Source organism: Mizuhopecten yessoensis, unplaced genomic scaffold (genome assembly GCF_002113885.1).
Source record: "Mizuhopecten yessoensis strain PY_sf001 unplaced genomic scaffold, ASM211388v2 scaffold716139, whole genome shotgun sequence".
NCBI classification, from domain to species: Eukaryota; Metazoa; Mollusca; class Bivalvia; order Pectinida; family Pectinidae; genus Mizuhopecten; species Mizuhopecten yessoensis.
Genome location: NW_018479967.1, coordinates 1 through 123,089, shown reverse-complemented (window position 1 = coordinate 123,089; position 123,089 = coordinate 1). Strand labels below are relative to the sequence as shown.

General features: G+C 36.7%; 5 protein-coding genes across 12 annotated transcripts; 2 read left to right on the top strand and 3 right to left on the bottom strand.

Moving 5' to 3' along the window:
- Positions 1–9,375: 9,375 nt before the first annotated feature.
- On the bottom strand, positions 9,376–11,404 carry LOC110441819. The gene is made up of 2 exons (XM_021485085.1): positions 11,049–11,404; positions 9,376–10,905 (listed from the first exon to the last, which is right to left on the bottom strand). Exons 1-2 carry the CDS (start codon positions 11,305–11,307, stop codon positions 10,328–10,330), a joined length of 837 nt encoding a protein of 278 aa, XP_021340760.1. The 5' UTR covers positions 11,308–11,404; the 3' UTR covers positions 9,376–10,327.
- Positions 11,405–15,384: 3,980 nt separating this feature from the next.
- On the top strand, positions 15,385–20,408 carry LOC110441817. Its single transcript, XM_021485083.1, has 2 exons — positions 15,385–15,822; positions 19,280–20,408. Exons 1-2 carry the CDS (start codon positions 15,450–15,452, stop codon positions 19,915–19,917), a joined length of 1,011 nt encoding a protein of 336 aa, XP_021340758.1. The 5' UTR covers positions 15,385–15,449; the 3' UTR covers positions 19,918–20,408.
- A 3,191-nt stretch (positions 20,409–23,599) lies between these two features.
- On the top strand, positions 23,600–67,677 carry LOC110441813 (adhesion G protein-coupled receptor L3-like). Its single transcript, XM_021485070.1, has 20 exons — positions 23,600–23,834; positions 49,778–49,935; positions 50,189–50,322; positions 51,305–51,432; positions 52,672–53,211; positions 53,488–53,588; positions 57,349–57,540; positions 57,707–57,884; positions 58,442–58,576; positions 59,882–60,057; positions 60,376–60,428; positions 60,556–60,676; positions 61,074–61,177; positions 61,662–61,764; positions 62,589–62,742; positions 63,629–63,695; positions 64,049–64,115; positions 64,763–64,857; positions 64,978–65,146; positions 65,338–67,677. The coding sequence occupies exons 1-20, from the start codon at positions 23,777–23,779 to the stop codon at positions 65,443–65,445; spliced, it is 2,841 nt and encodes a 946-aa protein (XP_021340745.1). The 5' UTR covers positions 23,600–23,776; the 3' UTR covers positions 65,446–67,677.
- A 6,522-nt stretch (positions 67,678–74,199) lies between these two features.
- On the bottom strand, positions 74,200–89,710 carry LOC110441815 (receptor-type tyrosine-protein phosphatase alpha-like). 8 transcript variants are annotated; one of them, XM_021485076.1, is made up of 13 exons: positions 89,586–89,710; positions 88,369–88,514; positions 87,325–87,460; positions 86,605–86,727; positions 83,162–83,261; positions 82,371–82,444; positions 81,950–82,081; positions 80,846–80,971; positions 79,800–79,957; positions 79,009–79,144; positions 74,987–78,049; positions 74,910–74,948; positions 74,795–74,871 (listed from the first exon to the last, which is right to left on the bottom strand). In XM_021485076.1, exons 1-11 carry the CDS (start codon positions 89,658–89,660, stop codon positions 77,966–77,968), a joined length of 1,290 nt encoding a protein of 429 aa, XP_021340751.1. In that variant the 5' UTR covers positions 89,661–89,710; the 3' UTR covers positions 74,795–74,871; positions 74,910–74,948; positions 74,987–77,965. The 8 variants fall into 8 exon arrangements, with proteins under 8 accessions (XP_021340752.1, XP_021340753.1, XP_021340754.1 ...); XM_021485077.1 differs by lacking the exons at positions 74,795–74,871; positions 74,910–74,948 and adding an exon at positions 74,200–74,794; XM_021485078.1 differs by lacking the exons at positions 74,795–74,871; positions 74,910–74,948 and adding an exon at positions 74,200–74,794 and having other exon boundaries at positions 75,182–78,049.
- An 826-nt stretch (positions 89,711–90,536) lies between these two features.
- LOC110441812 (receptor-type tyrosine-protein phosphatase S-like) lies at positions 90,537–114,353 on the bottom strand. The gene is made up of 18 exons (XM_021485069.1): positions 114,347–114,353; positions 113,920–114,060; positions 112,985–113,122; positions 111,177–111,317; positions 110,801–110,938; positions 110,307–110,459; positions 108,509–108,652; positions 106,343–106,451; positions 106,012–106,064; positions 105,128–105,318; positions 104,702–104,789; positions 101,345–101,406; positions 100,674–100,710; positions 95,037–95,134; positions 94,289–94,417; positions 93,072–93,217; positions 92,028–92,163; positions 90,537–91,430 (listed from the first exon to the last, which is right to left on the bottom strand). The coding sequence occupies exons 1-18, from the start codon at positions 114,351–114,353 to the stop codon at positions 91,260–91,262; spliced, it is 2,082 nt and encodes a 693-aa protein (XP_021340744.1). The 3' UTR covers positions 90,537–91,259.
- Positions 114,354–123,089: the final 8,736 nt, after the last annotated feature.

The following is a 123,089-nucleotide window of genomic DNA, read 5'->3' as shown; positions in this document are numbered from 1 at the left end:
AAAGAGATGAATGCACATATGCTTCCAGGATGGCCTTGGGGACTGCCCCACCCTTGGAGACTTAACCCCTGGGTCATAACTTCGAAATGGTTAAGATCCCCACCCCAAAACTATATATACAATTGTTGGGCATAAAGAGACAAATGCAGTCATGATATTAGAATTGACCCCAGGGTTTGCCCCACCCTTGCAGACTTAACCCCTGGGTCATAACTTTGAAACGGTTGAGATCCCCACCCCAAAACTATATATACAAATGCTGGGCAAAAAGAGACAAATGCAGTCATGATATTAGAATTGATCCTGGGGTCTGGCCACAACCATAGGGACCTAGTTTCTGAGTCACAGATTGGAAACAGTTGAGATCCCCACCCCATAACCATACATAAAATTGCTGGGCATGAAAAATCGAATACAGATATATATGCTACAAGGATTGGCCTTGGGGTCTGGCATATTCCCATGGATCTCATTTGGAGAATATTCTGCCATGATTGCTTAGATAATCCAGGTGAGCGATACAGGCCCTATGGGCCTCTTGTTTTCCCAGTTATGTGGGGAAACACTGCAGTGTTGAATTTGCGGGTTTATAGTTGATACAGGGTTTGTTTGTAACTTTACTGGAAATGTTCAATTACTGTTAAATTCCTAAAAAAAACTGACGTAAAAAATACTACAATATCCAACAGAGATTATAACAAGATTGCCGTGTACTTGGTGCACATTACAAGGACAATTAATATGGTCATAAACATGTTCTTTAGTGATAGCATATACCAAAGCGAAAAAATACAAGGAGAACACACATCTACTAAAGCATAAACACAATGAGAACATAAATCTACTATAGCATCAACACACGGAGAACATACATCTACTATAGCATCAACACACGGAGAACATACATCTACTATAGCATCAACACAAGGATAACACATATCTACTATAGCATCAAAACAAGAAGAACATATTTCTACTATAGCATCAACACAAGGATTACATAGTCTACTATAGAATCAACACAAGAAGAACATATATCTACTATAGCATCAACACAAGGATTACATAGTCTACTATAGCATCAACACAAGAGGAACATACATCTACTATAGCATCAACACAAGGATAACCCATATCTACTATAGCATCAAAACAAGAAGAACATATTTCCACTATAGCATCAACACAAGGATTACATAGTCTACTATAGCATCAACACAAGAGGAACATACATCTACTATAGCATCAACACAAGGATAACCCATATCTACTATAGCATCAAAACAAGAAGAACATATTTCCACTATAGCATCAACACAAGGATTACATAGTCTACTATAGCATCAACACAAGAGGAACATACATCTACTATAGCATCAACACAAGAAGAACATACATCTACTATAGCATCAACATATGGAGAACACACATCTACTATAGCATCAACACAAGGAGAACACACATCTACTATAGAATCAACACAAGAAGAACATATATCTACTATAGCATCAACACAAGGATTACATTCATCTACCATAACATCAACACAAGAAGAACACTAAACTTCTATAGCATCAACTCAAGGATAACACTCATCTACTATAGCATCAAAACAAGAAGAACATATTTCTACTATAGCATCAACACAAGGATTACATAGTCTACTATAGCATCAACACAAGGAGAACACTATTCTACTATAGCATCAACACAAGGAGAACACTAATCTACTTTAGCATCAACACAAGAAGAACATACATCTACTATAGCATCAACACATGGAGAACACACATCTACTACAGCATCAACACAAGGACAACACACATCTTCTTTAACATCAACACAAGGAGAACATAATCTACTATAGCATCAACACAAGGACAACACACATCTACTATAGCATCAACACAAGGAGAACATACATCTGCTATAGCATCAAAGCAAGAAGAACATATTTCTACTATAGCATCAACACAAGGATTACATAGTCTACTATAGCATCAACACAAGAAGAACATACATCTACTATAGCATCAACACAAGGAGAACACACATCTACTATAGCATCAACACAAGGAGAACACACATCTACTATAGCATCAACACAAGGAGAACATACATCTACTATAGAATCAACACAAGGAGAACACACATCTACTATAGCATCAACACAAGGAGAACATACATCTACTATAGCATCAACACAAGGAGAACACACATCTACTATAGCATCAACACAAGGAGAACATACATCTACTATAGCATCAACACAAGGAGAACACACATCTACTATAGCATCAACACAAGGAGAACATACATCTACTATAGCATCAACACAAGGAGAACACACATCTACTATAGCATCAACACAAGGAGAACATACATCTACTATAGCATCAACACAAGGAGAACACACATCTACTATAGCATCAACACAAGGAGAACATACATCTACTATAGCATCAACACAAGGAGAACACACATCTACTATAGCATCAACACAAGGAGAACATACATCTACTATAGCATCAACACAAGGAGAACACACATCTACTATAGCATCAACACAAGGAGAACATACATCTACTATAGCATCAACACAAGGAGAACATACATCTACTATAGCATCAACACAAGGATAACACACATCTACTATAGCATCAACACAAGGAGAACATACATCTACTATAGCATCAACACAAGGAGAACACACATCTACTATAGCATCAACACAAGGAGAACATACATCTACTATAGCATCAACACAAGGAGAACACACATCTACTATAGCATCAACACAAGGAGAACATACATCTACTATAGCATCAACACAAGGAGAACACACATCTACTATAGCATCAACACAAGGAGAACATACATCTACTATAGCATCAACACAAGGAGAACATACATCTACTATAGCATCAACACAAGGAGAACATACATCTACTATAGCATCAACACAAGGAGAACATACATCTACTATAGCATCAACACAAGGAGAACATACATCTACTATAGCATCAACACAAGGAGAACATACATCTACTATAGCATCAACACAAGGAGAACATACATCTACTATAGCATCAACACAAGGAGAACACACATCTACTATAGCATCAACACAAGGAGAACACACATCTACTATAGCATCAACACAAGGAGAACATACATCTACTATAGCATCAACACAAGGAGAACATACATCTACTATAGCATCAACACAAGGAGAACATACATCTACTATAGCATCAACACAAGGAGAACATACATCTACTATAGCATCAACACAAGGAGAACATACATCTACTATAGCATCAACACAAGGAGAACACACATCTACTATAGCATCAACACAAGGAGAACATACATCTACTATAGCATCAACACAAGGAGAACATACATCTACTATAGCATCAACACAAGGAGAACATACATCTACTATAGCATCAACACAAGGAGAACATACATCTACTATAGCATCAACACAAGGAGAACATACATCTACTATAGCATCAACACAAGGAGAACATACATCTACTATAGCATCAACACAAGGATAACACACATCTACTATAGCATCAACACAAGGAGAACATACATCTACTATAGCATCAACACAAGGAGAACATACATCTACTATAGCATCAACACAAGGAGAACATACATCTACTATAGCATCAACACAAGGAGAACATACATCTACTATAGCATCAACACAAGGAGAACATACATCTACTATAGCATCAACACAAGGAGAACATACATCTACTATAGCATCAACACAAGGAGAACATATATCTACTATAGCATCAACACAAGGATTACATAATCTACTATAGCATCAACACAAGAAGAACACTAAACTACTATAGCATCAACACAAGGAGAACACACATCTACTATAGCATCAACACAAGGAGAACATACATCTACTATAGCATCAACACAAGGAGAACACACATCTACTATAGCATCAACACAAGGAGAACATACATCTACTATAGCATCAACACAAGGAGAACACACATCTACTATAGCATCAACACAAGGAGAACATACATCTACTATAGCATCAACACAAGGAGAACATACATCTACTATAGCATCAACACAAGGAGAACATACATCTACTATAGCATCAACACAAGGAGAACATACATCTACTATAGCATCAACACAAGGAGAACATACATCTACTATAGCATCAACACAAGGAGAACATACATCTACTATAGCATCAACACAAGGATAACACACATCTACTATAGCATCAAAACAAGAAGAACATATTTCTACTATAGCATCAACACAAGGATTACATAGTCTACTATAGCATCAACACAAGGAGAACACTATTCTACTATAGCATCAACACAAGGAGAACACTAATCTACTATAGCATCAACACAAGAAGAACATACATCTACTATAGCATCAACACATGGAGAACACACATCTACTATAGCATCAACACAAGGACAACACACATCTACTATAGCATCAACACAAGGAGAACATACATCTGCTATAGCATCAAAGCAAGAAGAACATATTTCTACTATAGCATCAACACAAGGATTACATAGTCTACTATAGCATCAACACAAGAAGAACATACATCTACTATAGCATCAACACAAGGAGAACACACATCTACTATAGCATCAACACAAGGAGAACATTCATCTACCATAACATCAACACAAGAAGAACACTAAACTACTATAGCATCAACACAAGGAGAACATATTTATACTATAGCATCAACACAAGGATTACATAGTCTACTATAGCATCAACACAAGGAGAACACTAATCTACTATAGCATCAACACAAGGAGAACATACATTTACTATAGCATCAACACAAGGAGAACACACATCTACTAAAGCATCAACACAAGGAGAACACACATCTACTATAGCATCAACACAAAGAGAACATAATCTACTATAGCATCAACACTAGGAGAACATACATCTACTATAGCATCAACACAAGAACAACACACATCTACTTTAACATCAACACAAGGAGAACATAATCTACTATAGCATCAACACAAGGACAACACACATCTACTATAGCATCAACAAAAGGAGGACATACATCTACTATAGCATCAGCACACGGAGAACATAATCTACTATAGCATCAACACTAGGAGAACATACATCTACTATAGCATCAACACAATAACAACACACATCTACTTTAACATCAACACAAGGAGAACATAATCTACTATAGCATCAACACAAGGAGAACACACATCTACTATAGCATTAACACAAGAACACACATCTACTATAGCATTAACACAAGGAGAACACGCATCTACTATAGCATCAACACAAGGAGAATAAACATCTACTATAGTATCAACACAAGAACACACATCTACTATAGCATTAACACAAGGAGAACATAATCTACTATAGCATCAACACACGGAGAACACACATCTACCATAGCATCAACACAAGGAGAACATAATCTACTATAGCATCAACACAAGGAGAACATAATCTTCTATAGCATCAACACAAGAAGAACACTAAACTACTATAGCATCAACACACGGAGAACACACATCTACCAGAGCATCAACACAAGGAGAACATAATGTACTATAGCATCAACACAAGGATTACACAGTCTACTATAGCATCAACACTAGCAGAACATACATCTACTATAGCATCAGCACACGGAGAACATACATCTACTATTAGCATCAACAAAAGGAGGACATACATCTACTATAGCATTAACACAAGGAGAACACGCAACTTCTATAGCATCAACACAAGGTGAACATAATCTACTATAGCATCAACACAAGGAGAACACACATCTATTATAGAATCAACGCAAGGAGAACATATATATACTATAGCATCAACACAAGGATTACATAATCTACTATAGCATCAACACAAGAAGAACACTAATCTACTATAGCATTAACGCAAGGAGAACATACATCTACTATAGCATTAACTCAAGGAGAACATACATCTACTATAGCATTAACACAAGGAGAACATACATCTACTATAGCATCAACACAGTGAGAACAGACATGTACTATAGCATCAACACAAGGAGAACATAATCTACTATAGAATCAACACAAGGAGAACATATATCTACTATAGCATCAACACAAGGATTACATAATCTACTATAGCATCAACACAAGGAGAACACACATCTACTAAAGCATCAACACAAGGAGAACACACATCTATTATAGAATCAAAGCAAGGAGAACATATATATACTATAGCATCAACACAAGGATTACATAATCTACTATAGCATCAACACAAGAAGAACACACATCTACTATAACATCAGCTCAAGGATTAAATAATCTCCAATAGCATCAACACACGGAGAACATAATCTACTTTAGCATAAACACAAGGATTACATAAACAACTATAGCATCAACACAATCAGAACATACATCTACTATAGCATCAACACAGTGAGAACAGACATGTACTATAGCATCAACACAAGGAGAACATACATTTACTATAGCATCAACACAAGGAGAACACACATCTACTAAAGCATCAACACAAGGAGAACACACATCTACTAAAGCATCAACACAAGGAGAACACACATCTACTATAGCATCAACACAAGAAAAACATACATCTACTATAGCATCAACACAAGAAGAACACTAATCTACTAGAGCATCAACACAAGAAGAACACACATCTACTATAACATCAGCTCAAGGATTACATAATCTACAATAGCATCAACACACGGAGAACATAATCTACTTTAGCATAAACACAAGGATTACATAAACAACTATAGCATCAACACAATCAGAACATACATCTACTATAGCATCAACACAAGAAGAACACTAATCTACTATAGCATTAACGCAAGGAGAACATACATCTACTATAGCATCAACACAAGGATTACATAATCTACTATAACATCAACTCAAGGATAACACTCATCTACTATAGCATCAAGACAAGGAAAACATACATCTACTATATCATCAACACAAGGATTACATAATCTTCTATAACATCAACTCAAGGATAACACTCATCTACTATAGCATCAAGACAAGGAAAACGTACATCTACTATAGCATCAACACAAGGAGAACATACATCTACTCTACATCAACACAAGAACACACATCTACTATACATCAACACAAGAACACACATCTACTATAGCATCAACACTAGGAGAACATACATCTACTATAGCATTAACACAAGGAGAACATACATCTACTATAGCATCAACACAAGGATTACATAATCTACTTTAGCATCAACTCAAGGATAACACTCATCTACTATAGCATCAAGACAAGGAAAACATACATCTACTATAGCATCAACACAAGGATGACACTCATCTACTATAGCATCAACACAAGGAGAACATACATCTACTATAGCATTAACACAAGGAGAACATACATCTACTATAGCATCAACTCAAGGATAACACACATCTACTATAGCATCAACACACATCTACTATTGCATCAACACAAGGAGAACATACATCTACTATAGCATCAACACAAGGAGAACATACATCTACTATAGCATCAACACAGTGAGAACAGACATGTACTATAGCATCAACACAAGGAGAACATACATCTACTATAGCATCAACACAGTGAGAACAGACATCTACTATAGCATCAACACAAGGAGAACACACATCTACTATAGCATCAACACAAGGAGAACATTCATCTACCATAACATCAACACAAGGAGAACACACATCTACCATAACATCAACACAAGGATAACACACATCTACCATAACATCGACACAAAAACTACATATTAGTCATAGCCTCAACACCCTAGGACAACATATTTAACATAGCTTCAACACCATAGGACAACATATATAGCATAGCCTCGACACCCAACGACAACATACTTATCATAGCCTCGGACACCAAACGACAACATATTTATCATAGCCTCGGACACCAAACGACAACATATTTATCATAGCCTCGACACCCAAGAACAACATGTATCATTAACCTAACGACAACATATTTATCATAGCCTCGACACCCAAGGTCAACATATTTATCATTGACCCAACGACAGCATATTCATCATAGCCTCAACACCCCTAGGACAACATATTTAGCATAGACTCGACACCAAACGGCAACATATTTATCATAGCCTCGACACCCAAGGTCAACATATGTATCATTGACCTAACGACAACATATTTATCATAGCCTCGACACCCAAGGTCAACATATTTATCATTGACCAAACGACAGCATATTCATCATAGCCTCAACACCCTAGGACAACATATTTAGCATAGACTCGACACCAAACGGCAACATATTTATCATAGCCTCGGACACCAAAGAACAACATATTGATCATAGCCTCAACACCCAAGGTCAACATATTTATCATTGGCTCAACACCCATAGGACAACACATTTATCATAGCCTCGACACTCAACGACAACATATTTATCATAGCTTCAACACCCAAGGACAACATATTTATCATAGCTTCAACACCCAAGGACAACATATTTTCCAACAACTAACGACAACATATTTATCATAGCTTCAACACCAAGGGCAACATGTTTATCATAGCCTCAACACCCAAGGTCAACATATTTATCATTGGCTCAACACCCATAGGACAACACATTTATCATAGCATCGACACTCAACGACAACATGTTTATCATAGCCTCGACAACCAACGACAACATATTTATCATAGCTTCAACACCCAAGGACAACATGTTTATCATAGCCTCGACAAAAACAAAAAGTCGACACCTTTGGTACTACAGCGCTAGCGTCAACACACATGGATGTTACAGACTGTACAAGACCTTTTGTACTACAGCGTCAACACACCAGGATGTTACAGACTGTACAAGACTGCAGTAAAAGGAATAACACTGCCATCAACGCTTGTCGATCTTTTTTCAGAAACACGTAGTCAATCAGCTCTTTGTACCAGTTTTCTTTTGTCGGGAATCGTACACAATTCCAGTCAATCAGGAGGTGTGAAATAATAACGTTGTATAATGATAATGTATGTCGGTCTTTTATAGATCTGAGAATTTAAACTTGCATATATATTTGATCATGTCCAACAAATGATGTTTCAAATAGTTAAAATCGACCACAGACCTTTGAGATACGATTTCCGCAGCTTATTAATATCACCAACTTTTTTTTAGGGAATACATACATGTATCGTTATAAAAAAAAAAAAAAAAGAGATATTTGTCTGTAAAGAGAATTTTAATTAAACAAAACTAAAATCATCATCAATCTCAATAGCAAAAATATAACGCACAATAAATAATAACAAAAAACAATTTAAAGAACACATGTAACATTGAAATGTCCTTCAAATAGTGTTTGAAAACAAATAGTTTTCATCATCAAAGTCTCGAACAGTGCACTAGTTCTCGCGATGTTTGACGTTTCCTATCTTGATCTTCAATCATATCACTCGACATGATTTGGGAGTCTATCCCCGTCACCTCATCATACATTCCACTAGTTCCACAACCAAATTGTAAGAAAATATCATACATTATTCGATAAGTTAGCTTCATTCACGTGTCCTCTCAAGTGTCATCCCTAAAACCGTCGGAAACGACGAGCTATGTCATCAAGTATTGGCATCCTTCCGAATCCAGCCATACCTCTAGTTATTTGTATTCCCAAAAATCATCCCTTATCTGTCCAGATAGATTTATCAGCATCTCACCAGCATCATGATACCTTTTCCTTGATTCCATTCCATCCCATTGCCGGTGAAAAGTGTGATGCATGTCAGGAACCATGACCAAAGAAGATGAATCGCGTTCAATCTTGCTTGTGGGCTAGACATTTTGATGATTGCTGTAGGCATGATTTCACCGCTAAAAGTTCAACTACCTTAGCTCCATATAGTATTCTACCGATTCACGGATGCATGGCCCGAGGAAAGGAATGGTAAAGCTCCGTAGCGTGAATGTCTTTTAACAGAGTGGTAGCCATTGATGTGTCTCGGGTGAACACATTTCCCGTATCCTCAAAGATGTATTTCGGATGGCCAACTCTATATCAGTAGGGAAAGTTCGATTTGTCAACTTTATCCCGTGCGAAATGTTTTAATTTACACACGTGCTTTGGATTATCTTACAAAGTTCCAAATCACAAATGTAATTGTCATTTGAAAAAGAGAGTAGAAAAGATTAATTGACTAATCAAGTTTTGGATATTTGAAACCAGCCGTCTACCTGTGGCAACCGTTTGTGTTTTCGTCATGCTCGTCATGCAATCTCCTGTTGGCAATTGACATTGTGCTGACCTTGAGGGGAGGGAGATGACCATCATCCTTATAGATATTGATGTACTGGGCAGTTGGTGGAAAGGTCTGTCGGGTTTCGGAGGCTCTTGTTGCTCCACGAATGGCAGGAAGGCGGACACCACCTAAGGAAGCTGTTATAAGAGAAGAGGAAGCTTGTACTCTTTTTGTATGTTCAATTAGTTTACCAAGAGATCCATATTTTAAGTTTGAAGACTCTGATGTAAAAGCGTTCTTTGTTATTGTTTTCTTTTCTCTTGGTTTGAAGCCTGGTTTTGGAATCCATGTGTCTGTAGACATGAGGTCATTTTCCCTAGTTTCGTTGTCGCCTGATGGTCGAAAACTGCACGGTTCTCTTCCTCTCGACATCTGTGGTGGTCGTCGACTGTTGCTGGCAGGAGCAGCTTTTAATGGGGGCAAACCATACTTTTGAGATGTCTTCTTCTTGTCTCCCGCTGTACTCTTCTTTCTTTTTGAAGAGGCCATTTTCCCTTTCTTTGATGTTACTGTTGAAAATAAGTAATCGCATAGGTAAAACTCATGATATTTCAGTTTGAGATGTCAAGTTCTTTTTTAAAATCTCAATAAATATAAAAGTCAAATAGATGTAAGTATAATAATCGCAATGGTATTTTAATGTGTCGTTTACCGTGTTGTTCAGTCTGAGGTGACAAAACAGCTTCCTCTGGACTGTCTGGGCGGATGTGAACACTCCCTGCTTCACCGTCTGGACTTGGGGATCCCGGAATCGGAGACAATACCTGGACGGATCCGAAATTCCCGTAGTACATTGTTGTTTCCCCGATCACCAAACATTTATCCTTGATAGTTTTCTTCAGACGTTTGGATTTAAATGAGCCCTGATAAGATGACAACATCCTCAGTTCGTTCAATTCTGCTTCATCCATTGTATTTCTTACTTCTTTAGTAGCTGACGGTCGCTTTGTGTAGTAGTAGTAGTAGTAGTAGTAGTAGTAGTAGCAGTAGAAAACAAGCCGACATAAAAGTCTGTATACTGTAGCTATGGAAAGAATTATGGGTATTTCAATTATGCCTTATTAGTTATTATGACGTCATGCTTATTGTGACGCGATCAGCGGAGTTTCGCTGATACCAGAATAACTCCAGCTGTAAACTTTTAGTGTTAACTTTACCTCATATCGGTGTTTTTGGCGTTTGATTTTACTCCGTTATCAGTGTAAAATGAATGATAACACCACTTATGGTGTAAAGTTAATCACAGCATAGAAATGTTTAAAGTATACCTACAGTAGGTGTAACTTGAATACAAAATTGGTGTACAAGTGTTAACTTACACCGTAAGGGAGTTCCTTAACTCCAAATCGATATTTAAAAGTGTAACCTTACACTGTAAGGGAGTGGCTTTACACCAAATTAGTATTTAATAAAGTGAGGCCATACACTCCTACACAGGCCGTACTTTAATCTGTCGGAGGGAGTGATGCCCTACACAGACCGTAATTTAATCTGTCGGAGGGAGTGAGGCCCTACACAGGCTGCTGTCGGAGGGAGTGAGGCCCTACACAGTCCGTACTTTAATCTGTCGGAGGGAGTGAGGCCCTTCACAGGCTGTACTTTAATCTGTCGGAATGAGTGAGGCCCTACACAGTCCGTACTTTAATCTGTCGGAGGGAGTGAGGCCCTACACAGGCTGTACTTTAATCTGTCGGAGGTAGTGAGGCCCTAAACAGTCCGTACTTTAATCTGTCGGAGGGAGTGAGGCCCTACACAGGACATACTTTAATCTGTCGGAGGGAGTGAGGCCCTACACAGGACATACTTTAATCTGTCGGAGGGAGTGAGGCCCTACATAGGCCGTACTTTAATCTGCCGGAGGGAGTAAGGCCCTACACAGGACATACTTTAATCTATCGGAGGGAGTGAGGCCCTACACAGGTCGTATTTTAATCTGTCGGAGGGAGTGAGGCCCTACACAGGACATACTTTAATCTGTCGGAGGGAGTGAGGCCCTACACAGGCCGTACTTTAATCTGTCGGAGGGAGTGAGGCCCTACACAGGCCGTACTTTAATCTGTCGGAGTGAGTGAGGCCCTACACAGACCGTAATTTAATCTGTCGGAGGGATTGAGGCCCTACACAGGTCGTATTTTAATCTGTCGGAGGGAGTGAGGCCCTACACAGGACATACTTTAATCTGTCGGAGGGAGTGAGGCCCTACACAGGCCGTATTTTAATCTGTCGGAGGGAGTGAGGCCCTACACAGGCCGTATTTTAATCTGTCGGAGGGAGTGAGGCCCTACACAGGCCGTATTTTAATCTGTCGGAGGGAGTGAGGCCCTACACAGGCCGTATTTTAATCTGTCGGATGGAGTGAGGCCCTACGCAGACCGTAATTTAATCTGTCGGAGGTAGTGAGGCCCTACACAGGCCATACTTTAATCTGTCGGAGATAGTGAGGCGCTACATAGGCCGTACTTTAATCTGTCGGAGGGAGTGAGGCCCTACACAGACCGTAATTTAATCTGTCGGAGGGAATGAGGCCCTTCACAGGCCATACTTTAATCTGTCGGAGGGAGTGAGGCCCTACATAGGCCGTACTTTAATCTGCCGGAGGGAGTAAGGCCCTACACAGGACATACTTTAATCTATCGGAGGGAGTGAGGCCCTACACAGGTCGTATTTTAATCTGTCGGAGGGAGTGAGGCCCTACACAGGACATACTTTAATCTGTCGGAGGGAGTGAGGCCCTACACAGGCCGTATTTTAATCTGTCGGATGGAGTGAGGCCCTACGCAGACCGTAATTTAATCTGTCGGAGGTAGTGAGGCCCTACACAGGCCATACTTTAATCTGTCGGAGATAGTGAGGCGCTACATAGGCCGTACTTTAATCTGTCGGAGGGAGTGAGGCCCTACACAGACCGTAATTTAATCTGTCGGAGGGAATGAGGCCCTTCACAGGCCATACTTTAATCTGTCGGAGGGAGTGAGGCCCTACATAGGCCGTACTTTAATCTGCCGGAGGGAGTAAGGCCCTACACAGGACATACTTTAATCTATCGGAGGGAGTGAGGCCCTACACAGGTCGTATTTTAATCTGTCGGAGGGAGTGAGGCCCTACACAGGACATACTTTAATCTGTCGGAGGGAGTGAGGCCCTACACAGGCCGTACTTTAATCTGTCGGAGGGAGTGAGGCCCTACACAGGCCGTACTTTAATCTGTCGGAGGGAGTGAGGCCCTACACAGGCCGTACTTTAATCTGTCGGAGGGAGTGAGGCCCTACACAGGCCGTATTTTAATCTGTCGGAGGGAGTGAGGCCCTACACAGGCCGTACTTTAATCTGTCGGAGGGAGTGAGGCCCTACACAGACCGTAATTTAATCTGTCGGAGGGAATGAGGCCCTTCACAGGCCATACTTTAATCTGTCGGAGGGAGTGAGGCCCTACATAGGCCGTACTTTAATCTGTCGGAGGGAGTGAGGCCCTACACAGACCGTTATTTGATCTGTCGGAGGTAGTGAGGCCCTACACAGACCGTAATTTAATCTGTCGGAGGGAGTGAGGCCCTACACAGGCCATACTTTAATCTGTCGGAGGTAGTGAGGTCCTACATAGGCCGTAATTTAATCTGTCGGAGGGAGTGAGGCCCTACACAGACCGTAATTTAATCTGTCGGAGGGAGTGATGCCCTACACAGGCCGTACTTTAATCTGTCGGAGGGAGTGAGGCCCTACATAGACCGTAATTTAATCTGTCGGAGGTATTGAGGCCCTACACAGACCGTAATTTAATCTATCGGAGGGAGTAAGGCCCTACACAGGCCGTACTTTAATCTGTCGGAGGGAGTAGAGAGATTGACAACATCGTATATCGTAACATCGTCGAACTAAAATATCTAAATAGATCAAGATTGAAGGTCAACATCTACCTCCAACGCTATATGATGTTGGTTACGATAAAGCATACCAAACGTACATTGTCCCAATCAGGAACCGTCGGCACTTTCCGTGTACGAGTATTTTCTCGTTTACGGAAAGTGCCGACGGTTCCCGATTGTTTTTGTCCTTGCGAAAGTATACAGCAACCTGTATATATGAACAACCTACCCAGCCATTTTGGACAACAATATATTTCAATATTTTATTCGTTAATTCGTGGAAATGTTTTCAGAGCGACTGCTGCCGTATATTTCATACCCAGCGAACAGGGAATCTATGGTACATATATAAAAGTGAATATAATATACATCACTTATTTACAAATAAATTATTACATGTCCGTGTGCTCATCTGTTTGTATGTATATATAGGTCGGTGAAAAGCTCCTCTGAGATTATGTCATTTTCTGTACGAGGGCCATTTTATAAAATCTGTCACTAGTGTCAGTAATCACAAGTATGTTGTATATAGTTTGTTCTTACTCAGAATGTGATGTGTACTGCCTTCTGAACTGCTAATCAAATGGGCTCAGAAACAGTATACCGACTATCATCAATAATTATTGCTCTCACAGCAGCAATGTTCTTCTTTGGTGCTGCAACAAATGGCCTACCTAACATTGTGTCCTCTTTTTAAAAACAATATTTATTTATTTTTACAAGAAATATGAAACATTTCTAAACAACTTATATTAATCGCTCTCAAATATTGCCCCTGATTTTAGCGCGCATGGTCTTAATGTGGGAGGAGACCGGAGAACCGGGAGAAAACCCACGTTGTCAGGAAGGTAGCCCCATACCTTTTTACGTATGATCGTGGAATCGAACCTCGTCGCCTTGGTAAAAGGCAGGTCCGCTATCCTCCGCGCCACCCATGTTCTCTATGATGTCAACTTTACCATTCTAGATTTTTTTAAACCACCTAAAAAATGGTTTTCAATGTGACGACATAGGTGCCTTTATGCTGCACAACTCTGCATGTATCTGTTTTGGCGTCATACGTCGATATGTAGAACAAATCCGTGACGTCAAAAACACTGTGACGTCACATTGCTACATTATCCTAAACCATTCCATAGCTACCGCCTGATGCAGTCCGTCCGTATTGAGATATCGCCATAGCCAAATATATGGACGGACATGGAGATACATGTATGTGTACGAACGGACACGTCTATATGTGTGGGGACGCGCATGGTGATCTGTGCATGAACGCAACCAATGAACCTGATCTATGTGCGGACAAGATATACAGTCCAGGTCAAGCTTACATTGACCCATCTTTGTCGTACTCCCGCAATTCCCGAAAACGAATCTTAGAAACAAACATGTCATTTGAGGAGGAGAGTAATGTGTCACGTTGCGGGCAAGCTAAGACCACGTACATCAGATCGGTCATTTCAACTCCCGGAAGTGGTGATGGACACAATCCGTTGACATGTCCAGACAACAACCCCTGGTCAGCTCTACTGACCACATCTCAGATCAACACCAAACGAAGGGGTGAGTAAAGTGCTTAGCTGAGAGGAGCACTCCGTATTTGTTGGTTCATTGGTTCATTGCAGGTGACACCGTTGTAAGCGTCTAGTCGCTTCTTGAGGTGCTTCTTAATACCGTCCACTTCACTTCCGGTTGCATTTGGAGGCATTTGAAGAGGACTTTATTTCTCTAAAACTAGTGAAATTTATGTACATGTGCAGTGGGTAGTAACAAAAGTTGCATCCTGATTTATATAAAATAAGAGTATTCAGTTATAAAACAGGACTGACCGGCCTGTATAGATCACAAGTCTCAAAAAAATGATAATAGAGAGTTGTTTTACTATTTAGTATGGATACACACATTGTGGTTAATTAGTCACAGACATGTCAATGGGCTATACTAGGAAGTATAGATATTAAAAGGTTCCATGGGTTAAAAAATACTGAATTTAAATTTGACATTAGAGAAGCCTGTATGTGTTACCCCAGCTAGTTAGTAAAAGCTTGGTTCAAACTTGTTGGTGTGATTTATCCAGTTTTTATTTAACCTGGTCTTAAAGGAAAACAGAGATGGGGCATTTACCACTTGATCAGAGAGACCATTCCAGTTGTTTACAATTCTTAATTTGAACGAGTGGCCACGCAGATTACTTCTACACCTTAGTTTTTCTAGTTTCTGATTGTGACCGCTGGTTGTTCTGGTTACATTGATTTTTAGAAAGTCGTCTTTGATGTTATCTATCCTATTTATTAACTTAAAAGTTTGCACCATGTCTGACCTGAGTCTCCTGTACTCCATTGTGGGTAGCCCAAGAGCCTTAAGTCTTTCAGGATAGTAGGATAGGTCTTTGATACCAGGGACACGTTTTGTGGCTCTCCTTTGGACATTTTCAATAGATATTTTATCCTTTATAAGCATGGGTGCCCAGACTACAACAGAGGTCTCTAGATACGGCCTTACAAGAGGCTTATATAGGGTTATGAACATTTCCTTGTTTACACAGCTAAAGGTCCTAAAAATCATTCCTACATTTCTGTTTGGCTACTGACAGGTTTACATGTTCACTAAACTTTAGATTAGTGTCAAATTTGTGTTTCTTTTTCAATATAAATTAGAGATTAAAGCCAGTCAGCTGTCGGTTATTCGAACGTCAATTCTGAAATAATTACATTCGTCATAGGTTCATTTAAATCTAATCTATATTGGTCACTAATTACAATAAGTTTATATAATAATACTAATGTTTATTCAGGTAAAAGATACATGGCAGACATAAAATTACTTAACACAAGCATTGAGATCACAGAATGGTATTTGATAAAAGACTAACCTTCAGATATTACAAAATGCATATGACTAAAAATTATATTATTTCAAGTAAAAAGCATATATTTAGCACTAGGTAGTAGTATTATCACAGTTTGTATGTACCATATACAATGTTGGCGGTACAGACAGTGATTAATCTTGAACTGGTAATCTTTTACCTAGGATGGCCCATGAAAGTTTTGAAAAAACTTATTTCCAATGGGGTGCTTTGGAAAAATATTAGCAACCGGTCAAGATGATGGGATGGTTCTTATAATGAATACAATAATTAGTGGTAGAGGATAATCAAATATTATACAAAGACATATTCGTTTTGATGTTCCATTTTCGCTATTTCCATTAAGTGATGTTTTAATCGGAAGTTCAAATTGATGTTTTTTTGTGTGTGTAGACATTTGATTGACCTAGGTAAAGAATTCCAATCTCTGATTCCATTATAGAAAAAAGTCGAGGACTCAGCTCCCCTAATAGATTGTTCTAAAACATTGTGTTCACAAGATCTTGTAAAACGAGATTTGTTATTTGTTATTTCTAATAAAACCTTTGTTCATATACTTTGGACAGCACTGATGATGAATATTAAAAACATGATTGAGAAGAAGCTGTTTAACTCTATGATTTACATATAGCATGTTTAACGAGGCAAGTTCCTCAAATGAAACCCGTTTTCTATGGTCCAACCGGAGAATAAATCTTACAACTTTGGAGTAATGTCGGTCAATAGGCATATTGTACAGTAGCGGACTTGGCCGGATCTGTGACCAGGTAGCTCAATTGGTTAGAGCTTCAGCTTAGGGTTTGGATGTCATTGGTTCGAATCTCGGTCTAGCCCCGTTGTATTTTCTCTCTCAGGTTTCATGAGTCTTTTAAACATGCATGTTTTAGCGGTAGTCTGATTTTGGCGCTTTTCGTGCTTTAAATGTTGCGCTTAATTATCGATGCGCCAATTGAAGTTCATGAATGTTGTTATCTATTGCATGCTGTGAATGCTACAGTTCATAAGTACTATAAACCGTTAAATGTGATAATGCGCTAAAATTTGAGTGTGCTCAAATAAGTCTGTTTACAGTATTTGTTTATTTTTAAATATAGGTGTTCCTTTGTCTATAAACGTGGCGTTTTTAAACTTCGACATATGAAAACTTCACATAATATATGGGATACAAAATAAGTCATTATTTCTAACTTTTGTCCAATCGGTTAGTGTGAGGACAATTCGTGTCTATCATGGAGAAATCACTCAATGGAAGTCAACAGACTTTTAAAAAATATCTTCATGATTTGTATAAAGAATAAACGATCACAATGTCACCAGACGTCTTCTGACTTTCATTGCAGGGTTTCCTCTGATAAATAGAGTAGACGCGGTAGTCTATAGTATTAGGACGCCGGGCTCGTGACCGAACGTTTGTGGGTTCGTGGCACGGCACGGCACTATGTTGTATCTTTGAGCAAGATACTTTTATACTCTGCTTGTTCCAGTCTACTCAGCTGTAAATCAGTACGTGATTGGGCAGTGCTAGAATTGTAGAATGCTAGCTGTGAGCGCCGAAATGGCAGCACCGGCTGTATGCTCCCCAGGGTTTTGAGAACGATATTGGCTGGTTGCAAAGGCCCTATAACCATAGATAATAATTTGTGAACCGCTTTGAGACGACCTACCAACTAAATTGTGATAAAGCGGTATATAAGAACCTAGAATTATTATTATTATTATTATTATTAATAATAATAATAATTATAAACATAAAACTGTCTTCCCAGAAACCGGTGGACAAGAGGTCGGAAGCATTGAATTATGTTGGTCAGAACGCATGTAGCTTAAATAGCTTCATGTATATATATTTTTGGAAATACAATGGTTCAAATATGTACATGGCCTATTAGTACATAACATGGGACTTCGTTAATATTTTGGTTCAGTGAATTTGGACAGATGAAGGAAATGTTTTACTTAAATTCTGGCTATATGCATGGTGTGATGTTTGAATGAGTTCTCGGTATAACAAAGTTTGAATGAATGTTGCTCTATAAATGACTATAATGCACAAAGATACAATTATTATAGGATTACAGACACCCAACTATTATAAAACTACGCTTTTCTCGTGAATAATCTCAGACATCCTTTTGTTTCTTATCGTTGCAGACGTCAACAACAATACCAAAAAGCGCGCCAAGAAAAAGGACAAAAAAAAGGCCAATATCATCATACCATGTGGGGAACAATTGCAGGAACATGGCGCTAAATCTAGCAAGTTTACGTACGAGCTACCTCCCCTGAGAGGCGTTCCTCGTGGCGGTGGTGGAGGTGCGCAGCGTTCCAATTTAAAAGTCAGTGAGGTCATTCTTGGTGTGAATTGTTCTAATATCATCACTGCAAGAGAAAACATGAATCTTGAATCGAGGCTGACATATTTAGATAAAACAGAATACCGACCAGGATTTAGAGCTTCAACAAAGAAAGCAAAGCAAAACAGCAACTCCATGGGGCAAACGCACGCCACAATGTCCTTCAAACTACCGAAACTTGTTGAAAACGAACAGAAATCTGAAGACTATGACCAGAAAAATGAAAAAAGTGTTTTTAAACTCCCGTCAATTGTCGGTACGACGTGTCGGTTAGACGCATCAACAAAACAGTATTCTACTACCACCAACCCGGAAGTGCCAGAAGACAGTGGCTCTACCTGGTGTTCACTCGGAAATGTAAAACTGCCACCTATCGGTCCATTGTCCAAAGGAGTGAATGGGACAAGATGGAAAAACAAGTACGGAGAACAGTGATGTGTGTGAGCGTCATCAGTGGAGCTTTGAAGGAGGAAATCGGGGGAGAAAGGGCAGGTTTGGAGGGGTCTATTTAAATTATTTACTGAAATATCACGCTGGGTACTTATCACACATCACAAATACCAAATAATATCTTTAAACTCAAACAGTTACTTCTATTTAAGAATATATGCAATCTTGCCACGAGAATTATCATCTTAAAAAAATATTCAGATACCACTTAATTGATCGTGGACAGACGTACTATAAAAAGAATAGCGTACTTATATTAGTATACCATTTTTATCAATGACACAGTACATACATCATAGCCACGTTTTATCACCAGTGTATAGATAAATATCATCCCTTCTCTGGTAAATACAATGATTATTAATACTGTAGCAACAGTGCATTACTATATTGTACAAAAATCTATGAAAGAAAGAAGCATACATTGTATTAATCTAAAAAAGTGTTATATGCTTGTGTCAGAATGATATCTATTAATAAACAAATTTGTTCATATTGTTTTTTCTGATTTGCTGGTTATATCGAAAACATCAACTTAGCAAAACAGGAAACAGCGTCAACACAACAAAGACAAACTGTACAAAATAACGTCAAAACACGTAGACAAATTAGGCTAAGTGTCAACACACAAAAAAATGAGAAAAAGTCGACCAAGCGTAGATAAAAACGTGGAACAATTCACATAACAACGGCAACATATAATAACAAAATATAATACAGCGTCAATACACATAAACACACAGGGGAAAATACACCACAGCGCCAACAGGCATTGAAAAGTGTAGTAATGCATACCGTCGTTACGATTCCTAGTCTATTACTTTATTGAATAAAGTGTTTTAGGACGCGCATCCGTGTGTATGGTGAATGTGTATGTACTTGAGGCGATATGATGGGGTATTTGCCTCTTTGTCGTTGCGCGGATTTAATGCCGACTGCAGAATGCTACTTCAGTAAAATATCATGCCAAGGCAACACGCACAATAATCAAGCCTGTTATATTCTTAGCTCTACCCGTTTAACGCTGAACGTCAAGCAAGACCAGCACGTAGCACGAACTCTGGTTTGTCTCTGCCGGAGAACAGGACCCATAACCTGCAACACATAAGGACAAAACATGCATAATGTCGACAACATACAAGGACAATATATATAATAGCGCAAAAACACACGAACGAAACATATAACATAGACAACACTCAGAGACAATTGATGTGATAGCGCAAAAACACACGAACGAAACATGTAACATAGACAACACTCAGAGAAAATTGATGTGATAGCGCAAAAACACACGAACGAAACATATAACATAGACAACACTCAGAGAAAATTGATGTTATAGCGCAAAAACACACGAACGAAACATGTAACATAGACAACACTCAGAGAAAATTGATGTAATAGCGCAAAAACACACGAACGGAACATATAACATAGACAACATACAAGGACAATATATATAATAGCGCAAAAACACACGAACGAAACATATAACATAGACAACACTCAGAGAAAATATGTCACATAGACGGTAAAGGAATACAAAAATTGTAAAAGGGCCAACACAGAGGGACATCACACATAGTCAACACACAAAGAAAATAATATGTCAGAGTCAACACACATCAACATAAGGAATACCTATATCAGATTCAACACATCAGGAATACATAAATCAGATTCAACACACAAGGAATAAATACATCAGATTAAACACATCAGGAATACATAAATCAGATTCAACACACAACGAATAAATACATCAGATTAAACGCATAAGCAATACATATATCAGATTAAACACATAATGAATACATATATCAGATTAAACACACAAGGAATACATATATCAGATTAAACACATAATGAATACATAAATACATCAGATTAAACACATAAGCAATACATATATCAGATTTAACACACAAGGAATACATATATCAGATTCAACACATCAGGAATACATACATCAGATTAAACACATAAGGAATACATACATCAGATTAAACACATAAGGAATACATACATCAGATTCAACATATGTTCCTGCAATGAACGTAATGCAATATATATAATCATAGGTCACTCTAGATCCAAACATTTGGTCTTAGCGTTTCATCAGGGACGGAATGATCGTCACACGTCACATCCATATTTTGAAAACGGTGAATTTATCCAGGTCCCTTCTGTTTATGCCGGGGCAAATTACATTACAACGTCAACACACAGGAACGAAAAAAAAACGATGTCAACACTTACGGACGAAGTCGGAACTCAAAATCTATACGAAAAGGCGACAGCAGGAACCGACAGGTTATCATGAGCAACCATGTGCTCTCCGGAAGTAAATGTAGTCGTAACAGCCACATTCGTGTACGCTTTACGTTCTAACAGACATCAAACGAAATATAATTGAGCCTCAATGATTGGGATAAGCATACACCAAAACTAACAGGAAGGCAATGTGAATATTTACCAAAATGGACTTGAATAACACCAAAGTGGTCTAATAAGCACCGAAGGGAAATAATAGAAGCCAAGGGGCATAACTGACACAAGAGGGGTCTATGGGACACTATATTGATTTAATATAGCCAAGTGGCTTTATCGGCACGAAATACGCCTAACAGACAACTTTTGGGCTAAATAAACAAAAAAGGTGGTTTAACAAACACCAAAGGGGTGGTCGGGTGGTAATGCAGGAAATAGCGCACTTGCCTTTCACCAAGGCACGGTTCGATTTCCTGATCGGACGTGAAAAGGTTTGGGGTCAGCTGCCCGACCACGTTGGTTTTCTCCGAGTACTTCGGTTTTCCTCCCACATTAAGACCCCCGCGTGCTAACATCCGGGCCAACAAGAGTAATTAATATAAGTTGAAATAACTTGTTTCATAATTGTTGTAAAATAAAGAAATTTGATATTATACAGGGGCCAACAATCACGTCAGTAACACGTTAAAATCCATAGGGTCAAACCTCCCTACTTAGGGAGGCGATTGTTTGTAATAAGACATAGCAAAATGAGGTTACATCGTTCATTAAACACATCATAATGGTGAAAGTCAAGTATTTTTCTTGAATATTCCATGATGGAAATAGAGAGACGTATAAAAAATATGAAGTGTTTGGAGATCTAAAGTCAGACTGTTACTCGTACATAATGTAAATTAGGGTTGTTTTATGGCATATATAGCGGATACTGCTTGTTCAACGGCTTCATGAAATGGAACAGCCTCGTCGTGTTTGTAATGCGGGATGAAGTATACACCTCAGTACCGTAAATATTTAATAACATTGTAAAGATCATCAAAGAATTCGTCATAAGTTTATATTAACAAAGCGCTGGAGATACGACATGTTTTAATGCAATATAATTAACGATCAGCCGATCACTATTTAATTATTTCACGGAATTTGTAATCTAAATTTTGACAGATGTCGGCGGCTGGCGCCTTCAGATGGAAGCCACAACAGATTGTATTTGTCTTGTATCAGAGACAAAAAACAATACTAATGTATTGTTGGGTTTTGAAGTTCGTCTATCCTCGTTTAAGTTCAGTGTAGTTCCGTTAGGCGGAGTCATGTCGTAAACACAGCCACGCCCTCTGGTGTTAGTAACACTTTTTGTATATGTTTTTGCAGTACCCTTTTGGACATTCGATCTCAACTCGAAGGTTGTAAACACACTTAAGATGTCAACTGTTTGTTCGTGTTTTCACTTAAATATATTCCGTAACTGATCGCAGGCAGTGAATGTCACGTGACTTTCATTTTCCATCCCAGACTCGGCTGAACATATGTATACACATTACAACTCGACTAGGGCTACGGTCAGCATCTTATGGAAAATATGAAGTCGATTTTGTGCGTTTTTCTTTACTCCTTGGTTCTGATTTCTGGTAAGTAACCCAAATTGCTATTTATTATTTATTTATTTCTGGTTACTAACGAATGCTAAGAACTTCTGATGAGTTTGTTGCTAAACATATCACTAGTAATTGTAACTTTATTATAAAACCCATGCTCTGTTTTAGTGTACTTTGATGTCCCGTGTGTATCAGTTAACGTGTGGTCCAACTTTTTCATTTTAATTAGTAAAACGATGCACAAAGCCGTACATCAACAAATGAGGGACAAAGGGCGTGGATTTTTTTCCGTTTCGATGTTAGATTTCCGTTTTAGCCGTTAGTTAGTTATAAAAAAGTCAATTCATGCAAAATGGAGCTATTGACATTGGTTTTACCGCGGAATTTATAGCAACATCATGAACTTTATGTTTGCTATTTACATACAACAGAACTTTCCATTCTAAGTTAATTAAAATGCCATCGAAAACTAATATTTCACATCATTTACAAGATGACACACTAACGGTTAAAAAATAACTTTCATTTTCCGAAATGATCACAGATATATTCAGTAATTATTGAAGCGTCAGTGTTTTCATTGACTAGACTCAGGCATCCTGTATCGTGTATTTAATGTCAGTTACGGAAAACACATGTGTGTGGTGTATATTGTGGATATAAATGCAGCCTGCCCTGATGATTGAAACAACATTTGCACAATTCATTTCAGTTGTGAGATTGACAACAGCAAGTACGATATGATTTCCAGCCGCGCGGTATATATATATAAAAGATAAAAATGAAGCCATACGACTAAAGCTACAAATGTCCATACGTATGCTATATCTACACAGAAATCACTTCCATAGAATGGTCAAATATCTCAAGTTTATTTCATGTCTTCTGGTTATCTTAATTAGGTATAAATATAATGTAACGTCCCTTTCACTAACATTTTCTCAAGACAATTTAAAAACAATTTTACCATGGAAATTGTTATTGACGTCATTTTTAATCGGCTTATCTTTGAGGTCTTTTCTCCAGTTTCTTAACTGTCGCCTGAGCGCCTGACATGAAGTGTTGTTGAGTGGAGGCAATTTAGTAACTCGACAGTGAACGTTCGCTATCTAGATTATAACGATATCTTAGGGAAAATGTTACCCTCGGCATCACGTAACGGTCCGTAGTGTCAGATCACAGGGGGGGGGGGTCTAACAAAAAGGAGGGGCAGCATCAACAGTTGTCGCCCAACGAGCGTTGTCTATGAGGTATTATTCTCCAGTAATTTTCTGATAAGAATAACTTTAATTACCAAGCTCTGTGTGTCGTTGACTTTCGAGTTGTCAGATCTGTCCGTGTGGTCCGATTATAGCAAGGGATTAATTGAGGTAGGCGACGTATGTACCAATATGACCCGTGTCGTCAGTAACGTGGCGTTACGTATGTGTTCGTTGCCGTATGTGTGGCACTGTTAAAACAAAGCCAAGCACCACTAGATGAATTATATATATATATACAAAGACTGACTTATCACCAGATTTAAACTAGGACTAAAACCAGTAAAGGACTGTGTAATCCTGATATAAGTCTTTGTTGGAACGTTTGGTATTACAATTTTCTTATTTTATTATGTTATCCAAAGGGGAAAGTAATGTAATGGCCTTAAAGACGTTAAATGTCAGATGTGACGTTTTGTAAGTGTAAAGCGACTCAAGTTGGTTCGGTTTTTATGTCACATCACCCGTGATATATTAGAGGATCAGACACAAAAACCAAACAGATGCCGTACTTAAAATGTTTGATTTACGAGAAGCAATTTCTGCCAACATGGTAAAGCACACATTATATGGAATGGCATGTATATATATTACCAAAAAACGGTGCGTTGCAAAACCAGCCCTGTTCCTGTTCCCTCACCCTGACCCCCTCCCTCGACAACACCCACTTCCCAGCATCTCATGCTGTCTCATTTCTCCTTTCCTCCTCTCTAGATTACTCAAACATACCCTGTCTCCGGCACACATATACGTTTACACAACACACACATGTCCTTCAATGACATTAGCTGTTAATAGGACTTTAAACAAAATAAAACCAAACCTCTCTAGATATGTGTTTCCATCAGAATCCCATACTCCCTCGTTTCTCTTCCAAATCCCTCCCGTTCTCTCCCTACTCTCCTCTCCCTCCTTCTGTTATCTCCCTTTTTAATTCCTTTTATTCTTTCTTGTTTTCATTCTAACCCCCCTTCCCCCTCCTCGTGATCTTCTCCTTCCTCTTCCTCTTCCTCTTCCATTTCTAGGTAATTTCCCTCTCTTTTTGTCCCCTCCCCTCTCCACTCTCTCTCTCTCTCCACTCCCCTCGACGCTTACTCTTTCCGTTCTCTTCTTCCTTTACTCCCCCGCATTCAGCTCATTGCCCCCTCCCCCCGCTGCCCCCCTTACACATACACATGATGTTTTACTTTTTCTGTTCTCTCTTTTCCTACATTTCTTCCCTTTAACTCTTACTGTTTCCCTTCTTTTGATTCGCTTCCCTACTATTCTCATGTATTCTCATTTCCCTATTACTTTTTCACTTTTTACTCTTCGTATCGCCTCATTCCTTTCCTCGATTCGACGCCCACTAACCCCTCCCCAGCAAGCCCTCTCCAAATAGACAATATAGAGAAAGCGTCTCTCCAGTGAACAATAGTGCATTTATTATTACCGCGAACACTGGTGGCCTGCGTTGTTTCTGTGTTGGTTTTTACGACTGTGTTTGGCGGTAGTGAGGTGAGGGTCACGGATGCACCCTGACACAGCCCGCAGTCTTGCTTTAATCAGTCTCCGGCTTGATAACTTATCACGGTACAAAGTCGACCGAATTTCTTTCTCCACATCATTTTATCGTAACACTTTTCCTTTCTAAATTGCTGTTTTTGTTGTGCTATCGTATTTTTTTGTATGTATATATTGGAATGGTATCAGCTTTGACATCCAGTATATGTGGTTTTATTTGCGGCGCCTGCAATGATTTTTAATCCCATCAATTTTGTCTAAATGAGCGGATTTCACGCAGTGTATCGTGACAGTAGAGCCTTTGATACATCAAACCCATCAACAGGAGAGAGAGAAAAACTAAAATTATTCATCTTTTTGGTGTTTCTTTTATTGCGATCATGTGAGAGCCGAAAGTGATGTATTTATGTTTGGTGAAGTTTCAGTGACAGTAATTGAAGTTTTATCCGGGTTTTATACTGGCTCTCGAACGTTCCCTAAGCCGTGGTTAGATATTTATCTGTGAAGGGGCGGATATCAGAATTGGGAGAGATTTGCTAGGCCTACTTACAATACAGACCAGTAATTAAGAGTGCACAGAAATCTGCTGTTTTGGGATGGGGAAGTAAATGTGGAGATAGGGGACAGGGAGGGGCAGTATGGGGAGAGTCATAAACAATATCCTAAACGATATGTCCTAAACAAATACCATAACACAAGCTCAGTCACAGATATGATACACAACTTGCAATGGCCAACACTACACACACGCAGAACAAGAACAAGTAGCAATAACACTAACAATCTCATCCCGGCAGACACCAGAACACGTCAAGGACACGACCGTAGTTACAGACATATCTACACATCCAAAGACACGTACAGACACTCATTCTTTCCATACACCATAATACAGTGGAACCTCCTATCCAAAACAATAATCCAATCAGAAACACTAGCAGAATTAGGACATGCACCACATATAACATAACCGAACATATACAAAACCTACAACATAACTAACACTCACTCACTTCTTTTAACCTGATTTTATCTGATAGCAAATAATAAAAATATAATAAAAAATCACTGTACATAATAATTAATGCACAAACACAAGACCGACTTCCGTAATCGTCGGTATCGACGGAGGAAGCTAAGAAGATGAAGATAAAGAGTACGAAAGGGGGCAAGGTAGAAAGCGAACGAGAGAGGATTGGGAAATCACAGAGAAGACAATTGAAAATGCTGTTAGTGAGGGTACAGAATCATAGATAATGTTGGAGTTGTTGTTTCTATACAAGGGAAATGAGATGGTAATTAAATGGTTCATTAAACGGTCAATACTATTGATAACCGGAAGACTGAACTAGACCGATGTATGACAATTATAGGATCACCATAATATCAACTAGCACTAACCAGTTACTTTCACTTCTATTAAAGATTCTTCCTTCACCCCATGTTTAGATTTGTCATAGAACATATACTCGTTATACTCAAAGGGCAACACACGTATGGTTTATCTTTGTTGACACCGGAAGTAACGAAGCTACTGTCGAACATTAACGTATGTGAAACCATACGGCATGGTGACCGGACTATGTACATACACATCAGTGACGCGTGAAGTAGGGTACAAACCTAGCCAGCTGTCAGACATTTAGTAACACTGTCGACGCCCTAAATCAGATCTCGAGGCCTGACTCTTTTCTACTGCAAACCACATGGACTAAACACATCAGAAATATGTGTAGCGCCTACCTTCAATGCCCAGACTTCTTTAGTATATAAATCATTATTGCGCATGTATTTCTGAGACTTGTTATAATGGAACAACTCCTATACACTTATATTTTGATATGAAAGCTAAAATGTCTTTTATTGTCAAAAGGAATGACTTTAAAGATAGTTGGTCTCCCAAACATAATAGACCATACACTGAACTAGGCTAATACATCTAACTCTCTTTTATTTGCTGCCGACATTATTAATTATATAAGTGAACTCGGCCAATTAATTATGTCATTCATTAGATATAGTTGTTTGTCCACTAGGAATGGAGGCATGAAGAAAATGTTTTTATAAACCTTATTATTTTATGCTATATTTACGTAAGTAACTGACCCGTCATTATTAATTTCCCGCTCTGTTAGAATGTTTACATCAATTATTCAAACTACACTTTAAACAACCATCAGACATAAGATGTACACCCATATGGAGTGTTCATTTCCGAGTATAATTGACACGAAATGTGTGTCGCCAATGAATAACACTGCAGTGATGAGATCTATTGAAGCTTTCCACATATCAACCTCGACAGGTCCATATCATGAACTTATGCGTTAGTTTGTCTAGTGAACAAGTAATTGTGATGCCAGATGCCAATTGACCTTGACATGGAGAAAGTACGAGATAGCTTGCCGGGATTACATGGACGCCGTCAGGATCATACTCTAATCATCACCGTTGTTACCAGATTTGACGTAAATGAAGCTAAACACTAGACACTTTTTACACATTTTCTTTTTTTTATTCTTTGGCAAATACGCAATCGACATCAGATAATGTTTTTTTGTAACACTTGAGTGAAAATTACTGAAGCTTCTGACGGCATGTACAAAATTTCTATCGATGTAATCAAAATTGTATACGCACATAAAATATGTTCCGGTACCAAAGAGATTACCATAAGATGACAAGCAGCTAATAACAAATTCACGTTATAATAAAAACATCAAATAAAACGAACACATTAGCATAACAAAAGCAAAAAAGGAACAGACAGACAGACGTGACAAAACAGCAAACAAATAATAAAACTATCAGATGAAAAACAATAAATATAACGTAATAGAACGCGCTACAGAGAGTGAAAAAACGGAAACATTAAGAAAAGAAAAACAATGTACACAGCAGGATAAGGGGCAGCGACAAAAGAAGAGACAAAAGAAACATAACGAAGGACAAGCAAAGTGAAAGATAGAGAAACGGAGAGAAACAGAGACAGTGAGTGATTGAACAAGAGAGAGAGAAGAAATAATATAAGAGTAAGGGACCGAGTGAGGACAACGAAGAAATAGAGCGAAGGAAAAGCAGAGTGAAAGATAGAAGAACGGAGAGTAACAGAGACAGTGAGTGACTGAAACACAGAACGAACGATAATATTAGGGTTTGGGACCGGCTGTAAACAGAACAAGGGATAAAACAAAGAGATAGACAATTAAAAGGCGAGATAAACAGGAAAAAAAAGAGAAAGAAATAAGCAAGTTATAGAGACAAAGTAATAGAGGTGAATAGAGACAGAAAATCAGAGAAGCACAGAGTGTGTGACAATGACAGACAGATACACACGTAGAGAATAGAGAGACAAAAAGAGACATGGGGAGAGTGTGGAGGTATACAAGGGAATATTTGTAACAATCCGCAGGCGAAATTAACCATATACAGCGTGCACTTTACGCGTGCAGTACGTGTAATCCGTGATAGGTGGTCGGGAGTATTTGAAGTCGATTTAAAGACTTAGACAAATGTCGAGTAGAGGTTATCAATTTTGTAAATTTTACAGATTTTCCTGCTTAGTTCAAAAGAATCACAGCATGCAGTATACGCATGCAAACCTTTGAAACTCTCTGCAGTCTTTTTTTCCAAATAAGCTATGTACATTTTATTATTATGCCTGCATTTATTTGATTACGTCAAATTAAAAGTTAATGTAAGGAGAACACTTGGCGTACAGTAGCGAGAAGAAAATCTTTCCTTGTCGGCTTGCCATGATTAGATTCGCATACATGGATATAGCTGACCACAACACAAATAGCGTTTAGGGCGGTATATGCTAATGTGTGCTAAAATGCCGAAGACGACACAAACAGTACACGACGTAATTAAAACGCCTCTCACGGCGAACAGTAACAAAATGATAGCGCCATACACATGTTGTTTTCCAATCAGGGTTCGAGATTATATCGTGTGGTAAACTAAAACTAATTAGCTGTCTGTTTGAAAGTGAAGTACGGGGCTTTCCGTCCTTTTGCCTATTGTTATATATCCACGTGACATACATCAAACGCCGACTCAATATATCGTAAAGCGGCGTAGTACTGCTGAGACACAGTTTACCGCCATCTTCTCGACTTTGGTGACAAAGCCTACTTGAAGGACCTTATCTATCGAGCAGAATACACTTTCCTTGTCTGGCACGTGACACTGCCCCGCCCCGACTGAGCGGGGCGCGCGCAGTGGACTACTTTGGTTACAGGCCGTCGGGATTCACAAGTAATACTTTTATTAAGATGCTGCTTGACCCCATTCAGATCCCAAAGCTTGTAGCATTTAATTATAGACCCTATGAGAATAACATTGTCAAGTGCTTCGGAATATACGGTCGTTTGTTCTGTTTTAATAACACGACATCTCCTTTCTGTTAGTTTTTGTCTTATTTGTAATAAACTACACAGTATAATTAGTTGATGTTTCGTTAGGTCAAAGTCTAAGATGTATGAGTTTTGTATAGCGATTGTATAGGACATTGACATTACTAGAAAACAGGTGAAAAACGCACTTCGTTTTCGTTTATTACACTTCAATCTGGTTGTCGAAACAAAACCCGCAACCATTGTACCAAGGAGCCAATTGTACATAGTTAAGTGCACTATTGAGTCCGAAACAAGGCAAAGAACCCAAACAAACTCTCGTGGTAACATTATACGTTTACATATATATATATTTACATTCTGTATGCTTAGACCCATTGACAAAAATTACATTCATAAATGCATAACACAGGTGTTCATAGAATCTCAGCACGTGAGAACTGATAGTAACCTGATCACACTGCGTAGTAATACCCTACAAAATCTACTCACTCGGAACGACCGACCTAGATGCTTAATCTTACATCTTAAAATATTATTGAACTGTGCTTGGTGAAATATCCACGTATTCACGTGTCCTGTGCTACAAATAGACATTGAATATGGAACTACATTTTGTTGTGTTATTGTTGTTGACCGTTGCTAAGATGTCTCACGATAGTGTCACATTTCCCCGCGAAAAAACACTGTGCTCGCCACTGCGTTGCACCCGTGTATAAGCAGGAACTAACCCTGTTTATTTGTTTTATTCGTTGTTATATCGATCCACTGAAAGGATTCGTCAATGTAAATAGAAGGAATGATATTTATTTTTTCAACATTTATGAGGTCATAACAACAATGGGTTTATGGACATATTGAATGAATCGCGTTAGCGATTCATGTAAAATATGTCCATCAACCCATTGTTGTTATGACCTCCTAAATGTTGAAAAAATAAAAATCATTCCTTAAATATATATATAAAATAAGATTAACGACCGACTAAAAAACCAGCTGCTTTCACCCTTCACAGGGCTCTTCATGTTTATTCAAAAGATCAACGTCGTGACGTCACAATTACATGTCTTCACACTACAATAGTAACGTGACGTCACGAAGTACACAAGATTGGTGGACAATTTAGCGTAAAATTTTACTGTGGCCTGTTGAGACTTGGTATATCTATATATAAGAATGTTGTTGGTTGAATATGTGGTGTAAATATGACTGTTGAAGCAAAAGAAAACCTGATACTGAAATTATGTCTATAAGACGACATCGAACCGGAAGACTAATCGGCAAGACGAGTAGACACCGAAAGAAAGGGGAAATTATAATTAAATTCCAAACAAAACAGACTAAACCGTTTACCTTCTGTTAACATTGTTTTTCATAAAATGGAACACCTTTATATTTGTTTCATTAACCAAAATATTTCATGGATTACTATACAATACTATCAGTCTTGCCAGTTTTCAAAACCAAAATCATCAAACCTTCTTACTATTTCTATTGTTCATAAAATAGAGATCTTAGCGCCTTTTGTATATAAATGTTGGGGATTACATGGTTAAGGTTTAAGAGTATACAAATACGTTTTTGGTAACAAGGGAGGTTTTGTCTGCATAGGACACCTATCCCGTGAAATTCAAATCGACTCTCTCATCCCTTCCTATCTTACCCACATTTTTAGTATTTCAACAGCTTGACATCGACTTACTCAGACGTTCGTTTTGAAGTTTTGCAAAACAAATTGACGTATTTATTCTTGGATAATTGTATATATGACGTAAAACGCTCGGGCAAACTCATAGATTATTAGATTACACATACCAAAAAATCTCAGTTGATTTCTGATTTTGTTTTGATCTAGTTGAGAGAATAAGCTATACATCAACACTAGATACTGTCTCCGTGTCTGTACAGCCGTCCGCAATCCTGATTTGACCTTCTGATCACCGAGTTGCCATCAAAAGGCCCTTGTTTCACTCTGATTTACGACGCACAGTGCGACTGGTGGTGTGCTTGCGCAGATCCGGAAACATCCTGTAAAATAACGACCCGTTGTTTGGTTTTTGAAATCACGGCCAAAATCAACATGTGGTTTATTTGAGAAAAAGTTATGCCTGAACAATTTAAGCTCTAGTTTCAAAATTATGTATTTGTCTTATTTGTTAATAAGAAAACATCAACTGTTATTCGCTAGAAATAAGCATAGACAAGTATCTATTGTATCCGATATTTTATATTTATATTAACATAACACATGGACTACCCGTGTGCACTTATCTTCTTTCAACAATTTTCAACATTTTTTAATCTGATATATTCAATTTAAGAAAATATTTTATATGTATCACATTATTACCTTACCTTCAATGACAAGCGAACAGACTCATTTCTTGTATATAAGTATTCTAAAATAAAATTTCATTTCAAGAAAAGGTCGTCCAGTAAGAGTGACCTTGTTCCTTCAGAGACTCGTAAACAAGGTGGACCGGATTTGGATGCCATTCAACTTGTTGATGTATTCTTATGCCGGAAGTTGACTGCTACTGCGCACTTCAATCCCTCTAATTACGGTAGCGAGCGGAAAACGTCAATACGCTGTTCAAGTGCAGGTCCTCTCGCTAGTGTGACGTACGACTAGTGTACAAATGGAGAATGACACGTCGTTTACATTTAATACATCTGTCTGTGTGAAGGGTTTCGAACTACAATTAACTATGATAGGGGATGGCGCATTCCAGATTAGTGGTCCAGATCGATGCTTTCCGAACAGCCAGCAAGCTTATTTGTGTTAAAAAGACGTAATTGCTTATCGCAGTATTTTCCTATGGTCTTTTTTTATCTTGATCTATTATTATCCAATTTACATCTGCCATGTCTCCTACCACGCCCAAAGATAAAATCTTAAGAAAGATATTTATCTATCCTTAGTTGTGAGTAGCAAAGGTTAAGATTTTAGCTTAATGAAATAGCCACGGCCTTTGTTAGATGCGACAAATTGTCTAGAACCAGATGCTACCCATGGTGTCATTTACACGGCATCGTACTTTTGGATGGCTGACATATTTATCGTCGACTTTCACTGGTCAGTGTTCAGTCGGCTTGAGGGAGCAAGTGCAAAAGTCCTTGTCCTGCCAGTCGGTAATTTCGAAGTCCGGACATCTCCCTGTGGTCTGATAGGCGTGGTCCTCGACTGTGGTCTGATAGGCGTGGTCCTCGACTGTGGTCCACAGATCCGATGTTTATGCGTGAGCCCCGCTAAACTACTCTGTGGTCCCAGAACTATGTGGTATATGAAACATCTCTGGTATACTTGGAGGGACAGATGATATTCGAACTATATCTTGTCTTATAAAAGGGTTCTGTCAGGAAAACCAGGGGATAGAAACTCGAGTTGGCTCTGGTCGTGCTTTAAGGACAGATGCTTTTCCAGTTTTTTTTTATAAAATTAATAATTCAGATGGCAATCTATGGTCAGAATGAAGGTGTATACGATATTCGAGTTCTCTCATGGTCTGATGGTATATTTCGGTACTCGGAACATTTCTTGTCAAGTGACGAAGTCTGTGTCTCTGGTACGTCTGCTCGTTTGGCCCATTTGAAATATACCAAGATTACTACGACATATCTAGCTGTTCTTAGCAACAAACACACACACACACACACACATTGGTGGCCATGGCTGACAAGAAATCTTTAGTTAGTTGGTGTAAGATGCACCACACAACGTGGCAAATCTCTCAACAGCTTATAATTAGGCCACCGATAATTCAACTTGTGGTTTTTAACCATGCGTTTAAAAAGTCCGACTGAGAAAGAGATTTGTTGTCTGCCAACAGATGAACCACAAGATCTTATACACTTTCGGTCAAAATTTAGATATCAGACCGATGTCGGTTTTTAACATTCTGTATGTACTCGGCCCACGTAGTTTCGAGATCACAGGGACAGGAAATATTGATGCAAGTAAAAGTGAACTATTTCCTTCGATCTGCTATACCCTGGGGAAATAATTTTTAATGTCGATCGATAAAGCATGACATAACTATTTGTTATATATAGATCAGTGAAAAAACCGCCATGCGACAAAACCATCTGAACCTGTTGTACTGATAAAATTTCATCAGACTTAATGTTATAAATTGTTACGTGCAATTTGGGAGCAATTAAGAGCTTGTCAGATAGAATTCAAAACTATAAATAGTTTCACTGTGGTCCAGCTTGGTCATTTTAAGTGCAACCGTCGAAATCGGGGTCTGATCAGACGTGATCCTCTGTATCTCTGGTTTACAGGACGGATCAAGAAACCAACATCGATCTACTGCACTCATTGCAATATGACTTTATCTTTACCTGTACTATAAAATTCTTTTTCTAAAATATTTTACCCAAATTGCCCCTGTTTTTCAATATTGGCCCTCTTTGACTAAATAAACTAATTGCTGTGTCTTGCCCTCCTGTGTCTTGCCCTCCTGTGTCTTGCCCCCCTGTGTCTTGCCCTCCTGTGTCTTGCCCTCCTGTGTCTTGCCCCCGTGTCTTGCCCTCCTGTGTCTTGCCCCTGTGTTTGCCTCTGCCCGCCGTCATGGTTGCCGTCGTGCGGTTTGAATTTGTAGTCTGTTAGCAATACGACGCTTTACGACCAAAGCTTATCTCACCGTTTCTGAGTAACATGCTTACGGGAGTGCTGTATACCTAAAACCTAACTTTTTCCGGATATCACTTTAATTTACATATATCTGGTGACAAGATTATACTTTTGCACTCTGATATATCGTGTAGGCTACGAGTTTGGAACAGCTGTTGGCAGTTTCAGGTTTTCAATTAAGATTTTTTTTTTTTACAAAGTTTCCATTTTACAGTGACCAAGTATTCAATCTCCGCCTAGCTATCATTGGAACCAGGGTATCATCAGAGCTCCAACCCTCAGCCTTACATGTAGACCATGATATAGCCTGTTTGTATCGGTATGCATCTCGTTCATTACACATCGGGACCCTGGATTGGTGTCCGCTGGGTTTACATTACCCTCCGTGTGTCACAATCACACCTTCCATGTGTGGTGTGTGATAATGGTGAAGTAAACATTCCCACAACTCTATTTCATATACAACGTTAAAATAGGGAAAGACATTATGCATCAAAATTCTCCCAAGTTCTGATATGAACGACGGAGATATCTCTAAACCTAGGTAATTTGACGAAACACTGACTTCCTTCAATCTAGTCTTTGTTGTGAATGGGCGATGCCAGCTTTTGTACAATGATAAGAAATATACAATTTCGAAAAGTAAAATTACGTTACTATTAATATTTTATTATTTTTATCAGGATTGATAAAGCCGACATTTTAAATACTCTCCAAAGACAAAACGTGTACCTGATCCCTCGTTTTGAGAAGACGCCCAATGGTTGCTACTATTACAATGACTTTCAGTAGGTCGATAGAAATGACCCGTGTGTCAACAGTCCTTTGTAAATAGTACTTCCGGTGGTCAAGCGGTAAAGTACTACTTCGAATATCATGGTTTAGGGTAAGTTCGGAACAGCATGTACACACTGATATAGTTTGACCAGCAATAGCAATTTTCAGGCCAGTATGAATTTAATTATGTTTGTCATTACCATTGTACTGATACGACCTCATCTGGTCCGTCATTATGGAAAAAATGGGTCCATTTTGATGACACAATTAGTAACTTTTCCAATATCTTTAGACGGGATTACCTACCTTAGTACCATAGGATACAAATTATTTGGGTTTTCCTTGTTTCTAATTGGCTTATCCTTGGTCTCGGATTCGCTGTTATTTAATGAATAGCATATCGACCCAATGTTTCTATTTCTGTCTTGCACTGGAACATATTGCGTCCTAGGTTGATATAACTCAATCAGGTTCATATTATATAAATTATAGTGTTGCCTCGGTCAACAATGCTTCCTTGAGGTGAAAATATGCAATATCGCCCTCTCATGAATGTGATTTTTATTTTATTATACCGAGTGTCATGTTTAGGTGTTTCACCACTTCACCATTTTTAAAGGTCCATGTGTTGTCGAATGAACCAACCATGAATGTGATTTGATAACACCCTGGCACTGGGACGAACCGTGCACGCATACGTTTGACGCATGTGATATTTTTTGGAATGTCACCCTGTCTTCTTTACCTTTGTAAAACGAGCAAGTAACATTGAAAATGTTCACATCTTTCTCAACCAATCAGATTACGAGATTTTAACAGAAGGTATAATAAAACAATGTATGAACCTCGACAAAAGTCCTTAATTTTCTATTAACATTTCATGTCATTAGATAGCAAGAGATATACGATAGCAAAATAGTGAGAACCAACTGGGTGCTTTAGGAACGAAATACACGGATCTAAATTTAGGAAAATGAGGTCAATATCTGCGTTCTAGGTCGATATCACTTTATCAAGTTCATACAACAATAAAGAATGGACGTAGAAAAAAGTCCGCGATAGATAACTATCTCCGCTAGGCTGCGTTATTTGATAAATTTTCCAAGTGAAGCCCAGCGGAAAGCCTAGACTAAAATCTACGTCAGGTATTTCAAGTTATACTTTTTCTAAATCTGCATGTGATCATTTTTTAATCTTTAAAAATAATTATTAAATTTTAATGCTCAGTATGATCACGTGTTTTTTATTTTGTCATGTACTACAATTTGTATATTGGTTCGCATTTATCATTGAAGTATTATCCACTGTAATTTGTTTTGTAGCAGAACCTTCAAAATAGTATCATATTTTTTATCTAGACATTTTAAATCAATGCAATTAAAAACACACGAAAACGCGAAAAATTAAACCAAAAATGCAACTTGATATCAGTAAGAGGCGTGTGGTATACAGCTTAACTTTAATACACAGATACTTGAAATGAAAGTATAATTTAATGGTTCAGATAGCTTAAACATTTACACCATTTTATAGTTTCATTAATAAATGGAAAGATAAGGTTCCAACATTTAGGTTATAAATTACGTGATAGTGCCGTGATATTATCTCGGCACCAGTTATAACGACATGTCAGTGATTTGTGGCAACCTCGTTACCAGCTATGTTTGTTGATAACCTCGTTACAGTACAAATACCGTTGTACTGTTACATGTTCAAATGCATAATTCCAAACTGGGGTTTACTGACTTCAACAAGGACTTCAACTGGATCATAAGCAAACACTCATCTGATAAAAGGGGGGAAAACCTATATATATTGAATATATTTATGATTTTTTCACCAGCTCTAACGACAGTGCCTTATGAAACCAGAGTAACCGTTCAGTTCTAACGCTGGCCTTCCACTACATTTCTGACCTCGGTACCGTCACCGTACCCACATCGGGACAGTACCCAAAACGGGACACTTTTGGGAAAAATGCCCAAGAAATTGTTATTCAATGCAAAGAAGTACTTTTATGTATACAGTTTTCATTTGATAATACTTTCATGATAATTTAACTGTATGTTTAGCTTTATTGGCTGATGATTATCGTTATATGGACAATTTAAAGGTAAGAGTAAATACCAAACCAAGACCTTCCTGATTTACGTGCCGCGCAACGCTATTTATTTGAATATCATTTTAAAAAGTCTATTTTATCAAAAGTAATGCTGCTTTGGCGAAAAAAAAAAATCAAAACCCTCGTTGACTCTAAAATATTTCAACTGTGCATATGTTCTGCTATTGATCGTTTATCCCCAGATATTTGCCAAAATACCGGAAGTGTACCTTTCAGGGTACAGTCACGCCGGTTCAAGGGCCTGCGTAACTCTGATGGTATTTCGCGTTTTTTTTTTTATAGAACCACCCGCCCGAAATATCAAATTATGATAGAAATGAGAAGCGGATAGTATCTATTGATGAAAAATGAACAAACATTTCTGGAATTGATAGTATGGTATCAAGAACATTGATATTTATCTAAACATTGTCCCGATTCGGGTATAGTGACGTTACCATCGTTAACGACAGGACAGTATATCGTCGTCATCAGCTCAATTTACCAGTTCAAGCGAATGCTGTCTACTAACCTCGATACCATCTTTAACGACAAATCAGTTCACGTGTACATGTATCTATACTAACGGTTTAACCTCAATTGTATGAAAGCGTCCTAATCCGATCTAGTGGCGGTCGTCTAAAAACGGAATGGCAACCTCGTTACGTGTAACCGTCCTACAAACGTATATGCCCGGATGTTAAACTATTTACCAGTTTTAATGGAAATTTAGCGTTAAACCCTCTAAACATGCAATAAAAACTCGATAAAAGTCCGATTTAACAACAGAGATTGAGTTTATCTCGCATAAAAATGTGTTGCATACATGCCATATCTTATTTAGTCATCAATTAAATCAGGTACCATATAAACATTACACATAAATCTAAATAATTAAAAAATAGTTTGTGAAAAAGTGAGGTATTTATTTTAATATTTCAAAGATTAAATCGCATTTTGACTTATCAGATAAGATTATAACTCCCGCTATGCGTTACATACGTACTGCGCTGTCGTGTCTTCCTGGACGGCAATATATAAAATCGAGACTGCACGCATGGACACTGCTGCTGGCGATTTGCTTTCGTCAATTTGAATATTTCAGCGTTTGTAACATTAGGCATGTTCAGATTATATTTCTTTTCACTGTCGTGTCACCAGAGTTCGGTCCAAGCAAACCATTTCACATTTAACTAACATGGATGGACGTTTGACAGTCCTTGATTGCTTCCTCAATTACACTATATATGGTCAAGGTACGTTGGCGCAACAAGAGTTATTTCTCATTATGATAGTCATTGCCGTTTTAAATTCGATGATTTTTACGTTATTTTTTGTCAACGTGAAGGATATTTTGCGTATACGAGGCATTCCAATGAATTTTAAACGGAATTGTACCCGAGTTTGTTGTAGTATCATCGAACCCGTTTTTATCGAACTTTTGTTTTTTTATGTATAACGGAAAGAAACTTAGGTCCGACATACTCCTCATTGCCTTGGCACTTTAAATTTCCTCGCTGGTGAAAAATATGAAAGTCTGACAAGAGAAATGACGCTAGCTATTGGATAGTGTTTTAATTGTCATAATGATATTGATTGCTATGGGTTACATTTACACCGATGTTGTATAAGGACATTACACCTTTATGATACATTAGTGCTGGTACAGTGCAATACGTGTGCTTGTCGACAATCACTCCGCTTTCAGGTTGTGTGTCTATTGCCAATACAATCATATGCTTTTTAAAATACATGTATAAAAAGATGCGATTTTACTAATACAAAAGTGAGTTTGTCGAAAATAGTCATGTTCGTAAATAATGCATATCTTTTTTTTTACAATTTTCGTTGATAAATATGCTTTCGGAAGTGTATGACGTACAGGATGCGTGTACGTTTCGACCAGTCCACATTTGTCTTGCATGAATATCCATTGAAGATAATATGTATGGGAACTTTAAGGGAAATCACTTTCAACTTAAATTTCAAATTCAAGTGTAATGCACTCTTATGCACCTGTGTTGTGTTTTCTATATTCTGCGCACCCACTTTGAATTACAGAAGTTAAAAATAAGTTTTACATGTAAACAGTACTCTAAAAGCGTTTTTGATAAAATAAGTTTAACATATGAACCATATGATGAACATTGATGTTTTGCCACGGAGTTTGACACGCCGTTGTGGCACTAAGTTTCTATTGTAACCTAGACGTGAAGTTGACTAGGTCGGCACTGGGTTCTGTCCCAGAGGATGTCTGGGACGTCTTACAACTTCTAGTCCAGCTGAGATATTATTGGAAAGCCAGTACACATTGCATGTCAGGAATGTACGCCAGACGGCGGGGATTGAAAATTATCATAACAGTTCTGTATGTAATCCTGACCTAAGTAAGAAAAACCACGAGTGAGAAATTGAACAAGCATGTATCTAGTACTCTCTCTCAGCAGACAGACATGGTAACGATAAACGTAGGATAAATTGCAATACATTTAGATTTTTGCTTCGAGTGTTTATCGTTTGAAAGTATTCTCTTCGCCACTCGAACTGTACTTGATCCTTTTACAAGTGCAGACACATTTTGTGCTTGGTTTCGGATGGATGGCAGATAGACAAAAACAGTCACGTGATACGGCGCTTTACTGGCATTGTGTGTAAGCATTACAATATTTGTAGAACACATCTGTCTTATTTAACGAGAGACCTATATAGTAGACAATATCAATACCGTAAACGTTACATATCCACGTGTACCTGTGTATGTGGAGAGGAAAAGGATCGGTACAGTTTGATTCTTTCTATTAAAAAAAGAAAATGCAGCAAAGCTGCTGGACACCAACCCTGTTTATGAAAATGACTTACTGACAGTCCATCAACCACGAGGGAACGAATCCTGCATACTTGAATCTATTTAATCATAATCATATAAATTGTAAATGACATTAATTGTGTTGTTCAGAATATTCCGTTCACGCTCAATATGTAGCTTTAACCGCACGTTTAGGCCAAATCTCAATGATTTGGTAATAACGTCATCTTCTGAGAGAGAGAATCCAGGACATAAGACGATTTACATAAAAGATCCTTCACACCTTTTGTCAACATTGCAGCAATTTTTGCATATGTTTCTTTTGACAATGTCCCTTTTCGACTATTTTGGATAAAATATCAACCATTTTCTAGGTTAATGGGTCAATCGTAGCCCCCCGCCCCTTTGAATAATAGTTATTACTTCTCGAGACTGCAACGAAGACATATTTTGCCACAACGCTGGGCTTTTTGGTTGTTATCACATATTCGTTTTATACAAGTGAAATATGTTAAATAATTTCCCAAATACGGAAGTTAATTTGCCCTTTTGTTGTTATTTTATGAAAAGCACTGAATATCTGTATATATCCATATATACAACATTTGATGTAGCGCCTAATCTAGCTAACATAAGCCACTCTAAAGCGCTTTACATTACATAGATATACAATTAATACAATAAGCATATACATGTACATTAATTCAATACATTTTTTAATGAGGAATTTGCAGGAGCTGCCTTATCAGGCGCCAACTACTAGTCATATGCCACCTGGCTAATATCCTCCCATATGTGTATGCCTGCGTGTGTACTGGAAATGTATACGTAATGTTGTCTGTTTGTAGCGGGACCGTGCTTCAAACGGTATAATTTATAGTGCCACCTTGCTTGAATGCTACAGCACAGATACCGCTACATCCACCCCAGACAGATTTATACTCCATCTGGGTTGTTGGAGTTGTATAGGCAGGAGAAAAGCACTTTCTCTGAATATCCATGCGTGCGACGACTTTGGAGATCGAACCCCGGCCGCATGGAAGGCCGTAGTGTTAACTTTGACCACTCGACCAGTCCGACTCTTTCAAATCCAAGTTTATTTTTAACATATGACATATTGTTCAGAACGACTTTAACAAAAAGGGGCCGAAATTGCCCCTGTCCCAATATGGGGATACATATTTTGAAACAAAATTCCACAGCTAGCAGGGGTGAAGGGAGGGATGGGAGATAAGGTATCCTGCTTTAACCCCCCCCCCTCCCCGAACCCCCCCCCCGCACCTAGCACGAAGAAAACATAATAGTACATCCATTGAACCATTGAATAACGCGAGGACTGGATGTTCACTCTACTGACAGTACATGAAATGTAACTGTTAAGTTATGTAGGAAACAGAAGTTTTATGTGTATGATTGCCCGCTGTTAAGGTTTGCTGTTTGCTACACCAGAAAAGCGCGGGAATGTATAACGTAGTTTTTGACGCCAAGTTATAATGACTTCATGCCTGACAACAATACATAGCGCCATTTTGAATGGGTTTTCACTGCAATTTTGCCGTTTACTAGTATTATCTGGTAAAATTTTCAGACAAAAATGATGTTAATTGTGAAGTTATGTAAAAACAATATTGTATGCTGCAAAGGTAGACAGCACAACCACTTATTCTGCCGTCACTTCATCTAAACTTGAAACTGAAAATCTACGCAGAAAATATTATGTACCGTTCAGATTGGACAATACTTATAGAGTGAAGTTTTTACTTGTGAAGATATAATGTTTCGTTTATCTTCACTGCATGAAATATTGTTTTTATTTAATAGAGAATTAATGATATTTCACAAGTAAACTGCAATAAATACCGATACCGTAGGGTTTACCATCATATTTTTGTAGATAGTATGCGGCCTCAATTTCCCAGAAGGCTTTAACGCATGGGGAAGCAACGGAAGTGGACAAAGTGATTACAGATAAAACCCCGGCGGCGATTTGCGCCGCTTGGGGGTTTGAAAAATACCTCAAATATAAGCACAGTCCTATCTCCGCCTGACGCGTTTATGCTATTTATGTGTTGTCTATGTATTACAGGGAAACATTTCTAAGTGTTTCTTTGTTATGAATCGTGGTTCTCGAGGCAGAGATGAACATACAATGTATATTAGGTTTCTAAGGCAAAGACAATCAATGTTTAATTTTGTCGACATTGCGCAAGAATAACTTTAATTCATACAAGCAATAACCACAGTTTGATCGCACACGGGAAATGTGATCGGGAGTGAGGGAAATGTGATCGGAAGTGAGGGAAATGTGATCGGGAGTGAGGGAAATGTGATCGAGAGTGAGGGAAATGTGATCGGAAGTGAGGGAAATGTGATCGGAAGTGAGGGGAATGTGATCGGAAGTGAGGGAAATGTGATCGGGAGTGAGGGAAATGTGATCGGAAGTGAGGGAAATGTGATCGGGAGTGAGGGAAATGTGATCGGGAGTGAGGGAAATGTGATCGGAAGTGAGGGAAATGTGAACATTTTTGTAGACTCGAGTCGTTGATGAAATTGTCTCTAGACATTTGGAATGGGTGATACACGTCTCGGTAATACTGTACGTATCATGACGCAAGGGGCAAGGTGTATCGAAGTTAGGCATTCAATAGAGATGACACTTTAAGGTGACGCCTTGAGTGACCCCTTCCTCTATGGACACTGTTGTCATAGGACCTTGTCTGCTACGAGGACGCCAAATTCCGAAAATTATTTGCTCGAGATTTCAACAGAATATGGGACAACTTGACAATGACATCATTGGTGATTCGTGTATGCATTTGTTTTCTACATAATATTCGCTTTTTTGGGGTTATATTTCGAAACTGGATGCAAAATTGGCCTTTAATACTAGCATTGTTTAATTATGCTTCATAGAATAAACGCCTATTAATCGCCACTTTGCTTTATCTACACAGACAATTTGTTGCCGTAAGCCTTTGATCATAACGGGATGAAGGAGTGAGAACTTTTGATGTAATCTATTCAATGAGAAATGAGACAACACAATGTATTCCAAACAGGGATATAGTGAGTTGATTTCATTTGGAAGTGTGATCAAGGTATTGGCAGATCTTCCTGAGGTATAAAACATTTTAGTGGTTTTCGTGAACTCTCAACAAAAAGGACTCACGTCCCTGTGTTAAAAGTAACTCAACCAATACCACATCATGGTATACTAGTAGCAAAAAGTATAAGTTGCATGGAGATTGTTTCTGATGTGATTCACTGATGGTGAGTGTATTCGGCTGAGATGGGTATTTCAACACGGAGGTGTGGTTACCAACGAGTCACTTCCGGTGTCATCGCGCGTGCTGAAATCGCCCATCGTCTGAGGTTTCAATCTGGATGTATTCCAAAGTATTTACGGATTCGATAAAGTATTTATAGCAGGTGTTAGTCAGAAATTGTAAATTGCTACATGTAGTTATCAACTGCACAGATAACCTCTGGACCCTGAAGATAGAGCTTACACAATTTCCGGTTACACTTGATGTAGATGACAAGTTATATACATTGACAAATAATTTATAAGTAATATAACAATGCTTTGAAATAAAAATACAATCTCGACCGTAGCCTTATCCTGTTTTTATGACTTGTAAATTGCATGGATAATACATTTCATGGATTGTAGATTTCATGAATAATTAATCTAATGTATGGATAAAACGTGTACATTAAATAAATAATAAATTTCATTAATTGTTTTCATGGATTGTAAGTTTCATAGATTGTGAATTTCATGGATTGTAAATTCCGCAACGCTTACGATACATACATGTATGTATTACCGTATACTCCTATTCTCCCCCTCATAGCTCCTCTTCCTCTTCCTCCCCAGCCCCACCTGTTTGGGTCACAGTAAACTGCCTTCTATTAAATATTTATGTCCGTCTTGATGACGAAGCACAACCGGTTCCATTACAGAACTGTGAAACACACGCATAAACGTGATTTTTTCGAACATCTGCCCCGATATGACGCGTAATGATGTAGTATTGAGTGACCTTGCGTTATAACTTATTACGCATATGACCAAAGCGAACAAGCTTATTTATTTAGTTTCCTAAGAGTCTATACTACCAATTACCAGTAATAGCATTCGAAGAACCCAGATTCTAAATACGTGTATGTACCGATGCGTGGTTGAAGAAAAATCGAAAAACCGTATCAGTGTATATGTAGGTTTGAAATGTATAATATGTTCTTTATATCAAACTATCGTTCTAACGCGTGGATGTCTCACATGGAAATATTCAGTGAATTTAAATTTATATGCAAGGCACGAAACAGTGCGGTAATATAGGCAGTTGAAATAACTTTAAACTCTTTGGATCATTCAAACTTAGGCATCCTAGCTGAAGTTGACGCAACGAACTCACCTTAAATTGGTAAATACTGAGAATCAATTACTTCAACAGCTAAATGTGTCCTCACTCACGACTCATTTGATAAACCTACTAGGAGTTGGTAAACACTTCTGGTTACCCACTAGTGGTTAACACTCTCAGCGTGATTTCATGGGAAATCTTTTTATAATGACGACACAGAATACAATGCTTTGGCGTCATCTTCCATTATGACGTCATGACTCATGACAATTGTTGCCCCCATCGGAAAAAGACATTATGGGAAACATGTGGTTTTCCAAATAATATATAAATGTTATGGGAGAAAATTATCCCCTAACTTGTGATGGCTGGTTAGCATGTTTATCCAACTCTTATTGGTTCATTTTCAAGCTGTAAAATGCACTGGTTAATCTCATGGCTTTATACAATCTGAAAATTAACTACTGCAACCCGAGCTCGATAAACATGATAACTAACAATCATTTAATAGGGAGCCTCTTTATCTGGACGCTATCCTTTAATTTTGATGAATGATGGCCCTGATGAACAAGCTAATTAAACCACGTGTGTCACGGTGTTCTAATGCACAGTATATGCCGGAAGTTCTGACTAGGGATATGTATAGTTTTCAGTATATGCCGGAAATACTGCCTAGAAATATATATAGTATTCAGTATATGCCGGAAGTTCTGCCTAGGTCTATATATAGTATTCAGTATATGCCGGAAGTTCTGCCTGGGTATATATATAGTATTCAGTATATGCCGGAAGTTCTGCCTAGGTATATATATAGTATGAAGTATATGTCGGAAGTTCTGCCTAGATATATATATAGTATTCAGTATATGCCGGAAGTTCTGCCTATGTATATGTATAGTCTCGTTCAACCAGACTCTTGTTGCCTGCGCAAGCTACGCCGAACAGAGAGTCTGGTCAAACACAGTGCTTTCGTTTTGTGACCTCATAACGAGGCTTACAAGAATTCTGGTAAATGTTTTCATTGGTCAAAGGTTGACACACCCTTTTAAACTTTTGAAGTCAGAATTTGAGTGGCTCAAAATTACATTGAATATTTTGATTCATGAAAAAATACATGTATTCACTATTTACGAGAAAAGTGTAAAAAAAAATGCTTCAAAAAGAATGATTTCATGTGTTTTCATTGGATATTTTACAATTATTCATTAAGCTAACAAGGCTATTGATACAAGTAAAGCCAGATTACCTGAGTGAGGTGTTTTGAAAGGTGTACAAGTAAAATCTCACTTGCTTTGCATGTTTTTTTCTAACTTCAGTCAGCCTTGTTGGCTTTGTGTTAGTTATGATTTATTCAGTGGAAATTATGGCATATTATTCTGGAGAGTTGATACATTTTCTTACATTGTTCTCGATAATAGTGAATACACGGGTACTTCAGAAATGCATGTATAGGTAAGTTGTTTTCATTAATTTTATTATTCATTGAAATGTTAAAAGACATTGACATAACGTCCTGAAACGAAAGTAAAAACACTGCCCTCTGGTGATGTTAATTTTAAAGCACTGTGTTTGACCAGACTCTTGAATTACAAGTGATCAAGCGTCTGGTTGAACGAGACAAGTATATATAAAGTATTCAGTTTATGCCGGAAGTTCTGCCTAGGTATATATATAGTAGTCAGTATATGCCGGAAGTTCTGCCTATGTATATCTATAGTATTCAGTATATGCCGGAAGTTCTGCCTAGATAGATATATAGTATTCAGTATATGCCGGAAGTTCTGCCTAGGTCTATATATAGTATTCAGTATATGCCGGAAGTTCTGCCTAGATATGTATCTATAGCATACAGTGTATGCCGGAAGTTCTGCCTAGCTATATATATATAGTATACAGTATATGCCGGAAGTTCTAACTATATATATATATATAGAATAAAAACATTTTTTTCAGATCGTCCGCTAGGCCTTTCTGCCTTCTAGATATATATATAGTATACAGTATATGCCGGAAGTTCTGCCTAGATATATATATAGTATAATAATATGCCGGAAGTTCTGCCTAGATATATATCTATAGTATACAGTATATGCCGGAAGTTCTGCCTAGCTATATATATATAGTATACAGTATATGCCGGAAGTTCTGCCTAGATATATATATATATAGGCAGAGATCCCCGGATATACTGTATATTCTATATATATATCTAGAAGGCAGAAAGGCCTAGTGGACGATCTGAAAAAAATGTTTTTACTCTATATATATATATATCGTATACAGTATATGTGGGAAGTTCTGCCTAGATATATATATAGTATACAGTATATGCCGGAGGTTCTGCCTATGCGTTGATCGTTTTCAGCAGCGACCACATAAACAGAGCCATGACATAACCCGGAGTGAGGTCCTAAATAAACTGTTACCTTGTCCCAGACACTAAATGCAATGGTTATATCTACTTGTACTTGTTTCTCAGTGTACCTCGGTGTGTTGTAACTTTACTTTAAACATATTTATTGCAAATAAAATCGAACAATGGATTGGACACAAGTTATTACAAATTATCACGGTGTGTGTTTTTCTGGAACGTTGCATATTATGACTTTGCTGAAAATTGCAGACATGAACAAGATTACACATTTAAACTATTCACTTTTTGGATTTTGTTGACAGATCTTGGTAACTAATTATGATCCGTTATGTTTTTTTTAATGTGACTATTGTTTTCATTTCAAATCGATTTTATTGTATTCAAAACACAATTGGATTAGGCACAGGCATTGCCTATAAAAGCCCTTTCCAGAGAAAATACACACATTTCATACATTCATATATATGTAGGGAGAGAGAGTATTATAGAGAAGATGTAGTATATATTTAAATTAATAGGAAAATACTAGAACCATTTAATACATTTCAATTACTATATTCTATTTACTTCAATTAGTATTATAGCCTAGTGTTTGGTTGGAGGCACTTCAGAGACACTGTTTCTATACACAGTGCCATCCTTCCCAATTACACCAGAGTTATTGTTATAAAATAGCAAATACAAACACATTGTAAGATATTTTTTGTATAGTTTAAGTTAAAATCTTCCAGATTTTTCATTATACTCCAGAACACATGAGAGAATAAATGCATTTGATTAACTGCTAAGGTTCATATCACCCTTAGTGAAAGTAACAGTATTTAAGATGATGTTATCAATTTCGTTATATTTAGATATAACTTGTCTTTCATCTATATATTTGGGGCAGTTGAGGAAGAAGTGATTTGCATCTTGAATAATATAACCACAGTCACACTTAGGGTTATCTGTAAGATTATCATTATATAAATCTGATTTATTCCGTAGTTGACATAATGTTATATTCAACTTCCTGGAGCCATCGTATTTAAAAAATATCTGTACAGTTAGATGGGTGCAAAACGTGTGTGCTTTCCTTAAGTATTTCCAGTTTTAGCTGGCTCAATGAAGTGAGTTTTGTAAAAATACACTCTGGCCTATTCAATAGAGACATCATTCTAGGAAAAAAGCTATTTTTACACAAGTTAGTTCTGCACAAGGGAACAATAAAGTTTCTTTGGTGTCTAAGGCGAGGATTAATATCATTATTAAGATAGGGTAAAATACAATCATAAAGATGGTAAGGACAGTCATGCTGCAGTATCTCAAAAAAGTAACACACATTGATAATTATCACGTCTTATTTTTAGTTTATCTACACCAACTTCCTTATATATTAAGCTATGACTTGTACCTCTTCTCAAAGCTGATATAATTCTGAGACATTCTAATTGGACTGATTCCAATAAGTCACTTTCACCCTGGGTGCAATTATTCCACACAGCACAAGCATATTCTAGTGTTGGTCTTATAAAATATTTATAAATTATTTCGAGAGATTTTCTATCTAGCTTGTGTTTGAGCATTCGCATTTTTTGTAGTTTTGTACAGCTATTTTCATATATATAATTAACTTGATCAGACCATGATCCACAACTATTAAAAAACAAACCAAGATGTTTATGATTTCTGACATTTATAACAACACTATTTGAGAATACCAAATCTGGATGAGATGTCTCATGATTATTTTTATTAGACATTAGTAATGATTCAGTTTTACTTGGGTTAAATGTAACTATTTTGTCGACAGTAACCACCAGTGGACCTCTGCAATGCCCGAAACCCTGGGTAAAGGTCCATCGGGCCTGCTACAAGTTCGTGAAGGAATACCTCACGTGGGACTCCGCAACTGCAATGTGCCTAGAGGAGGGTGCCAACCTCGCCTCCATCGGATCCATGGCCGAGAAGGTACAAACACACAAAACACTAAATAATTTCCTGGAATACTGCAATCTCAAACTTAGGAAAAAATCTCTTTGTGAGCTTCTTGGAGTGATATGATGAAAATTAGAATTCCTTGTATATACTGTTGAATATGAAGTACATTCTGTACATGCGTTTTAGTTATTAGAAATGCTGTTTGCATGCCAATATGAATAGTTGAATAAGAATAACGGTGTTTTAGTACATATTTAAATAATTTCTGCTATTTTGTAAACAGATGAAGATGATGAAGCACTTGACGAATATAATACGAAAACCAAACCAGGACCGTTGGTGGGTGGGTCTACGTCATAACCAGAGTCGCGCCGTCTGGCGGTGGTCGGATGGAGCGGAGCTGAACGGAAGAGTCACGTGAGTTCTGTATTCCATTGACTAGAGCTCTAATTTTCTATTTGTAAGACTCATTAAATTGTTTATAATAAATTCAAGATAATATGTGATACAAATAATGTATTTCCTTACTCTATTGATGAACTTAGCACGCTAGCGAGGCTGTAGCGCTTGTTGTCTATGCTTGAAATGCGCACGTTGTTTTCAATGCTTGACTTGACTTCACACATATTTTATTAACCAGAATTGGAAAATAGGATTTGACACAAGTTATTGCAACTTATAAAGCCATCTCCTTACAACAATAATTCAAAACAACAGATGGTGATATAGACTGTCAATTACAATTCATAATAGTATGAAGCGATTTTTAAAGTAACAAATACACATACACAAAAAAATCATATTTTAAAGTCATAATCTTCTACTGGATCTAATAAAAGTTTGCCCTTGTTTGAATACATCACAATTTGTATCCAAAGCCAGATTTTCATTTCCAAACAGTAATAATCTCAACGTTAAATGTACATTTAAATGATTTATTTGATCAAAAAGTACAGTATGAGCATATGTGTAAGGTTGACATTCAAAGAAGAAGTGATAGGCATTATCGCAATGGTAGCCACAATGTATACAATTAGAGTCTTGGACCAAGTTTGCACGGTAAAGATCATACCAATGCTAACATGACAATACATTCAACGTCGATTTACAATCACGTCACAACTGTTTTTAAACGAAGTTCATTAACACCATACAATCATATGGAAACCATATCTGTTTTAAATTCTTGTTATCGTTATTTTATTCAACCAAAGCGTTTTAGCAGAAAAACAAGTTTTTTTATGTGACTTAAATTTGTGACGTCAACGTATTGTTCAGTGGGTCCACGTAAGAACTATCTAACATACTGTAGATACACTATTTTATCACGTGTTAACTCTTCTTCAGACCTGATTTGAAATTAACAAAAATCAAAGGTTCTTTGCATTTATTTGGCCAGGCCTTGGAGTCCGGGTGAGCCCAATAATGGACGAGGGGACGAGTTTTGTGCCGAATTTCATATTGGAGGCAGACTCAACGACGTACAATGCAACACGCAACGGTTTTATATCTGTGAATGGAATAAAAGTGAGTAGATGAGTACAATGGCGAGGACGTATAAAGTGATAACGGCTGCTGATGAGTACAGTCATGAGGGCGAGGAAGGTCATACACACACACACATATATATATATATATATATATATATATACATCTGACACTGTTTGCGCAGTGTATTTACTATTGTTTCTCAACCGCTTGAAATTATGCTTGCATAATGGTGCATCTGATTCAATGTATGTAAGTCTGTCTCAATGTATACATGTATGTATGTACAGTCTGTCTGTGTGTCTGTCTGTCTCTGTGTGTGTCTGTCAGTGTGTGTGTGTGTGTGTGTCTGTCTGTCTGTATGTCTGGATGTTTTGTCTGTCTGTCTGTCTGTCTGTCTGTCTCATGTATATATGGGGGTGTATTTGTATGTGTGTAGCCAGGTGTTCAAATACATTATTCAAACCATCGCGCGTAATAGCAGTGTTCAGGAATCACGTGCAGCACGGACCACCCGTCCAAATCCCAGTCAAGTATAATCCAGTCACATTGTCCTTACTCTGGACGTTCCTGGTAAGTATTTATGTGTGTAAGGATGAAAGTGTATAATTAAACATAATAATCATTCGTCATATTTCATCAATTGTATATATATCCATTATTACATAGGTTGAGCGATGTATGAGTGATTATGTATGTTTATTCATTATATAGGTTTATTGTCCACGGAATAAACATATCATTGAACTGCAACGGCGTGGATTGTTATTATTGAGAACCTACGTTACATTGGCGCCCAATGTAACAGATTTTCAATGTATTATGTTTTTTGTGTATACGTGCTATATGTTTATCCTTGTTTGTAATATTATGTTGTATATGGAATTTGTTAGGGTGTGAAAGAAGTATGTTTTGTGTTCTTGTCCTGTACTCTATTTGCAAATATTTTATTTTCCCATTGCCCTTCCTATTTATTTATTTATAGTTTGACTGATGGATGTTGAATGAGAACCCTCCTGCGTGAGGACACCATATTGTTCAGGGGCTGACTCCGGTAGAACATAAGATGAATACGTGTGAACGTTTGTTTTACATTTCTAAGCTTCATGCATTAGTTTGGCACTTTGTGGTCAGTTAACGGATTACGTATTTGTGTTACAGTACTTGCTATATTATACACTGTACATGTTAATGTGTTTACGTTTTGTATCATGCTTTAATCTATATCATTGGAAGTATGAGAGGATAACCCTATTCCAAAGCCCTGTTCTCTTCTAGTTACCCCTCCGCCCACGCCGTCGACTACATCTGTTCCATTGACCACCACCCGGAAACAGACGACCACTGCGACCACTTCTGCTACCACTTCCGCTACCACTTCCGCTACCACTAGCGTTACAACTGCCAGGGCTGTAACAAAAACTACATCTACCGAAAGTCCGAAAACGAAAATGACAACGATTAATAGGCCTACTGAAAGTTCTGAATTATTACCAACATCAGAGACACCAGATACTGCGGAAACTACTGATTTATACGAAATTCCAGTTTCAAAAACAAAACCATTTGTCACAGTAACACCGAAAATGCTGTCTACAGTTTCAAACATTGCTGAGGACAATGAATCAACGGAAATGTCAATATCCATGTCTACAACCAAGTTGCCCGATTATGAATACCCGATAAGTAATGATAGAAGCACAAAGATACCAGCACCGAGACATACCACTCATTGTCCAAGACGTGTGGCTTATGGATTAGTTTGGCCTGAAACCAAACAAGGTGAACGTCGGAAAATTCCTTGCGATAAAGGTTCAGGTGAGGGTCATCAGCATTATTATAACTTCTTTAGAATCGTTGATACCTGCGTTATTTATATTGAGTTAATCGCGCTGGAACAGCTTATGGCAGCTGTGACCATCTAAGAAATGTTTAATGTATTTCAATTCGATTAACTTGTTACATTTAGATCTAAATTTGGATGTTCAATTCAGTGTAAGTAACACAAACTTAGAACCTAGCTGAAAAAAACCTATGAAGGATCTATACAATTGATAAATTTAAAATAAAACGAAAATATCTTCCTTACATAAGGTACGGCCACGTGGCAGTGTGGGCGGAACCCTGTGAGGTGGACAAAGAAACCGGACACACGAGCATGCGCATCACAACAGTTCAAAGATCTGATGCTTAGGGTGAGTATATATCAATAACTCATGTTTAGAACACATGAGCCTCGAGTTGTGTGTACATGTTTTATGAACCAGTCTTCAGCATTGGTAGGTTCATAATCAATAAGCATAGACTTGCGTGTTCAGTGCTGATATATTTAACGCTAAAAGACCCTGATGTTCATGCACACGAGTTAAATGTTCGTGCGCTCCTGTTCAATGTAAATGGACTAGCCTTTTATTTCTTGTTTCCAGTGTTCATACAATCATCAGTGCTCGAAACTCGTTTCAATTGTTCAATGTGAATGTCTGCCGTTCAATGTTAGTAGTCTATCGTTCAGTGTTGGTTGTATCATGTTCAGTTGCGGGATGTCTCGTGTTCAATGTCTATAGTCTCGCTTTCAAGGTTGGTAAACCTCGCCTTGTCAATTTTTTTATTGTATTAAAATATCATTCTCCGATAAACATTTCCTTATTATAATTGTATATGCTAGGTCTAACAAAACAGTCAGGCTACACAGAAGTTGCATATACCACTAGTCCCTAGAAATAGTAATGCCTCTGTCACACTTGACCGGATTGGGGTTCCGTACATCAACGTATAGGAATTTTTGTTATCCGGTGGCAAAGTGGTCAGTCCGGTAGAAAAACCCAAACTACGGACGTACTTGCACCGAACATGGAACGGTTGAAACGTACCGGTATCGAACATGTAACGCACAACCAGCCAAGTGTCTCCGAATGAGTGACGAACAACAAACGAACATAAACCGGCCAATCAGGACGCGTACAGGATGCATTCCGGACAAACCGAACACATAACGGACATCAACGGGTGCGTGCAGGAAACAACAAGGTGTATTTGCGAACGCATTTAACCAGCGGACCGGTTTTCGAAAAGTTGCACAGCTGACTGCATCTCCACAATGCCTCGTGGAAGGAAAGCAAAGACGAACATGAAGAATGTGCCTGGAAAATAAAAAGAGACAGAAGAGGTGGCTGTTGATGCTGAAATGCATGCTGTGGCACAATAAACTACACAAGAAAAACTGAGGAAATACAAACTCAGCATGATGAAGGTGGTGATGACGTGCCTGTTGCAGTTGAAGGTGGCGAAGAGATAGGTGATGGTGCAGGTGAAGTTGGAGAAGTTTTTGAAGAAGCTGGGCGACAGACTGCCAAGAAGAGGGCCAAGAAAAGTTGCCATCTGAAAGATGAGGAGGAAGAGGCCCTGGTGCTTCGTCTCTTGTGGGAAAGATACTGCTGAAGGTCCATCTGAACATTGTTCATATGCATTTCTGCCTGCAGTAAGGCGGCCCTAAACTGCAGGGAAACTCTAGCCTGACAATCCATGGTGATGCTGGAAAACTATCTGTGAATCTGATTTGGAAGCTTCCAAGAACCTTTTTATATGCCCTGGGATGATCAAGTTCTGTCGGTAGTCAGTTCCTCCCCCTGTAGTTATCCTGCAGGTATTCTGTAGGTATTCTGAATTCATCAGTTCTGTACGTTTTATCCGTTTTCCAATTCGTTTGTCTATTCGTCGTATCCGGTGTTAATCCTGCAGGCATCCTGTGTTTGTCCGTTAGGTGTTAGCTTAAAGGCCAAGGGTGGGGTATAAAAGGGAGACAACTCGGGAAAATGGAGGAAATGCAAAAATCTGACTGCCTTCACTTCAGAGAAAGAATTTCTTCAAATTCATGTTTTTCAATAAAAGGTCTGACACAGATTTTGTCATGGCTACATATTTTTTTGTGAGGAATCTGAATGTGGTTATCATTTTCTTAACAAAATTCTTATTAATTTGATTTCCTATTTTTATTTTTTTCTGTTACAATTTCTAAGCTGTCAGTCAAATTTGAAATTGCCGGTTGGCCTTACCGGAAATTGATAGCGGAAGTTTACAACTGTGTTGTTGCTATGGTCCTAGCTACGCATGCTGAGTAAACAAAAACCCCTACCTTATCAACATTTGGCGGCAATGTCAAGAAACTGGATCCCTTAGGCACATACACAGGAATGCTAATCCAATTACCACCGTCATAAACATATTACACTCACTCCCCGAAACAAATACATAATATAGATCTATTCCCACAAATGACCCATATATTCCATACTATCAGGGTTAGGAAACCAGAATCTGACCAGTTTTATCACACAGTCTGGCATTATATCCCGCCTATGCCACACAGGTTCTCCTCCCATTGTCTGAATTCCCAGAGCTTGCTTCTTTTTATCCTGATATCGCTGATCACCCCATGCTCCTCTGTGATATAACATGGTCCAAAATCTTTTGTATAATTCTTTCCTATGAATGTTATTTTTCCTGTTTTGGGGATTTTCTCTTAATTCCCACCACTGTTGTTTATTTCTCTCGTTTGTAATACAAGGTCTGCATAAACAATACTGGCATTCATCTGAGTCGGTATCCTGGGGGATAGTAAATCCAGAACAGGTTACTTGGTTACTTGTATCAGGGGTCATACTAGCACTTTCTTCTTGACAATCTCCCTCATTATTTTTCTCTGAATATTCCCAATGTTTCTCCTGGAAAAGTTGGCTAATAGCATTTCTTTGTTCCTCATTTACAACCAAGGTCACAGAAAATCTTTCTCCTTCCCCCATGCTGGCTGAAAACTCAGTGAGGGGCTGATAACCTGATACTGTGAGAGATTCATACTGCCCCATGGCCAGAGGGAGAATTATGCAATATATCAAGTTCCCAAAATTGGGGTGACATGTGGGGAAATTGAAAAAATAAACCTTAGCCATCTTAGTTAGGGACACTTTCTATGTGGAAAGTTTCAATAATGTAATGAACATATTTCAAGATAAGAGGATATCATTTAGTGACGATCAGTATCTTGTGAGATCACAGTTGGCTGTACTGCACTGGAACGACAATGTGGATAGGAAATATACTTCTGTTTCAAAACCCCGTGTACCAAATGCTTGGAGGTCTTCTAGAGGGAAAAAGGTGTACAAGGAACCAATCTACTATTACAGAACTAACATTTGGAAACGCTTCGTAGACTCATTATATCAGTACTGAGTGCATACAATCAACTATATGTTATACCTGTAAATTATTTACTTATTTGCTTACATTGAACATAATATGAACAATGACACTGTAATATTGGACCTATGATTTAGGACATCTTTGTAAAGGAAGCTTGATTTGCAGATGTGCAAAAGGTGAGAAAATTGATTTACCGTTTGCCATTGGTTTCAGACTCTGATTTGTTTACATCCCCTTTTTATGAGTGTGTATGGTATGTATGTGGCCCTAGCAACCCATGCTGTAGATAAGCCCCGCCTCCCTCCTCCCCCTCCTTAATTGCTGTCCGGTGGGATTTTAAACTAGGTCGTCCTTGGCCTTTAAGGTCCGGTTAATGCGTGGCGTATGCGTTCACGTTCCATCTACGGACTGGACAACGTATCCCCCCGTACACCTACAGCATATAAACGAATGAATGGTAACAATGACAGGAGATATACAGAACAAAACGGACATGCACGGGACAACCAACGAATATTCTTGTTCGTCACAATCCGTTTCAATTTTTGTGCATGCACAAAACTTTCTAACGGATGCAGGCGGACGCATCGCACATTACCTGACATGAAACGAATGTTCCGAACATAAAACTGACATAAAACGAATATTGACGAACATCACCGGATACAAAAATATGTCATCCGTTGCAAGTTCGGAGGCTCAATCCGGTCAAGTGTGACAGAGGCATAAAGAACAATGTAATATTTTGTCCATTTGCAGGTTTCATCCGGAAAGCCGGACAAATCCCCGATTGTCACGAAGGAAGCAATAAATATCGCCAGGGACTTGGTGCGGAAAACGGATGTCTCCAAACCTATGTCCGTGGCAGATATCTCTATCTCGACGACGATTCTCAGAAAAGTGACCAATGTCCAGCCGAAGTCGACAGTCCAAGCGGTTACTTTGGTCAAGGTAAGCTTTCATATGTGTCCTTGTAGCCTTACGTCATCTCCGCTTTCGTTATGTTGAATCTTGAATTGCTCATTGCATTATTTGCCTCTATACGGTCTATATAAATATGTGAAATGTGAAATCTGTTTTGAGTTATGTTTTGATCTGTCTGCGTTGACCACTGTAGGAACTGGTCAAGGCTGGTAGTAATCTGGTGGCTAACACTGAAAGGTCTGCAGACGTGCGACGGACAGACAAACGTCGAGCGGCCGCCAGCATCCTGTCCGCAATGGAGGACAGCACAACATCAATGGCGGAAGCGATTCAAGTCCCAATCGTCATCAAAACTTCCAGCGACAAATTAGGTAATGACATTTTGAAAATAGACAAACTAAATTCAAAGAATCATAATTAAGTTTAACAGTGACATTAGAAGACAATAGCAAAATAGGTAAATTGCTTGCTAGAAGTCGACAAAAAACATCAGTAATGATATTCCCGCCTTTGTATGCGTGTAGCGACACAGTAATTTGTGTACTGCTTACTTTAAATCACAAGAAATAAGTAGTTATTTCGGCTTGTTTACTGGTTTTTCAAATTGGTGTTTTGATGCCACAAGATTTCAAAGTTCAACCTCCAGCAAATTAACACTCGTTCGTACCGTAAAGGACGCGTTTGTAATAGTGTATGGCCCACCAATATGTGTTTACCGACTTGTGAATGAATGTTGATGCCCCAGTAAGTGCAGGACGTTTTGACTCGCGCTCATTTGTGTACATACAGGTGTAAACTGACTCATCAGTATACGTGTACTGATTCTATATTGACGCCTCAGTAAATGTTTGCAGCATAAATTGACTCATCAATGCGTACTCACCAATATATGTGTGTGAACACCTCATCGATGTCTTTGTACTTGAAGAATTGGAGTTATACGTCGTCAACACAAGCGACGTGTCGGAGGCCCTGGTCTACGGTGGCGATGAGGGTAAGGACGGCGTGGAAGACGGCGACAAGGTGTCCATACCGGCTTCCGTACTACAGCAAATCAGCACAGGTAAGGGGAAATCACTCAGCACAGGTAAGGGGAAATCACTCAGCACAGGTAAGGGGAAATCACTCAGCACAGATAAGGGGAAATCACTCAGCACAGGTTAGGAGAAATCACTCAGCACAGGTAAGGAGAAATTACTCAGCACAGATAAGTGGAAATCACTCAGCACAGGTAAGGAGAAATCACTCTTGATAAACTACTGGGATAGCACAACATACTTGATTCAATTTTATATTGATTTTGAGTTGAAATGTCAAAAAAAACACCAGTTATAAGTTCGAAGAAGGACCGGAAAGCACTATTTTGAAACATTTATATCATGTACAGGTGTATAAAGCACAGTCAATACTATGCTTTTGTGTGACGTATCATGGCTTGTATGATATGTACTATGTCACAATCAGCAGTTAAATAGATGTACACTAAGGTGTCAACAAAGTACGACATGTCTTTTAAAGTCATTATCAATTAGTATAACAAATTCACGACCATCAGGTACCAAGTAAAGCTTACCCTATTTGCCTTTTCAGATTATAAGTTATTTCGTTAATCATAACACCTTAACAACTGTTTGTCATTATAATTAATATTCATGACGTCGAATCTACATAAAAACAAGAAGTAAAAAGTTCATGTAGCTAAGACTAGACAGAGAAATACTGTATAGAACATTAAAACTATTTGATAAAACCTACACATAACCTTGTTCCTTCTTTCCTGGAAATGGAGGTAAATGCATGGTCTACATTGTAACGAAAGAAAACGAGCTAACCGCAAAGTAATGATGATAATTGCAAATCCAACCAAAGCCAAAGCGGAAAACATAGGCCATAGATATCTACATTTGATTTGTTGATGGTGTACGCCGAGTTATGTATCGAAATATAGAGTATGATGATATGGAGCTCAACGCTAAATCTAACTAATGCGTCTTACGCAGCGAACCGATGGAAAAGGACAACTGTTGATGGCCTCTTCAATATAATGAGAAAGGACTTAAAATATCGCAGAAACATGAATAAAAAGGAAATGTTGATTGTCTGAAATATTTAAGTCGGTAAGATAGATCTTCCTTGTCCCGTTAGCAGATTATGACGTGGGATACAGTATACCGATTCCTTTTTCTTCAATCTGTCAGGCTTTGTACCCATGTGTAGTCTGTGGTGAGCCACTCAGTTCTGAAATGGCAATGTACATGTTGTTATTGACCTGTAAATCATTGTTCATGCAATATGTTTTGATGAAAGTTTGTAGTTACCATATTTAAGACTGCTGTGTTATTATCACTAATCTGGTTTCTTTTAACAGATGGCCTGTCAAAAGTTGTCTTTATGAAACATTCCGACATTGGCGAATTTCTGGTGGCTGAGAACGAGTCTAGCGTGACCCAACAGATAGCCAGTAACGTCATCAGCGTGTCTGTCGGCCACGCCGACACTAGTAAACTTAGCCAGCCTGTCACATTTTCACTCAAACTGCTACAGGTACGTGGTATGAAGTGTTAACTGTTTCGATAGCACATCTTGCTGTTTGGTAGTTGAACGTTGTGGTCTGCTGCCTGTAAAATAATTCTTTCATCAATATGCCGGCTGGAGAACAGACTCTTCAGAACATGTTTTAGTACAAAATCGCTTATGGTGATAAATGCTTAATCAATATTTGTACTATTGTATATATAGAAAAAAAAGGATTTCATAAAAATGTTATAACTATTTGTTTTTGTATTCACAAAGTTTTTTAGTTTTGGAAATGTCTGTTACGCATTTTAAATGAGTGTATGAAACTTTAGTTTTGCTTTTCAGCGAATCGATGTTGAGTCCGTTCCACTTTGCTCATTCTGGAATTTTTCGGAGGGGTGAGTTTTGTATTCTTGCGAATTCTAAATATCGGTTATGTTTGGTTACTTCACACTATCATATTGTTGGACAACAATAAAACAATAATTGGTTATTATGTTTCAAGATGTAATTGTCGTCTATTAGGGAATCGGGAAGCTGGTCCCAGGCCGGATGTGACGTATCAAACATGACCCCGTATCGTGTCACATGTCAGTGTAACCACCTTACAAGCTTCGCCATTTTGCTGGACGTATCTGGTGTGGCGGTATGTATTTTACAATGAATTTTCAACCTAAATTGACATAAAACATAATACTGCATGTTTGCCACCTCCTCAACACATTCGCAATTTAATAGTTTGTTCAAAGTCTTGCGTCTTAGCAGCAACTTTGGTCATAAGAGGATGGCGTCCACAGATGATTGGCCCACACGAGGATACGTGGGTATTCAGAGGTGACATGTCGGAAAACTATTGTGATTGACCAGGGTTTCAAACAAAAATGATATCGTTAGGATGTTTGCTCAGAGACTCAAATTATTACGATTACGATAATGCAGCTTGTAATTGGGTTGCTGTTTCTTAATTGTTTTCGAAAACATTCTTTAATATATTTGCCATTACAGTAAAGTCTTGTGTCATGATGGAGCTTGTGTTTATACAGATGTCCAGTCGTCACCACTCCATCCTGCGGTACATCACGTATGCCGGGTGCATCATTTCTCTGATCAGCCTCTTCACGAGCTGGCTTACATTCAACTGTCTCAGGTATACATATAATTCAAGCTATGCCATTCAGCTATCTCAAATCTACATAGTGTATATAGTTCGATATGCAAGATATACATAAAGTTGGATATTCAAGTGTCGCGGATATGTGCAGTGTAAGGCCTACCATTCAATTGTGTACGGCCTACTGTTCAGATGTCTTAGGTAGTCTGGGGCCTAATATTTGATTTTGGTTCATTAAACTTTCGCATGTTATCATACTGTATACGCAAAACCATGCATTCAGCTGTTTCGTATATCCATCTGGCGGGCCCAAGGGATTTGCTTTTCCTTATATTTCACATGTAATGCTATTTTTATTGTTCATATTTTCCTTTCATTATAAGTCTTTTGTCTAATACACTTGGTAACATATGGGGATACTCTCCCCTATAGAGATATTCCATGCAAGTCAGTGCCGATGCAATGTATGAAAATACATTTGTTTCCGATGTATAACCTAATAGTAATTGTGTTATACCAGCCCACTGCAGAGTGAGAGGAATTCCATCCACAAAAACCTAGTGTTTTGCCTGTTTGCCGCCGAGTTGACCTTCCTTGTTGGTATTGACCAGACTGATAAACAGGTATGACTGCTTGACCATCTTCTCTTTTTACTGCATTGACTAGAATCATATGTACACGCACATACAACGTACCAGTCACAACAGACACGCTGTATATCAAGCTAGTTTGGTAATATCATGATTTTGTTAAAAGGAAAATTAACGCGTTTTATTTTCCATATTTTCCGTTTATAATATTGACATATCAGTGTACGTACGTCTGGTAGGACAATTATCTTCGAAAATGTCTTCCACGTCGAAAGTTAAAAAGTCTTGTATTTTAAGTTTGTGATTTAAGGTTCAACAAGCCCCCTAATAGATGCTGTAGTCACCCTAAATTTCAATCTACTGATAAGTCATTATCAAAGACCTCAAATTAAGCTGTGCATGACCTAGGTATATCCATGAACTTAATATAATATGTTATTTCGTAGCATTCAGTTCGGTCGCAAAAGAGATTGACATGTTATAAGTCCGATGAGCTATTTCTATGGAGACAATAGCCTTAATGCCTTATTATTTATTGACTACGTTTACCTGGTTATGTACTTTTTTAATATTTAATGTCCAAGTTCAATGTGTTTAAATAACATATAACTCCGATTTTTGATAAGGGTCTTTGAGTATGACTAACCAGAGGGTTATATTTTAGGGGGCTTGTTGAACCTTGATAAGGACAATTTACTCATTATTTTAACTTGAATAAATTATCATTTCGTTACTATTACGTTTGATAAAATCTTTATAAATCTACTAATTGTAACCATAACACACATCGTGCCTGGTATCTGGATTTACTGTTACTCAATACCTGTCACGAGCCTCTGTCTGTTAATTATCTGCAGGTGTCCTGTGCAGTTATCGCCCTTCTGTTGCACTTCTTCTTCCTTTCCGCTTTCACCTGGATGTTGATGGAGGCTGTTCAGATCGTCATCATGCTGGTTCAGGTTTTCGACACGGCCAAGTCAAACCTCAAGTACTTCTATCTTGCAGGATACGGTAGGTACATTATATAATCAGTGATGTAAATTGTCAACAAAGGACTTTTATTGAGGTGAATAATTATGTAATTTAAAAAAACTGAAAAATTCTTACAGACTTCGAATACGTGCCTGTTAATATCGCTTTTTTGTGGTTGTATAAACACATTTTCACATGAACAGGCTGTTTTAATTTTCAAATAAAATTTGAAATAATGATTATTTTATCATTGGAAAAGGAGAAACTCGAACAAATCGCGAAGAGACAAAGTACTGCGTTGGGCAGAGAGCAGTTGACTTCACAATTGAGGTTTTGTCAATTAAATAATATTGTTAGGTTGTTTCTAAAAATAGTAACACAATATCACAAAATACAGACCTCTATGTGTTGATGATCCAACAAGTTAGGATATTTTTTTTTATCTAATATTAAATTTAGAGCCAGTCATTAGAAGCATTATGTATTACAAGGTACATGTATATGCTCACGGCCTAGTTGTTCAAAGGGTGATTACATGTAGCTAAATCAGTAATGAGCGCAAATTTCTGTGGACCTTTAAAACACAACCATTTACTGAGTTTTCACTTGAAACAAATAGCAAATATATAATGGAAAAACAATTACGTTCAAAATTACGAGTTTTTTCCTGGTATATTGACCTTTTTTTAACATTGATTAAGCAAACTTGCTGGAATGGGGTATTTAATTGGGTTACTTCATTCAAAATCGCATATTCACTGAACAGAAGCTGAAATGATTTTATATCGAACATCACAGACGTTGAAGAACATTTTTCTGCACTGGTTTTAAAATCAATCTGGGAGGAGTTATTATTGAAAAATACAACCCTTTCCTTCGGTGATTAATGTTAGATACCTGATGCGAGTTTATTTCTGCTGCGTAGGTATACCCATCGTGATAGTAGCTACTACTGCCGGGATAGACTTCACAGCCTATGGCACGCCTCAATAGTAAGTACCCGTGACTAAAGCGAAATAGCTGTGGTGGATCCCGTTCAATGATATAAGCAAATGATTTAGAAAAATAATTGAACTCCAAACTGTTCGATGATTTGTGTATTCAGTTGATATTTTGTTGCCTTTTTTTCATTTGTTCCAAAGGTTTGTGATTTTCCCTTGAAATTAAAACTGTTTAACGAATGTTTTACCTAAATTACCACATCCTCATTTCTCCTTGTAAAGGTTTTTTGCGTTCTGTCCAAAAAGAAAGTTTTTGATGCCTCTGATACACTGAATCAGTATGAAATTCACAACAAATTATATAGTACGTGTTTTGAATCGTTTCATGTTTTTTTATTCTGTAGTTGCTGGCTGACAACGGACCGATTTTTCATTTGGAGTTTTGCAGGACCAGTCGCCACGGTCCTTTTGGTGAGTAATACTAGTGTCTCGCCCACTATGCTCAGACCGAAATGTTTGATACTGTATTTATTAACTGATTTGATGTACATAGCTTAATGCGAACTCACTTTTAGACACAATTAGTAAAACACCCGAAAACATTGAACAATTCGTTCGTGGTTGGGTTCTGTCCGGTTACAAACGATTTGGTTGAAAGGAAATAATTACTTGTATGCTGGCGTGTGACTTCATACTTGACTTACTTTCTGAAAAGATAAATGATTAGTGTTGTCAACTTTGTTTCCCTTCTGAACCAATATGATCATATAACTATATCATATGTAACACGAGGGTACAGACGTTGGGATAAAAAGCGAGGCTTGCCGATGTACCCAATGGTTGAACACTTCTGTCCTCCATAAGTTATATATTATAGTTATTTTCTTGCATTGCTTGATTGAGATGTGTAGCCGACATCCTGGATTTGTGAAATAAACAATAACAATGCATATTTTATATATTTAAAATCAAAATAATCTAGTCTTTCTAGCCGCATTTCTTCAGAAAACACAAAATTCGAGGAGCCATGAAAAAACGAAGCATCTCCCATTTTATCATCGTTTTATTGTTCTACACATGTGATAAATTGTTTTACGCATTTAATCTTTGTTGTACAGGTGAATGCTGGAATTTTGACCTATGCAATGAGCACGGTATGCCGCCATTCCGATTACGTATTTTCCAGAGAAAAGGCAAATGCTGGAAATTTCAAGTAAGTTTTAGTTTTGGCCTTTGTTTTTTTGGTAATTGATTCACATAATATTGGATAAAAAGAAGCTGTTCATCATCCACTTTGACAAACCCAGTGTTATATTTAGAGGTTGTGTTTCAGAGCCTGGATCCAGGGAGCATTCGCTCTTGAAGTTCTTCTTGGTCTGACCTGGGTGTTTGGTTATTTCTTCCTTAATGAGGAGACTGTCACCATGGCTTACATATTTACAGTGCTAAACAGTCTCCAAGGACTTTTCATCTTCATTTTCCACTGTCTACTCAATAAAAAGGTAACCGAAATCACTTGATCTCTGATGTGATTAGAAAGTCTTTCGTCAAAGAGAATAACTGTATTTAAAAACTCAATAATAGAATACATGTACATTATACTGCCTTTTCTCTTTGATATCTCGCTTTTTGTATTTGTGTTCGTCAAATTTGATTCGGATCTAAAATAAAACATTGTATTTGTGTATTGCAGGTTCGAAATGAATATAAAAAATTAGTGCATATCAGCAAGAAGGCGCCCATGCTCTCCTCGACAAAGTCGGCATCACTGCGCAAGAACGATGGATCATATGCACTTTGATATAATCCGTTAGCATTCTACTTCTGCTCAAAGCTTGCAATGATAACCGGTTACATGCATTGTATTGTATTCATGATACTTCTCCATACAATCTACACCCTGACAATTGACAAGGAGGCGTGTGTAGAGACAGACAATTCCTGGATAAAACCGGTTAACTCAAAGGTTATTGGAACAAAGCGAATTATGGGTTTTCCAGTCACTTCAACTTACTTCTGTTCGATAGCGTTTATATCTGCATTATGCAGATGTGATATAACGTGAGCGTTGCGAAGATGTTAAACGACAGAGAGCTCTACCTGAGTATTGGTGCATTGTTGGCCTGTTCATTGAGCAATATGCTGTGGCTGTATTCCATAAAAAGGGTGATTACGTATTGCTTGCGTGTTATGGCTATTGTTTCTCTTTCATAAGTGGAATGGTTCCAGCACTGATGCATGACATTATGCTGATACAAGATATATATATATATATATATTTATATATCAATACTAGTTTTTTTTTTTATATCAGAGTGTTAGATAAATAGGTGTCAAAATGGATGCCATGTTTCACTGTTTGTCTCTTTCCGATTCTTAACTCCTGTTATAGAAATAATACACCATTAGGTGTGACGAAAAATGATTTTGCTTAGTTTTCAGTTAGTTGTCATTCAGAAAATAATCCTTTATAACATATATGTTTGAAATATATATGGGTTTTTTTTATCTAGGAAAGTTCTCGGGTTTTATGGACAGCATAAGCTATCCCGTAGACATCAGATACAGGATGTAAAAACCAATCATTGATCGGTACTGGAATAAGAACCATTTCCTATACATATTTTGTTCAATATCACAATATTGGTATAATACATTTCACTGATAAAGAAGTACATTATTACATCTTTTGCATGCAGGCTTCAAATTTGTTGAAATTGTAAGGACAATATACGGATACACTGTTGTATACTGGTGACGATGACGATGACCATCAATACCTATTAAAGAAAGAGATATAACATTTGCTTGATGTTTCACTTTCATATTTAAATATATCGATGTTTTGCCTGAAATCAGGCTAATTTGGGAACAACTTTATCATTTTATTTATCAAGAACATGAAACAGAAGAAGATTGCCTTGGTTTTACGCTACCTAGCTGTCCAGTCGGAGCAGTGAGGAACCATTTGCCCCTGCTAAGCGACTTAACAGTTGGTATGGCATTATCTTTTTCAATGGAAGTGGTCACTCTTTCTTGGATAACTGATGACCTACAGAAGGTCCTATATGTCGCAAACGATATCATGATGGGTGTCATTTGTGGTGCAGGACACGTGTGTTTCCACGAGTATCTTTTTTGTGGGGGTTAATGTTTTTCCTGATGTTTGTTCGTCAGAGTGGCCGCCGTGGCCAAGTGGTTAAGGCGTTTGACATTCTGCTACCACTAGCCCTCCACCACTGGGTCGTGAGTTCGAAACCTACGTGAGGCAGTCGTCTGGTACTGACCGTAGTTTGGTGGTTTATCTTCGGGAACACTGGCTTTCCTCCACCAAAACCTGGTGCGTCCTTAAATGACCATAGCTGGAAAAAGGCAGTAATACACACAAAAAGATGCATTGCAGTATTACCAAATGCGAGTATTTCCACTTCGCGACTTATGTAAATAGGACATGAATTTATAATAGCTGACATATAAGGCAATATTCGTTTACGTAGTGGTACTGAATTTGTATAGAATTATTTTTGTACAGGTTTTATTTTTATTTTAAGTGCCAGTTTGATACCTATTGTGTTCGTCATTATGTGCTGTGGTTATTTTGTAGCTTTTATTAGACCATTGAGTATTGTTATACGTTCGTATCATATGTTTATTTTGTGATATCATCCTCTGTGTTCATTTTGTTTATTATAATCTTATATATCGATTGTATACGATTTGATTATTAAGTAAGGGATTCATGGCGTGTGGCTTACTTCTCGGTTCGCTGTATTTTTAACCCATTTTAGAAAGTATTGTTATAGTATATTTTCACTAAATTGCATACCTTTCTTTTTCATAATCATTTTTTTTGCTTGCGGCGGTCAAGTTATCTCGCATTTATAAAGGTGTTATCCTGAGTACTATGTTCGCCGGTGACGGCAATGCTGTAATGGGCGATTTATTTTGATGAAAAATGTCCAAGCCGTAAAGGTGTGATTACTAGAATAAATCTTGCTTCAAGATGATTGAGGAAGCCCCCCCCCCCCCCCCCTCCCACTAAAAAAACAAAGTCGATGTTGTTTCCTTTTGATATCTTCCCTTTTTATAGGTTTTAAGTTAAATAGAATATGTTGTACAAAGTTCATGCTGCATTTTTGTATCCATTGATTGATTTGTTTGCTGTGTCAGTATTGTTTTATTCAATATCTTGATTTATATAAATATTGATTACACATTTATATTACAATATTTGTTATTGAGATGCATGTCGTATTTGGTGATGACACCGATACATGTAACCTATCTGATGCAGTGTGTATACGCTTCCGGGTCGAGCTACATAAAGATATACAATTTCGCCACAACGTTGTAGTGGTGACAAATACAAATCGCTCAGTCAACGCTTGACAAATGGACCAGTCGGTCTTTAAACGTTGCGACACGTTTAATACGTACATTGCTTGTGTAGAAAGTAAGGCTTTGATATTACATGAAAAATATGGTTTAGAGTTTATAAGATGTTATATGAGGTTTTTATTAAATTCAATTATTAAATAATTGAATAAAATATGTGTCACTCCTGTAGAGTAGTAAAGAAGCGTTGCGTTTTACAATACTCAGATTTGATATATCCATATTGGCTTTATTACAATCAAATGATGGAGTAACTGTACTTGCAACTGATACCAGATAATCTCTATTCGATATATATACATCTCTTGTTTGCGTGTGTATCTATGTGTTAACAGGATACAACGTGTTTTGGCTAAAAAAGAAAAAATGTTTTAAGCGTGAATTTCATCAATTCTATTAATGAAGCAATGCAGGCATACGACAAACCCCGATAGGAAATATAATGTGACATTAAAATTCCATTTGTCAACGTGGAATGCATGATGTCAGGATATGTTTGTTTGTTTTATCATGTTTCATATATAATTTATGACGACAAATTACAAGAATATACCGATACCGATCACGTCATATTAACTGTAAAGTGCCATTACGGTTATCTCTGTTATTAGATACCTTTAATACATGTTTCATTTAATAAACTTCTAACCTTGACAATATTAAGTTCTATTTTTAAAAAGAAACGCAGTATTTTGAGTTATTTGACTGAGAATGAATATAGTCATTGTATTTATTAATGTCCGATACAATGAAAAATATTTTGAGATTTTTTTTATTTTTTTTTAACCAAAGGTGCATCTTAAAATAAAATGTATTCGTGACTGTATCTTTCACTGATGGGTTCACTATGAAGCGTGTAAATGAATACTGACTGTTTAAACGCCTGTCTTAGCTGTGTCCAGGTTTTAATGATATCCACTGATATTTGTTGCGTAAATATTTTTCTGTAACACCACTGTAAATAGTTTCAAAATGTTCTAGCTCCAAAACAGGGCCCGCCCTTTTGTCTTTGTATGAATATAGAACGTAGTACATAACTATGTAATAGAAACAAAACATCCTTAGGCTTGTTTTCAGTAGAAACATGACGGTACACTCTACCTTACGTGGCTATTTCAGGTCGGCATTAAACCATCAAAATAAAAAGACGTTTTGCCTTGTTTAAGTTGTTCAAACTAATATTATTGAAAAATCTGAATTTGCGATCTTTTATGATGAACAAGAAAAGCTCTTAAACACGAAAGTAAACTCGCAAAATAGAAGAAAAAAGATTTACAATAAAATTATACCTGCTGGTTTTCGTCTTTGTGTATCAAATAATATCTTCTTATTATTCTAAGCGAAATTTTATACGAGTTGTAAATATCAATTATAACTTTCCATCACCATCTACCGTATTTTCGTTATGCTCATACATTTAGCTCTTTAAATTACATTGGTGTGTTTGATGTAGCCATATGCTGAATAAAATCGTTATTTTTGTAGGTAATCATTTTGTTTGTATTATTTTTTCAATATTATCAAACACAAACATGATTTATCTTTGTTTTTGTTAGTTTACCAATTTATTGCATCGACTTTAAACATGTATGCATCAATCACTTTATGATTAAAGAACAATAACCTTCACATATATATTTCTTTATTTTTTAAAAGAGAGACGATCATATCATTAAATTATACATAGTTTTACACCAATAACTGATCTATTGAGTTCAACCTAGTGCCCTCTAGTTCTATACCTACTTTTTTGTTCTAAATCCTAATTGACCTGATGAAACAGTGTTCAGTATCTTATCGGCAATCATTCTGAAATTAGGACGTCATACATTTGTCATTTGTTATGTCATTTAGTTATCAATTAGATCGATAAACTGTCATGACCTCACAGAAATCAACTACTATTAAACATTCCTGCTGTGTAATCCTATCAAACTTAATAAAATTACAGTTGGATTACCATAAGTTTGTTATATAGATAATTTAATGTGTTTATTATCATGTAGATATACTAAATACGTTTATTCGACCCTATCTGTTACACCAACATATGACATACAACAAATACTAATATATATTATAGCGCTCCTAAACAAGTACAAGAGGACATAAACGTTAACATAACACACGGAAAACACTATTTAAGCAACCCTCTCCCCATTCATCCCCCGTCTCCCCCCTCCCCCTCCCCCCTCCCCTAAAAAAGGAGGTGGAGCCCCCAACAAACAAACAACGCCTGAACTCTGCACGATGTTTTGTTGCCAATTCTTTCTAGCAAGTGTGGGGTTAGTTGACCATGCATAATGAAGTAAATGACTAATGAAAAGTTAGCGCCAAACTTTTATCGGGTCTATGTTTAAAACGCCAACTTTTCATCTTGCCTATACGGAGACACGGTAGTCCAGTGGTAGGACGCCGGGCTCGTGACCGAAGGGTTGCGGGGTCGCGCCACGGCACGGCAATGTGTTGTATCCTTGAGCAAGATAATTTACTCCGCTTGTTCCAGCCTACTCAGCTGTAAATGAGTACGTGGTTGGGTAGTGCTAGAATTGTTGAATGCTAGCTATTAGCGCCGAAATGGCAGCTTCGTCTGTATGCTCCCAAGGGAGTTTAGAAATGTATTGGCTGGTTGCAAAGAACCTATAACCACGGATAATAATTTGTGAACCGCTTTGAGGCGACCTACGAACTAGTTTGTGATAAAGCGGTATATAACAACCTCCAATTATTATTCTTATTATAAGTAGAACGCCAAACTTTCATCTGGGCTATAATTAATACGCAAAATGTTCATCTGGATTATGTTAAAAACACCAAACTTTTATCTGTGCTAGGTTTAAAACGCCAAACTTTCACCTGGGCTATAAGTAAAACGCCAAACTTTCATCTGGGCTATAAATAAAACGCCAAACTTTCACCTGGGCTATACGTAAAACGCCAAACTTTCATCTGGGCTATAAAAAAACCGCCAAACTTTCATCTGGGCTATAAATAAAACGCCAAACTTTCACCTGGGCTAAAAGTTAAACGCCAAACTTTCATCTGGTCTATGTTTAAAACGCCATGTTTTCATCTGGGCTATGTTTAAAATGCCAAACTTGCATCTGTGCTATGTTTAAAGCGCCACACTTTCATCTGGGCTATAAGTAAAACGGCAAACTTTCATCTGGTCTATGTTTAAAACGCCAACTTTTCATCTGGTCTATAAGTAGAACGCCACACTGTCAACTGGGCAATGAGTTAAACGCCAAACTTTCATCTGGGCTATAAATAAAACGCCGAACTTTCATCTGGGCTATAAATAAAACGCCAAACTTTCACCTGGGCTAAAAGTTAAACGCCAAACTTTAATCTGGTCTATGTTTAAAACGCCATGTTTTTATCTGGGCTATGTTTAAAATGCCAAACTGGCATCTGTGCTATGTTTAAAGCGCCACACTTTCATCTGGGCTATAAGTAAAACGGCAAACTTTCATCTGGTCTATGTTTAAAACGCCAACTTTTCATCTGGTCTATAAGTAGAACGCCACACTGTCAACTGGACAATTAGTAAAACGCCAAGCGTTCATCGGGGCTATAATTAAAACGCCAAACTTTCATCTGGGCTATTATTGAAACGACAAACGTTTATCTGGTTTATGTTAAAAGCACCAAACTTTCATCTGGTCTATGTTTAAAACGCCATGTTTTCATCTGGGCTATGTTTAAAATGCCAAACTTGCATATGTGCTATGTTTAAAACGCCAACTTTTCATCTGGTCTATACGTAGCTCGCCACACTGTCAACTGGGCAATGAGTAAAACGCCTAACTTTCACCATGAAACACAAAATGCTTATCGTTCATCTGGTTTATGTTGAAAACGCCAACTTTCATATATTGGGGGAAAATGTAATTTAGAAATGTAATGAATCGACATTCTAAAATCAAAATTAGACCATGAAGCCAAGAAACACACATAATGTAGTGTTATTTGTTTTTGATCAAACAATCCCTAAAATATTCATCCCTCGAATGAAATAAAAGAAAAACAATGAAAATTCTGTTGATAACGTGTTTCTTTGTAACCACTGGTATTAACAGATCATCCACCTTTCGCTAAAAAGTTTGAGAGAGGCGTAAGCGGAATTTCCACAACTATAAGCATTCAGCAAGAGCTGTCTTCAAAGATGTTAATGACCATATTACCATAGTAGTGGACAGGGCCTTGTAACAATACAAAAATTGGAACATAAACAACGTTAATTTCAAAGAATAAAAAAATAAATATTGACTTCATGTATACACGAAAAGTTTTGTCGCAGTTTTTACTTTCGCCATGTTTGCCTTCCGTTATGTAATATCATCATTGCAATTATTAATCCTTTATAAGATACTTAACAGAGTGATTCCATGTACAGGGCACAGAGACAACTGGGTGTATACCTAAACATGTTTGCCCTGTCAAACGTTCGCCCGTAAAAACCATATTCGCCCAGTTTTAATTTCGCCCTTCACGTTTAATAACTATTTTTGTTATGGTGTTTACTACTATTCGCTATACTGATAAATACGTCCTCATGTCAATGGGCGAACAATGGCGCAGTATTTGATACTGAAAGGCGTCAGAAAGACTGTCGGAATACATTTTTGAGTTTAATAATACAATGATTAGTATGAGAATCTCTTCGATATGTGGATCCATTATATCTGAAATATATATCAAGAACCATTGTAGTCTGCGTTTGAAAACTGATATTAATAACAAGACTGCAAACATTTAAAGAGTTAGAATTCAAGTAAAACGGGTTCAATTATATATCTATGAGAATTTTGTCGATTACCCGAGGCAATATAATGCATCTTTAAATGTGACAAAAATGTATTGCTGAAGTTGTCTTTATTTTAAAAAATATGACATACTTCTTCAAGATATTATTTATTTAACAAAACTGTATGATTTGTTCAAGAACCGTTTTCTCGAATTTTATAAAATTGTACAAAAATATGACATTTCTTCATTTGACTGAATTATTTGTACACACATACACACATACACACATACAGTTGCGTGACCAAACAGCGCACCAAAAATAGCGTGTGCACATCGTTCACACACCGTTCGCACATCGTCCACACAAGGTATACATAACTGTGCGATTTAACAATCGTTCGCCCCGTTGTACCGCTTCTCTCCGCACAACGTTTCAATTTGGTACAATTCGTTGATCAATATATCGGAATGAAAGGAATACGGAAGGCTGATATGCAATAATATACACTGTATATATTACTATAATTCCCCATCGCAATAGTTTTACAATGCGTGTTACTCAGTATTACAGTGACCGTTAGACTGTCAAGAATGAGTTTGGCTCCAAGGTAAGAGAACGGGTAAATAACAATTGGATGAGTGACCGGAGTTTTACCTGGCCGGTGCCTGACACATAGAGCTGATATGTGATACCGTTTGACCGTTATGAAAACACAACTAGACGTTCAGTTTTTGTTATTTGCATTCGTTTTAGCCTATAGCTCCCCTTCACCTGGGTGTTCACACCCCGACGAGTTACGTAAGTACCCCGGGTGAAGAAAACTACGGTCGAGTACCTGTGGAAAGTGGCTCTGTTAACCTATATACGGGACTGTGTTGAAATTTTACATGTGTCGTTTAAGGTCGTTTAAAAAACACCGAAAACAACATTAATAAATTTAAGAAAGTTTAGACAGAATCATAAGCTTATAGATGTAGCTAGAACATAGAAACATTCTTAAAAATCAAATGTATATGTTTAAACACGAAACCATACCTATTGTTAAGCCATTCCTCAATTTACACCAACCACGGTTTTTATCGCACAATGATCGTTCCAATTTTTTTTATCGTTCGCACATCATGCACACATCGTGAACACACCGCACACTGTAAAACGTTGTGCGATCCCACAACTGTATACAATATATAATTATATACATTTCTAAATATACATGAAAATATAACGATTTAATTTCCCTGTACATAGCGTTAACATTTACGTTATTGCCATTGAATGGTTAAAATACAAATAAAACAATAAGGTAAATAGCATTTATGCTATACATTTCAATCACAATTATCAGATCACGACCTAAGCTAGTTTTTGGATATATATACATCAAGAACAACAAAGAAATAGAATATGTCAAGTAAATGTCATTTTATTAAATGACGAATAACATGGCAGACACGGTTACAGAAATGTCAACCATGTTGCATAAACTTATATACAACATAAACAATATCTATCGAAAAAGGTGGAATAGAGTAATGACATTTTATTCCAGCTCAGCGCCACCCAAGAAAACAATAAGGAAAATGACACTGGTGGGGACAAGTTTCAATAGATATGATATAGATGAAATCCAGGAAATCTGTCTGAACGATGTAATAGAGTTAGTTTCATTCTGTATGGAAACGTTCTTGTCAATGGACTTAAGAAAGTCTAATTTATGAAAAAAGTACAATATAAAATTTGCAGATTTGCTTAAGTCAATATACAAAAAAGGGATATATGTACTTATAGCTAGTGTTACTAAAGACCATCTAGATCAGTTTTGCACAGAAATTCATAAAGTTGGACTTTTGTTTACAGAATCAATAGTAATACATATACTGGGACCTTTGTTCACAGAGTCAATAGTAATATTATATACTGGGACCTTTGTTCACAGAGTCAATAGTAATACATATACTGGGACTTTTGTTTACAGAGTCAATAGTAATACATATACTGGGACCTTTGTTCACAGGTCCAACAGTAAACATATACCGGGACCTTTGTTCACAGAATCAATAGTAATACATATACTGGGACCTTTGTTCACAGGTCCAACAGTAAACATATACCGGGACCTTTGTTCACAGAATCAATAGTAATACATATACCGGGACCTTTTTTACAGAATCAATAGTAATACATATACCAGGACCTTTGTTCACAGAATCAATAGTAATACATATACTGGGACCTTTGTTTACAGAATCAATAGTAATACATATACCGGGACCTTTGTTTACAGAATCAATAGTAATACATATACTGGGACTTTTGTTTACAGAATCAATAGTAATACATATACCGGGACCTTTGTTCACAGAATCAATAGTAATATATATACTGGGACCTTTGTTCACAGAATCAATAGTAATACATATACCGGGACCTTTGTTGTCAGATTCAATAGTAATACATATACTGGGACCTTTGTTCACAGAATCAATAGTAATACATATACTTGGACCTTTGTAAACGCCTGTGTTTTCCCCCATTTTACAATGTATAAAGTGTAGATGTCTTAGTTATTCCGGTTACATAGGAACGTATTTAAAGATGATTTTTATATAGGTTACATACAAAAATATGCAGTAGAAAATGACATTTCTTCTATAGTTGTTAAATCAATTATATTAAAAAATATGAAGATAGCTTAGTACAGATTTAAAAATCTCTTCTGAATGAATACCAGATCTGCTTGAATCCGGATCCGGATAATTCGACAAAATCGTGTTGTTTTTTTTATAGAAAAAGTAACTTTCTATAATGGAAATCTGATTCAAAGTGTTCAGGTTATTTTTGATGTATGGAATTAATGTTAATACGTCAAAATTCAGCCCATCGAATTCTAGAATTTATCAGTGTAATTAATTCCTAGAAAACTAAATTTAGAAACCTGGTTAGATATTGCAACATTACACCGGATCAGATGCTCTGAACTAACAAGTTTGATACGTTCAACCATCAGAACATAAGGTCAAATATAACATGGAATTTGATAATACTAAATTAATTTGCAACGCAAAACAGAAAAATAAGTATACCAGCACACACTACAATATAATTTAGACATTGTTATAAATCAAGAGGCCAATGGGGTCTGTATTCCACTTCTGATGTGTTATACTTACATTATATTGGACAAATTCTAGCGTAACGCTCGGATACATTGAATGTAACTTCTTTTTTTCCATATTTTACATGAACAAGCGACAGGCCGAATATCAAGACTATAGTACGCTTTGATCTTGAAAAACAGTCTTTTGGGTTGATAAACATATTTGACACAAGTAAATTTGAATAAAAGTACAGGCAATTTTCTTTTGAAAATATTTATCAATGTACCTGCTAAATTTCACGACAATATCCCCCTTGTTCAATTATGAAATCTTATCAGTATGATATTTAATTGATCAAAGACATTCATCCTAGCCCATCAAATCAGCTAGCTACAAACAGATTATTTGATTCTATGTCGTTTAGTACTTAACAAGAAGTCGTTTGAGGTTTACGATACATTTGATGTCTGCGACCTTGAATGAAGTTGATAACTACTGGTCTAAGTACAGTGTTAACTTCCTGCCAAATATCGTGCCGGTAGGCATTGTGATGTGTCAAATGTTGTCGCCGGATGAAAAAAGTAATGACGAAAAACGCTAGACAACAGGCAAACGGACGATGGACATTATCAATGGCACAAATACACAGACACCTCGTGCCATGTTAGCTAAAATGAAATAAACGGGACGACAACAAGACAGTTCTCTCCTCGCATAGGAAACATCCATTGGAAAGACTTCATAATCGCACATTGACATGTAGTCTCTTGTTATTAATTGATCAATCTGTACCAATGCACTATGCTTCATCCTCCCCGTGAATAATAAATTGATAATGTGAACCGGATGCAATGAACACATGGTTGTATTTGAGAAGAATATGAAAATTATAAACTCCTAATTCAAACGCTTATAGTATATCAGAGGTTGCAGGAAAACCGAACACCTTACAGGAATGAATGGAGTCAAAGAACTCTAAAAATATTGAAACACTTAGTGACTTTCCTGTCATAGATTGCCAATTTTATGCGGTTCATAAAACAAGTGTTGAAGTTTTCCTTTAAGCAAGCCTTAGCAAGCTGCATTGAAATGTTTTAAGTGCCCTATTAAATGACAAAAATGATTTCCCCTTGTGATCATAATCGTTTAAGAAAACGCATGCATACATTAAGTAATTAGAGTCGTACTACAATATGTACAACCACTTTATGTGAACAAATACGATTAAGTATATATATGAGAATAAAAAAGTAAAATTTCATGCAGATAAATCTGATCAGTACAAAATGTTAAAACATATATAAGCAATATATGTTGACAAGGTGCTATATATTTTGATGAATATATAATACTTTTATATGAGAAGGTAAGTTCATGCTATAACCGTATAGAGGGTTACACTATGTTTTTCATCATAGATATGGTCTTTAACCAATTAATACTTTGTCGCAAAAATGCTACTTTGTTCCTTCAGATATACTTTTGTACAAACCAATTCAATTCTGTGTGTAAAAATATAATTACAAATGTAATATATAGTTATTGGTCAACTCGCATGAAGATGTATCTGGCTAGGGTCGGAAACATACAAGTTGAAATACACGTACTACAAATAATTAATTTAGCTTTGGAGACATAATGATAAGTACGAAAATCCTTAACTAAACGTGGAGATGAAGTTTTGTTAAATATATAATAGTGATCTCTAGAATTGCATCATGATTGAAATAACACAAATGATCACCAATTGTTCACGTTTGGCAGAAAACTAGAATATTCTGTGTAAGTGAGATTGATAATAAAACAGTTCTTATTCTACAATCGTGAAACTTTGAATGATGAACATTTGATTAATTGATTTTCATAAGAACTCAATGAAGACAACCCGTTTTACGGTATGATAGGACAGACATAAATGGGTTAGATGACACTGCTAACAATACAAAATGATTATGTTATAGAAAAGTTTCTGTGCATATAAATAAAGTTTACGATTTCACCGAGATGTAAAATATATAAACATTGTTTTCTGTCCAACTTTATACACTGAACACTGTCAAACGTACATATTAATTTTAAGATGGTCCTTCGTAGTTTTGGTATTCTGACAAGGAATCAAAATGTACCTTAACTTCTCGATTGCACATGACGTAGCTCTCCTGCAATGAAAAACAGACTAGTAAAACTGTCATGTCATACCTTTATACACTGTATCAGGTGTATACACACGAACAGCTCTTTTGTTCTAGATTTGTTGGAAATATAATTGATACCAAAAGGGATTCTATTCTAATCATAGTCAAGGTAAATGGGCTCATTGAAACGATGACCAATTGACTTTTTGTTTCGAAATTTATTAATGTAACGGAGGCGAAGTGTCGCCAGCAGCAATCCTCTGCTGTTCTCTGACAGATCGCGTTCCGTTCTAACTGAGCATGCACTACGACAAGTTCCAGGTTTTTTCCATATAGGCTATATTTAGAAATCGATATTGACCGGATAACCACTCTACATGAGATTTTGAGGACTGGTCACGTGTATAGGACCCGACCAATGTGATTGCGAGAAATCTTCAAGCATATAATAATTAAAATTGTTTTGAAAATAAATATGAAAGACCACGCTTTCAACATTAAATCAAACACAAGGAACATCTTGCCACAAAATGCTCATACATTAATAGATTAACTAGGAATTCTAAAGCGTTGCCTAATGAGATTAGATAAGTGGCATAATAGACGTAGCTGAACTATTTGAATCAGTAAAATATACTCGGTTTTAACGCATCCTTGTCTGAATTGTGGTTAAGCATTCAACAATTCATACGCCATTTGTTTTGCCTTAGGTAACTTTCTGTTAGAATTGAACCTGGCAAAACGTACTGCAACGCCACGGGTTTACACCATTATTCTGTCTTCATCGGCGCTTTCTTTCAAACTTTCGGAAAGCAAAAAGTAATGTTTTCATGTGATTATATAACGTAAAAAAAAGAAGGCCTGTAATGAAAAGAAAAACGAGATATGTCATAACCTGGCATCGTAGATCAATGAAAAATACCTAAGTGGTCTTACTTGTTTTCTGGTTGTGTTTGATAACAAAGATAGCTAGGGATACGTACGTAAGTGTTGATGAAGGACGGACGACGAAGCTGTAGCTGTCTCACAACCTGAACCAGACTCATGTGATGGTTAAGGTTGATGTTTTCAATAGCATTAGCAACGGTACAAAATACTCCACTTTTCGAGGCCCCGTTCCTGAAAAAATAATATAAATGAACCATTACGGGTTTTGTCGGATAATCTTCGACAAATTAATGATGCATTTTTTTAACAATGAGAAAAATTGCCATCATGGTGTTCCTTTCTTAACAGGAGAGAGACAACCTTGGGACAGTGTTTAACGAACATCTCATCGTTTCCATATTAAAATTTCGTATGCTGCTATGTTATTATGCTCAAATATCTAACCATAACACTAAGTACATGAATATAAGTTTAATTCACCTTTCAACTTAAGATGTAGTCATATCCATTGAATGTTTGTACCACGTGAATTCGTGGTCATCTATAAAACACAACCTCGTCGGATATTTCAAGCTTTCATTCAATGTATTTTTATATACGAATTATTTCGTTTGTTAGATATAGATTTAAGGGTTGTAGTTGGTAGCGTGCCAATCAACATATGAACAATGTATAATGGTTTTTTTTTCATATGCCTTCAAGTTTAAAACTTAGCATTTATAGAAACACATTTGTTGTCAATATGCAGTTAATACAGTTCAACCTGTAATTGTTTTCAAACGAAACGACTACATGAACATTGTAAAAGCCAAATTTACGATACATTTACGGTAATGCTCAAATGCAGCAGGAAACGACGGTTATCTTAAACAGCATAGACACAAACCTGCAGACGACAGTGATGGGACCAGCGGAAGTGACGTTTCTCTGCCATTCCTGTGACGCGTACACTATCTGCGTAACGCAGCCTTCGGGACACGTTTGTTCGTCATTGGGCCAGTCACATATTTTGAATATTTTGAGTTTCTGTGAATCTTTATCTCCCTATAAAATCAATAAAAGAATACAAACCGTAAACGGAGATTTTTGTTTCGTCGGTCATTTCATCGTTCTTTTTTTCCCTTTATGTCTCATGATTATCAAAGATAATTTCTTCTTGCCTACAGCTTTGTATTCATACTTGGAATAGGGTTAATTTTTCAAATTGATCTTAACAGCACCCGCTATTTAATTCAATAGTCTGATTTATTTTATTTTAAAGCCTTATTTGTCTCAACGGCACCAAAATCAAATCAAACTTTCAAAATAATGTTGCTTTAATATTGAATATTTAACTATATAATTACTGAGATTTTTGCGTCCTTAATTATTGGTGTCATTGTAATTTGCATAAACTATGAATATTTCAATTTTCTCTAAATTTTGTTTTATTTATTTATTCATTTTGCATACTTTAACTCCTGGAAATCATCGAGGGTGTACACATAATACATCTTCAGAAGAACGATAAACATTGCCGAAGAATGTGCTCAATGGTTTCGAAGACAAAAAAACAATGACAAATTGACTGAATATTCACATTGTACTAATAAACATATTTTAACTGGTTGCCATTGCTACCATATCTGTCAACAACACTATGTCATAATAGTATCGGGGAAGTTCTAAATTTAAAACAATATTGTTTTGAAAAAATAATAACAGGTTCTAAATTTTGATGGAAGTTGCGATAAAAATGCCAATAACAACACAGAACCCTTTTCTTCTGTTATTATTTTAGTCAATATTACGGTAATAGAAAACTGTCTCCATATACCACGATATGAATTTGATTATCTCTAAAATGTCATTCTAATATTATCTTAAAATGAAAAAAAAATAACTAGCCTATATGATTATAAGACTAAACATGTCGAAAAGTGATTTACCTACCACTTTAGTTAAGTACACTTCTGCAATGGCGATGGAACCCTCAGTCCATGGGTCACTCGACGTTTGTACAGAGAAAATGCCTGCTGAGATCTTGGGCTCTTCCCCCGATGGCATCAAGTTGGGATCCTGTGTAAAAAAATAATATATAACAGCTCATAGTACGGACATTGTGAATTTATTATCAGATTTTTTCATGTCCATATTTCAGTTGAATGTGATGATGATTTTTGCGGCTCACAAAATAACGCTTTTGAATGAGATGAAAAACATAATAAAACGTTTTATTTTTCTAGTTTCACGTAATACAACATTTCTAAAATGTCCTACAACAATCAAAATATTTTTTCACATACGAGTGAAATATATATGAAATTTAACGGGAAGACATTAAATTTACTATTTATAATAATTTAAAACTGTCAACAAAGACACAAATGTTACGGCATCAAACAAATTTGGGATATGATGGCGCCATATTGTGATGACGTCTTACTTGACAACAAGGCTGCACGCCATTTTGAATTGGATACGAAAGAAATGTTGTACCATTCTCCGATATAAAGAGGTAAGATTTGCTTAAAGAAATGGTATCCATTGCGTAGGTAAATTAATACCTTAGTTAGTGTAGCAAAGGTGAGCGAAAACATCACGTATACCAAATACCTACCTGTATCTGAATAAAAAATATGGTGCTCTCAATAAAGTGAATAGAGAGATCTGTTCTGATTAGTAAAGACCGAAAATGATATTTTCACACCGTGACAAATATAACTTTTGATATATGTCACAGTGTAAAAGATACACGTTGTATCAAGTCTTTTACAATTCGAAATATCACTGGCGAAATTGTATAAGATGAATCCTGAATGTTTTTCTCTAGTTAACTGATATTAGCATTCATCTCGAACTGAATACGTTTCCTGTTTTTTTTTTTTACTTATAACGAGACCATAAACATCGGTAGTCGTTCACTGAAAACATACTTTTTTTTATGTTACTTAACATTCTAATATATACAATGACACATCTATAACGGATACAAAAGCATGTTGTTGTCTGTCTCGATTTCTTAAACTAAACATGAAAGTTGACAGTTTAACGAACATTGGTATCAGCATCGCTGTCCAAAATGACCACTGCCGTAGACCTGTAGTCGTGAATCATCGCCCAGAAGTCGTCCGCAGTTTCCGGGAGAGGCCACTGAGTCGCTATATATCCCTCATATCTCTGAACTGTCTGCAACAAGAATATCAATAAAAAAATCAGGCATTTTATTACAACATAACTATTTTAGAAAATAGAATATAGATATATATAAAATATTAACGTCTCGTTTTGAGTATTTTCTTCCGCGAAACTTCTTTAGATTAGAATAACCTAATTATTCAAAATGATATGATGAATTCATGGATTCTTGTGTTTATTGCCTATCATATCAAAAGTTTTATGAATATTTAAGTGGGAAACTATTTTCAATAATACATGCATTTTCTCAATAAGGTGGCATAATTGTATTGAAAATTACCGGAAGAAACACAGCATTAATATAGTCGGTCTTGTTGGCTGGGTGTGATGACAAAAGTGGACGGTGTTGGTTGCCTGCAATAAAATTTCTGCTTTTAATCCGTGAATATATGCTATATCAATCATGAAAAAATCCCACTAGTTCTCTGATACAGTATCCTTCATTATTTTAAATAACTCTCAATTTTATAACGCCTTGCAGATCAAGGTACAGCCCGTGTTTTAAGTTGGACTGTACATTTAATTATTCCAATTTTACAGTACATCAATATTGCACGTGTTAGTAGAAGGGTCGGTCATAATTACCAAATGCAATTGACAGGTATACTATGAAGTACAGGCACTTAAAGTATATCGGTGTATGACAGCTTGATGACACGTTCAGTGTAGTTATTGATCCAGGCTAACAGCATGGCTTCTTTCTTTAGAAAAAGTAACACTGTCTTTATGTATTGGTTGTCGTTTTGTACCCGCAAGCAACTCAATTTATCCTCTATAAACCCTATATATCTTGTACCGGTGGCATGATATATTCATTATCATAAATTGTCGGTATGGCAATATCCAAGAAGAAGTTGAGAACGACTTATTAAACAACTTAAGAATGAATTTTCCCGATTTGGAACTTATTTTATCAACTTCTAGAAGAACGTCTGCTCGCGCCATGTACCGGCCTGAACCGGAAATAGGATCCACACAAAAGTGATCGGCGCAATTTTTTTTTGTGTAAATGCGGATATGTTTTCTACGAACCCATGTTAGCTTAATGAACTCATAATATAACCAAGTTACCTGGCAGTATTTCTTGGTCCCTGTTTTTCCTCTGGTTCTGTGGCATTAAGCCATTTGACATCAGGTCTTCGGGAATGGTTGGGCGTTTTCCATTGAGTTTCTGACAGCAACAGAAAGCTTGAATGTGAGTTTTTTTCTCACTTATTTATAACTCATTGAAGATAAGTAGTTTTGTCAAAACGAACGAACTGTAGTAACTGATTACAACTCGTAAAATCATCCGACCGATTAATCGGTCAGTTAGGTAATCAAACAAAAAACAACACATACAGTAGTCTGACCACACAACGCACCAAAAGTAGCATGCGCACACGTGCATACATCGCTCACACACCGTCCGAACATCGTCCACACATGGTGCGCACAACTGTGCGATTTAACCATCGTTTGCCCCGTTGTATGCTTCTCTCCGCACAACTGTGCGATTTGGTACATTTTGTTGATCAACATATCGGAATTAAAAATATACGGAAGGCTCGTATACAATAATATACACTTTAATATTACTGTAATTTCTCATCACAATAATTAAGATTATGTACAATTTTACAATGCGTGTTACACAGTATTACCGTAACCGTTAGACTGTCAAGAATGGGTTTGGCTCCAAGGTAGCAGAACAGGAAAATAACAATTGAGTGAGTGACCGAAGTTTTACCTGTGCCTGACGGGTAGAGCTGATATATGATACTGTATTACCGTTATGAAAACACAACTGGACGTTTGGTATTTGTTATTTGCATTCGGTTTGGCCTATAATAATAATAATAATAATAATAATAATAATAATAATAATATACATCATTTATATAGCGCCCTATATAATTTGTAAAATTACTCTAAGGCGCTTTACAACATATGGATAATAGTAATGGTTATAATTGTGAAAACAAAAAACAAAGGCTTGCAATCACTTTCATACATTTAACAAGCAATGTGCACATAATTGAACAAATAAAAGGGTGGTATTTACATGACGTCTTTGCAAAGATTCTAAAATGCAGACGTGAAGAGGTGAGTTTTTATGTCCCTCTTGAACTCGGCCAGGGCATTTGACTTCCTAATAGCAGATGGTAAGCTATTCCACAACGTAGCCGAAACCCTCCCAAAGCATCTGTTTCCGTACGAGATTTTGGGACACACAACAAAGATTCTAGCTCCGACCGCAGTGATCTTGACGGCTGATACAGGGTAACAAGCTCCTGTAGGTACTGATGAGCTGTTCCATTCAGTGCCTTGTATGTGTATACCAGAATTTTGTACTGCGACCTGTATCGTACAGGTAACCAGTGCAACGAATAAAGCGCAGGTGTGATGTGCTCTCTCTTACGAGTACGAGTAACTAGTCGTGTTGCAGTGTTCTGGACCCTTTGCAGACGACTAGTTAGTTTGTCAGATATACCACAGAGCAGGGCGTTACCATAATCCAACCGAGAGGTAACAAGTGAATGCACCAAAATCTTGCATGCATCTGCAGTTAGAAACTGCCGAATACAGCCGATGTTCCTGATCTTGTAGTAGCAGAATTTGGCAATAGCGTTCACTTGTTTCTCCATGTTCAGAGAACTGTCAAAGTATACCCATAGGTTTTTAACAGCTGGAACAGTCTCAATAGTTATGGCACCAACCTTGAGCTGGAGAGCCATTGTTTGCTGACACTTTTGGGAAAAGACGATTAGTTCCGTCTTTTCTTGATAGAGTTTAAGCATGTTGGCGTTCATCCAGATACTGATATCTGTCAGACAAGTTTCCAGATTTTCTGAGACTATATTCCAACTGTCCTGTGGTTTTATGACCATGTACATTTGTGCGTCATCGCATAGCAATGATAGCGAAGGCTATGGCGACGACAAATCTCTCCAATCGGTTTGGAGTACATACAATATTTTCGTGGTTCTAACACCGACCCTTGAGGAACCCCGAAATCTAGTACTTTGTCATGTCAGGTGGCAGATCCGATGGCAACACACATCGTCGTTCACTCAGGTATGACTGTATCCAGCATAGTGCGGTATCAGTCACTCCATAAGAGTATTCCTGACGTTAATAAAGTATGCCATGGTCGATGACGTCAAATGCAGCTGACAGGTCCAGCATGACAAGCACCGCTCTGCACTTGTTATCCAATGCAGAAGCTATATCACTATGTACATGCAGGAGGGCCGTCTCAGTAGAGTGTCCCATGCGTTAGGCCGATTGCATGTTGTCATGGAGACTGTTTGCATGGTGATGAACCTCTAAACGCCGGGACACAACCTTCTCCAATATCTTAGACAGAAAAGGAAGATTTGAAACGGGCGGGGGAGAACTACGGTCAAAGTACATGTACAAAATGGCTATGTTTACCTGTATAAGGGACTGTGTTATAATTTTACATGTGTCGAATAAGGTCGCTTAAACAAACACCGAAAACACAATTTCTAAATTTAAGAAAGTATAAAGATAAGCTTATTGATGTAGCTAGATTATAGAAACATTCTTAAAAATAAAGTTTATATTTTTAAACACGAAACCGTATATATTGTTAAGCCATTCCTCAATTTACACCCAACCACGATTGTTATCGTACAACGTTCGTCCATCATGCGCACAAATGTGCGCAAGCAACGACCGTCCCCTTTTTTTTATCGTTCGCATATCGTGCACACATCGTTCACACACCGTGCGCACATTTTGCACGCACCGCACATCGTGTAACGTTGTGCGATCCCACAACTGTACATTGTATTTTTAGCAATTCTTCCATTCAAAAGTATAACATATTATCATCAAGCCCTCATCAACAAAACGCAGAAAATACAAGGGTGAAGTATAATTTAGTATCAACATTTATCAAGATAAAGTGGGATACAATAATAGATGATTGCAACTCTTTTAACGTTTCACTGACATATATCATATAAATGTGTACTCTTGAGATTTATTTTTCTCACACTGAAAGCGAGTTTTACATCGAAAAGTTGGCATTTCGCAACTATACATTCTGGCTGCTTTTAGAAATCTGTTTCGAATGAGTTGTCGGTATCTCTTTGTCAGGATGTCCTACCAAGCACAAACACGACACCGTTACAGTGCAATATGGACACTGTTTTTATAAAAAAGAAATTCGATTTCGGCTTAATTGGTAAACATGAAGCTTCCCATAGAGTAAATACATGTCCTACTATTCTGTTATCGATTTAATTAACCGGATCGCGGTCTTCTAACCGAGTAAACGGTTAACCGGCTAACCGCTGACAACCCTAAAAACAAGGCAAGTTGTTAAATTCGAACATTTCTATAAGTATTCCTTACTCATTTAATGTTTAATGATGTTTTCAACTTGGTTTGATTTGTTTCAATTTAAATCGAATAATTTGTTCAGCTTTGAATTTCGTTTGTTTGTTGTTCGAAACTCAGAAGCTGGTTATGTTTTCAACTAGTACAAACAAAATGTCACTAACCTTATATTCCTGAAGGAGACGAGAGGATTTCAGGCAATTAGAATCGAAGTCGCCAGCGGTCAGTTTGGTGTTGTCAATGAGAAAGAGCTCCACCAGGGCATGATATATAAACACATACTGTGGCTATATTTGTAAACAAAGTGTAACCAACCTCGTTTATACATCAGCTGATAGACTAGGAAATAAACTTCCTCAAATGAAAAACATATTTGAATGTATCACAGATTGATGTTGTTAAAAATAAGCAATAAATACATCACTCTTACCGCTGTCTATCACATAGATCAGGAGTGATAAATCACAAACACGGTAAAGGTGAAACGTAATTGTAACACATTTTTGATATTTTGCTTAATGTTTACGTGTATAATGCATAAAACAAATATTTATGCAATTGTTAAATAACGACAGGAAATTGGTGATTTAAGGTAATATTTAACTGGACACGCCTTTCAATGCATTCAAAAGGAAGTCACTATCTATGATGATGTTCCACACTATTTTCAACACTACGACATTTTCCGAGAAATGCTTAACAGATCAAATACGACGATTTTAACATATGGATTGAACATCAGAAAGTGATTTTAAAGAGGAACATATATGTAAAAAGTATATTATATATTACATCACTATAATACGAATACATATTTCATACATTTTTATCGACCGAAATAGTTTACACAAATAAATAAATAAGTGTATCGGTATATATCTTACTTTTGTCTGCACCATGTCCATCCTGTCCTGTCTCATGCTCTGTACGTAAGCAGGGGGGTCCACCCGACCAGTGGATTTGCCATGTCTGAACAACACGTCTGATGCTATGAATGTCCCTGTGCGTCCTACACCAGCACTGCAACGTAAGAGAATAGAATAGGCTACGGTGCCAAACGAGATCTACTCGAGGTGCCGGAAATATTCATTGGCACATCTTTTCGCATCTGTTTCTTTTGTGTGTTGGTATCTCTTCCGGCCCTCTTGTCTTTTTTTGTGTCAACATTGAGTTAGGATCGTATTTATATATTGTGTTTGTTTTTTATGATTTGAAATTTTAAGAAGAAGGTAGTATTAAAATCTTCGGTTTGTTCCCTGGCCCACTTTGGAGATCGTTCAAGTCCAAAGGTGATATAAAGCCAAGTGAGGCAATAGGAATGAAAAAAGTTTGAAACGAAGTACAGAGAAGATTGAAAAATAAATCCTTATGTTGCAATTGATGCAGCAGATTTATTTTGTCCCTTTGGCGTCCCGAAAAGGAAGGCACGAAACCAAATCCTCATTTCTGCAGGGGGTTCCCTTAATAGTTGGCTCTTGGGGTGGGGTTTCTATTTTAAACCCCGACCTAAAGGGATAAGAACAAGGCCTCTGTTTAACTGTCAGTGGCCAATCATTCATAGGTTTTACTTGACACCTACAATGCATCAATGCTATAAAATATATGTAGTGTTTTATGATGTTTTTCAATGATTGACTATTTCATTGGCCCGGTAGGTTTCATTTTTGGAATACAAGATAAGTGTCATACATTAATTGGGTGATCAATGGTCCAGTCATGCTAACCGGAGAGGTACAAGATCTGTGTACAAAATGTAGCGGACTATAATTGGAAATTAAGTATGTACTGAGGGAGTACAAAACTTGTGCCATACCTGAAGTGGACGATCTTTGGTTCGGTCGTACTTACTTGTACCTTGTACATGGATAACTGAAGTTGACAGTCGGATTAAATTTACAAGTATCGTCCCGCCATTTACAATGTATTACCTGCAGTGTACAACTATTGGTCCGGACAGCTTGGAATTCACAGAATCCATATGGAGCAACAGGAGTGCAAAATGCATGACGTCTGGTGTTCCATGGTCTGGCCACTTGAGGAGATGAAACTGACTGATTACTCTGGTCTTCTGTGTCTGCAATATACCGCAAACATGTAAACTGAAGACCAAGATGGATATTCATTTAAACTGTTAATAACAGTTAACATAATCGGTTTCCTTCAAAACTACGAACAGTAGAAATGTTTTAATCGAATTCGAGCTCAGCGAGCTAAGTCAGAGATAAGTATCAGTTATGTTCGGTTGTTCATGTAACCATGACATAATATCAGAACATTGAGTGTTGTTTTGATAAACCGGGATTATGTTCCTTACAAAAGTATCTAAGCCTTAAGACAGCTGGATTACTGTGAAGACTTTTCCAAACTGGAAGGTGATTGATGGAATCATGTGTGATTTAGGAACAATTTAAAAAATATTGGATGTGCCTAGATGGATATGATTGATAATGTTATTCTTAACCCTGATATTATGACAACCGTTATTTTTAAAAAATGTCAGTATATGAATTGTAGGTTTTTTAAATAAAATTCTGAGTTTGTTAGTGATACTTATCTAATTATACATACACTTTTATTTCATGAACGCGTAAATAACGATATCTGAATATTCTAATGGCAACCGCATGTCGCGGTTGCACTCCGTGAATTTTGTCAGTGACCCGTCGAGAAGATTCTAAAAGTTAAAGGGGAGATAATTCAATGTCCTGCTGTTTGTTGACTATGCCGGTTTGGTATTTGTTGTATATTAATACTCAGATTGAGGAAAAGTTGACGGGAATTAGGAAGTATATTGGAATACTAAAGATAAATAATATGTAAAAAATAATTCTTATTCCCCCCACGAAAAACAGAACGCTGCAACATGGTACGGTGTATATAAGATCATAACACAAAATTCGAAGTTGCTGTAGTACAATGTGTACTTTAAAATGTAATTGCGTTAATTGACAAAGTTTAAATGTACACTTGTATCACATAAAACAACACTCCACTTTTTAAGCATAAACAAAGGTGAAAAAAATGCAATTTATTATTTCTGTTTTAACAAATATTATATTTTCGTTTTTCAATAACAATACACCCTTCAAACATATATTGTAAAAAAAACCTTAGGTTTGATCATTTCAATTAACACAATTCTTACATTTTCATTTTCTAGCTTCAACTTCCGAACTGTGTAGGCTGCGTATTCTTTTGAAGATATAAAACTTATCTTCATACCATCATGTGAAATCGAAGACCCAGCATCAGGCCAGTACTTTTCAACTTTTGGCTGAAATGATTGGACAAAACATTGTTCATGATAGAAAATGAGAGGGTATCATTCATAACTACACTTTGTTTTGGTAACGTTTGACAATGATTGTATTGAATATGATCTATCCCTCAATAGTACTATTAGACTATTGAACATGTGTCTCCTGTCTTTGTGCTTGAATTATCTTTAATTACGTTGGGAAAAGCAAATTGATTTGATTTATGAAAAGAGATTGAATACAATGTACAAGAATACGGATTCTGAAAATTCATAAGCTATAGTATACGATTTGAATTGTTACNTAGACATTAATGCACATAGAACACAATGTAGTACACATATAACACAATGAAGACATTAATACACATAAAACACAATGTAGACATTAATACACATATAACACAATGTAGTACACATAGAACACAATGTAGACATTATTACACATATAACACAATGTAGACATTGATACACATATNCGGTCAAAGTACATGTACAAAATGGCTATGTTTACCTGTATAAGGGACTGTGTTATAATTTTACATGTGTCGAATAAGGTCGCTTAAACAAACACCGAAAACACAATTTCTAAATTTAAGAAAGTATAAAGATAAGCTTATTGATGTAGCTAGATTATAGAAACATTCTTAAAAATAAAGTTTATATTTTTAAACACGAAACCGTATATATTGTTAAGCCATTCCTCAATTTACACCCAACCACGATTGTTATCGTACAACGTTCGTCCATCATGCGCACAAATGTGCGCAAGCAACGACCGTCCCCTTTTTTTTATCGTTCGCATATCGTGCACACATCGTTCACACACCGTGCGCACATTTTGCACGCACCGCACATCGTGTAACGTTGTGCGATCCCACAACTGTACATTGTATTTTTAGCAATTCTTCCATTCAAAAGTATAACATATTATCATCAAGCCCTCATCAACAAAACGCAGAAAATACAAGGGTGAAGTATAATTTAGTATCAACATTTATCAAGATAAAGTGGGATACAATAATAGATGATTGCAACTCTTTTAACGTTTCACTGACATATATCATATAAATGTGTACTCTTGAGATTTATTTTTCTCACACTGAAAGCGAGTTTTACATCGAAAAGTTGGCATTTCGCAACTATACATTCTGGCTGCTTTTAGAAATCTGTTTCGAATGAGTTGTCGGTATCTCTTTGTCAGGATGTCCTACCAAGCACAAACACGACACCGTTACAGTGCAATATGGACACTGTTTTTATAAAAAAGAAATTCGATTTCGGCTTAATTGGTAAACATGAAGCTTCCCATAGAGTAAATACATGTCCTACTATTCTGTTATCGATTTAATTAACCGGATCGCGGTCTTCTAACCGAGTAAACGGTTAACCGGCTAACCGCTGACAACCCTAAAAACAAGGCAAGTTGTTAAATTCGAACATTTCTATAAGTATTCCTTACTCATTTAATGTTTAATGATGTTTTCAACTTGGTTTGATTTGTTTCAATTTAAATCGAATAATTTGTTCAGCTTTGAATTTCGTTTGTTTGTTGTTCGAAACTCAGAAGCTGGTTATGTTTTCAACTAGTACAAACAAAATGTCACTAACCTTATATTCCTGAAGGAGACGAGAGGATTTCAGGCAATTAGAATCGAAGTCGCCAGCGGTCAGTTTGGTGTTGTCAATGAGAAAGAGCTCCACCAGGGCATGATATATAAACACATACTGTGGCTATATTTGTAAACAAAGTGTAACCAACCTCGTTTATACATCAGCTGATAGACTAGGAAATAAACTTCCTCAAATGAAAAACATATTTGAATGTATCACAGATTGATGTTGTTAAAAATAAGCAATAAATACATCACTCTTACCGCTGTCTATCACATAGATCAGGAGTGATAAATCACAAACACGGTAAAGGTGAAACGTAATTGTAACACATTTTTGATATTTTGCTTAATGTTTACGTGTATAATGCATAAAACAAATATTTATGCAATTGTTAAATAACGACAGGAAATTGGTGATTTAAGGTAATATTTAACTGGACACGCCTTTCAATGCATTCAAAAGGAAGTCACTATCTATGATGATGTTCCACACTATTTTCAACACTACGACATTTTCCGAGAAATGCTTAACAGATCAAATACGACGATTTTAACATATGGATTGAACATCAGAAAGTGATTTTAAAGAGGAACATATATGTAAAAAGTATATTATATATTACATCACTATAATACGAATACATATTTCATACATTTTTATCGACCGAAATAGTTTACACAAATAAATAAATAAGTGTATCGGTATATATCTTACTTTTGTCTGCACCATGTCCATCCTGTCCTGTCTCATGCTCTGTACGTAAGCAGGGGGGTCCACCCGACCAGTGGATTTGCCATGTCTGAACAACACGTCTGATGCTATGAATGTCCCTGTGCGTCCTACACCAGCACTGCAACGTAAGAGAATAGAATAGGCTACGGTGCCAAACGAGATCTACTCGAGGTGCCGGAAATATTCATTGGCACATCTTTTCGCATCTGTTTCTTTTGTGTGTTGGTATCTCTTCCGGCCCTCTTGTCTTTTTTTGTGTCAACATTGAGTTAGGATCGTATTTATATATTGTGTTTGTTTTTTATGATTTGAAATTTTAAGAAGAAGGTAGTATTAAAATCTTCGGTTTGTTCCCTGGCCCACTTTGGAGATCGTTCAAGTCCAAAGGTGATATAAAGCCAAGTGAGGCAATAGGAATGAAAAAAGTTTGAAACGAAGTACAGAGAAGATTGAAAAATAAATCCTTATGTTGCAATTGATGCAGCAGATTTATTTTGTCCCTTTGGCGTCCCGAAAAGGAAGGCACGAAACCAAATCCTCATTTCTGCAGGGGGTTCCCTTAATAGTTGGCTCTTGGGGTGGGGTTTCTATTTTAAACCCCGACCTAAAGGGATAAGAACAAGGCCTCTGTTTAACTGTCAGTGGCCAATCATTCATAGGTTTTACTTGACACCTACAATGCATCAATGCTATAAAATATATGTAGTGTTTTATGATGTTTTTCAATGATTGACTATTTCATTGGCCCGGTAGGTTTCATTTTTGGAATACAAGATAAGTGTCATACATTAATTGGGTGATCAATGGTCCAGTCATGCTAACCGGAGAGGTACAAGATCTGTGTACAAAATGTAGCGGACTATAATTGGAAATTAAGTATGTACTGAGGGAGTACAAAACTTGTGCCATACCTGAAGTGGACGATCTTTGGTTCGGTCGTACTTACTTGTACCTTGTACATGGATAACTGAAGTTGACAGTCGGATTAAATTTACAAGTATCGTCCCGCCATTTACAATGTATTACCTGCAGTGTACAACTATTGGTCCGGACAGCTTGGAATTCACAGAATCCATATGGAGCAACAGGAGTGCAAAATGCATGACGTCTGGTGTTCCATGGTCTGGCCACTTGAGGAGATGAAACTGACTGATTACTCTGGTCTTCTGTGTCTGCAATATACCGCAAACATGTAAACTGAAGACCAAGATGGATATTCATTTAAACTGTTAATAACAGTTAACATAATCGGTTTCCTTCAAAACTACGAACAGTAGAAATGTTTTAATCGAATTCGAGCTCAGCGAGCTAAGTCAGAGATAAGTATCAGTTATGTTCGGTTGTTCATGTAACCATGACATAATATCAGAACATTGAGTGTTGTTTTGATAAACCGGGATTATGTTCCTTACAAAAGTATCTAAGCCTTAAGACAGCTGGATTACTGTGAAGACTTTTCCAAACTGGAAGGTGATTGATGGAATCATGTGTGATTTAGGAACAATTTAAAAAATATTGGATGTGCCTAGATGGATATGATTGATAATGTTATTCTTAACCCTGATATTATGACAACCGTTATTTTTAAAAAATGTCAGTATATGAATTGTAGGTTTTTTAAATAAAATTCTGAGTTTGTTAGTGATACTTATCTAATTATACATACACTTTTATTTCATGAACGCGTAAATAACGATATCTGAATATTCTAATGGCAACCGCATGTCGCGGTTGCACTCCGTGAATTTTGTCAGTGACCCGTCGAGAAGATTCTAAAAGTTAAAGGGGAGATAATTCAATGTCCTGCTGTTTGTTGACTATGCCGGTTTGGTATTTGTTGTATATTAATACTCAGATTGAGGAAAAGTTGACGGGAATTAGGAAGTATATTGGAATACTAAAGATAAATAATATGTAAAAAATAATTCTTATTCCCCCCACGAAAAACAGAACGCTGCAACATGGTACGGTGTATATAAGATCATAACACAAAATTCGAAGTTGCTGTAGTACAATGTGTACTTTAAAATGTAATTGCGTTAATTGACAAAGTTTAAATGTACACTTGTATCACATAAAACAACACTCCACTTTTTAAGCATAAACAAAGGTGAAAAAAATGCAATTTATTATTTCTGTTTTAACAAATATTATATTTTCGTTTTTCAATAACAATACACCCTTCAAACATATATTGTAAAAAAAACCTTAGGTTTGATCATTTCAATTAACACAATTCTTACATTTTCATTTTCTAGCTTCAACTTCCGAACTGTGTAGGCTGCGTATTCTTTTGAAGATATAAAACTTATCTTCATACCATCATGTGAAATCGAAGACCCAGCATCAGGCCAGTACTTTTCAACTTTTGGCTGAAATGATTGGACAAAACATTGTTCATGATAGAAAATGAGAGGGTATCATTCATAACTACACTTTGTTTTGGTAACGTTTGACAATGATTGTATTGAATATGATCTATCCCTCAATAGTACTATTAGACTATTGAACATGTGTCTCCTGTCTTTGTGCTTGAATTATCTTTAATTACGTTGGGAAAAGCAAATTGATTTGATTTATGAAAAGAGATTGAATACAATGTACAAGAATACGGATTCTGAAAATTCATAAGCTATAGTATACGATTTGAATTGTTACGTTGTAGCAATATTCACTTTCCATACTGGTTTTCCCTTTCATACATGACGAATGTTGCCTAAGCGCCTAATTCCGATATAGTTTCTTTGTCATACGAAACAATAACTAACTATTAATCTTAACATTGTTAACTCTCTGACATTGTTATTGCTGTTTGTGGAGAGTTATCACAGCGCTGATGTCTCAATGTCCCTCCTTTTATATGCATGCTGACAGAAAGTATTTCTGTAATTTTTAATGTATTGAAATATAACCTAAGTATTAATGCTTTATACAAATTAAGTGCTTTAAGCCAATTGTTAACACCAATTTGTCAACTAAACACAAACAAACCTTTCCCAATTCAACGCATTTTGCAAGCATTACGATTTTCCCCGTCTTAAGTTGCCAGACCATTTTCCAGAAGTCTCCAAGAGTGTTCATTTTCGGACCTAAAACAGTGTGTAGAACTCAACAATTTGATCAAATGTCAGGTTTAATTACCTGTTTGTGTATTATAACTCTCTCTCTCTCTCTCTCTCTCTCTCTCTCTCTCTCTCTCTCTCTTACACATAGAACGAACAATGTAAACCTTAATACACATAGAACACAATGTAGACATTAATACACATAGAGCACAATGCAGACATTGATACACAATACACATAGAACACAATGTTGTACACATAGAACACAATGTAGACATTATTACACATATAACACAATGTAGACATTGATACACATATAACACAATGTAGACATTATTACACATATAACACAATGTAGACATTAATACACATAGAACACACTGTAGACATTAATACACATAGAACACAATATAGACATTAATACACATAGAACACAATGTAGACATTAATACACATATAACACAATGTAGACATTAATACACATATAACACAATGTAGACATTAATACACATAGAACACAATGTAGACATTAATACACATAGAACACAATGTAGACATTGATACACATAAAACACACTGTAGACATTAATACACATAGAGCACAATGCAAACATTGATACACAATACACATAGAACACAATGTTGTACACATAGAACACAATATAGACATTAATACACATAAAACACAATGTAGACATTAATACAAATATAACACAATGTAGACATTAATACACATATACCACAATGTAGACATTAATACACATAGAACACAATGTAGACATTATTACACATAGAACACAATGGAGTACACATATAAGACAATGTAGACATTAATACACATATAACACAATGTAGTACACATAGAACACAATGTAGACATTAATACACATATTACACAATTTAAACATTAATACAGATAGAACACACTGTAGACATTAATACACATAGAACACAATATAGACATTAATGCACATAGAACACAATGTAGTACACATATAACACAATGTAGACATTAATACACATAGAACACAATATAATACACATAGCACACAATGAAGACATTAATACACATAGAACACAATGTAGACATTAATAGACATAGAACACAATGTAGACATTGATACACATAAAACACACTGTAGACATTAATACACATAGAGCACAATGCAAACATTGATACACAATACACATACAACACAATGTTGTACACATAGAACACAATATAGACATTAATACACATAGAACACAATGTAGTACACATATAACACAATGTAGACATTAATACACATATACCACAATGTAGCCATTAATACACATAGAACACAATGTAGACATTAATAGACATAGAACACAATGTAGACATTGATACACATATAACACAATGTAGACATTATTACACATATAACACAATGTAGACATTAATACACATATACCACAATGTAGCCATTAATACACATAGAACACAATGTAGACATTAATAGACATAGAACACAATGTAGACATTGATACACATATAACACAATGTAGACATTATTACACATATAACACAATGTAGACATTAATGCACATAGAACACAATGTAGTACACATATAACACAATGAAGACATTAATACACATATAACACAATGGAGACATTAATACACATATAACACAATGTAGACATTGATACACATAGAACACAATGTAGTACACATAGAACACAATATAAACCTTAATACACATATAACACAATGAAGACATTAATACACATATAACACAATGTAGACATTAATACACATAGAACACAATATAAACCTTAATACACATAGAACACAATGTAGACATTAATAGACATAGAACACAATGTAGACATTGATACACATAAAACAGACTGTAGACATTAATACACATATTACACAATTTAAACATTAATACAGATAGAACACACTGTAGACATTAATACACATAGAACACAATATAAACCTTAATACACATATAACACAATGAAGACATTAATACACATAGAACACAATGTAGACATTAAGTAGACATTAATACACATATTACACAATTTAAACATTACAATATAGACATTAATACACATAGAACACAATGTAGACATTAATACACATGAACACAATGTAGACATTGATACACATAGAACACACTGTAGACATTAATACACATATTACACAATTTAAACATTAATACACACAGAACACACTGTAGACATTAATACACATAGAACACAATGTAGACATTGATACACATAGAACACAATGTAGACATTGATACACATAGAACACACTGTAGACATTAATACACATAGAACACAAAGTAGTACACATAGAACACAATGTAGTACACATAGAACACACTGTAGACATTAATACACATATAACACAATGAAGACATTAATACACATAGAACACAATGTAGACATTGATACACATATAACACAATGTAGACATTAATACACATAGAACACAATGTAGACATTAATACACATAGAACACAATGTAGACATTAATACACATAGAACACAATGTAGACATTAATACACATAGAACACAATGTAGACATTAATACACATAGAACACAATGTAGACATTAATACACATAGAACACAATGTAGACATTAATACACATAGAACACAATGTAGACATTAATACACATAGAACACAATGTAGACATTAATACACATAGAACACAATGTAGACATTAATACACATAGAACACAATGTAGACATTAATACACATAGAACACAATGTAGACATTATTACACATATAACACAATGTAGACATTAATACACATAGAACACAATGTAGACATTAATACACATAGAACACAATGTAGACATTAATACACATAGAACACAATGTAGACATTAATACACATAGAACACAATGTAGACATTAATACACATAGAACACAATGTAGTACACATAGAACACAATGTAGACATTAATACACATAGAACACAATGTAGACATTAATACACATAGAACACAATGTAGACATTAATACACATAGAACACAATGTAGACATTAATACACATAGAACACAATGTAGACATTAATACACATAGAACACAATGTAGACATTAATACACATAGAACACAATGTAGACATTAATACACATAGAACACAATGTAGACATTAATACACATAGAACACAATGTAGACATTAATACACATAGAACACAATGTAGACATTAATACACATAGAACACAATGTAGACATTAATACACATAGAACACAATGTAGACATTAATACACATAGAACACAATGTAGACATTAATACACATAGAACACAATGTAGACATTAATACACATAGAACACAATGTAGACATTAATACACATAGAACACAATGTAGACATTAATACACATAGAACACAATGTAGACATTAATACACATAGAACACAATGTAGTACACATAGAACACAATGTAGACATTAATACACATAGAACACAATGTAGACATTAATACACATAGAACACAATGTAGACATTAATACACATAGAACACAATGTAGACATTAATACACATAGAACACAATGTAGACATTAATACACATAGAACACAATGTAGACATTAATACACATAGAACACAATGTAGACATTAATACACATAGAACACAATGTAGACATTAATACACATAGAACACAATGTAGACATTAATACACATAGAACACAATGTAGACATTAATACACATAGAACACAATGTAGACATTAATACACATAGAACACAATGTAGACATTAATACACATAGAACACAATGTAGACATTAATACACATAGAACACAATGTAGACATTAATACACATAGAACACAATGTAGACATTAATACACATAGAACACAATGTAGACATTAATACACATAGAACACAATGTAGACATTAATACACATAGAACACAATGTAGTACACATAGAACACAATGTAGACATTAATACACATAGAACACAATGTAGACATTAATACACATAGAACACAATGTAGACATTAATACACATAGAACACAATGTAGACATTAATACACATAGAACACAATGTAGACATTAATACACATAGAACACAATGTAGACATTAATACACATAGAACACAATGTAGACATTAATACACATAGAACACAATGTAGACATTAATACACATAGAACACAATGTAGACATTAATACACATAGAACACAATGTAGACATTAATACACATAGAACACAATGTAGACATTAATACACATAGAACACAATGTAGACATTAATACACATAGAACACAATGTAGACATTAATACACATAGAACACAATGTAGACATTAATACACATAGAACACAATGTAGACATTAATACACATAGAACACAATGTAGACATTAATACACATAGAACACAATGTAGACATTAATACACATAGAACACAATGTAGACATTATTACACATATAACACAATGTAGACATTATTACACATATAACACACTGTAGACATTGATACACATAAAACACAATGTAGACATTAATACACATAGAACACAATTTAAACATTAATACACATAGAACACAATGTAGACATTAATACACATAGAACACAATGAAGACATTAATACACAATACACATAGAACACAATGTTGTACACATAGAACACAATATAGACATTAATACACATAGAGCACAATGTAGTACACATATAACACAATATAGACATTAATACACATAGAGCACAATGTAGACATTAATACACATATAACACAATGTAGACATTAATACACATAGAACACAATTTAAACCTTAATACACATAGAACACAATGTAGACATTATTACACATATAACACAATGTAGACATTAATACACATAGAGCACAATGTAGACATTAATACACATATAACACAATGTAGACATGAATACACATAGAACACAATGTAGACATTATTACACATAGGGGACAATGTAGACATTAATACACATAGAACACAATGAAGACACTAATACACAATACACATAGAACACAATGTTGACATTAATACACAATAAACATAGAACACAATATAGACATTAATACACATAGAGCACAATGTAGACATTGATACACAATACACATAGAACACAATGTTGACATTAATACATAATACACATAGAACACAATATAGACATTAATACACATAGAACACAATGTAGACATTAATACACAATACACATAGAACACAATATAGACATTAATACACATAGAACACAATGCAGTACACATAGAACACAATGTAGACATTAATACACATAGAACACAATATAGACATTAATACACAATACACATAGAACACAACGTAGTACACATAGAACACAATATAGACATTAATACACATAGAACACAATATAGACATTAATACACAATACACATAGAACACAATATAGACATTAATACACATAGAACACAACGTAGTACACATAGAACACAATATAGACATTAATACACATAGAACACAATATAGACATTAATACACATAAAACACAATGTAGACATTAATACACATAGAACACAATGCAGTACACATAAAACACAATGTAAACGTTTACTACACACCTTGTGTTGCTACATACGCGTTTGTCCCGTCAAGATCCTAAAATATATAGACAGTACATGGGAGAATACTTTTAACCAATCGGAGCACCAGCAAAGTTCAAGTGCATACTACCATTCTATAGGCATATAACGTTACCTATTTATACAAGCTTGCTTTCAGTAATTACCTTTATGACCTTATTCGGGTAGACCTTTTCTTTATTGTTTGGTTAACATAAGATATCTAACTCGTGAAAAATGATCATAGTTTACATTAAATGTTTTGAACTTACTATTTTAAAATATACATTCTCTCTGCATTTTGTAGTTATACTTGATAATATATACTCAACCGATAAGATATGATTAAGAAATTAAGCATCAAGTTGTATGGCTACATATAAAAAATAAAGAGCCAGTATACCTTCCTGTCGACATTCAAAGTACGGAGTATCCTTGTAATATGTTGCAAAAATACAGAAACACATCGATGTATGTTGCGGTATAGACAATAATATCTTACAACAAAAGTATTACGGAAACGTTAATTTACTTTTTCTTTTCAACACTTATAAGTACTTAACGACGATTAGATGCATTATATAAAGACAAGCTTTATCTTGGGGCAGTATGTTGTGAATTTATTGATTTGTCGTCTGAATGACGTCCATCAGCTCATTTCAAACACTAACCTTGATAAAGTTAGCATTGATGTAACTTTGGTCTCCGTCTAGCTGTACTCTTGAATGATCGTCTAAAAATAAAATAAATTTCATCGGTGCTATCATTTACACTGTTTCTAATCCACGATTCATATATCAATTTCATCCTGTTAAACTACCTTGTCCTTTCTTTCAGCTAAATGATTATCTATATATGTTATTTCAAGGGGAAATTAAACATGATCCTTTGAATGAACCACAAACCGCTTACACTTACGACAACAAACACGTAACATTAATTTCTTCATGTCGTTTATTTGTTTCATGGTGTTTTCATGTCGCATTTGATTTGAAATTTAAGAGTATTTCCGAATGCATGGTTTTAGTGAAACATGTCGACTGCTGACCAACAAACTTACAACACGAGGTTGCTGTCCAACAATCTTACAACACGAGGGGGCTGCCCAACAAACTTACAACACGAGGTTACTACCCAAAAACTTACAACACGAGGTTGCTGACCAACAATCTTACAACACGAGATTGCTGACCAACAAACTTACAACACGAGGTTGCTGACCAACAATCTTACAACACGAGGTTGCTGCCCAACAAACTTACAACACGAGGTTGCTGACCAACAATCTTACAACACGAGGTTGTTGCCCAACAAATTTACAACACGAGGTTGCCGCCCAAAAAACTTACAACACGAGGTTGCTGACCAACATACGTATAACACGAGGTTGCTGACCAACAAACTTACAACACGAGGTTGCTGACCAACATACGTATAACCCGAGGTTGCTGCCCAACAAACGTATAACACGAGGCTGCTGACCAACAAACTTACAACACGAGGTTGCTGGCCAACACACGTATAACACGAGGTTGCTGACCAACATACGTCTAACACGAGGTTGCTGACCAACAAACGTACAACACGAGGTTGCTGACCAACACACGTAAAACACGAGGTTGCTGACCAACAAACTTATAACACGAGGTTGCTGAACAACAAACGTATAACACGAGGTTGCTTACAAACATACGTATAACACGAGGTTGCTGACCAACAACCTTACAACACGAGGTTGCTGACCAACAAAAGTATAACACGAGGTTGCTGACCAACAACCTTACAACACGAGGTTGCTGACCAACAATCTTACAACACAAGGTTGTTGCCCAACAAATTTACAACACGAGTTTGCCGCCCAAAAAACTTACAACACGAGGTTGCTGACAAACAATCTTACAACACGAGGTTGCTGCACAACAAACTTACAACACGAGGTTGCTGGCCAACACACGTATAACACGAGGTTGCTGACCAACATACGTCTAACACGAGGTTGCTGACCAACAAACGTACAACATGAGGTGGCTGACCAACAAACTAACAACACGAGGGTGCTGACCAACACATGTATAACACGAGGTTGCTGACCAACAACCTTACAACACGAGGTTGTTGCCCAACAAATTTACAACACGAGTTTGCCGCCCAAAAAACTTACAACACGAGGGTGCTGACCAACATACGTATAACACGAGGTTGCTGACCAACAACCTTACAACACGAGGTTGCTGACCAACACACTTACAACACGAGGTTGCTGACCAACACACGAATAACACGAGGTTGCTGACCAACAAACTTACAACAGGAGGTTGCTGACCAACAAACTAACAACGCGAGGTTGCTGACCAACACATGTATAACACGAGGCTGCTGACCAACAAACTTACAACACGAGGTCGCTGACCAACAAACGTATAACACGAGGATGCTGACCAACAAACGTATAACACGAGGATGCTGGCCAACAAACGTATAACACGAGGTTGCTTACCAACATACGTATAACACGAGGTTGCTGACCAACATACGTACAACACGAGGTTGCTGACCAACACACTTACAACACGAGGTTGCTGACCAACAAAAGTATAACACGAGGTTGCTGACCAACAACCTTACAACACGAGGTTGCTGACCAACAAACGTACAACATGAGGTGGCTGACCAACAAACTAACAACACGAGGTTGCTGACCAACACATGTATAACGCGAGGTTGCTGACCAACAAACTTACAACATGAGGTTGCTGACCAACAAACTAACAACACGAGGGTGCTGACCAACACATGTATAACACGAGGCTGCTGACCAACAAACTTACAACACGAGGTTGCTGACAAACAATCTTACAACACGAGGTTGCTGCCCAACATACGTATAACACGAGGTTGCTGACCAACATACGTACAACACGAGGTTGCTGACCAACAAACTTACAACAGGAGGTTGCTGACCAACAAACTAACAACACGAGGTTGCTGACCAACACATGTATAACACGAGGTTGCTGACCAACAAACTTACAACACGAGGTTGCTGACCAACAAACTTACAACACGAGGTTGCCAACAATGCAGGTCGATGAAGATTATGATAAGTTTTAGGGTCTCAATTGGAAATATGTTATTTCGGTGTGTAAAATGGAGGTCGATTATGCTTATCAGTGTATATTACTGTTTTGATGTCACTTACCCAGTTCTTGCTGTATGTACGTTATATTTTTTGGTTTTGACCTAGAATCAGAAGACACCCATTCTTGCAACACTTACTCTTTATCCTCCTAGTGTTTTTTGCAATGATCTCCACGAACATTATGTTGTGTTTACATTTTGACTTAGTTTTATAGATTTTGAATATGATATAATATTTTATCTTTGTTTGCATCCATGGTGGTACGGGTGCTTGGACTATGCAAATTAATTAAATAATTGCTTTCCATCACAGAAAGGCTTATATGTTTTAGCCATTTTTAGACTGTATACCAACCACAGGTATTGAATAGTTATTATCCTGATATATTTATGTAATTTTCTTTATAATCATGAAAAGATACTATACATATTATATCATATATATTATGAATGAATGATTGTTACATACAAATACCAGTATGACCAGATGACTGTGGATATAGCCCGAAGTTATAAATCTTGAAGTACGTAGATGTCTGAATGGAATTATAATTTCAATCATTGTTATTCCGTCTTTGCGTATTGCAGAGTTATCTTCTCTTGTAAGCAGGTATTGATTGTTACGTCATTGGTTTGTTTGAGAAAATTACGTCGTTTTCTCAAAAATTCATGACGTTACTCTCACAAACAAATGACGTAACAATCAATCCCTGCTCACAAGAGCCGATAACTCTGCAATACGAAAAGACGGAATAGGAAATTGACAACAACACCATGTCAGAATAGTGACTAGTATATTGAAACTCTTCTTCGTTGGAGATGCAAAAGAGAGCGCATGTACTCATTACCTTGGCATGCAATGTTTTATGTTTGGTACTGGTATAACATACATGGGAATGTAGTCTTGTATCTATTCCTGCTTTTGTTGTTCGCTTTGGTGGCTTCTTCACACGGAAACTGGTTACCAGTCAGAAATCCCTAAAATAGAAAGTAATCCGACAATAAAAACGATGACAATTATTCCATCACCCATTAATGCAAGTGAATTAAGTTCTTTAACTGTTATTTCTTCTTCAATGTTATGCATTCCTAGACAGTCATAACAGAGATACACTATAAAATATACAATTTGTTACAGTAAAGAATGCAAGAGGCCATGTTCTTAGACAGTTTGTGCGAATGATTAAATGCATTAAGTAGAAAATAAGGTTCGAAACATGAAACGGTATTATTCGAAACATCGAGTTATCGTGAATATTGTATAAAATTGTTATATTACAGTTCATTCGATATATCTCTGAGTTGTATAAACTTGCCTTGAAGTCCATTTCAAACTCATTACATTCTTCTTTTCTAATGATTTCTTGGAGTAGGTTTTCCGTCAGTAGTCCGCTCTGATGTTCGTCATTCCGACTGATATTGCCAACGTTTTCGTACATCATGTGATCTGTATTGTTAGCTGTATCAGTCACGTGTGTGTTTGCTGCCATGTTTTCATATAGGACACCTGGTTCAAAAGATACATGTTGTTAACGCAGTCAAACGAACATAACTGTGATCGTACCAATTTAACATTCATAGCTGATGAAGTATGTCAGGTTAGATTTTCAACGAAATTTAGAATTTGGTGAAAGGTTTCTGTATTCATAGTTTCGGATTACACCGAGTTCAAACAGTCTCAATCGGTGGGGAGACTAGGCTGTCTAGCTGACAGTAAAACACATATATTTTGCAATTGGTATTTTTATGCGGGGTAATGCTACCTGGTGAACACAATCCTAACGATAATTGTAAATCCTATTTTCTTAAAACTTGCCATTCCTTATATATACGATCCAAGTATTTGCAAAATCTTTTGTAAATTGAATCACGAATGCCCGGATTCACGACATTCCAACCGATTGACCAACTAATCATTATTGGCAGTGCATGTGCTTGTCGAGATTTTCAACACGCGAGTCAGTGTTACGTGGGATAGATATACAATGGTGATATTGGCTCTATAGATTGATCAATAATAAAAATAAAAAAAAATGGCGAAGTTTCATCTAACCCGTGAAGACGTATTGATTTCTGTATTTATTCCTAGTCAAAACAAAGGGTCGATCTAGTAAACCGCAAATCTATCTTAGCAAAAGCAAAAAATATGAAAGTGCAATACTGATAAGTAAAACAATATCGAACTGTCATATATTCTTACCGTTCTCTCGATCACTGGTCGGTTGTTCTGGAGTGGATAACGGCTTTTGGTTTCTTTAAGGATACAAACGGACAAGCTTAAATTGATTACATATTGATCTTTGAATAATAAAGATCGATTAATTGTCTTGACGATCAAATAATTTACAAATTATCTCTCTTATGAACAGAATATCAAGAGAATTATCACTATTAACGAATGAAGGAAGAAACACTTAGAATGACAAGAAAAGAAAAGAGGAAAATGGTTACCTTTTCTTCACGACAAAGACTTTGAAAATTATTTGCAAAATTATCACAAAATATTTTGTAAAATTAAGAAGGATTATTACCTTCTGTTTATTACTACAACCACAACGATTACAAGGAATATTATTGCTACAACTGTCCCCGCAATACCACCAACGAGACCTCCAGGAGGTGCGAACGGCGGGTCGGGAGCTGCAAGTTAAGCCAAGATAAATCAACTTCAAAATCGTTTATTTACTTTTTAATATTCTTATATGTTCTAAAATATGTTGTTTCTTAATCAATACAGACTTGTATAATGCTGTTCACTTATCACAGCAGTAGATATAGAGAACACCCGCGTCTCAGGAGAAAAGAAATCTGAACCAATGATAAACAAGAGGCCCAGAGGGCCTGTATCGCTCACCTGGATATCGAAGCAATCATGGGAAAATATTCTCCAAATAAGATCATAGGGATAGGACCAGATCCCAAGGCCAATCATTGTAGCATATCCGTATAGATTGTTCATGTCAACAATTGTATGTATGGTTAAGGGGTAGGGATCTCAACTGTTTACAAGTTGTGACTCAGAAACTAGGTCCCTAGGGTTATGGCCAGACCCCAGGGTCAATTCTAATATCATAACTGCATTCGTTTCTTTATGCCCAACAATTGTATATTTATAGTTGTAGGGCGGGGATCTAAAACGTTTCAAACTTATGACCCCGGGGTTAAGTCTGCAAGGGTGTGACAGACCCCGGTCATTTATAGCATCGTTTCTTTATGCCCAGTAATTGTATATATAGTTGCATATAGGGTTAAGACCCGGGGCCATCCTGAAAGCATATGTGCATTCGTCTCTTTATATTCAGCAATTGTGTATATGGTTATAGGGTGGGGATCTCAACTGTTTCCAAGTTGTGACTCAGAAACAAGGTTCCTATGGTTGTGGCCAGACCCAAGGGTCAATGCTAATATCATGATTGTGTTCGTCTCTTTATGCCCCGTAATTGCATATTTAGTTTTGGGGTGGAGATCGATCTCAATGATTTCAAAGTTATGACCCAGGGGTTAAGTCTGCAAGGGTGAGGTAGACCCCGGGCTCAATTCTACCATCATGACTGCATTCATTTCTTTATACTCAGCAATTGTGTATATGGTTAAAGGGTGGGAATCTTAACCATTTCCATGTAATAAAGTATTCAGATCCCATCCCTTAGCGGGGAGGGTCAGTCTGTCCATTTATACACTTGATAATACCCACCACCTATGTATGCTACCAACAAAATATAGTTGATATCCATTGCGGATTGCAGTTCCGGAGAAGTCGCCTAAAGCAAAATAGCTAAATTACCTTTTTTGGCCCCGCACCTCAGGCCCTGGGGTGTCAACCCCACCATTTGTACAATTTTCAAATCTCATCACCTAGGGATGCTTCCATCGAAATATGGTTCATATCCATTTCTAAGTATCAGAGAAGAAGTCGTTTATAGCAATAAAGCCATTTTGCCCCCTTTTTGGCCCCGCCCCTTCAGCCCCCTGGGGAGTCCGCCCAACCATTTGTAAACCTTTGAATCCCCATCACATAGTAATGCTTCCATTAAAATTTAGCAAAATTCCAATCCGTGGTTAAGAAGAAGAAAAGAAGTCGTTTGAAGAAATTGTTGACGTACGGATGACGGAAGACGGACAAACGGACGACGGACGGACGCCACGGTATGCCATAAGATCACATTGGTCCTTCGGACCCGGTGAGCTAATAAATTAATGCGGCTTTTGATAGTTAACTAATCATTTCAATACGATATACATTTTATCAAGTAAAGGTACCAGAATATCTGTCTTGATGAATGACGATGTCCTTAGACTAAAGTATATATTATCTTGTACCCAATAAATGCCTTGTATTTATTTGTTTAAATTACAGTTACATGTATATAGCTGCTTTTCTATGGGAAAATATGTTAATTAGGAGCAGAGAGATATACAGCAGGAATGGATATTAAAGAAGGGACAAAGGGAACAAGTAGTAATGAGTGCGTGTGTGTCGAAGTTGCAAGAAGTATTCAAGAAAAGGACAACGGGTCCTGTAAAAATCAATACCACTACAACGTCAATGCTCATGATTATAAACAAACAAAAATAACATATCTATGTACATCGAAATGCTCAAAAATAGTACGTGTGTCCACCCTAAAGGGGTCTGCTTAAGCCCTGCGATGCATTGCTCCTTCAAGCTCCAGTATAGCAGCGACGTTATAACTTACGATTAAGCTTCTCTGTACACAAGACACCGGACCATCCCTCGGTACATCCCTCAGTACAGTTACCGGACACAGATTCGCACGAGGAGTTAGAACACTGTCCGCATACCTGCCTACAGTCAGGTCCATATTCAGTGCTACTACAAACTGAGGAAATAATAAACATTTAATCTATAAAACGCCTCAGTTGTATGCTGCAAACTTGACAAAAATAAAATACCGTTTTTAAGATAGGAAACTTAAACGGAGAAGTATTGGCCAGATGGCGGTTAGTGTTCTAATGTGGTCCCCTCAAATTAATTAGGGGTCACCATTTGTTTATGGGGCGAAACTTCATTTGCTGTTTCCATTGCAATACTTAGTCATATCCATTGAAATATGTATCTCTTGACAAGAGTCGTCATGAAATGTCATATTAGAGTTGCAACGATGAAAACGCTGATTTAGTCAAGCAAACTTGATGATAGATCAAGAAAATCATGCCAGACAGGTATATTAAAACAAAAACATTTGTCCCAATTCTACGTATAAATGATACACACGTTTCATGTGGAACACCTATGTGAGATTACTCACGCATGTATGAACCCAATACCAGAACTACTTGTTTATGAAACACGACTATGAATCGCATGAAAGCAAACAGCATGTTGTTGTCCGACATACTGAAAACTGACATAGAATGGTATACGTGACGTCATTAAGACGAAGAAAATCCCGACCGACATTTCTGGTGAAGTAAGCATTTCAACAACGACATCCTAAACAAAGACATCTGTTAATCTAGGTCACATCAACGAAATATCATAATTAAAAACGTCAATTTTTTATCGGACTAAACGATAAAATATTCCCAAATAATATCTTGATGTCGTCCGTAAAAATTGCACACAGTCTTCATCAACCAGTATCTTTCAAAACACTGTTTGTCGGTAGCATTCGACATCCATTAGAGGAATCGTGATATTCGGTATAAGCCCGTTTATATCGAGATAACTATGCAATGAAAACAAACACTGTATGTGGAGGACACAGGGATATTATCAATTAAGTGGTTAGCCGTCCTTATTTGCTCATGATTTATAATATCATCGAGATAAAAGGCTAATTTAGAAGTGTCCTTGATTTCAAATTCATTTCAGAAGAGTTTATACGATCGAGTTGAAAGATGAACTCGGTGCTATTTGAAGGTAAAGTTAAACGACATGACAAGGCCTTTGATCCTTGCCTTATTCCGTCTTTGCGTATTGCAGAGTTATCTTCTCTTGGGAGCAGGTATTGATTGTTACGTCACTTGTTTTTGGGAGTAACGTCATCTATTTTTGAGAAAACGACGTAATTTTCTCGCACAAACCAATGACGAAACAATCAATACCTGCTCCCAAGAGAAGATAACTCTGCAATACGCAAAGACGGAATAAGCTCTTTGATAAATATATAATTGTATGAAAACGTGTGAAAACAAATACAAAACGGCCTTTGTTATCTTGTATATCTTCTTTAAAATCTACTAAATTTGTCACTGCATTTGCAACATTTGTGTCACGTTTACATACATTTCAGGTTGGAGATGGACACAGGAGAAAACCAATCATGATGTATTGTATGTAGAAGTATGGGGAAATTACCATGCTACCCGCGGCTGCAGAGTTCGAACACTCAAACCTACATATCATATACGTTCTCACTAGCATGAAATAAATGTACCATATGACAAGTAATAATCAAAGTTCTATACACCATATTTGTGAATACCTATACTAAGCCAGTTTTGACCTTTTTATCTTATAATACCTCTTACCAATTTTGCACGTTTCCCCTTTCAATCCAGGATCACACCGATAAGTTTGTCCATCTTTGGGGCATCGTCCGTCGACATGATCACAATTTTTGCCTCCTGCACAGCTACCACACTCCTCCCGACAGGCGTCCCCGTACCATCCAAAAGAACAATCTGTAATAAGGATTTACCAATACTTGTACGGTTTTGCCTTGGGGAAAACACTGATATAGCCCGTAATATTATCATTTTTGGAAATGTCAATGAATACCAAGAAACATTGTTTGACATGTTTGCATTTATGTTCAAATATGAATTTTCAAAGTACATGTATGATGCTAATAATCTAATGTGTAAGCATTACAGCAAAGCCTTTAATTTACAGCTAGAATAGACAGCATTTCACATATTTATCGTTTGGGTTTAGTTTTCAGTCGTTATAATAGGGAGAGCCGTGTGCTTGCGTTGGCCGTAAACTATATGAGGTATATAGTTTCTTAGAAAAGGTTGCTTACTCTGTTTACAGTCGGATTCTTTCCAGCCAGGACTACAGCCGTTCTCACATGTTCCGTTAAACCGGTTACAGGTCTGTCCATCACGACATTTTCCACACTGCTCAGCACATTTAACTCCATAGCGTCCTTCTTCACACGCTGGAATTATAACGAAAGTTCACATTGGAGTTAAAATCATAATCAATCAAATCAAGTAAATACTATCTAAAACACGAATAGCAAACTGATTTTGCATGATATTGAAACATTGGAATCGATTATGTGAAGCATTCACATCAATTGTGAAATCAAATTCAGGTATATTCCTTGTGTAATTCATTTAAAGTGGCGTTGCATTATTTATTTTCATAAATCATATACATAGATTCAGAATTACCAGTTTCACAAAGTGTTCCCTGCCATCCCGCTGCACATCCGCCAGGACACGACCCGTCGGTAATATTACACGTACGTGGACCTCCCTTACAGTCACCACACGTGTTTTCACAGTTCGGACCATACATACCAGGGGTACAATCTGTGTAGACATAATAACAGGAATGTTAAGACGTATGATGTTAGAGCAGATAAAAAATATTTCAGAATCTAAGTGAGTAAAATGTTTTGAACTTTGTTTTAAAATTATGTTATTAAATATAGACAGAATATGCCCCTAATTAATACATTGGTATAATGTGATTTTGAATATTTAGATAGTACATCTATATATATGTATGTGGGATCGCACAACGTCATACGATGTTCCGTGTATGACCGATGTGTGAACGATGGATGTACGCTGAAATACTGGGGATTAAAACTAACGTTGTGTGATGGCAATCATGGCTCCCGTTTGAGATCAGACAGCGCTACGACACGAAAAGTGAAAAAGAATGGATTACTATCCTCATTGTTCTGGAATGTCCTATCATTGTCTGAACGCAGTCGTATACGTTCCTAACAGAGTCCTACGGATCGGGAGAGGTCCAGAGAGGTCGGCCAAGCACTTCGGACAGGTAGGTGCGTCCCGTAATATTCGGGAAACTCGGCCGATTTTTCTAGTCGGATTACAATCGTGACTATGTCGTGACAGATTCTGATGTGTCGGATAAAATCGTAACAATATCCTGTGTTGTCTGGACGGTGTCTAGACGGTGTCCTGTGGATCGGGACGCTGTCGTGATGTTCTTTGCCGTTACTTGCGGATTGAGTCCAAATTGCGTCCTGATCTTGCCGACAATGTCGGTTCACTGTCCGGTCACTGTCTGATCTCTGTCGGATCGCATTCGGGAGAATGGGGTCGCTGTCGGGACAGATTCAGTTAGTTTTTACAAGTCGGAAGATACAAATCGGATCAGATTCGGATTGAGAATGGGAGAATCGGGAAGAATTCGGCTGAAAACGGATGGATCGGGACGCTTCTTGAACAATATCTGATTGTTGTCGTGATTAAAAATTTAGGATGCACGGTAGTCTAGTTGTAGGACGCCGGGCTTGTGACTGAAGGGTTGCTTGTTCGAGTCACGGCACGGCACAGTGTTGTATTTTCGAGCCAGATACTTTACCCCGCTTGTTCCAGTCTACTCTGTAGCTGTAAATCGAAATGGCAGCTCCGGCTGTATGCTCCCAATGGAGTTGAGAAAGATATTGGCTGGTTGCAAAGGCCCTATAACCACGGATAATAATTTGTGAACCGCTTTGAGACGACCTACGAACTACGATAAAGTGAACGTCGAATTATTATTATTATTTTAAACAAATGTTTTTACAAATTTGTGAATTTCCCGCCACGAATCACAGGATCTTGATCAGAATTTTGACAAGTTTCAGGGAATGGTCCAATCAAGGTCGGCAGTAAAAATCCTGAATGTGTGACTGAGGCCTTATCTATATAAAAAAAAATTAGTAAGACAATTGCGTTTTCATGTTTATTCGTTTAAGACTTAAATCAACACGTGTAAATACGGCACGGTCCCGTAAAAATTGCACATTTGTGTGGACATAAGCGCACAATGAGGCGAACGAACGTTGAATTGCACGATTGTGCGGGTAATAAGTGCCAATATGTGCATGCTATATGTACGATGTGCGCGCTATGTACGACGACACAACTATAACTTTGAAATCATATTTCAATGTTATACATGTAAACATGTAATAAACAAATCCATTTACCGTAAGTCTAGTCGATCTTAAATGACGTACCTGTATCACATGTGTTGCCCTGTTTACCGGCAGCACACCCGGTCAAACACGTGCCATTGATATGGTGACATGGTGCCCCGTTGGAACAGCGTCCACAAATACTGCTACATTGCGAGCCATATTTCCCTGGATCACAAACTAAAAGCAAAGTTATTTATACGTGTCAATCTTTATAAATCAAAATTATTCGTAAAAATACATTATCATTATATAAAATAGTGCAACAATGTCTACAAGGAATTAGTCAAGTATGTTTTTCATTAATCTTAAATATGTGTACTTGAATACACTGAGGTATTTCACGGTACATTGTTTTCCGTTTAAATTCTTTGTTACATTTTATTCACGGTCTTTACAATAAATTTTCATCATTTCATTTTTTGTCCGAGGTTGATTTAGACATAATGTTCAAATTTGCTGTAAAATTGCTTTGGCCAATTAACTGATAATGGTAGAATTTCTAAGAAACGGATGGAATAAAAATAATGAAGTCAGGAAAACGTAAAGATGAAAAAATATCAAATCACCTTAGAAAACAATGGGAAAATATTGTAACGTGAAAAGTTATCACTCATTACTGTAGGGGTATTTATTTTCCTCATACAAACTAGTCAATTCTAAAGTATTGACATTTGGTAAAGCAAAAACATTTTATTATTTCTGGGCGAGCGAGCAAAATGAAAAGCGGAACGTGATTATAAACGAATACTTATTTCTCCATTTTATTTTCGGAATCCTCACTGGTTTCTTTAGCTCGGTCGGAATAATTATTCTAAATGTCTTCATTTAATCTAGGAAATAATTTATCTGATATATTATATTACATTTATCATATCAATCAACTATAATGATGATTCAAACGTTCCATAATGAAACAGACGCAAATTAAAGATTAAAGCGTAAAGATATGTTGAGCATGTCTTATATTCCAATACCTTCAATACACGTATCGACCTTGTATCCAGGCGAACAGCCAGATCTGCATGATCCATCAATGTGGTGACACGTTGTTGATCCATTTATGCAATGGCCACACTTACTTCCACAGTTGTCGCCAAATGTACCATCCACACACTCTGTAAAAATAACGGTCTAAACAAGTCTTCAACGTACAGCCCCGATTATCAGTAAAATTAAAATCTACCTCGAAATCAGTTAAACCTAGGCTATTTGAGGGCATCATATGTTAAACAATTTGAGCCGTGTATAAAACTGAAGAAGAAAATACGAAACGTTAATACCTTTATACACGAAAAAAACATTGCACTGCAGTTGTTTGAGTTATTAAGAACATACGAATAATACGAGGTTAAATTAACGCTTAAAACAAAACCAAAGGACAGATAGGCTTGTATTGCTCACTTGTCATCATTTATTTTTTATACAACAATAACGAAACAAGTTATTACAACTCATACTAATCACTCTTGTTGGACCGGATGTAAGCACGGCGGTAAATGTGGGAGGAAACCGGAATACCAGGATAGAACCCCCGTGGTCGGGCTGGTTACCCCATAACTTTCCATGTCCGATAGCGGAATCGAAAACCCCGGCCACTGTGTTGAAAGCAAGTGTGCTATCCACTGCACCACCCGACCACCCAACGTGTATTTGCAAATTGTCTTTTTTTTTTTACTTTTCGCCATAGGAAAATTGTTGGAATACAACTTTCTTTTATATTTTTATAACCTTCAAGTTTTTTTTTTTTATTCCGATCCCTTAGCTTAAAGCCGAATATCATCACCTAAACATTTTTGGTAATAGAGAGGAACTAGCACTTTTAAAAGTGTTTACAAATGTGACCCTGTGACTTGGAAGATTGCTCTTTAGAAAAAGATAATATCTATTAGACCTGCATCCATATATGCTTCTATAAACACCGTAGCCTTTTATTGTTATTCAGAAGAGAAGAGTCGTTAAGTTAAAACAGATTTGACCCCCGGGGCCTTAAATATTAGCAAATGCTACATTGTATCCTTTTAAATAGCTTCAACAGCCCTTCAACCTAGGATAAGGTCGTCATTTATTGGTAAATTATTTATACTAACGCATCCCGCTAAAGAAAACAAGTATGAACTCTATACATCGAAATGTCTCTGATATATCATTAGATCAAATCCTGCTTACATGGTAGACTTTCAAGTATCTCGTGAATATAGTTAATCATTTTTTTCAAGTAAAGTAATGTAAAAATGAGAAAACCATTCAATACAACAAACCTTCAAACAAAAAAACTTAATTTCATTTAAATTGAAGCAATGCTTCAGCTTTATAGAATATTTATGTTAGAACTGTTTTTCTTTCAGACTGTCAAACTTTTCACACTTCTGGCATTTAAATCTTATGCCACGAGAGAACAACCGAACAATTGAACCGTTTTGCTTTAATAGAAAACTTTAATTACCACTTTATTTCAATTATACAACCATTCCAATTCCAGAGGGAATGTTATGACCCACTCGTGACGTCATCACTATTAAACGTAATTGTCTCTCTTATGAGGGTGGTTATTCTATTCAACAAGCAGCCACGATACAAACTCTTAATCGAACTAAAAACTCATTTGATAATTAAATTAAATTTGCTACATGATAAAAATAGTTTAATAGAATTAGTGAAATGATCAATTTAACCTCAAGCTCTGCACTTTATTGAATTTGCCATATCCAAACTCCAGAATAATCAAGGAGGTGACACTAAGCGTAAAATTATACTCAATACTAAGAACGAAACTTGTTGAGTCCACATCATATCGCCAAGCATATCCAGGAAAAAAACTGGTCAAGCACTATCTACGTTATGATAAAGACGTCTGCAATCAAGGATGACACTCCGTAAAGTATGTGAGATACATGATGAGAGTAGTCAGGGAAGTTATAATGTAATGTTGTTTGTATCAGTACATTTAGACGTTTACAGAGTAGTCAGGGAAGTAATAATGTAATGTTGTTTGTATCAGTACATTTAGACGTTTACAGAGTAGTCAGGGTCGTTATAATGTTATGTTGTTTGTATCAGTACAATTAGACGTTTACAGAGTAACCAGGGTCGTTATAATGTAATGTTGTTTGTATCAGTACATTTAGACGTTTACAGAGTAGTCAGGGTAGTTATAATGTTATGTTGTTTGTATCAGTACAATTAGTCGTTTACAGAGTAACCAGGGAAGCTATAATGTAATATTGTTTGTATCAGTACAATTAGACGTTTACAGAGTGACCAGGGAAGCTATAATGTAATATTGTTTGTATCAGTACAATTAGACGTTTACAGAGTGACCAGGGAAGCTATAATGTAATATTGTTTGTATCAGTACAATTAGACGTTAACAGAGTAGCCAGGTTTGTATCAGTACAATTAGAAGTTTACAGAGTAGTCAGGGTCGTTATAATGTGAGGTTGTTTGTATCAGTACAATTAGACGTTTACAAAGTAACTAGGGAAGCTATAATGTAATGTTGTTTGTATCAGTAAAATTAGACGTTTATAGAATAGTCAGGTAAGTTATAATGTAATGTTGTTTGTATCAGTACATGTAGACGTTTACAGAGTAGTCAGGGAAGTAATAATGTAATGTTGTTTGTATCAGTACAATTGGACGTTTACAGAGTAGTCAGGGTCGTTATAATGTAATGTTGTTTGTATCAGTACGTTGTTTGTATCAGTACAATTAGACGTTTACAGAGTGACCAGGGAAGCTATAATGTAATATTGTTTGTATCAGTACAATTAGACGTTTACAGAGTGACCAGGGAAGCTATAATGTAATATTGTTTGTATCAGTACAATTAGACGTTAACAGAGTAGCCAGGTTTGTATCAGTACAATTAGAAGTTTACAGAGTAGTCAGGGTCGTTATAATGTTATGTTGTATGTATCAGTACAATTAGACGTTTACAGAGTAGTCAGGATCGTTATAATGTAACGTTGTTTGTATCAGTACAATTAGACGTTAACAGAGCAGCCAGGGTCGATATAAAGTAATGTTGTTTGTATCAGTACAATTAGACGTTAACAGAGTAGCCAGGTTTGTATCAGTACAATTAGAAGTTTACAGAGTAGTCAGGGTCGTTATAATGTAATGTTTGTTGTTTGTATCAGTACCATTAGACGTTTACAGAGTAGTCAGGGTCGATATAATGTTATGTTGTTTGTATCTGTACCATTAGACGTTTACAGAGTAGTCGGGGTCGTTATAATGTAATGTTGTTTGTATCAGTACGTTGTTTGTATCAGTACAATTAGACGTTTACTGAGTAGTCAGGGTCGTTATAATGTAATGTTTGTTGTTTGTATCAGTACCATTAGACGTTTACAGAGTAGTCAGGGTCGATATAATGTTATGTTGTTTGTATCTGTACCATTAGACGTTTACAGAGTAGTCGGGGTCGTTATAATGTAATGTTGTTTGTATCAGTACGTTGTTTGTATCAGTACAATTAGACGTTTACAGAGTAGTCAGGATCGTTATAATGTAACGTTGTTTGTATCAGTACAATTAGACGTTAACAGAGTAGCCAGGTTTGTATCAGTACAATTAGAAGTTTACAGAGTAGTCAGGGTCGTTATAATGTAATGTTGTTTGTATCAGTACATGTAGACGTTTACAGAGTAGTCAGGGAAGTAATAATGTAATGTTGTTTGCATCAGTACATTTAGACGTTTACAGAGTAGTCAGGGAAGTAATAATGTAATGTTGTTTGTATCAGTACATTTAGACGTTTACAGAGTAGCCAGGGTCGTTATAATGAAATGTTGTTTGTATCAGTACCATTAGACGTTTACAGAGTAGTCAGGGTCGATATAATGTTATGTTGTTTGTATCTGTACCATTAGACGTTTACAGAGTAGTCGGGGTCGTTATAATGTAATGTTGTTTGTATCAGTACATGTAGACGTTTACAGAGTAGTCAGGGAAGTAATAATGTAATGTTGTTTGCATCAGTACATTTAGACGTTTACAGAGTAGTCAGGGAAGTAATAATGTAATGTTGTTTGTATCAGTACATTTAGACGTTTACAGAGTAGTCAGGGTCTTTATAATGTTATGTTGTTTGTATCAGTACAATTAGTCGTTTACAGAGTAACCAGGGAAGCTATAATGTAATATTGTTTGTATCAGTACAATTAGACGTTTACAAAGTAACTAGGGAAGCTATAATGTAATGTTGTTTGTATCAGTAAAATTAGACGTTTATAGAATAGTCAGGTAAGTTATAATGTAATGTTGTTTGTATCAGTACAATTAGCCGTTTACAGAGTAGTCAGGGTCGCTATAATGTACTGTTGTTTGTATCAGTACAATTAGACGTTTATAGAATAGTCAGGTAAGTTATAATGTAATGTTGTTTGTATCAGTACATTTAGACGTTTACAGAGTCGCCAGGGTCGTTATAATGTTATGTTGTTTGTATCAGTACAATTAGTCGTTTACAGAGTAACCAGGGAAGCTATAATGTAGTTGTTTGTATCAGTACAATTAGAAGTTTACAGAGTAGTCAGGGTCGTTATAATGTAATGTTATTTGTATCAGTACAATTAGACGTTTATAGAATAATCAGTGTCGCTATAATGTAATGTTGTTTGTATATGTACCATTAGACGTTTACAGAGTAGTCAGGGGCGTTATAATGTTATGCTGTTTGTATCAGTACCATTAGACGTTTACAGAGTAACTAGAGAAGCTATAATGTAGTTGTTTGTATCGGTACAATTAGAAGTTTACAGAGTAGTCAGGGTCGGTATAATGTAATGTTATTTGTATCAGTACAATTAGACGTTTACAGAGTAACCAGGGAAGCTATAATGTAATATTGTTTGTATCAGTACAATTAGACGTTAACAGAGTAACCAGGGAAGCTATAATGTAATGTTGTTTTTATCAGTACAATTAGACGTTTATAGAATAGTCAGGTAAGTTATAATGTAATGTTGTTTGTATCATGTTGTTTGTATCAGTACCATTAGACATTTACAGAGTACTCCGGGTCGATATAATGTTATGTTGTTTGTATCAGTACCATTAGACATTTACAGAGTACTCCGGGTCGATATAATGTTATGCTGTTTGTATCAGTACCATTAGACGTTTACAGAGTACTCCGGGTCGATATAATGTTATGCTGTTTGTATCAGTACCATTAGACGTTTACAGAGTAGTCAGGGGCGTTATAATGTAATGCTGTTTGTATCTGTACAATTAGACGTTTACAGAGTAACCAGGGTCGTTATAATGTAATGTTGTTTATATCAGTACAATTAGACGTTTACAGAATAGTCCGGGTCGTTATAATGTAATGCTGTTTGTATGGGGGGAATTTGACGTTTACAGAGTAACCAGGAAAGCTATAATGTAATGTTGTTTGTATCTGTACCATTAGACGTTTACAGAGTAGTCCGGGTCGTTATAATGTAATGTTGTTTATATCAGTACAATTAGACGTTTACAGAGTAGTCAGGGGCGTTATAATGTTATGCTGTTTGTATCAGTACAATTAGACGTTTATAGAATAGTCAGGTAAGTTATAATGTAATGTTGTTTGCATCAGTACAATAAGACGTTTACAGAGTAGTCAGGGTCGATATTATGTAGTTGTTTGTATCAGTACAATTAGACATTTACAGAGTAGTCAGGGTCGTTATAACGTAATGTTGTTTGTATCAGTACCATTAGACATTTACAGAGTACTCCGGGTCGATATAATGTTATGCTGTTTGTATCAGTACCATTAGACGTTTACAGAGTACTCCGGGTCGATATAATGTTATGCTGTTTGTATCAGTACCATTAGACGTTTACAGAGTAGTCAGGGGCGTTATAATGTTATGCTGTTTGTATCAGTACCATTAGACGTTTACAGAGTAGTCCGGGTCGTTATAATGTAATGTTGTTTATATCAGTACAATTAGACGTTTACAGAGTAGTCAGGGGCGTTATAATGTTATGCTGTTTGTATCAGTACCATTAGACGTTTACAGAGTACTCCGGGTCGATATAATGTTATGTTGTTTGTATCAGTACCATTAGACATTTACAGAGTACTCCGGGTCGATATAATGTTATGCTGTTTGTATCAGTACCATTAGACGTTTACAGAGTAGTCAGGGTCGATATTATGTTATGTTGTTTGTATCAGTACAATTAGGCGTTTACAGAGTAGTCAGGGTCGTTATAATGATATGCTGTTTGTATGTGTACCATTAGACGTTTACAGAGTAGCCAGGGGCGTTGTAATGAAATGTTGTTTGTATCAGTACAATAAGACGTTTACAGAGTAACCAGGGAAGCTATAATGTAATATTGTTTGTATCAGTACCATTAGACGTTTACAGAGTACTCCGGGTCGATATAATGTTATGCTGTTTGTATCAGTACCATTAGACGTTTACAGAGTACTCCGGGTCGATATAATGTTATGCTGTTTGTATCAGTACCATTAGACGTTTACAGAGTAACTCGGGAAGCTATAATGTAGTTGTTTGTATCGGTACAATTAGAAGTTTACAGAGTAGTCAGGGTCGTTGTAATGTAATGTTATTTGTATCAGTACAATTAGACGTTTATAGAATAGTCAGGTAAGTTATAATGTAATGTTGTTTGCATCAGTACAATAAGACGTTTACAGAGTAATTTACAGAGTAGTCAGGGTCGTTATAACGTAATGTTGTTTGTATCAGTACCATTAGACATTTACAGAGTACTCCGGGTCGATATAATGTTATGCTGTTTGTATCAGTACCATTAGACGTTTACAGAGTACTCCGGGTCGATATAATGTTATGTTGTTTGTATCAGTACCATTAGACGTTTACAGAGTAGTCCGGGTCGTTATAATGTAATGCTGTTTGTATCTGTACCATTAGACGTTCACAGAGTAGTCGGGGTCGTTATAATGTAATGTTGTTTATATCAGTACAATTAGACGTTTACAGAGGAGTCAGGGTCGTTATAATGTAATGTTATTTGTATCAGTACAATTAGACGTTTACAGAGTAGTCAGGGGCGTTATAATGTAATGCTGTTTGTATCTGTACCATTAGACGTTTACAGAGTAGTCAGGGGCGTTATAATGTTATGCTGTTTGTATCAGTACCATTAGACGTTTACAGAGTACTCCGGGTCGATATAATGTTATGTTGTTTGTATCAGTACCATTAGACGTTTACAGAGTACTCCGGGTCGATATAATGTTATGCTGTTTGTATCAGTACAATTAGACGTTTACGAAGTAACGAGGGAAGCTGTAATGTAATGTTGTTTGTATCAGTACAATAAGACGTTTACAGAGTAGTCAGGGTCGTTATAATCTAATTTGTTTGTATCAGTACCATTAGACGTTTACAGAGTAACTAGGGAAGTTATAATGTAGTTGTTTGTATCAGTAGAATTAGAAGTTTACAGAGTAGTCAGGGTCGGGATAATGTAATGTTATTTGTATCAGTACAATTAGACGTTTACAGAGTAGTCAGGGGCGTTATAATGTTATGCTGTTTGTATCAGTACAATTAGACGTTTACAGAGTAGTCAGGGGCGTTATAATCTAATTTGTTTGTATCAGTACCATTAGACGTTTACAGAGTAACTAGAGAAGCTATAATGTAGTTGTTTGTATCAGTACAATTAGACGTTTATAGAATAATCAGTGTCGCTATAATGTAATGTTGTTTGTATATGTACCATTAGACGTTTACAGAGTAGCCAGGGTGCTATAATGTAGTTGTTTGTATCAGTAGAATTAGAAGTTTACAGAGTAGTCAGGGTCGTTGTAATGTAATGTTATTTGTATCAGTACAATTAGACGTTTACAGAGTAGTCAGGGGCGTTATAATGTTATGCTGTTTGTATCAGTACCATTAGACGTTTACAGAGTAACTAGGGAAGTTATAATGTAGTTGTTTGTATCAGTAGAATTAGAAGTTTACAGAGTAGTCAGGGTCGTTGTAATGTAATGTTATTTGTATCAGTACAATTAGACGTTTACTGAGTAGTCAGGGTCGTTATAATGTAATATTGTTTGTATCAGTACCATTAGACGTTTACAGAGTAGTCAGGGGCGTTATAATGTAATGCTGTTTGTATCTGTACCATTAGACGTTTACAGAGTAGTCAGGGGCGTTATAATGTAATGCTGTTTGTATCTGTACCATTAGACGTTTACAGAGTAGCCAGGGTCGTTGTAATGAAATGTTGTTTGTATCAGTACAATTAGACGTTTACAGAGTAGTCAGGGTCGTTATAATGATATGCTGTTTGTATGTGTACCATTAGACGTTTACAGAGTAGCCAGGGACGTTGTAATGAAATGTTGCTTGTATCAGTACAATTAGACGTTTACAGAGTAGTCAGGGTCGTTATAATGTTATGATGTTTGTATCAGTACAATTAGACGTTAACAGAGTAGCCAGGGTCGTTGTAATGAAATGTTGTTTGTATCAGTACAATTAGACGTTCACAGAGTAACCAGGGAAGCTATGATTTAATGTTGTTTGTATCAGTACAATGATACGTTTACATAGTAACCAGGGAAGCTATAATGTAATGTTGTTTGTATCAGTACAATTATACGTTTACAGAGTAAACAGGTAAGTTATAATGTAATGTTGTTTGCATCAGTACAATAAGACGTTTACAGAGTAACCAGGGAAGCTATAATGTAATGTTGTTTGTATCAGTACAATTAGACGTTTACGAAGTAACCAGGGAAGCTGTAATGTAATGTTGTTTGTATCAGTACAATTAGACGTTAACAGAGTAGCCAGGGTCGTTATGAAGTAATGCTGTTTGTATCAGTACCATTAGACGTTTACAGAGTAGCCAGGGTCGTTATAATGTAATGTTGTTTGTATGTGTACAATTAGACGTTAACAGAGCAGCCAGGGTCGTTACAGTGTAATGTTGATTGTATCAGTACAATTAGACGTTAACAGAGTAGCCAGGGTCGTTACAGTGTAATGTTGTTTGTATCAGTACAATTAGACGATTACAGAGTAACCAGGGAAGCTATAATGTAATGTTGTTTGTATATGTACAATTAGACGTTAACAGAGTAGCCAGGATTGTCATAATGTAATGCTGTTTGTATCAGTACAATTAGACGTTTACAGAG

Excerpts from the sequence above, each read along its gene's own strand:
- LOC110441819 (XM_021485085.1), bottom strand. The coding sequence starts at position 11,307 with ATGGATGAAGCAGAATTGAACGAACTGAGGATGTTGTCATCTTATCAG. Across the intron at positions 10,906-11,048 it reads ACCTCAGACTGAACAACACG|TAACATCAAAGAAAGGGAAA; the intron begins GTAAACGACACA and ends TATTTTCAACAG.
- LOC110441817 (XM_021485083.1), top strand. The coding sequence starts at position 15,450 with ATGGACGGACATGGAGATACATGTATGTGTACGAACGGACACGTCTAT. Across the intron at positions 15,823-19,279 it reads GATCAACACCAAACGAAGGG|ACGTCAACAACAATACCAAA; the intron begins GTGAGTAAAGTG and ends TTATCGTTGCAG.
- LOC110441813 (XM_021485070.1), top strand. The coding sequence starts at position 23,777 with ATGGAAAATATGAAGTCGATTTTGTGCGTTTTTCTTTACTCCTTGGTT. Across the intron at positions 61,765-62,588 it reads TTGACCAGACTGATAAACAG|GTGTCCTGTGCAGTTATCGC; the intron begins GTATGACTGCTT and ends AATTATCTGCAG. Across the intron at positions 62,743-63,628 it reads CTTCTATCTTGCAGGATACG|GTATACCCATCGTGATAGTA; the intron begins GTAGGTACATTA and ends TCTGCTGCGTAG.
- LOC110441815 (XM_021485077.1), bottom strand. The coding sequence starts at position 89,660 with ATGAAGATAAGTTTTATATCTTCAAAAGAATACGCAGCCTACACAGTT. Across the intron at positions 86,728-87,324 it reads TGGACATGGTGCAGACAAAA|CCACAGTATGTGTTTATATA; the intron begins GTAAGATATATA and ends TTACAAATATAG. Across the intron at positions 82,082-82,370 it reads TTAATGCTGTGTTTCTTCCG|ACAGTTCAGAGATATGAGGG; the intron begins GTAATTTTCAAT and ends TTCTTGTTGCAG.
- LOC110441812 (XM_021485069.1), bottom strand. Across the intron at positions 111,318-112,984 it reads GGGCAACACATGTGATACAG|ATTGTACCCCTGGTATGTAT; the intron begins GTACGTCATTTA and ends ATGTCTACACAG. Across the intron at positions 110,939-111,176 it reads GGGAACACTTTGTGAAACTG|CGTGTGAAGAAGGACGCTAT; the intron begins GTAATTCTGAAT and ends TTATAATTCCAG.